Source organism: Grus americana, chromosome 21 (genome assembly GCF_028858705.1).
Source record: "Grus americana isolate bGruAme1 chromosome 21, bGruAme1.mat, whole genome shotgun sequence".
Classification (NCBI taxonomy): Eukaryota; Metazoa; Chordata; class Aves; order Gruiformes; family Gruidae; genus Grus; species Grus americana.
In genome coordinates this window covers 1622949-1743209 of record NC_072872.1, presented here as the reverse complement: position 1 = coordinate 1743209, position 120261 = coordinate 1622949, and the positions used below count along the sequence as shown (strand labels likewise).

Genomic DNA, 120261 nt, shown 5'->3' with positions numbered 1-120261 from the left:
ATGCGTGGGAAGAGACCAGCAAATAATAAACCCGTGATGATTAGCAAGGAGAACTCGATGGAAGTGGCTGGGAAGTGTTGGAAGAGTCTCACCCTGCTCTGAAACCCCCTCGGGGTTCTGGTGAGGAGCAAAGGAGGGTGCAGGCGTGTGGCAAAATACCGGCGGCAGCGCCGCTAGGGAAGAGGTGTCTTGCCTCTGCCCTCCTGGGATGCTTGTTTTTATTGCAAGCCCTAAAGTAGGTGAGATTTATCAGAACAAGGCTGAAGCTTTCTCTTTGCTCTGGTACAAGTGGGGTTTTTAGCTCCGGATTTCTCAAACTTGGACTGTTTGTGGTAGGTCGTTTGCAGTCTTAGGGGGTGGAGAGAAAGGAAGCGTTTTCTGTTTAATAGATATTTTTTTTTGGTCTAGATGTAGTAAAAGCTTCTCAGGAGAAGCACCATGACATTCCTAGAGGTGGTGTAGTGACCAGGATGCTGCCGGTGGGCAGCGCGTGAAGATTGAGGTGGCATAAAATTGCATACAGCTCTGGAAAGGCTTACCCCAAAAATGACTGTGGGTTTTGGGGGGTTTTTTTCCCCTATGTGTGTGTTTATCCTGCAGTAAGGGAACCTTGGGCTGTCTCAAGAAGCCAAGCTGATGTCACTGCCGTCATTTTTATTTGCAGAAATGCTTATTTCTTTTCCTGGAGCTAACGCCTTCATTCCCAAGAGCTGATGTGAGACAGGTTTCTGTAGGTCAGGGACTTTACACTCCAAACCCACGTGCGTTGGGCTGCTCTTCCGTGTCCCTGACTTGCTCCTGTTTCCTGTGTCTCGAGTGAGCTGTGCTGACGGATGGGCGAGCAGGTCCCCTGATAAAGACCCCGCTGCTGCTCCCAGTCCCGCGGTAACTGGTATTTCTCTCTCTGTTGCATCCCTCTGCTTTGCCATCTCATCTCCCCGCTTAAATCCAAGCGGTTCCCAGCAACACCTTGAATAAAAAGAGTTTTGTGATTGTGATTTTCCCCCCCCTCCTCCTCTCCTGCTCTGATTTTTTTTTTTTAAGTTACCACGTTTTTTTGAGCACAACTGGATGTGTTTGGTTGGGGTTTTTTTGCCCTTGTTTTATTTAAAAGCTAGGCATGCTTGCTGAGAATGGAAAATGGGACGGAAATGCAGCAGGGTGCGGAGGAGCTGAAGGCAGCCCCTTGCTGCTTCGACTGCCGCTGCACTGGCGACAGGTTTGTCTCTTCTGATTAACGAAATCCGCTTCACCTTTGGTTTCGGGAGGAAGCATGGGCTCTACCTGAGGCACATCCAAAGAAAATTATTGGCTTTATCGCCCTTCCCGTGAAAGAAACCAAAACGCCCCTGTGCAAGAGCGGGTTGCAGTTGGTTTTCGGCCGCGGCTGAGCGTGGCGGCGGGCAGGAGCAGCCCTTCGTGCAGGCGTTGGCTTTTTCTGGCAGGGGTTTTGCGGCCGAGTTTTGGCTGGAGGGCTCTGCTCTAGGGCCGTCGGTTGGGTCTGCGCCTGGTTGTTGGCGTCAGCATCCCCCTCGGTGCAGCTCTCCCGGAGGAGTCCTGCTGCAGTGGGAGCTGCGCGTGTTCCCCACCCGCTGTGAGCGTGCAGGGGCATGCGACCGAGGCGGGGGGGGGGGGCTGCACTTCCTTGCAAGATGTGGGGGTGCAAAGCCCTTTTGGGGACAAAGCCTGGTGCGTTTCCTTGCAAGATGTGGGGGTGCAAAGCCTGGTGCGTTTCCTTTCAAAATGGGGGGGTGCAAAGCCTTTTTGGGGGGCAGAGCCCGGTGCATTTCCTTGTAAGATGTGGGGGTGCAAAGCCCTTTTTGGGCGGTCTTGCAAAATGTGGGGGCGCAAAGCCCTTTTTGGGGTGCAAAGCCCTGTGCATTTTCTTGCAAGATGTGGGGGTGCAAAGCCCTTTTTGGGGGACAGAGTCCCATGCATTTCCTTGCAAGATGTGGGGGTGCAAAGCCCTTTTTTGGGGGGCAGAGCCCCATGCATTTCCTTGCAAAATGTGGGGGTGCAAAGCCCTTTTCGGGGTGCAAAGCCCCATGCATTTCCTTGCAAGATGTGGGGGTGCAAAGCCTCTTTTGGGGCAGGACCCCGGGGGTTTTGTTGGGGGGGGGGTGCGGGGCCCGGTGCATCGCCCTGCCCCGGAGGGGTTGCAAAGCCCCGCGGGGGGGGGGGGGGGGGGGCAGCACTCGGGGTGTTCCCTTGCTTTTTTTTGGGGGGTGGGGGTTGTAAAGGACTACAAGTCCCAGCAGCCCCCCACGCCCCGCCCTTCCGCCGCGCGCCGCGGAGCTGGGTGCGCGCGGGGCTCCGGCCCCGGGGCGCCCGTACCCCGGCCCACGCGTGACCGCTCGCCATGAGCTCAGGTTAGTGGGCACACGGGGGTGTGTGGGGGGGGGTGTGTGAGGGGGTGTGCACGGCCCCCCCTCCCCCCGGTTTGCATCGGGGAGCTCCGGAGTTTGCTCCGCGTGCGTGGCCCCGCGGTTGCGTCGTGCGTGTTCCCCGGGGGTTGCATTGTGCGTGGGCCCGCGGTTGCTTTTTTTTTTTTTTTTTTGCGTGGCCCCCGGGGGTTGCACTCATCCCTCCCTCAGCCGTGTCCGTGTGATGGGTCGTGCAAAGGGGAGAGCAGCTTCCCTTTGTATTTCCCTTTGTATTTCCCTTTGTATTTCCCTTTGTATTTCCCTTGTATTTCCCTTGTATTTCCCTTTGTATTTCCCTTTGTATTTCCCTTTGTATTTCCCTTTTATTTCCCTTTGTATTTCCCTTTATGTCGCTTTCCCCTCCAGCAGCGTTTGCAAAAGGAGAAGCTGGGGCTGGTGCGAAGTGGGGTGCTGCCCCCTCCCCGGCATTGCAGATTTGGGGTGTGGCAGAGCGGGGAGCGCAGCGGTGTCCCGCAGGAGCCCACCCTGGGGTGCTGCGGCTCCGCAAAACGCTCTGCGAGGCGGCACCTAAACCGGGTTTGTGCTTTTGCTGTCGTGGGATGTCGCGCGGGATTCCCTGCGCTAAGGCGTCCGCCGATTAATCCACGCAAAACGTGGGGAAACGAAACCCGGGCGTCGCTTTGGGATGCTCCGAGACCACCGAACCCCAGGGCTGAATCCCTGCAGCCCCGCCGGGAGCCGCTTCCCTGCGAGCAGGTTGCTCCCGGTTGGCGTTCGGGGAGCTCCTGGGGGTCCGCAGCTGGAGCGAAACGTCCCTCTGCGGCGTCTTTAGCTGACATCGCGAAGGTGCGAGCGGATTTTAAGGTTGCGAAGGACCGCGCTGCCTTTCTGACCCCGTGAACGGAGCAATCCCGGGGTTTTCTCGCACCGGGAGCGCAACGTCAGGTAACCGAGCCCTGAATCAGCGTCGCTACCGGCCACGGCTTGGCCTTAGCGGCCAAAAGATTGTTTGCAGAGGGGGAAAAAAACCATCCAGGTGTTCAGGAGAGGCTGAGAAATGCGATATCGTGCCAGAGAAAGCACCCGAGGCTCCTCGCGTCAGCGGCGTTTCTCGTGCCAGGGCATCCGGAAGCGGCGCAGCCCGTGCAACCTTTGCCCGTTTCCTTTTGAATTTGCCCCGGTTGACACGGAGGAGTTTCTCGAGGACGGCGCGGGGACGAGAGAGGAAGAGCTTTGTGGCAGGAAAGGGAGGAGTGTGACCGTGCGGTGGCCGGCCACCCATCGGAGGGTTCTTCGGGTGCCCGGATTCGGCTCCCCGGGGCTCGCCGGGCTGTGCCGTGGCCGCGGTCCCTGCCGCCGTGGTCCCCGCCGCCGTGCTGACCCCTCGGACCCCCTTCGCCCGTCTTTGGCTCCAGATCTGCGGTGGAGCAGCACCCGGGGGTTAAACCTCACCCTTTTTTTTCCCTGCACTGCTTAATTTAAAGGTACCCAGGTTTAATGCTCGAGAGGCGGGAGCTGCTCTAATCCTGGCTTAACGCACCAAAACGGGGACGATGGGCTGCGAGGAGCACGGCCCCTCTCTCCCTGAGGGAGGTAGGACCCATTTATTTAACCAGAATTTGGGGAAAACGTGGGGTTTGGATATCAAGAACCATTTTTTCCACCGGTGGTTGCCCAAGCGAGGGTGCTCCCCGAAGCTGCCGGGTGCTTTCTCCGGCTTGGCGGGTGGTTCTGGCGTTACGGCGAGGTCTTGTAACACCGGGTGCGGGAGAGGTCAGGGCGATGCCTGCCCGGGGTGGGGGAGAAACCCGCCTTGCCGGAAGGGTTTGACCCCCATTGCCTCAGCCGGTGTCGTCAGCACGCGGCGATGCAAACGCCGGCCACGCCACCGGCTTCCTCCTCGCGGGCGGCCTTTCCCTACAAAGCCCAGCTGAAACCAGTTTGAGGTGGACAGGGCTGCTGGGAGGTCACCTCGCCTGCAAGGACTTTATTTTCTCGCCCGTCTCAAGGGTTTGATGCACAAAAGCGATTTCCCCGGGGTTACCAGCAACAGGCAGAGCCCGAATCCCCGTCTTTGTCCCCACCTTGTATCGGGCTCCGTCTCGCCCTTTTATTCCTTCCAGCCTTGGGGTGTTTTTCTGGCTGCGGATGCAGGACCAGACCGCCTGGTAAAACACGTTTGCTCCGGCGGCGTGGCGGGCAGGACGGCGCGTTTCTCTCCGGTTGGCTCGCGCGTTGATGTTGGCTTGGTGGAAAGGGCAGGAGAACCGAGGCTGGGTCTGGACTCGCAGCTCGTGACATCTCCCATCCCCAACTAAGCCTGAAGGCTGCTCTGAGAGATCCGCCGGAATTAAATCTCGCCCTACGTGACCCAAATGCCGTTTTCCTTTCCTCATCCCTCCTCCCTTACTTTTGCCTCGTGCTCATTTTCCGTATCCCGGTCTCCAAGGGGAGGGATGGATGGGTGGATGGGTGGAGGGGTGGATGGGTGGAGGGGTGGGTGGATGGATGGATGGATGGAGGGGTGGGTGGATGGGTGGATGGATGGTTGGATGGTTGGATGGATGGATGGGTGGGTGGATGGATGGATGGATGGAGGGGTGGGTGGATGGGTGGATGGATGGTTGGATGGATGGGTGGGTGGATGGATGGATGGATGGAGGGGTGGGTGGATGGTTGGATGGATGGTTGGATGGGTGGGTGGATGGGTGGGTGGATGGAGGGGTGGGTGGATGGGTGGATGGATGGTTGGATGGATGGGTGGGTGGATGGATGGTTGGATGGACGGAGGGGTCGGTGGAGGGATGGATGGATGGATGGAGGGATGGATGGATGGATGGATGGATGGTGCTGAGGGGAGCCCTGAGCATCCAACGGGGACCACGAGAGCGGAGGGAGATCTCAGTGTCCCTTTGGGGTTTCTTTGCTTCGCAAAAGGTGCTCGTAAAAGGGCCGTGGCTGCAAAGGAGAAGGTGTCTGGGCGTCCCGAGCGTCTTTCTCCCCAGTTTTCCCCCGAACCCCGACAGCAGGGACGCGCGGTGGTTCCCCGAGAGGCGCCCGGCAGCTGCCAGGACTTCCAGCAGCGTTTTGGCCGTGCAAGCCTGGCCTCAGCGGGGAATCGCTGCGGCTCCCCCCTGCCCTTTGCAACCCCGGGCCGGCGCATCGCCAACCCCTCCTCGAATTTGCAGCCGCTCCTGGGTGTTACCCCCACCCCCCACCCCACTGCCTTAACCCCCCCTTTTAGCAGCAGAGAGAGGCGCAAATCTCTTCCCGGGGCTCTCGGGATGAGCTCAGGGGTTAAAACCCCCCCGGCTGCGGGAGCGGGGGGAGGGACGGCCGGGTGCCCCCGCGCCGTATTTACCGACGAGGTGTGGCCGCTGCGCCGCGATTCAGGCTTGGCGACGTTCCGCCCTCCCCTCCGCCGGATGCTTCCCGGACGCGTCCGCCGGCGAGCAGGTGATGACGGCCGTACCGATGTCATCCCAGCCGGCGGGGTAAGGCGCGGTGAGTTCAAGGCAGGGGCCCTTTCTCGCTCGCCGCGTTTCGGGGAGCAGCCGGGGTGAGAAAACCCGCTGGGGTTGCGCGAGAGCCGCGGTTCCGCGGGACGGAGCCGGTCGCGGCGGTGCTGGCGGCGCGGCTCTTCCGAAAGATTTGCCTCTTCGGGGATGGAGAAAGTCCTGCTGATTTTGTCGTCGCTGACAGCCGGGTTCGGGCGGAGGGGTGGGCTGTGCTCCTTCCTACCCAGCCCGCTTCGGGGAGGTGCGGAAAGCAAATTGGGGTGTTTTCAGGTTGTTTCCAGGCTTTCCCCCTCCTGCAAACCCTGCGGCCGGCACTGGGGAAAAGCCTTTGTGCTTTGCGCCCTCTCCTTTGTTCTGCTCTTTTGGAGGGCAGCCGCACGCTCCTCCCCACCCTCGGTTCACCCAAAATCGATGGTTTTCGCGAGGTTTTGACGCTGGCAGCGGGGACATCTGCCGTCTCCCCTCCTCGCAAGCCCTCGGCCGCTCGGTTCGGCTCCCGGGAGGGCTTTTGGTGTAATAAACCATCCCCTGGGTTCACCCCCCGCCCCTTCCCAAACCCAAAACTTCTCCCTTGGAGCGGCGCCGGCTGCGTTTTGGGAGCTGGCTACCTTACTGGGTCGCTTGGCAAGTTGGAGCCCCTGTCCCCGACGGTCATCAAAACCAGGGGATGGTTTGAATTAATGGTTTGTCACCTGCAGACGAGCTTTGGGATCGGACCGGGGAGCGGCAGGAATCCAGCCGGGGTGGCTTTTCCGGCGGAGGACAGTCGCACGGGCTCGTACCCGGCGTGTAAATCGTTAAGCCGGTCTGAGTTGCCCTCCTGGCAACCTGAACCCAGCCAGGAAATTATCTGCCGGTTCCAAGGGTGGGAACCAGCGCACTGGGTTCGTGTTTGTGCCACGTGTTATCTCCCCGCCGCTGCTGTAAGGTCCCGGGCTTGAGACGCCGCGGCTTGTAATCTGGAGTGGATTTAGGGCGTAAACGGGTTCGGCTTCGTGGGACAGAGGGTGATGATTCAAATCACCCTCGGGGTGATCGCGGCGATGCCTCCGGCGATGCCTCCGGTGATGCCCCGTCTCCCAGGCTGGGCGGCAGGGTGCAGCGGGTTCCCTCCGGTGGGAACCAGAGGTGCTGAGCATCATAAAAACTGGAAAAAAACCCACAAATTTTGTGGCCGCGTCCTCGGCGCAGAGGGAAACACAAGGAACAAAGAAGCGTGAAAAGTGGCTGGGAGAGCTCACCCCGCGCTCGACCTGGCTCCGCACCAGCCCTGCTCCCTCCCCCCGGCGCTAAGCCTCTGGTTTTGTGCCAGTTTTTCTCCCCGGGCGCCTTCGGCACCGTTCGCGTGACCGTCACGTGCCGCGGGAGGGTGACCGGGCGGCGCTGGGCTGCCCCGGGCCCGCGGCATCCCCCGGCACGCCGGAGGCGACCCCGAGCAGCTCTGCCGGGAGCCTTGGCGGGTGGCAGAGGGGACACCGAGTTCTGGGACCGATCCGGGGACGTCATCGCTGCAACCAGGAGCCCATCACCGTGGCGTCTCCTAAATAACCCCTCGGATCAGCTCCCCTTACGTTTCGGTTTTAGTTTGGTTGTTTTATTTTTTCCCTTTGTTCTTTGATTTTGCAGACAGCAGCAGGCTGTTGGGGAACCAGCGGCCAGGCTACGGGACGCTGCAGCGAGACGCCGATAAATCCCTCATGGTAGGACCGAGGGCTGCGCCGTGGGGAGGAAGGCGCGCTCGGGAAGGGTCGGCACGAAAACTGCGTGTCCTCCGCCGCGCCGGCGCGAGACGGTGGTTTTCCAGCCCTAAAACCGCTTGGTGGTCACCTGCCTGGCGTTAAATCGCGCCGGGGGCCTCAGCGCTTTTATCAATTTAGGATTTAGATGCTCGATCGTCTTCGTTTCGGTTTTATTTTAGGAATAAGCATCCCCCTAAAGGTGATCTCCTTTCTTCCAGGAGGTCACGGGCTACCAGACCGCGACGTGGCGGGTGGCCCTGTGCCACGCGTGCTCGGTGCTGACGGCGGGGCTGCTCCTCATCCTCTTCCACTGGAAACCGAGCCTGGAGGTGCGGGCGAAGTGCAAGCCCTGCGCCCTGGCCCAGGCCGACTGGCTCATCGTCAGAGTAAGAGCCGCAGCGACCCGGCGCTCTGGGCTCGGGCTCTGCCACCGCCTGCCCGGGAGCGCCCCGCGCACCTCCCTTGCTGCTTGTCCCCGTCCCCACTGACATCTCCTTTCCCCAAGCCGTGCGACCCCCAGAATAATAAATATCATTATTATTATTATTATTATTATTATTATTATTATTATTATTATTATTCCTGGAATAATTTTGCTCTTTCCCCTTCCGTAGCAGCCAGCCTGGCTTTGCATTTCTCTTTATCGTCCCCGAAGCCCAACCGGCTGGCCGGGGGCTCCCTGCCCGTGACGCCAGCGCGGGGCAGCACCGCGGCCCCCGTTTGAAGGAGCAGGGATGGGGGGGACACGCACACACGCACACACACACGGCGGGGGGGCCCCGTCTGCCCCGGCTCAGAGCCGTGCCTGTGTTGCAGGACCGATTCGGACAGTGCTTCCCCACCCGCGTGCGCACGGAGACGCTGGGCGAGGGCAGGTGAGCCGGGCTGGCGTCCCCGGCGGGCAGGGGCTCGCGTCGGCTTTTTGGCTTCGAGGGGGGCACGGGGCGGGGGGGGCCGCGTTCGCGGTGGCGCCGGTGGACGGGGAAGGGACTGACTCTCGGGTTTGCGCCCCGAGCAGCCTGGAGCATCACCCTGGGGCCAGGCTGGAGGAGCGGAGGACCAGCATCGCCATCGGCGTGTCGGAGGAGGAGGAGAGCCGGGACACCATCCGGCTCCACGAGAAGGAAGAGGTAACGCCAGTGACCCTTCCCACCTCCGCCCCGTAAATCCTCTCCTGGCCGTGGGCTGCCCCCGTCTCCCTCTCACCCCGTATTTTCCCCGTCCCGCCCCGCTCAGAAGAACACCTTGCGGTACTATCTCTTCGAGGGCATGCGCTACATCTGGATCGACCGGCGGCAAGCCTTCTGCAAAGTCAGGTATTTCTCCGTCCCCTCTGCCACGGCAATTCCCCCTGTGGCTCTTCTCGACCCCTCAGCCCCCCACCCCGAAACCGGTCCCGACCCCGCCGGAGGTGACACAACCGCGCCGGAGCTTTTCTCCGTGCCGCAGCGCCCATCCCCGGGGCCGCCTCTCCCCGAGCTGCTGATGTTGCCCGTCTCTGTGCGCGGAGGGAACCGGGCAGAGTGGTTTGGCAGCTCCCCGCCGCGCTGCGCCGCTGGCGGCTCTCCGAGCTGTGCCCCTTTTGTTCCCGACCCTTGGCGCCCGCGAGCTGCGCCGGATGCCGCGGAATAAGATGCTCTCCCTTTCCCAAAGGGGTTTTTTTGTCACCAAGGACTTGGACGTAGCGTTTGTTCTGCCGGGCCAGGCTCCTGCTGATTTTGACTCCGTTTCTCCGGTTTTCTTTCCCCTCGGGCTCGCCAGCGTCTTGGACGACGGCTGGACCTGCGCGGATCTCCACTTATCCCAGGCTGGGCTCGACCAGCAAGACCACAACACCAGGTAGGGACCTCGCAGCCTCACGGGACGCCCAGGGAGCAGAAACGAGGTTTTTCCGGACGCCAGCAAATTCCAGAGCGTGGGTTTTATCTCAAACCGGAGGATTGCCGGGTGCGCCGGATCGCCCTGGCTTGGCTTCTCCACGTAACCGAGCTCCCGCGGAGGTCTGGGCGGCGAGAGGATCCCTCGAGTTGGAAACACGGCTTTTCCTTAGCGTGCGTTTGCTTCCCCCTCGCTTTTTCCTCTCCCCTTTGCAGAAGGAAGATCTACGGCCCGAATGTCATCGAGGTGCCGGTCAAGTCCTACGCGAGGCTGTTGGTGGAGGAGGTGCGCATCCACGGGCCGAGTTGTCCCAGGGCAGATCCTTCCCCTGCTCCGCGTTCCTCACGCCGAGCGCTTCGCGGGTCCGTCCTTGCTGGCGGGGAGGAGAGGGCTTTAGGAGAGACGGCTCGGGCGTCTGGTACAGCTGTGGAGGGGACACATCCTGCCTCTTAGCTCGGACAGGAGCAGCCCCAGAGTTAGCGAGGTGGCTGAGCACCCTCGGGAGTCCTGACCGTGCTCTGGGCGCCATCGGCTCGCCCAGCCCCGGGGAAGGGCCAGCTGCTCCTCCGCACAAGCAGATGTTCCTCAAGGAGCCTGGAGGGCTCACGACGGGCCGGAGGAAGCTCTTCCTCCCCCCAAAAAACCCCCCTTTCTCGCTCCTTGCTCCCTCCCAGGTGCTCAATCCCTTCTACATCTTCCAAGTGTTCAGCATCGTGCTGTGGGTCTGCGACGCCTATTACTACTACGCCGCCTGCATCTTCCTCATCTCCACCGTCTCCTTGGGGCTGTCCCTCTACGAGACGAGGAAGGTTGGTGCTGGGCGTATTTGGGACAAGCAGCCCCAGTGAAACAGCCCGTTTTCTGATCCTGTTTGACCTCCGTGAGCACGACCCGCGCTCCAACGCCGGGGCAGGTTTCCTCCCCGTTTCGTCCGCAGCGGCGAGCCTCCAAGAGCCGTTTTACGGGCGCTCAGCTACGTGTTTTGAGCCGCTTCTCCTTCCCTCGGGCAGCTGCTAACCGCTCCCTCCCTTGCAGCAAAGCTCCACGCTGCAAAAAATGGCCAAGATGTCAGTCGGGGTCCGAGTGCGTCGCCCCGGCGGAGGTGAGCGCGATGCCCGCGATGAGCGAAGCCGTTGGGGACGGCGCCGGGATGACGTTCCTGAGCACGGCCGCGGGTTTTTTTGGGTTTTTGTTTATTTTTTTTTTTTCTCCAGAGGAGATGGTGGTGAGCTCCGCAGATCTGGTGCCGGGCGATTGCATCAGCCTCCCCGCGGACGGGATGCTGGTCCCTTGCGACGCCGCGCTGCTGACGGGCGAGTGCATGGTCAACGAGAGCATGCTGACGGGTGAGAGTCCCAGGACCCGGCGGGATGCACGTCGCCGCCCCGGCTTTTGCTGCGGACTTTGGCGGCGGGGTGGGGGGGGGGAAAGGACGAGCGTGGTATCTCGGTGACCCCTTCCCACCCAGGCTGGTTGGATCCTGACCCCCCCAGGGTGATAAACCTCCTTCCGTGACGTTCATCGCCCGCAGGGGAGAGCGTGCCGGTGATGAAAACGCCTCTCCCGGCTGGCGGGCAGGCAGCCGGCACCGTCTATTCGCCCGAGGAGCACCGGCGGCACACGTTGTTCTGCGGGACCCAGGTCATCCAAGCCAAATCCTACGTGGGCAGAGAAGTGCTGGCCGTGGTGACGCGCACAGGTAGTGGCCTCGAGGGGGAAACGGGGACCAAGCCACGGCCTTTGGAGCGGCAACGTTGCACGTGTCCCTCTCCCGCAGGGTTTTGCACGGCCAAAGGGGACCTCATCAGCTCCATCCTCTACCCCAAACCCGTGAGCTTCAAGTTCTACAAGGATGCCGTGAAGTTCGTCCTCTTCCTCGCCGTCCTGGGTACGTCCGAGCGTGGGGGCATGGCCAGGAGCGGCCAAACTCCCCTTTGGCGGTCGAAAGCCTTCGTCTGCTTTGCTTCGTAACCGAGCCCGGTCTCCCTCCCGCGCAGCTTTTGTCGGCACGGCGTACAGCGTCGTCATCTTGGTTAAAAACCAGGTGGGGTCCTGGGGGCTGGTGGATCCTGGAGCGCGGGCTGGAGGTGGCCGTGGGGATGCCCACCCCTCTTCTTCCTCGCCTGCCAGGTCCCCGTGGGACAAATCATCATCCGTGCCCTCGACCTCGTCACCGTCATCGTGCCCCCGGCTCTGCCGGCCGCGATGACCGTGGGCACCATCTACGCCCAGAGCAGGCTGAAGAAACGGGGTATCTTCTGCATCAGCCCTCCCCGCATCAACCTCTGCGGGAAGATCCGCCTGGTTTGCTTCGACAAGGTGAGTCTCGGGCATCGCCGTGGGACCGCGATTTGGGGGCTGGCCGGGACCCGCTCTCCTCTTCCCCCCGCCCCGCCTCCCCCACCCCCCCGCAGACAGGAACCCTGACGGAGGAAGGTCTGGATGTCTGGGGGGTGGTCCCGCTGGAGAACAACCGCTTCGTGCCCATCGTCCACGAGCCCCGCCGCCTGCCCGCCGGTCCCCTGCTCTACTCCCTGGCTGCCTGCCACACCGTCCTGCTGCTGCGGGCGCAGCCCGTCGGGGACCCCGTGGATCTCAAGATGGTGGAGTCCACCGGCTGGGTAAGGCAAGCAGCGGGCAAAGTTACGCGGCTGTCAAGTTTAAAACCATCGCGGAGCGTTTAAAACCATCCGTGGGCGGAGGGGGCTCGGGGTTTGGGAGGAGAGGCTTTGCCATCCCGGCGTCCGCCGTGGTTTCAGCACCTGGAGATGACGGAGGAGGAGGAAGGCGAGCCGCCCGTCTTCCAGCAGTTTGGGACGAAGGTCTTGGCCGTGATGAGACCTCCGCCCGAGGAGGAACAGCCGCGAGGCACGGTAGGTGCCGTGGGCTCCCCGAGTTGTGCATCCCCAGAGAGCGGTTGTGCTTCGCCGCCCCTGCAGCGGTTGTTCCTCCCGGAGGAGATGCTCCTGCCCGGCCCTCACGCCCGCTCCCTCTCCTCCGCGCAGAAGCACCGGACGCCCGTGGGGATCCTCCGGCGTTTCCCCTTCTCCTCCTCCTTGCAGAGGATGAGCGTCCTGGTGAAGCTGCCCGGCGAAGCCTCTGCCCACGTCTACGCCAAGGGCGCGCCGGAGACGGTGGCCAGCCTCTGCCGGAAGGAAACGGGTACGTGCGGCGGCCGGTCCCGCTGCTCCGCCAGCGCCCCGCGTCCCAGCGGCTCATCCCACCGGGAATTATCCTCGGCGGTGCTGCGGGGCGGTTGGCTTTGGATTAGCTCCAGCTACGGGGAGGGGGGAAGAAAACCGGAGCCGGATGACAAGGGAGGGGGGGTTGGAGCCCTTCGGTCCGTCGGGAGCTCCAGCCCCGGCTCCCCTCGCCGGCTTCTCCGCAGCCGCGCTCCGTTCAGGATTCGTTTTGACCGTGCTTTTCCTCTCGTGGCCGGCAGTGCCCGTGGATTTCTCCCAGACGCTGCGACGCTACACCACGGATGGTTTCAGGGTCCTGGGTCTGGCTTGCAAACCCCTGAGCGCCGTGACCACCTTCGAGGAGGCCCTGCAGCTCCCGAGGTTGGTGCCTACAACTTCTTCCTCTGCGTCTCATTCGCTCCGAGCGTTTCGTGGGACGCTTGGCTGCCCCGCAGCCTGCAAGGAATTAAACCCTGCCCCGTCCTAAAGCGATCGCCAGCTGCCCCCGGGGCGGATTTTTTAGCTGTTTATACCGATTTATCCTCTCTGCCGTGCGTTGGACGGCTCCTCATATCCCACCAGAGACTCCGTGGAGAGCGGCTTGACCTTCCTGGGGTTCCTCGTCATGAAAAACGTCCTCAAGCCGGAATCCGCGCCCGTCATCCGCCTCCTGAGGAACGCCAACGTCCGCCCTGTCATGGTGACAGGTGACCCTGCAGCGGGGACGCCGGGCTCGGGGGGAGAGATGGGACGCGGGCGAGCCTCCGCGTTGTGCCGGGGGCGAAGGGTTCCTCCACCAGAAATCGGGGCTTGAAGCTGCTGCCGTTCTTCGGGGTAGGGCAGAGAGGAGATTTCGGGGTTCCCCCCTCCCTCCCCCGAAAAAACAGAGAAGCAGAAGGACCCTCGGCGTGGCCGCAGCGGGTTTTGAGTCGCTCTTCTTGCTTCGCGGCCACGGGGGACCCCGCCAGCGGCGGGTAGCGAACCCCGCGGGTGCTCAGCCGCCCTCCTTCCGTAGGAGACAACATGCTGACGGCCGTCAACGTGGCCAGGAGCTGCCGCATGGTGGAGCCGAAAGAGCGGGTCGTCTTCGTCAGCGCCTCCCCGCCCGGCCACGACCGACCCGCCGCTCTGAGGTTCCTCCTCGCCGAGCACTCCCAGGGCGAAGAGCCCCTCGAGGTGAGTCCCGAGGCGGCGTTTCGGGGGGGACAGAGGGGGTTGGTGGAGCCCAAGCTGCCCGTCACCTCGCAGGACTCTCCCGTCGCGGCATCGTTACCCCGAGAGGCGATTAGGGGTGCGATGCTGACTGCCTCCCTTCGGGGAAGGTGACCCGCTCCTGTTTCTCCCTGCGAGCGCGCCGGGCAGGAGCCGACGCTCCAAACGCCCTCGTCGGATGCAGCCGGCGCCGCGCTGCTCGGGTCCCGCTCCCAGCGAGGCACCAAGGGCTTTTTATCCAAAACACCACCGTTTATACGCCGGGAACGGAGGTTTAAGGGAAGCTGCTTCACCTCCGGCTCCGCGCGGGTCGAGGATGCCGCCTCGGCCAGGGATTTGGGAGCGAGCGGAAGCCCCGCCGCAGCGGAGGGAGTTGTTTTCCTCGGCAGGCTCTGCACCGACGGGACGGCCCCTTCCTGCGGCCGCAGCCCCGCCACTTGGCGCTGAACGGCAAATCCTTCGCCGTGGTTTGCGAGCACTTCCCCGACCTGCTGCCCAAGGTGAGTCCCGCTCCCCAAACCCTCCGGCGAGGTTTGTCTCCGAAACAAAATACCCCGGGGGGGGGGGGGGTTTTGGGGGGGGGGGGGGGGGGTGTTGGGTTTTTTTTTCCCTGCTGGTGCCTTGCTCCTGGGCGCGCGGGGACGCGGGGTGCCGTGACGCGAACACGGAGCCCCCCCACCCCGCTTCTTTGCAGATCCTCGTCCGAGCCACCGTGTTCGCCCGCATGTCGCCTGAGCAGAAGGCGCAGCTGGTGTGCAGCCTGCAGGAGCTCGAGTAAGCCCCTCCGACCCCGAGGGACGGAGGAGAGGAGGGCGGGGGGGTTGGTCCTCCCCCCCGAGACACCTCTTACGCGCTGGAGGGGTTGGCAGCTACGAAATCCCGCCTGGCCTCTCCCAAACGCGGGGTTACCCTGAAAACAGGGGTGCAGTGTTGAAGACCCGGGGGGGGGGGGGGGGGTTCCGCCCCCCCCGCCTGCTATCGTGAAATATCGGGTCCCTTCTCGCCGCAGCTACTGCGTGGGGATGTGCGGGGACGGCGCCAACGACTGCGGGGCTCTGAAAGCGGCCGACGTGGGCATCTCGCTGTCGGAGGCGGAGGCGTCGGTGGCATCGCCGTTCACCTCCCGCGCGGCCAACATCGAGTGCGTGCCCACCGTCATCCGGTGAGCTGCCGGGAGGCTGCTGGGCAGCAAAAAGCGAGACGGGGGGGTCTGACGGGTGACGGGGGGTCTGATGAGTGACGGGGGGCTCTGACGAGTGACGGGGGGTCTGACGGGTGATGGGGGGCTCTGACGAGTGACAGGGCGTCTGACAAGTGACGGGGGGTCTGACGGGTGATGGGGGGCTCTGACGAGTGACGGGGCGTCTGACAAGTGACAGAGGGCTCTGACGAGTGACGGGGGTCTCTGACGAGTGACGGGGGGTCTGACGGGTGATGGGGGGCTCTGACGAGTGACAGGGCGTCTGACAAGTGACAGAGGGCTCTGACGAGTGACGGGGGGCTCTGACGAGTGACAGAGGGCTCTGACGAGTGACGGGGGGCTCTGACGAGTGCCTGTGTCCCCCCTTGGTTCGGCTGACGGGAAGGGTGCTGGGGCTCTCCCTGCAGGGAGGGCAGGTGCTCGCTGGTCACCTCCTTCGGTGTCTTTAAGTACATGGCCCTGTACAGCCTGGTGCAGTTCGTGTCCGTCCTGCTGCTCTACACGGTGAGTCCTCGCCCGACACCTGTGATGCTCGGGGATGGTTTTGGGTCACCTTGTCACCCGTGACCTTCCCTGGCCCCTCCGTGGGTCCTCGCAGCTGAGCGCGGGTGGTTTCTCCTTCCCAGATCAACACCAACCTGAGCGATTTCCAGTTTCTCTTCTTCGACCTGATCATCACCACCACCGTGGCGGTGCTGATGGGTCGGACCGGTCCTGCCCAGGAGCTGGGAGTGGAACGTCCCCAAGGAGCGTTGATCAGCGTCCTCGTGCTGGGCAGCCTGCTCCTCCAAACGGCTTTGCTCATCACCGTGCAAGTCCTCAGCTACTTCATCACCGTCTCGCAGAGCTGGTAAGGGGCTTTGCGTGGGTTTAGCGATGGGAATGGCGCAGAGGATCGCAACGGAACCCGGGTGCTTGTCCTTGGTCTTGGCCAACGCCGGTTGGCATCAAGGATGCCTCCGGCCACCTTGCAGCCAGCGGCTGCTGCGTGCTCGTGGAGAGCGAGGGGTCGGCGTGTAGACCCCCTCCTCGCCCACGGCTTCCTCTGCCCCCCCGCCTGGCCCAGGTACGTGCCGCTGAACAGCACGGTGACGGCCCCCCAAAACCTGCCCAACTACGAGAACACGGTCCTCTTCTGTGTCACGGGCTTCCAGTACCTCATCCTGGCCGTCGCCATGTCCAAGGGGTACCCGTTCCGGGAGCCGCTCTACACCAACGGTGAGGACGATGCTGGCCGCACGGACAAAGAGAGACATCGAACCTTCATCCTCCTCCTCCTCAACCCTCGTCCTTCTCGCCCTCAGTGCTCTTCTTGGTCGTCCTCATCCTCCTCTTCAGCCTCATGATCTGGCTGACCCTCTACCCGCTGGGCTTCCCCAAAACCCTGCTGAAGCTGCAGGGCATCGACGATTTGAATTTCAAGCTGTTGCTGCTGGGGATCGCCACCCTCAACTTCTTCGCCGCCTTCGTGCTGGAGGTAGGTCAGCCCAGGGTGGGGTTGGGCGCACGAGGGACTCGCATCGTCCTTTTGGGTCCGTCTGAGCATCCCCTTTTCCAGGAGCCGTGGGCGCAGAGGGAGCAGGGCTCACCTTGCCGTCGGCTCTGCCCTCTCCTCGGGGTCCACAGCCTCCCCAAAACCCCTTTTCCCCCCCCACCCCCCCATTCTTTGCCGCAGACCGCCCTGGACCACGGCTTGCTCAGCTGCCTCCGCAAGCTGCGACGAAAAAAAGCATCCAAGAAGCTTTTTAAGAGGCTGGAGAAGGAGCTGAGCCAGCAGCAGCCATCCTGGCCGCCCCTTAACGAACCCCTCTTCGCGACGCCCAAGATGTCCATCGCCGTGAGATAGCACGGCGCTGGGCTCCCCTCCTGCCGGCCGGCCCCCGGGCACCGTCCTTTATTTATTTCTCCTGGTGAACGGAGGGACCGGCTCCCCCGGGGAGACCCTCAGCATCGCGGCCGTGACTTCGCACGCAACCGATCCCGCGGCCGAGAGGAGGAGATGCCGGAGAAGCAAACTGGGGGGGGAGAAGGTCCAGAAGAAGAGGAGAAACCCCCCCAGCTCAGCTCTTCCTCCAGGACCCCCCCCCCAGCTCCCGCCCCGGCTCCCCGCGCTGGGCACCGGTCCTGTTTTGCAGAGGGACATCGCCTCCCTTTTCCTCTCCTGGCTGGTCAAACCCACCAAGAAGAGGTTCCCCGATCTTCTCGCGGCGGGGGCACCCACCCCGGCCTCCTCGCGTCTCTGCTCACTGTGAAACCCCCTCCGCCTGCCCCCCGCAGCCCCCCTAGATGTGTAGGAACTGTTTACAAACCGCCCCGTCCCCGGCTTGCCAAGGATGCCGCTCCATCCCCAACGCCCCGGGGACCAGCAACGACTCCGCTTGCGATGCTCCCGCAGAGCACGTCCGCTTTCGGACGGGACCTTTGTAGCATTAAAAAAAAAAACAAAAAAAACCCCAAACCCCACCCAACAAAAAAAAAAAAAAAACCCACCCTGAATCTTTATTTTTTAACTCGAGGTGTAAATGCAGTCGGGAGGAGAAAGACGTACCGCTTTCGGTTTCCGTACGGTGCTGTCGGCGAGCGTTGTCTAATAAATTAACACTATTTTCTTGAGCGCTTGCTCGTGGATGAAGCGTTTGGGGCAGGATGGCGTCGATGGCGCGGGTGAGTATCGGACGGAGCCGGGAGGTTTGGGGGTCTGATTTCTTCCGGCTACAGAAGAATTGAAGAAAAAGGTGAGAACCCACCTCGAATTGATCTGAAAGAGAAAAGCAAAGCAGGTAAGAGCAGGCAGCAGAGCACAACAGGATCAAACAGAAGTGTGAAGCGGCGATGTCGGTAAATGTATGGGAGTCCGACTAAATTCGAAGGGCTTGCGTCACAGATCTTTTTCACGCCACGCGTTTCCAGCGCCCAAATAACCTGAGATCAAATTGCGATCCCGTTTCCAGTCTAAGAAGTACATCGGGAAGCGTCAGCACTCGCAGCACCTATACGATAAAGCGGGTGGCGTTACTTACTTCTTTTTAATATGTGACAAACTTAAGGCTGAGAAAGCTTCTAGCTTATTTGTGAGACACCGCGCATGGATTTCATTTTAATTTTAAGAAAAGTATCGTCCCTTCCCTAAAAGAGGTTTTAGGGTGGCCTTGTTCTCCCTCTGGGCTGGAAGACGTTCTCCTCGACGCCCGGAAGCAGAGAGCAGCGGCGAGTAAATAACCTGTTTCCAGCTGGAATTTCCTAGAAAATAAAAACTAATTGCTGGAAAACCCCAGGTGTCCTCGCCAAGACTGTAAAACCTCGCTCCTCCAACGGAGGAAAAGCCGGTAGATGGAGGTGCCGCATCCCGAACGGGGAAGAACCGATCCCGGGGAGGGGGATGCCTTGTCTCTGTCCTTCTCCGAGGGGGTTTTTTGGGGGGTTTTTCGGGCGCCTCCGAGCCCGGCGCTTGGATCGAAGGCTGGTTCTTGTGGGGACTTGCCTGTGTGGAAAGTCTAAACCCCTCCGAGCGCCGGCGGCGCCTCTCTGCCCTCCGGGAGCTGGGGATTAGATCAGGAAATGAGGCACAAGCAGAGGTAAGAGGTTTCCTGAAATCCTAGCCAAGGCTTGAGTTATTAAACCAGGCTTCCTGAGCTTAAAAAAAAAGACAAAAACCCAAAACCCAACCAACCAAAAAATAAAAAAACCCAAAACGCACAACCCTGAGAGAAATTTTTTTTTTATTTTATTTATTTTTTTTTGCCTGTGCTTGGCAATTTTAAAAGCAAGAGGGACCCGGGTGTACCTCGGTTTCCCCCCACACACACACTGGGGTGTTTTGCTTGGCTGGTTTTTTGGAGGGTGTTCCTGGCCTCAGGGGCTTTGCAAAGTCCGGTTAATTATTAACAGGCAGCTCCTGCCCTTAGCTGGAGGTTACCAGCGCCGGGGACAAGGACGATGCTGGGTTTCAGAGCAGGCAGAAGCTTTGTGGGAGCAGCTATGTGACATGTTTGAAGACGGTCGGATGGTTTTTATCCGTCCTTCGGAGTGGAAAAACCAGGCTCGATAGGAGATGGGAACACCTTTAAAACCCTCTCTGCTTCTCCTCCGCGCCTGAAACCGTATTTCCTCCTGGTTTTTAGAGCAGCCAGGCCCCCCCCTTCCCGGCTGCAGAAACGCTCGTACCTTGGCACAACCAGTTGCGGGGTCCATGCGATGGGTGCAAAAAATATCTCCGCCGCCTCCTCCCCGTTGCTCATCCCCATCCCCGTGCACGCCGTCTGCGGAGACCTTCCTCCATCCTGACCCCCCAGCACCCTCCGTTTGCTCCGTTGTTGGGTTGACCATGCCTAAAATTTGCAGGTTTTTAACCCCCCAGCGTCGTCGCCAGGCTCGGGGGGTTTTTAGGGGAGCATCCCCAACCTCACCGGGATGCAGCCGGCATCCCACGTCCTGCGGAAAGCTGCCAGCGAGCCGGGGAAAAAAGGGCCCCATGGTCAGCAACGCTGGCTGTGCCGCCGTGCCGGGGCCGCAGATCTGCTCCGGCATCTTCGGCCTGGGGCGGGGGGGAAAGGGGGGTGTTATTATTGGGTTTGGGGGGGGGTTTGTTCCCTCCATCCTGGGATAAAGCTTTAAATCCGCTGCGAGGTCGCAGCATCCTCGCTGCTCTGGGGGAGGGCAGATCAAATGCTAATGCCAAGTTTGGAGTCGGAGGGGGGGATTGGGGTGCCGGGAGCCCAAATTTTGGGGGTTTATCCGAGCCCGTAGACGTGACTCCTTCATCTCACCCTCCAGCAGCACAAACCCCAGCCCAACCCACACCGGTGTGCTCGGCGCTGTGCAAACCCCTCCTCCCATCCTTGCCTTTAGGAGCAATTTAAAACTCATCCTGGCTGGAAGAAAAGAGAAAAAAACCCAAAAAAAACCCAACAAACCCCTAACCCTGCCGATGTGCGCTTATTGATTTTAATTTTTTTATTTTTTTTTTAATTATTATTGGTTTTTTCCCCCTAGCAGGCAACATTTTGGGAGGAGGAAGGGGCCGGCTCAGGTGTGGCATTAGGACCCAGCGGAGCCCCCATGTTGGAGGTAGGAGTCGTGGGTTTTTTGGTGGTGGTTTTTTTTTTTCTTTTTGGGTTTTTTTGGTTTTTTTTTTTTTTAACTCTCATTTTGGAGTTTTTGAAAGCAGAGAGAGAAGAGACCAAGGCGGTGGGCAAGGGCAGAACCAGCACTAACACCCAGAGCGGTAAGGACCAGGCGAGAGAAACCCCCCCCCCCCCAATCCCTGCCCCTGCATCAGCCAGGGATGCTGGGGACACCCCCCCACCCCCCCCCAAAAAAAAAAAAAGATGAACCCCATCTTTGGGGCTTTGCAAAGTCACCTTAAAAACTCCATCGGTCGGGGCAGGAGAGCTCTCAAAAAAGCTGTTTTCAACTTTTTAATTTCATAAAAAGAAAACCCACCTTATTTTTGGGGTGCTGAAGAGCCAACGGCCGGGGGGGGGACCCCGTCTTTGCAGCCTGACAGCTGTTGTAGTAGATTTTTAACCACTTCAAAAAGTCTAAAAATACCCTAACGTCTGAAGGAAGCCATATATATATATATAGTTATTATTTTTTTTTTCCACCCTGGAAAGTGACTGTAGCAAAGGGCTATTTTAATATTTCCATTTATTTCCCCCCCCCCCCGAGGGGGGACGGGACCCTAACGAAAATGCAATGTGTGAAAACGGGGATGGGGGAACCGAAGTTTGGGTTTCTTTTTACCTTTGGTCGGGGGCCAAAAAAAATTTGAATCCTTTGTTCTCCCACTCTCTGGCAATTGGAGAGCTTGGAAAAAAAAAAAAAAAGAAGAAGAAAAAAAAAGAAAAGAAAGGAAAAAGGAAAAAAAAAAAAGCTGGGGGAGGGGGGAAAGGCTGGGGGAAGGTGGGGTTTAGCAGAATGAAAGGGAGAGACTGTGGTGTTCTTTCTTCGGGGTTGATTGTTCCCAGATGTGCAGTTGCAAAAACATCTGGCGCGGTTGAAGTCGCCGGACCCCTGCACGGAGGGGAGAGGAGCTTTGGGGGGGGGGACGGGACACGGGGGGACACCGGGGGGGGGGACACGGCACCTCGGGTCCTTCCCGGGGCGTCTCGGCGGGTTGCTTTGGTGGTGGGAGCAGCCGGGGGGGGGGGGGGGGGGGGAGGAGGAGGAGGGGGGGGGTGGCCCCGTCGTCGTCCCCTCTTGGGTCGAAGGCAGATGGCGGGGCGCCCCTCGGCGTCGCTCCCAGCGGGGTTTGGAGGCGGCGGCGGGCGTTTCGGTGTCCTCCGTCGGGAGGAGGCGGCGTTGGCATCGCGGTCGGGGGGAGACGTGACCCGTCTGTCCCCGTTCCCCGGCCAAACCCCGCGAGCTCGCTCCAAGAGCTCCAAGTTTGGGGCAAATTCAGGGGGAATTAGAGCTCGGGAGAAGCCTCGGGTGCTCGCGGGATTGTTTCGGGGCAGACGAGGGGCCGGCGGGGCAGGTTGATCCCGGAGCGGCGGGAGGGCCGGTGCGTGGTGCCTCCGGAGCTGGGGGGTCCATCTGGTCCATCCCGGGTGGGATGCGAGCGCCGGCTCAGGGTGATTTGGGGCCGCGGGACGTTGGCGCCGGCATCCCGCGGGATCCCGGCATCCGGAGAACCGGCAAAGGTCGGGATGGGCATCAACAGCCTCTTCCCACCGCCTGAAGGTGCCCCAAAGCCCCCCCCCCGCCCCCCCCCGCCAGGCGCCCGCCGAGCCCAGAGCCGCGCGTTGATCCCGCTCATCCCCGCGCGATCCCTTTTATCCCGGGACACGGTTAAACCCCGGGTCCGGGGCGTCCTTCGCCGCGGGATGGGCTCTGCGGGGAGCCGGGTCGCGGGTCGGTGCCGGGGTGGTGCCGGGCGCTTCGCTCAGCACCACCAAACTCCGAACGTCGGCCGAGCTTGGTGACCTGATCCCGGCTTAGGTAGGGACCGACATTTTTGGGTTGCCCAAAGCTGGGAGAAGGGTCTGGAGGTCGGGCGTCGACATCTCCGGTACCGGCGAGCCTGGGGATGGAGGAGGCCGTGGTGCCCCGAAAAGGCGGGGGGGGGTGAGGGGGTGGCGGGGACGTGCAGCGCTGCGGCGATGGTGAGGACGCGGTGGCTGGGAGATGCCGGGCTCTGGTGACGCCGCGGCCGGTCCCGTCGAGCCCCCCTTCCCCAGCGGGGACCGGGGCCGTGCCGGGGGCTGCACGTGGCCGCGGCTCAGCCGGGAGCTGGGGTGGGCGCCTGGGTGCCTCCGGGTGCGGGGGGGGGGGTGATGTTCCCCCCTCGGCAGGGCCGAGACGCCAGTGGGTTCAGCTCATCTCCACCCGTGCCTCAGTTTCCCCGCTCCGGCAGCAGAGCCGGGGTTGCCAGGAGGGGGTTCCCCATCCCTGCGGCATCTCGGCGTGCCGGGAACGCCGCCGTCCTTTATCCCCCGAAAGCCAAACGCGTTCGGTTGGATTGCGAAGGATGTGGGGGGGCGGGGGGGGGGGGGAATTTCTCTTTTTTCCCCCCAATTTTCCCCCTGGAGCTGGCTCGGGGTGAGGGGGAAGGGCAGCCGGCGTCCCTGCCAGCCGTGCCGGGGACGGGGCCCTGCTCACCGGCGGCACAGCCGGCCCTGGCCCGGGTCCCCGCCGGGGAAAGCAGCCGCTCGACACGGACATCGCGGCGTGGAAAGCGCTGCGGAGCCGCGAGCGCCCGAGGCTGCCAAACCCCAGCGCGGGATTTTTCTTGAAAGCGGGTTTTTTGGGTTTTTTTTTTTTTTTTCCCCCAAATCTCCACATCCCCTCGGATTTAAGGGATGCCCAAGCAAAGGCAGCATCCCGCGGTGGCAGGGAACCCCAAAAATAAGCTCCTTCCCCAAGGAGCAGGGCTGAAAACCCCAGGAGAGGGAGCCCCAAAAGCTGCAGCTCCTGGGTCCGTTCTCACTGGGGGGTCCAGATGTCTCCCCCCGTGGCGGTGATTCAGCCACCCTGGCATCTCTCATCCCCCATCCCACCCGCGGGTATTCCACGGCTCGTCCCTCGCAATTCCCCGGGGAGCGCGCGGCGGGAAGCCCAGCCTGCTTTTTGGGGTTGTTTTTGTTTTTTGGTTTTTTTTTTTGCGGGGGGGGGGGGGAAGTTTCTTTGCTTTTTAGGTTTTTTGATTTTTTTTTTTTTTTTTAATTTTGAGCGAGCCCCTGAGGGCATCTCGGGCAGAGCCGCGAGGGGCATCGTGCCGGGGGGGCAGGGAGGGGCTGCTGTAGGGGATTGGGGACCCGGGGGGTCTGGGGGGTCCTGGTCCCTCTGTGTGTGTGTCCCCCCAACCCCTCTGTGTTTCCCTCTGCCCCATCCAGACTCCTCCGGCTGCATCCCGGCCCGCGCTGCTCCTCGTCGCTGCCGTCAGGATGAGAGCGGTGGGGCTCTTCTTGCTGTGTCTGCCAGGTGAGCGTCCCCTCCCCGGGGGTCCCCAAGCGAGGTGACACCCCGTTAAACCCCACCAGCCGGTCACCACCCCCAAGGGTGCTTGGGTGCCTGCACCCATCCGGGGCAAACATCACCCCATCGCCCGTTATACCCCAAAATTAACCCAAAACCCCAGCGTAGGCTCGAGTTTAGGCTGGGACTGGCTCTAGGTCAGGGCGGGGGGGAGGGGGGGGCACGGAGGGGGTCTGGCACCATCTCCTGCTTTGGGGACATCGATGTGGCACTGTGGGTTGGCACAAAATTGGCACCTCGGGGCCGGGACGGCAGCCAGAAAAATTATATTTGTAACACCCCCCCCCCGGGGGGGGCTGGCAGAGGCAGGATGGAAACGGGGAGGGAGGTGACGGACCCGGGAGCCTGGAGCCAGGAAAACTTCGGGCGAAAGCAGCTCGGCACAGAGGCTACGGGCAGCTGGAACCCATTAGGCAGGCGAGGCCAGGGGAGCCCCGGCGAAAAGGGGGGGGGCAGCGCAGGGGGGTAAGTGCGCCCAAAAGATAAGGCCTCTCCCGGCATCGTTCCCGGCGGGACTTCGCTCACGGATGCTGCCTCTTGCGAGGATGCGGAGGGATGCGACGGCTGGATGGATGTGTCCTGGGGATGTGTTCCCGCCTTGGGGATGGGGGGGTGACCTGATCTCCCTCCCCCCCCCCCAAAAAAGAAAAAAAAAAAATCATCCTACCTGCGTGATCACGGCGGCTCGTGCGTGCCGGCGTTTGGACCAGGATCCGCGGGATGCAGGGGATGCCCTGGTGCCCCTGGGGTGTCCGGAGCGTCGCTGGGGTCACCCGGATGCTGGGCCCTTCTCCAGGGAGGGTCGCGGTACCCAGGTGCTGCGAGACATCGGGGTCACCTGGGATCGTCCCCGGCTGTGCCCGGATAACGCAGGACCCCCGGGCTGGCCGTGGCAGAGGTGCTGGCTCCCCGTCGGTGAGCATCCCACCTCCCCACCTCTTCTCCGGGCGGCGTGTCCCTGCCTGGGGATGGCTATGGGATGATGTTTTGGGGGACGAGGCAGAGCAGGGAACCCCAAATCCCCGGGCTGGGGGTGGCTGTGCGCCTCCTGGTGACGCTCCTCCCCCCCCCGTCTCCCCAGCAGCGCTCCTGGTCCAGGGACAGTACAGCAGGTTTGAAGGCATCACCTACCCCGAGCCGGTCCAATATTCCCAGTACGACCAGCAATCAGGTTAGAGCACCCTGAACTGGGGAGAGGCTTCACCCACCTCTCTCCCCCTCTCTTTGTCCTTTCTTTTTTTGCTTTCTCTGGCCAAATGCACATCGGTCTGACGCCTCTTTCTACTTCCATACTCTTTGCTCCATCCCTTTTCTCCAGCCCCTAAACTTCCAACCTCCTCCCGACACCTTCCCGTCCCCCCCCTTATACACGTGCCCCCCCTTTCCCCTTCCTCACGCTGCCAATTATTTGTTAAGCCTTTGTTAAGCTTTAAAAAAAAAAACCCCAACACCCAACCCAAACCCTGGTGGGATGTTGCCCAGGTTCGTTCCTGGGGTGGCTGGAGGGTGTTTTCCCCTTGCTCAGATGGGCTGCGAAATTTTGGGGGCTCATTGCCAAGTCCTGGCCCCATGGGGTGTCGTCCCTGTCCCCCCCGCCCCGTCCTCAGCCTCTGCTCTGTTCTCTGTTTTATTCCCCAGAAATTCAGGATTACTACGACTATCACGGTAAGTGGTTCCCCTGTGGGATGCCGGGGGGGCGGGGGGGGGGGCAGGTTTTTGGGGTGTTGCCCGCACTGTCTCTCTCCTTGCAGATGTCACCCCCCGTGCCCCCGAGGAGCAGTTTCGGTACCAGTCCCAGCAGCAATCCCAGCAGGAAATCGTGCCAGCCCCAACCCCAGGTGGGTGGCAGCCACCAGCCCCCCCCATCCCCACCCCAGGGTTTGGGGTCTCCATCCCTCCCCTGCACCCTTCGCCCGGCTGTGCTCCCCCCTCGGAGCAGCTTCGGGTGCCAGCGTAAGGATGCTCCAGCCCTAAAACCCAGGGAAAGGGCAGCGGGATGCTTTTGCTCCATCCCTAAATTTGCTCCCCCTCCCCATTTTTCTCTCCCCCCCAGCTGCTGCCCCCGAGACCGAGCCCACGGAGCCAGGACCCCTCGGTGAGCGCGTACCCCCCCTCGGTCCTTCAGCCTCCCTTTTAGCCCGGTTGGGGTGAGGATGCGCAGCCACGCTCATACCCCGGGGCGAAAATTAGGGGAGGGGGGGGGGCAAATGCACCAAGCGGACGCTGAGCCCATCCCCGGGGTGTCAGGGCCCCCCCCGGGGGGGTTTCCCGGACCCCCCATCAGAAACCAGCTGCCTTTTCTCCTCGCAGACTGCCGGGAGGAGCAATACCCCTGCACCAGGCTCTACTCCGTGCACAAGCCCTGCAAGCAGTGCCTGAACGAGATCTGCTTTTACAGGTGAGACTGGGGGGGGGGGAGCTTCCCTGACCTCCCCCCTATTTTGGGGAGCCCCTCTGCTTTTGAACTAAACCCCTCCATCTTTTTTTTTTTTTTTCTCTCTCTCTCCCCCCCGCCCCACAATCCAGCCTCCGCCGGGTTTACGTGATCAACAAGGAGATCTGCGTCCGCACCGTGTGCGCCCACGAAGAGCTGCTGCGAGGTGAGGCGGGGGGGGCGCGCCCCCAAATTGGGGGTCTTCCCCAGCCAGGTCACCCCTTTTTCCATGGGGGGGACACACCAAAAATCCTAGCGCCCAAAGCTGCTCTGAGCATCGCTCCACAACCAGTGGACCAAACTGGGATCCCATTTTTGGGGGGGGGGGGGCTGAGCCACCCCCTTGGAGCATCATCACGTCCCTGTCCCCACGGGGTGTGGGGGGGCTCCCTACACCCCACGGATTCTTTCTTTCTATCCCCCACAGCCGATCTCTGCCGCGACAAGTTTTCCAAGTGCGGGGTGATGGCCACCAGCGGGCTCTGCCAAACCGTGGTCGCATCCTGCGCCCGCAGCTGCGGCGGGTGCTGAGCTCCAGGGGACCCCCCCTTTGCCGGCCGCATCCCGGGATGCCAACCCCTTCCCATCCTCCTCTCTGCCCGTCCCGCTCCGGATCCTCACCGTGGTGCTAAAGAAACCGTGCATGAAAGGAAAAAAAAAGTCCAGTTTTTTTTTTTTTTAAAGGTTTTTTTTTGTGCACATAATAATTAAAAAAGGGGAGGGGGTATTATTTTTATTACTTTCCTTATTATATTGTAAAGGGGGAGCGGTGCGAGCCCCCGCCGCCCCGTTTTCTACGTAGAGTATCCAAGAGATAAAGCGTAAGGGTCGCTGCGACTCCCGACTCGTTATTTTTGGGGGTTGTCTGATTTTTGGGGGGATTGCTCGTGTTTTCGGGGGAGGGAGTTGTGTGTCTGATTTTATTATTTGTTATTTTTCGGGGGGGGGGGGAGAGATTCTGACCATTATTTCAGTGCTTCCCGGCCACCCAGCCCTGGGCGCAGGAGGGAGGGCTGCGGGCGATGATTTTGGGGTGCTTTAGGGTGTTTTGGAGTTGTGAAATGTCTGGGTTTGGGGGGGTCGTTGGGGGAAATAGCGTGGCTTGGAGGGGTCTCAATCTGGGGGGGGGTGTCATATAGAAAACTGTGGGGTACATAGGTGTTCGGGGCACATTTCTGAGTCTCCTATAGGAAATGACGGGGGGGGGGGTTTGCCTATAGAAAGGGGCGGGGGCGTCTCGGGGGGGGGGGTCCTGCAGTGTTTGGGGGTGCGGGGTCCCCTAGAGGCAGGAGGGTGGAGGTTGGGCTTTGCTTCACTTATAGGGAATAGCCTGGGCTTGGGGGGCTGGGGGGGTCTGCATGTCTCCTATAGGAAACTGTGCGCCGTGGCTCTTGTCACACGTACGCTGCGGCTCTCATCATATATACCCTGCGGCTCTCATATATACCCTGCGGCTCTCATCATATATACCCTGCGGCTCTCATCATATATACCGTGCGGCTCTCATCATATATACTGCGTGGCTGTCATCGTATATACCCTGCGGCTCTCATCATATATACCCTGCAGCTCTCATCGTATATACCCTGCGGCTCTCATCATATATACCCTGCAGCTCTCATCGTATATACCGTGCGGCTCTCATCATATATACTGCGTGGCTGTCATCGTATATACCCTGCGGCTCTCATCATATATACCGTGCGGCTCTCATCATATATACCCTGCAGCTCTCATCATATATACTGCGTGGCTGTCATCATATATACCGTGCGGCTCTCATCATATATACTGCGTGGCTGTCATCGTATATACCCTGCGGCTCTCATCATATATACCGTGCGGCTCTCATCATATATACCCTGCAGCTCTCATCATATATACTGCGTGGCTGTCATCATATATACCGTGCGGCTCTCATCATATATACTGCGTGGCTGTCATCGTATATACCCTGCGGCTCTCATCATATATACCGTGCGGCTCTCATCATATATACCCTGCAGCTCTCATCATATATACTGCGTGGCTGTCATCATATATACCGTGCGGCTCTCATATATACTGTGTGGCTCTCGTATATACTGTGTGGCTCTGATATATACTGTGCAGCACATACTGTGCAGCTCATATATATATTGAGCAGCTCTTGTATATACTGTGCAGCTCATATATATACTGTGCAGCTTGCATATATACTGTGCGGCTCTCATATATACTGTGCAGCTCCTATATACTGTGCAGCTCTCGTATATACTGTGTGGCTCTCGTATATACTGTGTGGCTCTCGTATATACTGTGCGGCTCATATACTGTGAGGCTCTCGTATATACTGTGCAGCTCGTATATACTGTGCGGCTCTCGTATATACTGTGAGGCTCTCGTATATACTGTGCAGCTCCTATACAGCGTGCAGTTCTCATATACGGTATACGGCTCATAAATGGTGTGCAGGTCTCATATATAGTCTGTAGCTCATGTACAGCATGCAGGTCTCGTATACATTGTGCAGCTCTTGTAAACAGTCTGTGGCTCTCGTATACATTGTGCAGCTCATATACAGCGAGTAGCTCTCGTATACAGCGTGCAGCTCCTATGTAGTGTGTAGCTCTCGTATATAGTGTGTGTCATACAGCATGCAGCGCATATAGCGTGCAGCTCGTATACAGTATCGCATATGCAGCGTGCAGCTCTCGTCTATAGTGTGCAGCTCTCCTATACAGTGTGCCGCTCACTTTTATAGCGTGCCGTTCTTATAGCATATAGCTCACACATAGCATGCAGCTCATATAGCGTGTAGCTCATATAGGATACAGTTCTCTTATGGAGCGTGTAGCTCATCTAGGTTGTAGTTCTCATATACTGTGCAGCTCTCCTCTACAGCATATAGCTCACTTATATACTGCGCAGCTCTCCTCTACAGCATATAGCTCACTTATATACTGCGCAGCTCTCCTCTACAGCACATAGCTCACTTATATACTGCGCAGCTCTACAGCGTATACAGCATATAGCTCACTTATATACTGCGCAGCTCTGCAGCATATACAGCATATAGCTCACTTATATACTGCGCAGCTCTACAGCGTATACAGCATATAGCTCACTTATATACTGCGCAGCTCTACAGCATATACAGCATATAGCTCACTTATATACTGCGCAGCTCCCTTAGCACGTACAGCTCTCATATAGCATATAGCTGTCAGTGTGTAGTTCTCATATAGCATGCAGTCCTCTCGTATAGTGTGCAACCCGTATAGTGTGCAACCCATACAGTGTGCAACCCGTATAGTGTGCAACCCATATAGAGTGCAACCCATATAGCGTGCAACCTGTATAGTGTGCAACCCATATAGAGTGCAACCCATATAGCGTGCAACCCATATAGCGTGCAACCTGTATAGTGTGCAACCCATATAGAGTGCAACCCATATAGCGTGCAACCCGTATAGCGTGCAACCCATATAGTGTGCAACCCATATAGTGTGCAACCCGTATAGTGTGCAACCCATACAGTGTGCAACCCGTATAGTGTGCAACCCGTATAGCGTGCAACCCGTACAGTGTGCAACCCGTATAGCGTGCAACCCGTATAGCGTGCAACCCGTACAGCGTGCAACCCGTATAGTGTGTAACCCGTATAGCGTGCAACCCGTATAGCGTGCAACCCGTATAGCGTGCAGTCAGTATCTAGGTCCCTTACATAGCGTATAGTTCTCATACACTGTGTAGTTCTCTTACATAGCGTGCAGCTGTCTCTGTATTGTGCATACGGCTACACGGCGCGCAGCTCTATATTATGCATAGGTGTATCTAGCGAGCTCTATACGTGTATCCCTTCACGTAGGGCGCAGCTCTCACACCGTACAGTTCTCTTACGGCCTGCAGCTCTCCAGCGTGCAGCTCTCATACAGGCTGCACTTCTCGTGCATCCCGCGCCGCTCTACGGCGTGTCCCCTATAGCGCGTAGCTTCCCGCGGGCGGCTCTTAGATTTTCCAGTTCTCTTATAGAAAATAGTCCAGGGGTGTTCGGCCTTGAGTTTTATTATTATTGCTATTAATGCTATTATTGCTATTAATGCCATTATTGCTATTATTGCCATTATTGCCATTATTGCCATTAAGGGACCCGAATCAATCCTGGTGTCCCAACAAATACCCATTTGGGCACCCCCAAAATGCCACCCCCCCCCCCAAAAAAAAAACCACCAAACCCTCGTGGGCTGCAAATTTGGGTTTATCCACATTTAATAGTGCCAGGATTAAGGGGGGGGTCCCCGCTCCAAGCCACCACCTCCAGGCAGGTGGGTTTTGGCTTGGCTCACACCCCCCCCCCCATCCCTCCCAACCTCGGGCTGCCCGTAGGATCTGTAAAAACCTCAAACTCCAAAAATAGCGATAGAAAATATCCCGCTATTTGCTAAAAAAAAAAAAAAATAATCCCCAAACCACCAAATGGGGGGGGGGGTTGTTAGAAAAAGGGGGAAATTAGGATACGCCGAGGGTCAGGACTTGCGAGGGCTGGAGGAGCAGCGTGTATTGGGGGGAGGGATAAATCGGGGGTCTTGGCCGGTGCCGAGACGGAGCCGTCCTGGGGCTAAAAAAATGAGGAGGATTTCCAAACTTTTTGTTAAAAACTGCAATAGAAAAAAAGGGAAAACCCACCCATCGGGCCCCAACTTGGATCAAAAATCCACGAGCGGCGGCGTCTCGGCGGTAAAGTGCAGCTTTTTTCTTGAGAAAAGGGAACGACGAGCCGAAAATCGGTGGGTTTTCCGGGAGCACGGGGACGGCTCCCCCCTCACCCGTGCGATGAGTTGTGCCGGTCTCTGCGGGCGTTGCCGGGGGGGCCCTAAATGCTGGTGGGGGGCCAGCGGAGCTCCTGCCCCTTCAGCAGCGCGATCTGCAACGAGGGGGGGGGGGGGGCAGAGGGAGCGGGGACCCCTGTGTCACCCCCCAGGGGGTGGGGGTGGGGGGGTGGGGGTGCCCCCATGCCCCATCCCGGGGTGTCGTCCCCCCCCCACCTGCTCCTCCAGGCCGCGGACGCGGTGACGGTGGACGCGCTCGCGGGTCTCCAGCGTCCGCTGGGCTTGGAGCTGGGCGACGCGCAGGCGATCCAACTCCCGCTGCAGCTCCGGCGCGGGGCTGGGTGCAGACGGGTGCTCCAGCGCCGACACCTGCGCCTGGGGGGGGGGTCGTCACCCCGACATTGGGCCCCAAGTGGGGAGGAGCCCCAAAATAGAGCCCGGCACCCTCCCTGTGGAAGCACCGGCAGCCCTACAAACTGGGATGAGCCCAGCACCGTCCCAGTACGAGCACCAGCATCTTCCCGAACTGGGATGGATGAGGCCCAAACAGAGCCCAGCACCATCCTGGTGTAAGTGCTGGCATCTCCCCAAGGTGCAAAGCACCCCAAAAGGAGCCCAGCACCATCCTGGTGTAAGTGCCAGCATCCCCCCAGCAACTGCACACTGGGCCAAGCCCAGAAACGAGCCCAGCACCATCCCAGTACCAGCACCAGCATCTTCCCAAACTGGGATGAGCCCTACAAGGAGCCCAGCACCATCCCAGTACCAGCACCAGCATCTTCCCAAACTGGGATGAGCCCTAAAAACCAGCCCAGCACCATCCCAGTGCAAACCACCAGCATCCCTCCAAGCTGTGATGAATCCCCAGCAGAGCCCAGCACCATCCTGCTGCAATAACGGGTGCATCGAGCAGGCGGGCAGCACCCAAGGGTGCACCCACCCCCTGCACCCACCCCACCTGCAGCAGCAGGATGCGTTGTTGCGCCTCCGCCAGCTCCCGCTCGGCTGTGCCCAGCGACCGATCCAGCCGGCCCTTCTCCGCCGAGAGCCGCAGCGAGTCCTCCTGCGTCTGCAGCTTCTCCCGCTCCACCTTCGTATTAAATATAAAATAGAGCAGAGAAAGAAAATAATACATGGTTTGCATAAAAAATATATGCCTGTATAAAAAAATAGGTCTATTTTAAGTGCATACAGACTCTATGCAGAGCGGAGCAGCGCGCAACGTATATATCTAAAGTATATTTTATGCTTGGAAAATAATAATTCACAATCACTAAGCTGGTTCTAGGGCTTTATATTTAATTTGCACCCAGTTCTGAGCCAGGAGGGCTGCAAGTCCTGGCTGCGCTGGCACCACGGATGCGTTTTAGTGTCCCCCACGGGCGTGATGCTCTAGCCCCAGGAGCACCCAAGGGTGCCACCCGCGGTCTCACCTTGTCCAGGGTTTTCTTCAGGGCGCCCTTGTCCTTCTCGAGGCGCAGGGCGACGCGTTCGGCCTCCCGCTTCTCACCCTGCGTGCGGGTCAGGGCGTGCTGCAGGCTGCCCACCCGCTCCTGCAGCCCCCTGCGCTCCTCCTGCCGCTGCCGCAGCGCCTGCGCCGGGTGGGTGTCGGTCACGGCCCCCCTGCCCCCCCCCGCCCCGGGCATGGGGCTGCAGGGGGCGTCCAGAGGGTGCTGGGGCTATAGGGGGGTCCGCAGGGTGCTGGATGAGGGGGCAAAGGTGTGCAGGGTGCTGCGTGGGGGCAATAGGGTGCTGGGGGGGGCAAGAGGGTGCAGAGGGGATGCACGGGGGCAATAGGGTGCTGGGGGGGCAAGAGGGTGCAGAGGGGATGCACGGGGGCAATAGGGTGCTGGGGGGGGCAAGAGGGTGCTGCAGGGTAGGGGAAGAGGGTGCAAGGGGGCTGTATGGGGGCAATAGGGTACGGGGGGGTGCAAGAGGGTGCAGAGCTGCGTGGGGACGATAGGGTGCTGGGGGGGGCAAGAGGGTGCTGGGGGGCTGCATAGGGGCAATAGGGTGCTGGGGGGGCAAAAGGGTGCAGGGGGGTTGTATGGGGGTAATAGGGTGCTGGGGGGGGCAAGAGGGTGCTGGGGGGTAGGGGAAGAGGGTGCAGGGGGGCTGTATGGGTGCAATAGGGTACGGGGGGGTGCAAGAGGGTGCAGAGAGCTGCGTGGGGGCAATAGGGAGCTGCAGGGGTGGGTGAAAGGGTGCAGGGGGCTGCATGGGGGAAATAGGGTGCTGGGGGGGGCAATAGGGTGCAGGGGGGTTGCACAGGGGCAATAGGGTGCTGCTGGGGGGGGGCAATAGGGTGCTGCGTGGGAGCAAAAGATGCTGCACGGGGCAAGCAAAGGTACACCTGGGAGCAAAGGAACGTGGGGACCCCCGCCGCCCCCCTCTCGCCGGCGTGGGGTGCACCCACCCGCCCTCACCTCCTGCTGCTGCCAGACCTGCGCCTCCAGCTCCTCCTTGGTGCGCTGCAGGACCCCCTGCTCCTCCCGCAGCCCCCGCAGCTGCTCCCGCAGCGCTCCCTTCTCCTCCCGCGCCTCCGCCAGCGCCCGCCGTGCCACCTCCAGCCCCTCCTGGGATGGGGACACACGTACCCGCGGACGCCCGCGGTGACCCCCAAAACAAAGGCTGACCTGGCGTCACCCCACCCTTGGGTGCTCGCTCCCACCTGCAGCGCCCGGCGGTCCAGCTCGCCAGCGGCCAGGGCGCTTTGGAGCTGCAGCAGCCGCTCGTGGACCACGGTGCCATCGGCCGACGCGGTCACGCTCGACGCATCGTCCTTCGAGCCGCTCTCCGCCAACGCCGCGCTCAACCGCTCCATCGCCAGCTGCAAAGCGCCGGCGCGCTGCTCGCTGTCCGCTAGCTAAAGCCCAAAACGATAGCGAAATTCGACGTAATCGTGGCAAACCAACCCACGCGAGGGGGAGTTAGAGGAGTTTGTGCCGTTCACCTGTTTCTGGAGCAGCTCGGCGCGGTCTTGCATCGCCCGCGCCTCCGCTTGCCGCTCGCCCAGGGCCAGCCGTGCCCGTTGCAACTCGCCCTCCAGCACCCGCTGCTGCAGCTCCAGGCGCGTGCTCCGGCTCTCTGCTGCTTCCAGTCGCCTCTTGGCATCCTCCAGCTCGGCCTCGCCGGTTCGCACCGCGCTCATCCTCTCCTGCGAGGTACCACGGAGCAACCGGGGATGGGAATCGGGGCAGGATCCGGCCCCCCCCTCCCCGCCCAAGCCCCACGGCGATGCCCACCTGGACGGCTCGGCGCTCGCCCTCGGCAGCGTGCAGGCTCCGTTCCAGCGCCGTCACCTTCTCCCGCAGCGCCCGTCGCTCCCGCTCGCTCCGTCGCAGCGTCTCCTCCTGCAGCAGCAGCGTAGCCTGGGTGCTGCTCAGCTCCCCGCCGCCACGACCTGCCGGAGCCACCCCAGCGTCACCGGGGCTAACGGGGTGGGGATAACTGGGGATACTGGGGTTTATGGGGGCTTTATGGGTTTTACTGGGATTTCTGGGGTCAGCACAGGGGGTTTACCGGTTTTACTGGGGATGCGTGGAGGCTTTCACCAGTTCTACAGGGGATGCATGAAGGTTTGTACCAGTTTCACTGGGTTTACAGGGGATCCACGGGTTTTTTCACCAGTTTCACTGGGGATTATGAGGTGTGCACAGGGTGGCTACCAGTTTTACTGGGATTTATAGGGGATCCATAGGGGGGGTTACCAGTTTTACTGGGATTTATAGGGGATCCATAGGGGGGGTTACCAGTTTTACTGGGATTTATGGGCAACGCATGGGGGCTTTTACCAGTTTTACTGGGGTTTACTGGGCACGCAGGGGGGTTTATTGGGGTTCCTGGGGTTCGCACGGGAGGTTTTACCAGTTTTACCAGGATTTTGGGGCCGCGCATGCGGGAAATCCCACCGAGCATCCTGCAGCATCGTCACCCCCGCTGTGCCTCAGTTTCCCCAAAAGCTCCCGCTCACTGGCGAGGCTCCAGCACGGGACAAATCACCCTGAACCCCACGATTTTGGGGGAAGATACCCTCAAAAAAACCCATCGACGCCATCACCTTCCTCACGCTCAGCCACCAGCTTCTGGAGCTGCTGCGCCCGGGCACCGGCGTTGTCCCGCTCCTCCTCCGCCTCCGCCAGCCGCCGGCCCAGGCTGCCCACCTGCACCCGCAGCTCCTCCTGGGGCGAGAAAACGGGGTGAGAAAGGGGCTTTTTGGGGACGATGGGGAAGGGAGGGGAAAGGGGGGGCCGTACCCGCTCCCGCTGCGCGTCCTGCAGCTCACGCAGGAAATCCCGCAGGGCTGCCCGCACCGCCTCGGGCTCGGCGGCCGTATCGGGGTCCGGGGATGAGCCGGGGCTCCCCGATCCCCCCAGTCCCTCACCTGTGCGGGGAGAAGCAGGGTGGCACGGGGACAACGGGGCGCAGCGCCCAAGGGAGGACCGCAAGCCGCAGTGGGATGCACCCGTGGGATATGGGGGACCCCCAGGGATGTAAAAGATGGAGAGATGGGGTATGGGGGACCCCCAGGGATGGAGCAAAGGGATATGGGGGACCCCAGGGATGGAATAATGGGGTGATGGGACCCCCAGGGATGGAGCAAAGGGATATGGGGGACCCCAGGGATGCAGGGGACACAGCAACAGGGTGATGGGGTGCAAGGGATGAAGCACAGGGTGGTGGAGATACAGGGAATGGGGTATGGGGGAACCCCAGGGATGGGGCAGTGGGGTATGGGGACCCCCAAGGAAGTAAAAGATGAGATTATGGGGTGTTGGGGGAACCCCAGGGATGCAGGGACACAGCAACAGGGTGATGGGGTGCAAGGGACGAAGGACAGGGTGGTGGAGGTACAGGGAACGGGGTATAGGGGACCCCAGGGGTGCAGGGGCTGGAGGAATGAGGTGTGGGGGACCCCAGGGGCGCAGGGGACAGAGCAATGAGGTGCTGGGGGTGCAGGGGCTGGAGCAACAGGACACGGGGGACCCCAGGGCGCAGGGAACGGAGCACCTCAGCAGGATGCACCGCAGCGGGACGCACCCCCTTCCCCTACGCAAGGCGAGGGGCACTGGGGGTCCCCGGGGACTCTCACCCTTGCCCGGGGAGCCGGCCCGTGCCCGGCCGATGCCCATGGTACGGCGTAGGGCGGACTGGATGCCTCCCAGGCGGGTTTCGGCAGCCCGGCGCAGCGCCTCGCCACGGGCCAGCTCGGCTTCCAGCCCCTGCGCCCGACCCTCGGCCGCGCTCAGGCGCAGGCTCAGCTCGGCCGCTTCGCCCCGCGCCGCTTCCACCTTCAGCTGCAGGTTGCGGGCATCGGCCAGCAGCTTCTTCTCGTTGCCGCGAGCCTCCTCCAAGCTGCGGGCCAGGTCCTTCTCCCGCTGCCGGAATTCGCCTTCCACCTCCAACAGCCGCCGCTGCAAGTCCTGGAGCTGGGGGGGGGGTGGAAAGGGGGTGATGGGGAGGGTTGGGGTGCAGGGTGCAGAGAGACGGGGTGGTGGGGATGCAGGGGATGGAGCAATGGGGTGATGGGGGACCCCAGGGATGGAGCAATGGGGTGATGGGACCCCAGGGATGGAGTAATGGGGTGATGGGGACCCCCAGGAATGGAGTAATGGGGTGATGGGGGACCCCAGGGATGGAGTAATGGGGTGATGGAGACCCCCAGGAATGGAGTAATGGGGTGATGGGGGACCCCAGGGATGGAGCAATGGGGTGATGGGACCCCAGGGATGGAGTAATGGGGTGATGGGGACCCCCAGGAATGGAGTAATGGGGTGATGGGGGACCCCAGGGATGGAGTAATGGGGTGATGGAGACCCCCAGGAATGGAGTAATGGGGTGATGGGGGACCCCAGGGATGGAGTAATGGGGTGATGGGACCCCCAGGGATGGAGCAAAGGGATATGGGGGACCCCAGGGATGCAGGGGACACAGCAACAGGGTGATGGGGTGCAAGGGATGAAGCACAGGGTGGTGGAGATACAGGGAATGGGGTATGGGGGAACCCCAGGGATGGGGCAGTGGGGTATGGGGACCCCCAGGGATGCAGGGAACAGAGGGGTGGGGTGATGGGGACACCCAGGGACCCCAGGCTCAGAGCAAGGGAACGACGGGGGTGCAAGGGATGGAGCAGTCGGGGATGTGAAGGACCCCCAGGGATGCAGGGGGTCACAGGGGCACCCAGGGACATGGCATCAAGCGTCGGAGCAGCAGGGACACGCAGGGACGCAGGATACTGGTTATGGGGCGATGGGGGTGCTTGGGGACAACGGGGGGAGGGGACAACAGGCACCGAGGTATGGGGCGAGGGGACAGGGACACCCGGATACGCAGGGCACGGGGTGCTGGGGACGCTGCGGGGTGCACCGGGCAGTGGGGCGCTGGGGACCCCGGGGGACCCCCCCACCTGCTTCCTGGCGGCCTCCGTGCCGGCCTCGCTCTCCACCACCTTCTGCCTGAGGCCGAAGGCTTCGCGGCGGCTCTCCTCCTCCCGCTGCTCCTCCAGCGTGACGCGCGCCTGCAGCTCGCCCACCTCCTTGCTCCTCTTGCTGTTCTCGCTGTCCAGGTCCTTCACCTGCCCGAGAAGGAGACGGGGGCGGCTTGGCGGCACCCCGAATGGGATGGGGCGGGGTGGACTGTCCCCACCATCCTCCTCCTCCTCCTCACCTGCCGGCGCAGCTCCTGCAGCTCGCGGCGGGCGTCGAGGCGGGCGCGTTCCAGCTCCCGCAGGTTTGCCCGCAGCTCCATCACCTCTCGGTCCGCCGCCGCCCGCCCGTCCTCCACCAGCGCCAGCCGCTGCTCCTTCTCCTCGCTGGCGCGCTTCAGGCTGCGGGAGGGGGGGGACAGGGCTGGCATCCCCCACCCAGGGGCATCGCCCTGGCCCCGAGCGTCTCCTCGTCCCCGCCATCGCCCAGAGCATCGCCCTGGCCCGAGCATCCCACCCCGAGCCATCCCCATCCCCGGCACCTCCCCGTCCCTGAGCACCCTCCCACCTCGGGCACCCCCTCCCCGGCATCGCCCCATCAGGGCAGCCCCCCCCCCCCGAGCACTGTCACCCCAAACACCTCCTCTGCCCCCCAGCACCCCCCGAGGCACTGCCCCATCCCAAGCACCTCAGGCATCCCCCGTCCCAGGCACCCTGCTCTGGTGCATCCCCCCATCCCCAAACTTCCATCCCCGTGTCCTGAGCATCACCCCAACCCCGAGCGTCACCCCGACCCCGAGCATCACCCCGACCCCGAGCATCACCCTCCCAGGTGTCCCACCACCCCCCATGTCTCCTAACTTGAGCATCCTCTTGTCCCTGACCCCAGCCATCACCCCAGACACCCCCTGACCCCAGCCATCACCCTGAGCACCCCCTGACCCCAACCATCACCCGAGGCACCCCTCTGAACCCGAGCATCACCCCAAGCACCCCCCTGACCCCGAGCACCCCCCTGACCGCAGCCATCACCCCGAGCACCCCCCTGACCCCGAGCACCCCCCTCCCAGGTGCTCCATCACCCCAGGCGAGCCCCACCTCGAGCACCCCCTTATCCCCAGCGCCCCGTTCGGCGTATCCCCCGGATCCCGACCCTCACCTGATGCGCTCGCCCTCGGCACGCCGCAGCGCTGCCCGCAGCTCCTCGTTGGAACGCCGCAGGGCCTCCTTCTCCCTGGCCTCGTCTCCCAGGGCCCGACGTGCCTCCTGCGCCTGCCGCCGCTGCGCTTCCCGGCCCTCCCGGCTCTCCCGGGCCTCCCGTTGCGCTTCCAGCAGCTCCCGCCGTCCCGCCGCCCGCGCCTCCGCCACCACGCGCAGCTGCGCCCGCGCCTCCTCCGCCTGCAACCGGGGCGGCTTTGAGTTTAGTTAATTGGGGGGTCACGGGGGGGGATGTTTTGGTGGTTGGGGGGTGGGAAGGGGTCCGGGGAATATGGCGGGGGGGTGGTGGTGGGGGGACGGGACACGTTCACCTCCCGCAGGGCACCGTCCCGCTGCTTGGCCGCTGCCGTCGCTTGCTCACGCAGAGCCTTCGCCTCCCGCTCGTGGGCCGCTGCCGTCTCGTCCGCCTGCGCCCGGAGGTTGCGCAGCTCCGCGGCCAGGGTCTGCGGGACACGGGGGGGTGGGGGGTGGGGGTGGCACGCAGCCATGAGCACCCCCCTCACCCCCCCCCCCCCAGAGGTACAGGGGGTCCCGGGGGGTGGGGGTGGCAGTGGGGACGGCGCAGGGGTGGGGATGAGGGTGCTGGGGTGCCACTCCCGGGCGTCCCCGTCACCAGGGGGTCGCGATGCGGAGATGGGGGGCGGCAGGAAGGGGGGGGCATTGAGGGGCGCTGCAAGGGGGGGAGGTGGGGGGGGCACGCGGGGGTGAGCCTCAGGCATCGCGGGTGGCAATTTGGGGGTGCCTAGGCAGTGGGGTGCTTGCAGTGATGGGGCGGGGGGAACCCTCAGGTGTGGGGGTTTGCAATGGGGGGGTGCCCAGGAATAGGGGTTTGCAATGGGGGGGGCATTGGGGGGACGCACACAGGGGACACCCAGGCATGGGGGGGATCAACGAGAGGGGGCACCCCAGCATGGGGGCTTGCAGTGGGGGACATGTGGGGCTCTGTGCCATTCTGGGGGGGTCCCAGCACCCCCCCCCCCCACCTGCTCCTTCTCTTGATGGCCGGTGACCTCTCGCCGCTGCTGCTCGAGCTCGGCGGTGGCCTCGGCCAGGCTCCGCTGCAGCCCCCCCAGCGTCTCCGCCAGCGCCGCCCTCTCCTCCTCCTGCAGCGCCAGCGCCTGGGGGGGGGGACATGGCTCAGCCCGGGGGGGGGACACCGGAGCTGGGACCAGGGGGGGACATCGGGGCCACCCACCTGCTGCTTCTCGCTCTCACGCTGCCGCCGCGTCGCCGCCAGCTCGGCCACCAGCTCCTCCTGCTCCCGCGCCAGCCGGCCCCGCTCGGCCTCCAGTTCCTCCTGCTCCCCAAAAATCAGCATCGCATCCCAAAAATCAACATCACACCCCAGAAACCAACATTGCATCCCAAAACTCAGCCCTGCATCCCAAAAACCAGCACTGCACCCCAGAAATCAGCATCGCAACCCAAAAATCAGCATCGCACCTGAAAAATCAGCATCGCACCCCAAAAACCAACATCACACCCCAAAAATCAACATCACACCCCAAAAATCACCATTGCATCCCAACAGTCAGCCCTGCACCCCAGAAACCAGCATCCTCCCCCCCGGTGCCCACCTTCTCGCGCTGCAGGCGGTCGAGCTCGTCCCGGTGCGCGTCGCGGGCGCTCTGCAGGGCCACCGTCACCGCCGCCGTCTCGGCCGCCGCCACCGCCTGCCGCCGTGCCTCCTGCTCCCGCTCCCGCTCCAGCCGCGTGGCGCCCAGCTCCGCTGCGGGGACACCAACCCCCCCCACACCCCCCCGCCCCGGTCAGCGGGGACCCCCCGGCAGCGGGGGGGGGTTTAAGTGACAGGAGCAGGGACAGGGGATGGGACACGGTGGCGGAGGGTTTGTTATGACCCTGTTGTGGGTGGGTGAGGATGAGGATGAAGATTTGGATGAGGATGAAGAAGAGAATGAAGAGGAATAGTGATGGGTGGGGATGAAGATGGGGATGAGGATGAAGACGGGGATGGATGGGGATGAGGATGAAGACGGGGATGAGGATGAAGATGGGGATGGATGGTGATGAGGATGAAGATGGGGATGAGGATGAAGATGGGGATGAAGATGGGGATGAGGATAGATGGGGGTGATGATGAAGACAGGGATGGACAAGGATGAAGAAGAGAATGAAGATGAGGATGAAGAGGAATAGTGATGGATGAGGATGAAGATGGGGATGGACAAGGATGAAGAAGAGAACGAAGATGAGGATGAAGAGGAATAGTGATGGATGAGGATGAAGATGGGGCTGGACAAGGATGAAGAAGAGAACGAAGATGAGGATGAAGAGGCCTAGCGATGGATGGGGATGATGATGAGGATGGCTGGGGATAAGGATGAAGATGAGGATGGATGGGGATGCAGACGGAGCGGGGTGATGTGCCGGGACCCCTCACTCACCCTCCAGCGCCTCCTTGGCCTGGAGCAGGGTCCGGCCTTCGGCCTCCAGCTGCTGGTTGCGGGCGTTGAGGCGGGTGAGCTGCTGCTGCAGCTGGAACACGCTGCTCTCCAGTCCCTCCTTCTCCGTCCTGCCCAAACACCGCCGGGACGCTGCCGAAACCCGGGCTGGGGCGGAGGCGGCTGGGAGACGCCCTTGCACCCCCCCAGCACCCACCTGAGCCCAGCCGCCTCCTGGGCCCGATCCTGGCCGTGGCGCTGGGCGGCGGCGAGCTGGACGGCCAGGCTGGCCCCCTCCTTGGCCAGCCCCTCGCGGGCCCGGCTGAGCCGCAGCAGCTCCCCCCGCAGCCGCTCCTGCTCCCCCCGCGCCGCCGCCAGCGCCTCGCCCGCCGCGCTCTGCTCCTGCACCGCCTGCCAGGGCGGCATCCCCCACCCAGTCACCCCAGCATCCTCCCAGTCACCCCAGCATCCTCCCAGTTACCCCCTGCATCCTCCCAGTCACCCTGTGCACCCTCACCACACCTCCCAGTTGCCTTTTGCACCCTCCCAGTTGCCATCTGCATGCTCCCCATCCCTCCTAGTTGTCCCATGCCCCCTCCCAGTTACTCCATGCACCCTCCCAGTTACCCCCTGCCCCCTCCCCACCCCTCCCAGCTGCCCCGTGCCCCCTCCCAGTTGCCCCGTGCCCCCTCCCCACCCCCCCAGTTGCCCCCTGCCCCCTCCCCAGCCCTCCCAGTTACCCCATGCACCCTCCCAGTTACCCCGTGCCCCCTCCCCACCCCTCCCAGTTACCCTGTGCACCCTCCCAGTTGCCCCCTGCCCCCTCCCAGTTGCCTCCTGCCCCCTCCCCAGCCCTCCCAGTTACCCCCTGCCCCCTCCCCAGCCCTCCCAGCCCCCCAGCACCCACCTGCCCCAGGTGCTGGCGCAGACGCAGGTGCTGACCCCGCAGCGCCCGCAGCTCGGCCCGCAGCCCCCGGCAGCCCTCCTCGGCCGCCCTGCGTGCCCGCTCCAGCCCCTGCCGCTCGGCCGCCCCGGCCCATCGCCCCCGCTCCAGCCGCCCCCGCAGCAGCGCCAGCTCCCGTCCCAGCTCCCGCGTCCGGATCCGGCCCTTCTCCCGCTCCTCTTCCAGCCGGGCCAAGGTCCGGCTCAGCTCCGTCTTCTCCCGCGCCAGCCCGCCCGCCAGCTCGCTCGTCTTGGCCAGGGCGTCCCGCAACCGGGCCTCCTCCGCCTGCGCTGCCCGCTGCGCCGCCGCCAGCTCCCCGCAGCTCCCCTGCGCCTGCGGGGTGCCCCGGGGGCCGCCAGAGTCGGCCTGATGCTGCGGGGTGCTGGGGGCACCCACTGCATGGGGGGCACGTGGCGTATAGGGGGGCACCCGCTGCATGGGGGGCACCCGCTGCATGGGGGCACCCACTGCATGGGGGGCACGTGGCGTATAGGGGGCACCCGCTGCATGGGGGGCACATGGTGTGTAAGGGGGCACCCACTGCATGGGGGGCACGTGGCGTATAGGGGGGCACCCGCTGCATGGGGGGCACATGGTGTGTAAGGGGGCACCCACTGCATGGGGGGCACGTGGCGTATAGGGGGGCACCCGCTGCATGGGGGGCACATGGTGTGTAAGGGGGCACCCGCTGCATGGGGGCACCCGCTGCATGGGGGGCACCTGGCGTATAGGGGGGCACCCGCTGCATGGGGGGCACATGGTGTGTAAGGGGGCACCCGCTGCATGGGGGCACCTGGCGTATAGGGGGGTACCCGGTGCGTAGGGGCATGTGGCGTGTAGGGGGGGACCTGCAGCATGGGGGCACCCACTGCATGGGGGGCACCCGGCATGCAGGGGGGCACCCGGCGTGTAGGGGCACCCAGCACATGGGGGGGGCACCCATTGCAGGGGTTGCACCTGGTGCATATGGGAGGGTAAAGCTGCTGCATGAGGGGTGCACCCGCTGCACGGGGGGGGCGGAATCCTGCTGCATGGGATCGCACCCACTGCACGGGATCGCACCCGCTGCACGGGAGGGGGTGCACCCACTGCATGGGGTGGGAAGCCTGCTGCATGGGATCGCACCCGCTGCATGGAGGTTGCACCCACTGCATAGGATTGCACCCGCAGGACGGGAGGGGTTGCACCCGCAGCAGAGGGGGCTAAGCCTGATGCACAGGAGGGGTGCACCCACTGCTTGGGGTTCACCCGCTGCACAGGGGTGCACCCACTGTGGGGGGCATTAAGCCTGACACACGGGGGGGGGTTGCACCTGCTGCACATGGGGCTCGGGGGCTGCACCCGCTGCGTGGGGGGTGCACCCGCTGCACCGCAGTTCCACGCTACGGGGGGGGGGGTGTGCACCCACTGCAGGGGGTCACCGGGAGGGGGGGAGGAATCGGGGGACCCACCTTGCCCAGCGCCTCGGCCAGCGCCTCCCGCTCGCCCCGCGCCACCTCGGCCTCCAGCACCACCCGGCTCAGCGCCTCCCGCGCCTCCAGCAGCTCCCGCTGCGCCCCCGCACGCTGCGCCTCCAGCTCCTCCACCTGCTGCTGGCTGCCGGCACCCACGGGGGGCACCCGTGGGAACGGGGGGTTGCAGCACCCACTCGGGGCAGGGGTTGCAGCACCCGCTATTCTGCAGCACCCGTTTGGGGGGGGAGGGGTACCCAACCCGCTTGGGGGGTGGCAGCACCCACTGAAGTTTTGCATCCCACCCATTGCAGGGGTGGCAGCACCCACCTTGGGGGGGGCTTCAGGGGACTCACTTTGGGGGGGGTTTAGGGGACCCACTGAGATTTTGCAGCACCCATGGGGGGGGAGGGGGGGGATGCAGCACCCAGTTTGGGGAGGGGAGCAAGGCGGCAGCACCCAGATATGAGGACAGGTTGCAGGGGACCCACTGTGATTTTGCAGCACCCGCTTTGGGAGGGAGATGCTGCAGCACCCGCTATCATCTCGCAGCACCCACCCGTGTCCCCCCCACCTGCGCTCCAGCTGCTGGCGGGCGGCCTCGGCGGCACGGGCGGCCTCGTCCCGGGCGTCCTCCAGCCCCTCGCCCCGGCGCTGCAGCTGCGCCCGCTCCTGCTGCAGGGCACCCGCCCGCTGCTGCTCCCCCGCCAGCGCCTCCTCCGCCTGCAGCCGCTCCCTGCCGGGCAGACGGACGGACGGACGCGGGTGGGTGGACGGACGGACGGGGTGATGCTCACGGGTGGGTGAACCGGGATGTGCGTGGACGGACGGACGGACAGGGGTGAGCGCGTAGGGGCGGGTGGGTGGGCGGACAGAGGGACGGGGCGAGGCAGGGAGGGACAGACGGACAGGACGGCTGGGGTACGGTGTGCAGGGCTGTGCGCACGGACGGACAGACGGACAGGCCAAACCGCCCGGGGGTGGATGCGGAGAGAGGGAAGGGTGTGCAGGGACGGGTGGACGGACAGGCCGGGGGGCCGGGGGGCCAGACAGATGGGCCAGGACGCACAGAGACAGACGGACACGCTGGGTGGCACGGGGAAAGATAAAAAGGGATGGACAGACGGACAGACCGGCCAGGGTGCAGGGGGGTGGATGTGCAAGGACACGCGGGGATGGACAGAGGGACGCCCAAGGAGACGCGGGGATGGACAGAGGGACACCCAGGGACACGCAGGGATGGACAGAGGGACACCCAGGGACACAAGCACAGGGACAGCCATGCAGGGACGGACGCAGCTCAGGACGGACGGACAGACGGCGGGTACCTGCGCAGGACCTCGGCCTCGGCACGCAGGCGGGCGACCTCGCGCAGGGCCTCATCCTGCGCCCGCCGGCAGCCCCCGGCCTCGGCGCTGAGCTCCTCCAGCCGCCGTTCCAGGGTCTCCAGCCGCTTCTCGCTGTCCCCCAGCTCCCGCCGCAGGTTCCCGGCCACCTCCCGGCTGGCCTCCGCCTGGCCCCGGGCATCCTGGGAGGGGGGACACAACGGGGCTCAGCCTTCATCATCACCATCATCATCATCGTCATCATCCCGCGTCCCCCCCGGCGCTGACCTGCAGCTGGAGGTGGCGGCGGCGCAGAGCGGCGTGCACGGCGGCGGCGGCGGCGCTGGGCGAGAGGCTGCGGCGAGGGGACGCGGGGGGACACGGGGGGGACTCCGGGGGTGGCGGCGGGTGCTCGGGGTCATCTGCCAGCACCGCCTGCGAGGGGACGGGGAGAGCCCCCCGCGTCACCAAGGGGAAACCGAGGCAGGGAGGGGGAAACCGAGGCAGGGAGGGGGAAAACGAGGCAGGGAGGGGAGGAGCGGGCAGCCCCAGGACCTGGGTGACATCCTGCAGCGTCTGACGGAGCAGCTCCACCTCCGAGCGCAAGGCCTCCACCTCCACCGGCGACGGCTCCTGGGCGCGCGAGGCCTCCTGCAAAGCCCGTCGGCGTGGCGTCAGGCACGGCCGGCGGGCATCGCACCCCAGCACGCGTCCTGCATCGCGCCCCGGCGCGCGTCATACATCGCACCCCAGCATGCGTTGCACCCCGGCGCGCGTCACACCCTGACGTGCGTTGTGCATCGCACCCTGGTGCGCGTCGCAGCTCAGCGTGCGTCGTGCACTGCGTGCGTCGTGCGGCACGCTCCGGCACGCGTCACGGCTCGGGGTGCACTGCGCCCCAGGTTTGGGGGCACCAGCGTGCATCCTGCCTTGGCACGCATCCTGCCCTGGTACACGCGTCGTACACCAACGTATACCGCGGCTTGGCACGCATCCTGCCCCGGTGTGCATCGTGCACCGCGCCCCGGCGTGCGTCACGGCTTAGCGTGCGCCCCACCCCAGCGCGCGCCCTCGCGCCCCCAGACTCAGCGCGCGGCCCACCCCAAAAACCGACCGTGCCCTGCGCTCACCAGGTTTTGCAGCTGCAGGGTCAGCGCCTGCACCGCCCGCTCCTTCTCCCCGTCCTCAGCCCGCAGGCGCTCCAGGGCCGCCGCCAGCTCCGCCAGCCTGCGGCGAGACACCGGGCAGCAGCCGAGCTCCCCCCCACCAAACACCCCCAAAAAATTAAAAAAAAAAAAAAAAAACCACCCAAAAAAACCCCAAACCCCAACGCCAGTACCTGGCGCCGAGGGCGGCTTTCTCCAGGTCGGCGTCCCGCGCCCGCGCCGCCAGCTGTTCCTCCAGCTGTGCCAGCCGCATCGCCTGCTTCTCCCGCGCGGCGCCGGCCTGGGTCTCGGCCAGCCGCAGGTTGGCGGCCAGGTGAAGGCAGGCGGCGTGGGCAGCCCTGCCTGCGCGCGACGCCTCGTGGCTCAGCTCCGATAAATCCCTGCGTCGGGAGACACAGGATTGGACCCGGCCAGCCCTAGGGATGCAGTGGTCCTCGGGGACTTCCAGGGACACCCCACACCCCCCCCCCATCCCCAGGGATCCCCCTGACCTCTCGGTGGCGGCTTTGACCTCCCCGAAGTGGCGCCTGAAGGCCACCGCCTGTCTCCAGAGGGTGAGGAGCCGGCTGTGCTCGTTGCTGAAGTAGGTGTTGAAGGACTGGCCGCGGGACGGAGCGCCGTCGGTCCAGGCAGGGTGCCCGCCGGGTGCCAGACCGCGGCAGCGAGGGTCCCTCCGCACGCAGCCACCTCCGCCTTGCAGCCCCCCAGCCCTCCGGGCAGCATCCGCCCCCCACACACACCCCCCCGTTCCTTTTGGTCCCCAAATCTCTGTGCGACACCCCCCCCGTGTCCGCACCCATCGCCCCACGGCCCTCCACATCCCCCGCACCCCCAAATTCTTCTCTGCGTAACGTCTGCCACGGCCCTGCATCCCTCCCGGTGCTCCTGCATCCCTCCCCCTCCCATCCCTCTCCCCGTCACCTCCCCCAATCCCGCTCCCTGCCGCATCCCGGGGCCCCCCCACATCCCCAGGGTCACCCCCCCCCCCCAAACCTCCTCCTCGCGCCTCCACTCCGCCTCCCGCTGCTCCAGCTCGTCCCGTGCCCTCGCCCAGTCGGCCGTCAGCTTGCGGATGTCCTCGCTCAGCGCCGCGTTGGCCACGTTGGCTTGTTCCAGCTGCTCCCGCAGCATCGAGTTCACCTGCACCAGGCTGCTGCTCCTGGGATTTGGGGGGGGCCGGGGGTCAGACACAGGCGGAGCATCACCCTGGGGGGGGTCCCACGGCCCCCCCGGGGATCCCCGCTCACCTCTGCTGCTCCTCTTCCAGCCGGATCAGGGCGTTCTCCAGCTCGTTGCTGCTCTCCTCCTCCGGCTGCGAGCCGCTCGCATCCAGCTGGCTCTGCGGGGACGGCAGCTCGCTCATGGTCACCCCAATTTTGGGAAGGGGGGAGGGGGAAGGGGAGGTTTTGGGGCAGCAGGACCCCCCAAAACCACCCCTCACCGTCAGCCTCTCCTGCTCCAGCTCCGTCGCCTTCTCCAGCAGCTGCTGCTCCACTTCGCCGCATTTCTTCTTGTACTGCAGCACCTGGGCGGGGGGGGGACACCAGAGCGGGTGACGCTGGAGGGAAGAAGGGGATCCCCAAAACATCCCCGTAGCCGTCTCCCTCCCCCCGGGAAGGGTTTACCTTGGCTTGGAGCTTCTGGACCAGCTGGGCTTGGCGCTGCTGGCCCTCCTGGTACGCCTGCAGCTTGCGCTTGTAGGCGGCTTGTTCCTCCTCCAGCAGCCGCCGCAGGTCGATGTTGTGCTGCGCCAGGCTCCGGCTCTCCGCCGACTCCCGCTCGCCCGTCTCCAGCCGCAGGGTTTGCTCCAGCTGGGATGAAGGGATTGGGAGGGAGGGGGTGGGGGGGGGAATGCCGGGACACCCCCAGCTCCATCGGGATGTGAAATCTCCCCCACCCGGCCCCCACCGATTTCACTCGCGACACCCCAGCCCGGATGAGCCCATCGTTTCGGGGTGGTCCTACAGCAAACCCCCGTACGGCCAAAGCTGAGACATGGCCCCCCCCCCCCCCCCAATTCTACATCCCCCACACTTTGCATGCACAGGGTGGGGGTTAATAGGAAATTCTGGGGGTGCTTTTAAAAATAACCCAACTTTGAATGTGGGGGTTCAGCAAAGCCCCGTCCCGGTTTGCACCAGGCTGCTGGATAAAGGGCCCTCGGGCTCGGCAGTGGCGATTCCCCTTGGGGTATTTTCCTGATATTTGGGGTTTTTTACATAAATAACCAACCACAAGCAGAGGGGCTGCCCCCCAAAACCCAGCAGCCCCTCGATTCAGGTCTCCCCATCATGCAGGAGCCACGTTTGGCGTCTGGCCGCTGCCCAAAGCCCTTTTGAATTCCTCCGTTGCCACGGCAAAGGGATGCGAAGGCGAGGGATGCTGGTGGGGGGGTCCCCGCTTCCCAAAAAGCGGCAGGATAAATAAAATAGGGATTGGGGGGGGCGGGGGGGAGACGCTTTGTGCATCCCGCAGGACAAGCCCCGGCAAGCCAGGACAGGTCCGGACACGGCACCGAAATTCCCATCGCTGGGACGTTGCAAGATGCCGCAGCATCTCCCGCTCGGAGCGCGGGGAATGCAAAGGTTATGCTTTGCATCGCTTTGATTTTGGGGTTAAAACGGGCGGGTTTGGGTTAGCCCAGCTGCCGACCTACCCGCTCGCTGATGGCATTGTACTTGATGGCCAACTCATCGCGCTCGGCACGGCTCTGAGCCAACAGGTCCTCGACGCGCGACAGCTCCTGCTGCAGGATGCGGTTCTCCTCCTGGAGGGACAGCAGCGAGGACATGGCCCCCGCGACGACGACGACCGCTGCGGGACGGGGACGGGGCTCAGGCCGGCTCCGGAAAACAGCGGGATCGGGATCCAGCCCCGGGATCGGAATCCGGCCCCAGGCCGGAGCCAAGTTGCCCTTTGCAGCCAAAAGCTGCTTTGTTCCTTCGGCGACGCAGGGGGCTGGGCTGAGCCATCCCCACGCGCTCGGCCGAGGCCACGAAAAAGCATTTATTTTCCTCCGGCTGCAAATGCCGCGTAGCGCAGACCTGCCGAGCGATGCAGTTTGCAACGGCAAAACTGCCGCGGATTTGTCTTTGCGATCGCGAGCGCGCTGCGGGTCAGCAGTTGCAAGCGCAAACCCGCTCCCGATCTTGCGCCCGCCGTCGCGAAACCCGCCGCAGGTTCGCGTTTGCCATTGCGAAACTGCTGCGGATTTATGGCCGCAACCGCAAAACTGCCCCAAAGTCGCGTTTGCGACCGCGAGAGCGCTGCAGGTTTACGGCTGCAATCACAAAACTGCCGCAGGTTTGCAGCTGCGATCGCAAAACCGCTATGGAATTGCTTGCAATTGCGCTGCTGCTCCAGATCCGTAGCTGCAATCTCGAGGCTGCCGCAGATTTGCAGTTACGATCACAAAAGTGCTGCAGATTTACAGCTACAATTACAAGAGCACGGCTCGATTACAGTTGCGATCGCAAAACTGCCACAAATTTGCAGTTACGATCGCAAAACCGCCCCAAAATTTCTGTTTGCCACCGCGGAACCGCCGCAAATTCGCAGCTGCAATTGCAAAACCCCCGCAGACGTACGTCGGCAATTGCAAAACCTCTGCAAACTGGTGTTTGCGACCGCAAGAGCGCTGCAGGTTTACAGCTGCAATCACAAAACTGCTGCAGATTTGCAGTTGCAATCGCAGAACGGCTACGGAATTATTTGCAATTGCGAGGCCGCCGCAGATTTGTATTTGCAACCTCGAAACCGCTGCAGATTCGCAGTCGTGATCCCAAAAGCGCCGCCGAGTTGCAGCTGCAACCGCACGAGCGCTGCTGATTTACAGTTGCAATCACAAAACCGCCGCAAATTTGCAGTTACGAGCGCGAAACCGCCGCAAATTTCTATTTGCCAGCGCGAAACCGCCGCAAATTTACATCTGCCGTCACAAAACCTCCGCAAACTCGCATCTGCGACCACGACAGCGCTGCAGATTCACAGCAGCCGGCGCAAACCCGCTGCAGGTTCCCGTTTGCGATCGCCAACCCTCTGCAGATTGGCGTTTGCGATCGCCAAAGTACCGCTGGCGCTGGCGGAACTCGCCGCAAAAGTGCCATTTGCAATCGCGAACCCACCGCCCCCCCCTTCCCTCCCGCTCTGGCTGCTCCCGCGAGAGCCAACACCAGTTCCCGTTGTTGGGGGGGGGGGGGAACACCCACCTCGACCACGACCTCTGCCGTGGGCTCCGGTTCACTCATGAATTTCCCCACGGGGGTCCGCCGAGCCCTGCGCACCCCCCCCCCGCTGCGGCCTCCTCGTTCCAAATCTCCTTCCCCAGGATTTTTGGGGTTTCGGTTCGGATCTACGTTCTGCCTACGAGCGGAGAGCGGATGCGCGGTCGGGATCAATCCGAAATCCTCGCCTTCCCCTCCCTGCGTGACGGCGGGACCGGGGACCCTCCTCTTCCTGGCCGCCTCGGGGGTCCCCAGGCCTCCGGTGAAGCCGCCAGTTTGCGACGTTTTAGCATCCGCCCCCAAAAATATCACCGAATATTCCACCCCCGCTCCCCGCTGAGCAGGGCTTTGTAATTAAAAATAACCAATGAGGCTCTTAGCAAAAAGGGATAATGAGTAAAATAAAGGAAAATAGAAAAAAATACCAGTGCCTGGCGCTTCCCCGTGCCCAAAATCAGTGGAAAAGTGCTTACTTTGCTGCGCTGTCCCCCCCCTCCCCAGGCAGGATTGGTGCTGGTTCCCACCGGGGAAAGGAGCTCCTTGGAGAGAGTAAGCCAGCCCTTTCATTAAATCCCGGTCCTCGTTAAGCTCATTAAAGCCCAGGGGTTTGCTCTGGCAGGAAAAGCTTTGGGGTGGAGCGTGCCAGGGTTGCTACGGGGCATTAAACCGGCATTAAACCCCCCCCCGGGATGCGGCTCCCCTGTGCCGGAGCCTCCACAACCACCCCGGGGCAGCAAATTTTACCCCCCGGGGTAATTATGGCTTTTCTGCTCTCACCCCGGCAGGGAAAATCACTAATAAATCCCCTGGGGATGCAAAAAATCTCTTCCTCCCCCCCCATTTCTTTCCTTACCCTCCTCTCCCGGAGTCCTTCCCAACCATAAAACCAGTGCTAAGCAACAAGCGTCTGTTGTGCTTCGCCGTCCGACAGTCTCCTCGACACCGGCAAGGAGGGGGAACCACAAAAACTCATCCCAACCCCTCCGAGCTCCCGTGGGGAGGGGAAAAAAAAGAAAAAAAAAAAATCGTATTTGGCATCAAAAACATTTTATTATTCGCTTTGAAGCTTTACATCTCTCACCTGGGTTTGCGCGAGGCAAAATTAAGCTCTGAAATCAAAATGCTCGTCATCCAGTTGGAAATAGTAAAAATCTGAGGCACCAAAAGGAAAAAAAATAAGCAGGACTTTGTACGCTGAAAAGCCTTAATATAAATAGGTAAGAAAATATTTATTTGTTTAAAGAGGAATCTCAACCCCAGCTCTGTCAAAGAGACCGACTCCATTCTGTCCTTCATTGCATATATCGCTTAATAAAACATCTGCAGAAAGAAGTAAAAAACAAAAAAATAATCTGTCTTCAAAATAGGAGGGGGGGGGAAGAAAAATAATCTTCTCGGAGCAAGAAATTAGGAATTTCAGCATCAAAACACAGCGGTCCGGCTCCCCACCTCCCACTCAGAATAAAAATCAGGGGGGCGCTCGGCATCTTGGCAGGGCGTTCGTCTGGATTTCGCAGGCGAGATGTCTCCAGGAGGATGCTCCGCACCGAGGGAAGGATTTATCCAGCCCAAATACACGAGGAAAAAAAGGAAAAGTCTCTGAGGAAGCTCTATCACATAAACCTTTAGCGAAAACTATCTTAACTGGGTGAGCGAGAGGCCTCCTGCTCCGAGCAATCGCTCACCCTCTCGTTATTAAGGAGAGGCGACGAAGCCGACAGCTTTTTTTTTTTTTTTTTTTTTTTTTTTTGCAGAAAGAAGCCTGAGCAGTTTCCTGCGATCCAGGTAGAAAATAAAAGCCCTTCCTCGACACGGAGGGTGCTGGCGTGGAGTGTTTTAAGGCACGTGTTCATTTGCTTTCCGGCACTTATTTCAACATTTCGATAATTAAATTTCATTTATTATCGAAATTTATTTCGATAATCGATTTAAACTGAGGGCAGGAACAGGGTGTTCCCGAATCTCCCTGCTTTGGTCCCGAAGGAATCCCGAGGAGCGGACGAGGGGCCGGGATCAGAACTGAACCCAGCCGGCATTCGCCTGAGTCTGGGTAGAAGCTGATCTGGAGAGACAAGAGAAAAAGAGGAGAAAAGAGAGCTTTTAGACGCTGAAAGGGACTGCGGCACGCGGGGAGGGAGCCAGGCAGCTGCAAATGGGTCCTCCAGGGTCACCCCAAAACTCTTCCCCCCTCTGCCCAGAGCAGCAGGGGAAGACGAGGAGGAAGAGGAAGGCAGCACCTGCAGAAATTTGCGACACACGCTCTCAGAACCGCTTTTAAATCCCAACTGGGTGTTTGGATGGAGCCGTGCCCCCACCCCAGCAGGGATTTTCAGCAAAAATAAGTAGGATTTGGATTGCTCACGTCACCCACAAACCCCACCCGGCCTCACCCCGAAGCTTTGGCAAAGTCTCCCCAGACGTCGGTGGCAGCGGCAGAGGGAGCAGCAGCAGGCTGCGGCCAGGACAAGAGGGAGTCTGTTGGCGGCCAGGAAAGTCAGGAAGAGAGAAAATAAACATCAGGAGTTATTTCCTGCTCTTACTCCCAAATTCCCCCTCCGTTTTCCCAAATTTGATGGATAAAACGGAGTCTGAAGAGCTTTACAGTCGTCGCTGCATGACCACGGACCTGTGATGGGGGTGCCTGGGAGCTGGGTGGGCACCGAGAGCGAAGACGGTCGCTCTCCAGGACAAACCGGAGCAGAATTTTTTCCACCGGGAGGTGGTGGGAGCAAACTCAGGCCCCCAAGACTTGTGGGACGTGGTCTGGTGTTCCCCGTTGTTCCTTCTTTTTTCTTCATATTCTGAAAGAAGAGAGGAAAAAATGGGTGGTATCACGTTTAAATCCAGAGCCAGAGCGTGATTCCTCCCAGCCGTGGCTTGCACGAAGCCAAATGGATTTATTTCGGGGAAAAAAACCTGCTGCTGTGGGAAATGTTGGGAGAGGATTTAGCCGGAAAAGCCCCTCACCGCAATGTTGAGCTTGATGGTTTGCCCCTCCTTGAAGCCCAGATCCAGTTTGGGTCCCTGATTGGGGTTCTCAGCCTGTCTGGCCAGCTCGCTCTGCTGCCTAACCCATCTGCAGGAATGAAAGGAAAAAAAGAAGAGGAGAAGGAAAAAAAGAAGAGGAGAAGGAAAAAGAAAAAGACATGTCAACCACCAGCCTGAGGCACTCTCGGACAAATCCTGCCCAACATCGTCCCCCAGCCTGGCAGCAGCTCTCTAAAGGTGCTGGATGTGATCCGAGACCTTGTCTGCTGGAGCAACGCGCTACCGACAGCGCAGAGGGAACGATTCCTACCAGCGGCTGTCAGGGCCGGAGCTGCAGGGATCCTCCAGCCAGGAGCACAGCCTGTCCTGCCCCAAAGCCCTGCCATCTGCCAGCAGCTAGAGCAGCATCCCAACCCCTCAGGAACAGCCCTTTACCGGTGGCAAGCGAAGAGCAGGAAAGGAATTAGGGAATCTGTCCAATTATGGGCTGGGAAGCTCAGTTTGGGACCCTGCTAATACAGACTGGGGAATATTTGAGAGAGGGAGAGCTGTTTCCACCTCTTTACACCACGCTTGCCCACTCAAACGCAACAGGAGCTCCCGGCTTCCTCTCCCCGCATCTGTTTCTGGCGGACAACCGCAAAAAAAACGTTGAGCTGAAAGCAGGGAGAAGCACGAACTCACTTAAAATGGTCTTGGAGAGCCACATTGAAGTCAAAAGCATCCCCTCGGTCGACAAAACCGACTCCAATGAAAGCTCGGCGCCCTGGGGAAGGAGGAAGAGTAAGGGCTGGAGTCGCAAAGGGATGGGATACCCCGTACCACCTCTTCCAACCGGAGCCAGGACTCTAAAGACCGAGATACGGGACTGGAGATGTCTTTAGCTTGTTGGTTGCACGTACAGGCTTAGTAAAACCGGGTTTTAAATTGATATAAGCAAGTCAAAGCAGAGGCTGGCATCACGGCGATGATCCTGCACACAGAGGAGTCCTCACGCTAACACCCAGCAGCAAAATGAAACTGTTTTCATTCCCGGTGAAGGACACAATGCACCTGGCACGTGGGAGTGAGATAATTCGTCCCTGTGCCACTGTATGCAGGGAATATTTCGCCCTTGGAAGCGAGAATCCTTCACAGATAAGAGCAGCACGGGCACCGAAGGCTTTCTAAGGCGATTCCCCCAACCCGGCCCCCGTGTATCGCGACACACCGTTCCCGTCTTCGATGCGGATGACGAAGTATCTGCTGGAGTCCGTCACACCCTCCACAGCGATGCCAGGGAACTGCTCCACCGGCGCCTGGGCAAAAAGTTCTCCTGAAAAAGAGAAAGGGGAGCGGGTTAATGCCAGGGCATAGCATCTCTGCGCCATCTGCATGCCCGGCGCGGAGCCGTCACCTTCCCTTCTCCTCACCTGAGGTCTTGTCCTCCAGCTTAATGAACGCGGTCTTGCCCTTGGCCGTGATCCGCAGCCTGCCGCTCCATGCTGGCTGGTCCAGCTGCCACTCTGCAGCTCTGGGGAAAGAGGAAACGGTGACCAACGCCTGAGCTGCCTCTCACACCCCAGACGACACCACCGACCTATTTTAACACCCCCAGAACGCATCACAGAGCTCGTCTGCTCGACTCTCCTTGTTAACAGCACCAAAGCTGCGCAAGCAAGAACCTGCTTGCACCCACGCTTGCTGTGGGAGGCGGCAGATTCATCACGACGTCCGTTGTTTCACCCCAAACCAGCTGCCCCCCTGCAAAACCAGGCGTCAGGTCCCAGCGGGGACCAGGCAGAATTGCACGAGAGGTTTCACTTCCCTTTCTGCAGGATCTCCAGCTCGAAAGCAGCTTCTCGGGGGCACAGAGCCGCATTAGCTCCAGCCTGACACTGCCAGGCCAAGCCTTTAGCCCAGGCCGAGGGCTGACGGGAAAAGAGACCCAAAACACGGCGGGGGGTTGGAGATCCCCCGCTGCGGCTGTGGGGCCGGGATGGCGGGGGCACAGGTACCTCACGAGGAGCAGGTCCCACGCACCTTATGGGGAAGGGACCCCGCACACCCCACGGGGAGGGGGGAAACCCCACGCAGCCCCGTGACAGGAGGGACAGACGCCCTGTGGGGAGGGAGGGGACAGACGCCATGTAAGCCAAGGGGGGACAGAGGCACCCCACAGCGGGACAGGGCCCACGGGAGAGGGGCAGGCCCCACCTGTAGCCGCGGTTGGAGGCCCGCGGCGGCACCCGGTAGACGTGCACCGCCGGCTTCATGCACAGCACCGCCTCGTACTCCTCCTCCTCCGCTGCCATGGCCGCCATCGCGGCGGAACTCCGCCCACCGCCGCCGCTCTGGCCCGCCGCCTCGATGGTACGGCCCGCCTCCATGGTACCGCCCCCTTTCCCCAGGCGGGGCGAAAGGGAGCGGAGGGAGGGGCAGACGCGGCCCCGCCCGCCGCCGCGGCGCCCCCTTGCGGGCGGGAGGCTCCACTGCAGGGAAGGGGGGGGGCAACTGGTCCCAGTTGGCGGCTGGAACTGGGAACCAGGACGCGATTGCGGGGAGCGGCTGCACAGCGCCCGGCTCCCAGCCCGGCCCCGCCAGGGCACGCTGCCAGCCGGGCCTGCTCCTGCAGCACTTTTCCTCCCTGCCTAGCAACTCTGAGTACCAAAAGTCACGGGTTTTTCCTCATTTCACATTTAAAAAAAAAAAGTTAAAAATGCGAATTTTAAAGGAGTCCGCGCCCGTGGGAGCTGCCAGCGCACCCTGACCCCTCCTTGCCTCGGCTGGAGGCACCCTGACAGCCTCTGCCCACTTTTTTTGGCAGTTATCAAGCACAACACCCAAGTGGGGAGGTCAGCAGATTGAAAAAAAAAAAAATTAAATAAATTAAAATATTTTCTTTTATCCTCCATGGTGAGAGGCAGCACGGGCACAGCTTACACGCGGGTTTGGAAACCACATCCTTCCTCCGAGCACTGCCACCTCCCACCCTCCTCACACCTCATCTCCCCAGCAACCCTAAAAATGGGGCAAAATTTCCCCTTTTTGGGTAAATAGCGGCACAATTACAGCCGAAGACTCCCAGATTTTACCTTCCTGATGAATTTTTAAGCATCTACTCGCGCTGGGAGCTTAAGCTGCCACCGAAACATCCCTCTTGCAGCGGCCCCTGCGAGAGACGGGGGATAAAGGAGGAGGGGAGGGAAGGAAAAAAAAAAAAAAAAGAAGTCATTAAAAGTTTAAAGACATTTATTTAAAATACAATTTATAAAACATTTTCTCTTCGGCGCACATTTTGGGGTGAAAACAGGTGTTTATTATCCTCCACCTTCCCGGGATGAAGGGGCTTCCCGCAGGAACGCCGAGCCCTGCCCGCGGGCGGGACGTATCCTGGTCACCGGGACGGAGGAGTCGGAAGATTCGGTGCCGGAAATTTCGGTGCCAGAAACTGAAATTTCAGTGCCAGAGGAGGCGGCAACTTTAACACTGACCGGCTACACCAGGAATCGAGTGGATTTGGGGGTTTTTTGGCCATGAAAAGCTATTTTTAGTAATAATTAAGGAAAGGCGCGGTGAACTACGGTTATTGCTGATGTCGTTCTCCCCTCCCGCCACCCCTGGGATGGATTCTGACCACGAGCCTGCGGTGGGGGGATAAAAATATGAGATTTTCCCCCCCAAAAAGCGCCAGCGGTTGGGAAACCTGGAGAACATCCGCCCACCCCCACCTCACCACCATCCTTGGTGCTTTAATCAGCTAATTAACGCTCTAGCGGATTCTTTTAATACACAGGTAGTTTTATTTTACCGGTATTATTATTTTTTTCAAGCCGTATTTCCATACACGTCTCTCTGTACGGTCGCTTCCCTTTGGGTAGAAGACGTAATTAAAATTTCCTCGTTTACCCTTGAACCTACTGAGTACGAAGCGGCAGGGAAGGTTGTACCCATACAGAATAATCCGCCGATAACCAGAAATGGGTTTCTAGGTACCGTCCCCTCCACGAAGAGATTTAGTGTTCATCTAATCCCTCGATATTACGTGATATTAAGGTAGGTCAGCTTCATCCGGAGGGGAAGGATCCGCGTTCTTGCAGACAACCAGCTTCCCTGTCCTCTTCCCGGAAGCTGGAGGAGGAAAATCCCTTCCCTGAAGCCTCGCGGGGAGCCAGCTGCCGCCAGGAAGACAAGAGGAATCATCCAGACTTTATCCACGGTGGGTTTTGTTCCCGATGTCCGTGATTTCCAGAAGGCGAACGCAGCTCACCCCAGGATCGAGAGATTAAGCCGCTTGAGTTCGGGCCCTCGGGACATCCCGCTCCCAGTCGTTACGCCAGCCGCTTGACGAACGCGGGCCATACGGAGCGGGGCTCCTCTCCACGTATTTACTTCACCGACCGGAGCGGCACCGGCTGTTCTCCTCCTCGCAACAGAGCCCTAATTCTTTGCCGCCTGGCGCGCTCTGCTGTGAACGGCAGCCGGGCAGCAGGCATTTTCACGGGATCCGTCTACATTCCCTTCTCCCCAAATACACAAAAAAAAAAAAAAAAAAAAAAAAAAAAAAAAAAGATGTATTTTAAGCTTTTCCTCAAAGCCAGCAGAAAATACTAGCCAAGCTTTAACAGGTGCAAGATGTAAACTAAGTCGTCGGACTCCGCCGGCTCCCAAGGCGATCGGAAAAGGCCAGGTATCCGAGAGTTCACTTCCACGTGCTTGGCAGCGGTAGAAATAGAGAACGAGAAGCGAAGAGTTTGCCAAACCCGAGCCGTTAAAAGTTGCAAAAATTCCTTGAAACTCCTTTGCCAACGCTTAACTACCTCTCTCAATTAAAACAGTTAAAACCCTTCCCATGCACACCGTTGATCTGATATACAGAAAACCAAACAAGAAAAAAAAAATAAAATAAAAAGAGATCCTTTGAAACAGAACTTGCTCTTAAAGTGATGAGGACAACACGCGCATCTGGGGAGGCTTCCCATATTATTTTTTTTTCCTTAAATCCCAGGTTGCGAGTACAACGAACATTATTGCTGGCACTAGCTTCAACCCAAGTGGCACACACACGACTCCCTGCACCCGTCCGAGTCCTTTATAACCCCCCTCCCCTCGTCCCCCCCTTTTTTTTTTTTTTCTCTTTTACAGCGACATGGGGACAAGCCCTTCTCAGTTTGCCGGTCACAGTGGGTGGAGAGGGGAGGTCACAGTGCGTGGGGTTGAAGGTCACAGTGGGTAGAGCAAAGGGGAAAACAAAAAATAAATCACAGTGCAAATAAACCAGGTAGTTCCCTTTGCTCAAGTCCGTTTGTCCGTCACGGCAGCGCGACCCGTGGCGGCGGACCCTGCCTTCCGCAGCAGCATCTCCGGCCCGCGTTTATCTGCGTTGTTTGAAGCCTTGTGAGCCATCGGGACCCAGGGGTTGTCTAATCACATTGTTGGGCTGTCTGGAGTCTTCCGGCTGGGAGATCCTCGGCGGCCTGCAAGGAGAAAGGAGATCTGAGGCGGAGGAAACGAACGCTTCCGCCTCGATGGGAGGCCACCTTAAGTCAAAAACCTCGGGGGAGACGAGGATACGCCCCACCAGGATAACTCTGCGTGCCCACACTCCTCTCTATACCCCCAGCACACTCTTCCAAGGGTCCAAGGTAACCTTTACGGCCTTGCGCTTCCCTTAACTCCTGTATATGAGAGATTTACGACACCCTGCTTGCTAACAAAGCACTCCTTTCTCCTTGGGGACCTCCTCTTCAAGGAGCTCATCCCCCTCCTGATAGGAAGGCGTTCACAAGGAGCACTCAGATACGCCACAGCACGCAAGGCCGCTCTCGCCTAAATAAAACCGGGTTTCTCACCTATCTAGAATGGGTTTCTCCTGCTCTTCTTCAGGGCTCGCGCTGCCCAATATTCGTTTCCTGGCTTCCGCGTACTCTGCCTCCCTTTGCGCCAAGGATTTCACGGGGAAGGCCGGTCTGCTGGCGGAGTTGGGATTGCTGAGAACACCGTTGGTTGTCGGTCTCTTCAAGATGCGGATCTGAGGGGGAGGACCCGCAGGAAGGCTGTCGTCCTGAATCACGATCGGCACTTTAGGAGGAGATTTTGACTTTCTACTGTTTAAAAGAAAAACATTTGGTTGGTACTTGTTTTCTATGGCGAGCATGTTTTTTCACTCTGCATGTGAATTCCTCCCAGTCAGATGTCATTCCCGTGATTAAGAGGCAGCCTGTAATAATTAAAGACCTCGTTATATTTGTAACCCTAAACTAGAGCAGCAGGCAGGTTTGGAGGAGATTAGCTCAAGAAGGGCCAGAAAACCAGTCCCTGCTGCGTTCAACATCTTTAAACTCGACCAAAGCAAAGGGAAGCAGAGACTGGGCAAAAGTTTGAGCACTTATGTTCTCAGATATCAGTATAAACACCTGGATTCCAGTCTCTGCAAGGATTTTTAGGGCTCCTCTCGCCAGGATACCCAGTCTTCTGCTTCAACCCTGCCATTTCACTTCTCGGAGCCAGCCTTGGCCCCCGTCTCATCATTTGACTTTTTTTTTTTTTTTTTTTTTTTTTTACGGTCCCTTCTCTATGCGGAAGTCCCAGAGAAGTAATACCATGACTCTAAGTGGCCTACTAAGAATCAGAGGGGATAAACAAAAAACCAACAACAGAAGACTTGTCAGAAGTGATTAGAAATATTTCTGTTAGAAGACAATAACACACACACCCCCGCCCCAACCCAAAGTAAGCAGGAAAAGAAAATCCTACTGACGCAAGACACGGCAAGCCAATTTAGGGCCATGAGTTGGGATTACCTGACTCACCCATTTCTTCCTTTGAGTGTCTTTTTCTTAAATGGCTTCCCCATAGCTGTAGCTACATCCAGTCTGGAAGACCCGGCTCTGAAATAAAATCACTCTCAAGAAGCTTTCCGCTACCCTGCTACGGACTGAAAGGGCCATCTAGTGGCACGATTACAGAGATTCCCTACTTCTGAACTCCAACCCAGCGCGCTCTGCTCAGTTTGAAGCTGTTTCCCCACTATTCCCGCTCCCCAGGTCTTCAGATGTCCAACAGCACCTCAAGAAAAGAAGGGTTGGGTTTTTTTAACCGAACCGCACAGCATCGTTACCTTTCCTTCTGTGTGATCTTCAGCTTCTTTTCCAACCGTCTGTCTATTTCCTGCAAAAGGAGATAAAAACAAAAACCTGAAGGCTTGTCTTGGAGATTGGAGTTTGAGTCTGTCTGCACGCGCATTTAATTTCGCTCTTCCGTACAGCGATACTATGAGGGGGGCAGAGAGACCATGCGTCTCCAGCTGAGGATGATTTGCAAATCAAGAGGCAGAGAAAAGCAAAGCCACCATGTATATTCTACCGTAGCCATTAATACACCTACGGCAGGCTGTGGATTGTGCGTATCGCGGCGAGAGGGCAGCTGCGAGGTGCTCATCTTTCATTTTAAGGACTTGGGCTGGCAAGAAAGCTCTATTAAGGGTGAGGAGCCATGGGAATACATAGCAAGGTATTCCCAGATCCGAGCAGGAACCGGCGGCAAATCTGTCAGGCAGAGAAGCAGCAGCCGGGGCGATTCGCATCAGTCTATACACTTGATTTCAGCGGGGCAGCTCAGCCCTGGAGCCTGCAGCCGTTTGGAGGACTAGCCGGCAGGTCCGCATTCCTGCTGCTCACTGCAATAATCCTCCTTCACAAAAAAGTCCCTGCCCTGCCCGACATGCACCCAAGGACTCGCCGGAGCAGAGTGGAGCCTTATTGCGCTTCTTCTTCCCTTTGCAACATAGCTGTCGAGTCATCAATTGGCGGAAAGATTAATTAATCACCCCCAAACGTCAACAGAGAGTGGCTTTTTAAGCACGTCAACTTCTGCCCAGGTCTTGCATCTACCTCAGCAAAGGTGTTTATGTTTTGCAATCGGAGCAATTGTGCAGAGAAACCTTGCTAAATAGAAAAATTAAGCCAGCTTTTGGTCCCCATCTCTCTTTAGGCAACCTTCCCCAGCCTCACTGATAGATTCCCATGATTGCTGACGCTACGAAAAGAACCTCCGAAACAGCGATGAGTTTTATTTAATCATCAATGAAGAGGGGGAAAAAAAAATCCCCAAAAAAACCAACTACCTGAGAGTGTCCTAGTTTCACCGGCCGATAACTGGCAATACTGAAGGAAATTCCAAGCTTCTGGCAGGACGCAGCTGCTCTACTTTTCAGGCTGGTTTGCCTAACTATGCTGAAAGCTCGCTGCCAGCGGAGCCTACCCTGCTGTCAAAAACCACAGCAGGCACAACCCAGTAAAGAAACTGGTTTGCACGGCAATTCCCTGATGCCCCAGTAAGCAAGGAATGAATACAAGTCTCTACAAGATGCCAAACCACGGTGTTTGCTCTTGGTCACACAGCTACGCAGGCCAACAGCCCACAGTAGCCTCCATCGAGGAGGGAATAGTTATAAAGCATTTTGGGAAGACAAAAAGTGGGTGGAAGGTTGAATTTTCTACCAAACTCTGTACTGGGAGGCGATGGGTGATTTGTAAGAACAAAACCAGCCAGGGGCTTAACGTGGCATTGAACAGAAGGCCAGGTCACGGCTAGAGCCTCCCGTTGAGGGCAAACACACCTACAGGTTCCTTCCTCTGGAACTGGGAGGAAAATCCCATCCCAGCCGCTGCTCAGGAGGATGGAAAAAGATGTGGATCAGCTGCCTGCAAAGACAGAAGAACGGCTGTCCAGGAACAGGCAGCAGGGAAACGGATATCCCAGCAAGGATGGGGATGTTGTAGAGCAGCTAGCGGCAAACAATGAAAGTCAAATTAAGGGGAAGGGGTTAGCTCATCTGCCCACACCACGCCAGAAGAGGTTATATCCTGCTATAGAAGAGTCTTTAAAACGTTTTTTTCAGGCTCAAATAGTTAACCGCGCCTCCCCAGGGCCTCCTGGAAGCGGTGGACTGGAAGAAATCTTCCCTAAATATCCCTTATTAAACACTTCACTGTGTGGGGAAGAGGCACGACAGGAAGACGGGGCGGAGGCGGGGAAGCACACTGAAGAGCATCTCAACTCATTTCACTTATTATTCGGTGCCACACAGCGACTACGAAGCCAGCTGCGAGTCAGAATCACGGCACTGAACCACTCAACCAGGGGCAGACAAGCTCAACAGCCCACGGCGAGGACTGTGGGGCACAAAAGTACGACAAGCCACACGGCAAGCATGAGGAAGGCTCCGTTCTGCTCTCACCTCTCTCCTTCCTGGCAGGAGAGAGATGGCTTTGACAAAAGCCACATTTCTACATTCCTGGTGACTTTGCAGGTCAGTCCTGGGGCTAAAGTCGCGGTCCATACTTTGGACTACGAGATCCTGTAATTGCAAAGTGTGGGTTCGACCTCAGCATCTGAAAAACACCCTGATTAACATGACTGTCACCCTGACTGAGCGCTGCTGGACAGCTCTTCACACCCTCACACGTGCCGGACTTCCTGACTGCATCCTCTGACACCAGAGCCTGCAGCTTCCCCTACCAGACAAAAAACCCCCCCATAGATCTTTAATTTCCTCAACACATGCAAACTTATTCCAAGGAATCCTTCAAAATCTGCCATCATGACACCCCTCCCTAAACAAGCCCTTTCCAGTCTCAGTTCCCCTCCTTCCTACTCCTGTGCAGACCACTTCTTGCAAAACACTCGGTATTTTTGCCTCTCATCCCTCTGCAATGGCCAGTAGTCACTAAGTGAACGCACACGGTCCTGGTTCATAACCCACCGCACGCAGGCTCAACAGTTGCTCCACTCCCAGGGAGCTTCTCACACCAAGGAGCAAAGTAACAGGCAGCTAAAATATCCTCGAAGTTATAACATCAGCAGCTGTTAGAACCACTGTGTACTCTCCAAAACAAGAGGCTTCCTCCACACGTAGAAATCCTGGCAGAATAAGATGAAACAATCATCCCCACCAAATATACACGTGTCGCTCTCGCCCCATCCAACCGTTAGTCTTACACAATCCTCATAATTCCCGGCACTGCTGAGGGAGTTCCAGCTGCCTCCAGACATCCACTGAACTCTTGGGTAGAAAAAGCCTTCCTTTGTGCTCAAAGTGGATGGCTAGCATAAAAAAGCAGCTCCCCACCTCACACACACCTCTTGATGTGTTAGAAGTTGTCGTGTTTTCTTTTAAATGCAGGGATTGACCCCATCTTTTATCAGTAAAAGTCACAGCACTGCAAACTCTCAGTGTTTAATACTCCCGTGTTTGGAATTGTAGGTATGGAGGCGTTTGAACATGGAGAGCGCTGCCAATTCAAACGGGCAGCCCTTAATCACCCTGCAAAAACAACCCAAGACACTAACAGCCTCAGACAGCTAACAGTTCCTGACGGGGATCACGCAGCATGAATTTGTAAGCTTTAGAAGCAGAAACACCTTGACATGGCTTATTCCTAATGAAAAAAAAAAAATCCCTGCTGCTGCTCTGCACAGAGCTGTTCGTCTGCTGATGTCATTCTCTTTCCACTGCTATGTCACACTGCTACCGAGATAAAATTAGGACCTGACTTACAGGGCAAGTGCCAGAAGCGCTACAACAACCCAAAGGCACGAGCTCACAGCAGAGGCAATTAGACTTGGCATTTGAAGACATCACGCTGCACGTACCCAGTAGCTGGGCAGGTCACACCCTACAAAAAACAGTTATTAATCTTCTTAGGAGGCTCTCCTAGCTTTCATTTCCCAAACAAACTTATTTACATAACCAAAAACTAAGCCTCATTTACACCCCTGTTAAAACACCCTCCCCAAAGATTAGCAAAGAATCTCGCCAAACTATTTTTAGTGCTATTATGTCTAGATACTAAAAAGGACCAAACAAACAACATGAAGAAGACACTGTTCTTTGACATTTAAGCCACATTTGTAGATGAAGACGTAATGGAAACTGAACTCCAGCCTCATCACAGCCATCCTTCCCACCCTTTAACCCTGAGAAAAATAGCAAGGATCAATAAAATACCTCTTGGATAGCAGTTAGACACACACTAAGACACAAACCCGACACTCCTACGGTCTGTCATCTTAAGTACAAACCCCACCAAGTTAGCTGGTAATTTTATGATGTTATTAGCGAGTTGGAGATAGATGCTCCCCCCCAACACCCCCAGAAACATGCACTTCAGGAAGGGACACCCCTGTGGAGGCCGGCTACTATGGATCACAGTTTCACGTGGGGTCTAGGCACCATCCCAAGCAAACCCGGTTCTCCAGCATGATGCAAAGCAGAGAGAGAGGCCCGAGTCAGCCCTAGCTGTTGTCTAAAGAACTTTGTTGGAATAACTGTAATGCGTCAGACACGTAGGAAGAGCTATCCTTCCCATCCCTGCCAGCAAAAGCTCTCTAAATAGACTAAACAACAGCAGCTCCCAGCTCTGCTGATACAGGGGAAAGGAACAACAAGATAACTGCTGGCTATTTTTTATTTCAAGTTTAGTGAGTAACCACGACTGAATGTTTGAAGGAAAGCAGAGACTTGGGCTTCCAACAAATCCCTTACACTAGAAGGATATTGCCCCCCTCTACCTCCAAAATGAGGTTACTTTGCAGAAATTGAGAGGAGATACCTACCAGAGCACATGATAGTCCCCAATAAAGGAAGCTCTGCTCTCCTGTAAATTTGATAACATTTCAAATACGCAGCCCTAAAAAACCCCATTAACCACGTTCTTTGATGTATTTACTGGAGATTACTCCTGAACACAACCTTCTACCCTCACTCACTCAAATAATGTGCAAGATCAAACCCAGAAAGAGGGAATTTAGGCTAAAGTTCCACCCTCCCACACCAACGCTAAAAACAAAACCTCGTCTGCTTATTAAAAGCACCATCAGACACTCTGGCATTTTCTAAAGGACAGGAGATAAACTTCAAGGACTGGTTAATGTTCTCTTCTTTAGCAAAAAAAAAAAAAAAAAAATTGTAACATCTGAGGTTACCAAAGCTGTTAATGGGTACCTAAGAACTTACAGCTGCCGATCTCTGACTCACAGCTTCACCGAAAACACCATCACAAAAACACCGTCATGTAAGAGCAGAAGTAGACAATCCTACACTATCTCTGAGCTGACTCCTCATTAGCTACCTATTTCTTTTCCTCTGAAGATAAATTAATCTTCTATTAATTACTAGAACGTTCCAATTCCTGAGGCTATTGGGAATCAGACTGCTCCATTAATTAATTCTCCAAGTTACTCCGCTTACGTTAAATCCTGGCAGTGGACCGTACCCAAGAAAGCCACAGAGGCTTTTAAGCTGTGCTGGCGTTTACATCTTCCATAGGTAGATAATGCTTCTCAGCAGCTAGGATATTGAGAAACAAGACACAAGAGTATTTTTGGGAACAAGCCTGGCAGGCGCCACACGGTATTCCCAGCACAGATACATTACGGAGCTGGGAAAAGCATTTGGGAGGGCTGCAGCTCCTTCTCCCTCCCCACCCTTCGCACCTCCTGCAGCGGGTAGGTCACGCAGATGCCCCCCAGAGATCCAGATCGGGACTATATTTACACCCCTTATCAATCCAGGAAAAAAAAAAAAGGCAAAAACCTAGGAAAAGCCCTCTAATTTCCATATTATTTCGTAAAGGCATCCCTTAATCCAGAGGATCACCCTTGCCTTCTGCATCCACATCCCTGCACGGGGTCAATCAGCACATCCAGCTCTCATTAAGGTCTGCGAGAGCAGGTACGGAGGAGAAACTGCTCCCAAGTGACCCGAGCAGGGCCACGCAGGACTTGCAGCAATAGCCCAAAACCGATACTTGCTTCACGGTATTAAGGTACCTGTACATTCCCAACCTACGAACATCACTTTTATTATCAAACAAACTGCCTCTGCCTAAGCAACGCTGAGCAACAGGAAGAGAAACTTTCATTTCCCAGTTTCAAGTTTGTTGGGTTTTTTTTTTTTTTGACCAACTGCAAACACCTAAAGCAAATATTTAGTAAATGTTTTACAAAAATCAAAACTCATCCTCACAGCCCTTCTTCCCAACATCAAAAAATCAGCAGTTATCCTCACAGGTTTCCTCCAGGGTCCAGTTCCTGCATGCCAAAACCCCGCTAACTCGTCGTCCGATCGCACAAGTAGTTAGCAGATGGGAGGTCACAGCGTTACGCTCCAAAATAGTTCCCTTTTGACTTCTCTGTACTTTGGTCATACTTAGCAACTCAAAGCGATACTATGCAAGTCCTCGATTCAGCCCTTTACGACCAGAGAATGCGCTGCCTTTGCTGGAGGGTGAGATCCAAGGCAGGCAGCCCTCTCTGCCACTTGCACATAAACCAATTTAGAGAAGACAGAAACGAGGTGGGGTTTTATTTTTGCAAACCTCAGGTGCACAGTCCTCACAAAGCACTGTGACACAAGCAGGTGACAATCCCCGTCCCCACACATGAGGGACAAAGTTCAGTCACCAACATTTGGCTGCTCACATCCTCCCCAAGCGGCTGGTAATCAGATGATCAGATGGGATTTCTCTTTCTGGTGGCGATCGGTGAAGCCAGGCACGGTCTAACCAAGGGACCTAGACTCAGGACTATGGTAGGGTAAGTTTTAAGCGCCAGCGGGGAGGTTGTAGGTAGCAGCTGGGAGATAACTGCCCTGCAAATCATCCATTGGCAAACTGAAGTGGGGAAAGAAAAAAAAAAAAAAAACCACCCCACACAAGGAGATGACTTTTAGTTTTTTTAAACTATTCTGGGTTGCCAGACTAATGTTTTATCTCCATGGATTCTGACTTGAAATAAGTTACTAATTAAGACACTCAAATTCTAGCTAGTGCAGGAATAAGCAATCAATCCAGCTGAAGAGTGCCAATTCAGGGCTGTGAATTACCCGTGACCCTGGACACCAGGCTTCCACTCCAGTTTTGGAGCCCAACTTCCCACCTGATGTTTAATTATTAGTTTAACGAGGTAAATAGACTTGGGTGTCACAACTAGGCCTCTCATTTGTGATTTCCCTCTTCCCTAAAGCCAGCTAGGCCACACAAAAGAAAAACAAGCCATGTGTTAAGTCATATTAGCGTTTACTAACCCAGGCTGGGTCTCTGAAGCCTGGCACTTGTAACTTGGACAATTCATTTGTTATTCACACGCTGGTTTTCCATCTGGAACTCACAGACAAGCAAAACCTCCCCATTTCACGGAGATTTCGGAGATTTAATTAGATAGCAATTAGATAACACAGATCTAGAGGCCTCATGGAGTTCTGCTGCGGCAGCATTAACACCGCTGTGCCTGCAGGAATCCCTGCATAGGTGAAGCTGCCGGTGCAGAGGGCATCTGCTTGGCATATGGTCACTCGGGGGGGTGGCACATACCCAAGGAGCTGCTCCTTTTTCTAGCAAGCACTGGGCAATTCCGATGATGCAGAACACTAAAAGACAAACAGAAGCCACATTAAAGACCCCAAAAAACGCCTGAGGATCTGTTTTGCAGCTACGTGAGTTACCAAACCAAAGCAGAAGGTCTGTGTCAAGTTTTTGGGGGCTTTCTCTGCAATTTTAGTGCAACAGATCTGCAAAAGCTAAATGAAGTGACATTATAACTACGAGGCCACAGCACCTCTGGTCAGCCCAGAACTGCCTCTTGCCGAGAACCACCTTATTTAAGGCCTCCAGTACAAGTTCACAGCCTCACACCAAGAACTACACACACAAAAAAGGACCAGCACTGAAAATCTGACATACTAACAAACACCCTCTGGGTGGAACATTAAAACTGTTCCCTCAGAGATGTGCTGAAGGGTTTAAAAAAAACTACTTGGGTTCTCAACTGTGTAAAGTATTAGGAGAAGAGTACGTGTTTAAAGCTGCTCCTTGGTGTCTCTTATGTTTTATTGCATATTCCTCTTGAGTACTGACCATGACTGCCACATCCTGCACCTTTACGTTGGGATCTGTCTCATGTCACCTCAGGCCCACGCCAAATAAGATACAGGCGAAAGAAGAAAATGAAAGGAATTCCTTAAGACAAAACAAATAAAACCCTGCAACGACAGGACCAAGCCAGCTCATATCCTTTTCCTGCGCAAGGCTTTTCCTCTTGCACCTTCAACAGAAGGCCCATCTCGTTCAGGCAGTTGCCTGACAACTGCAGCAGGGTTTCAGGCACAGAGAACACCAGGTGCACCCAAAATCTTTCAACTGCTAACCAGCAACTCAGTCATGCTGCCTGCTCTACAGCAGAGCCTTTCCCTGCCCTCTCTTCCTCTTTTCTCAACCTGCCTACCTCCGGTAGCTTTGATTTCTGTAGCAGAATGGAAAGCCTGCAGTCTCCAACTGCACTGGCATCCATTTGGACCACAAAAAAATGCTGGAGAAGACAAGGCTGGGCTCTCCTCCACTCCATCTCACTTAGCTCTTTCCTTCCTGCGGCCACCAGCAGCAGCAGAGGGTCTCCTTCCTGCCGGGCAGGGTTTGAAAATGACCTTTCTAAACCACGACGGATGCCAGAAGGCAGCTCCTGTCTCTTCTTTTACGTAAGAAGAGATCCTGCTGCAGACAGCTCGCTTTTCCCATTGCTCCAACTGCTTTTGCAGACATCCAATGCCCCGACAACTGCAAAAGCAGCTGCAAGCGTGGCAGCGGCTCCTCAAGAAATCTCTCTGCTCAGCAGCACAAGCACCACTGAGTTTATGAACGCAAATTCTCAGCAGTTTGGACTGGAAAAGGAAGCGAGAAAGGACAGGTGACAGATATTTTCCTTCTAAGGGCTTTAAAAGAACACCTAAAAGGTACGAGCTGAAAGGACAAAGAGGAAAGACAACCGACGGCTGGGCTTCGAGCAGCCCTACAATTTTAAACCATTACTCAAGGCCACAGCTATCATCAGCTCCTGAGACACAAGCCATGTGTCCCTTCATGGAACAATTTAACGAGCACCAGAATTAACTCCGCCGCCCAGCACGAAGCTCCCTATGACTGCAGTCTCACGGCATTGGCAAGAGGAGAGGGCGAGCGCTTCGCTTACGCTGCCAGCCTGCCGCTGGCATCTCTCACACTGCTTGGCGAGGGCATTGAGTTACAGGCTCTATTTTGCTACCCCCTTTCTGGCCAGGCGTAACCCAATATCCTGACCAGAATCAAATTCGGTCTTCTCACCAAGTCATTGTTATGAAGCCCTTCTGCCCTCTGATCATTAACGAGGCCGCTGAATTTATTAAAACAGGAGTTCGCCTGGCAGAGACGGTTTCCTTTCTCTCGTCGCGCTGTTGTGAATACCCCGCAGATCATCCGCCCACACTCCTGCTAAAATAATGATTTTATTTTGCAAGCACAACACGCAGAAATGCTTCGGAGTCTCTCAGCATGAGAGACATGATGAAAACTTCAGCTATTGAGCTGGCTATTAAAAGCAGGCGAGAACTTCAGCTCCAACGCTGGAAGCCGAACTAGGCCATGCTAAGACTCCCCACGTTTTGTCCTAATGAAGAAGCACGCTCATCTCGAGCAAGGGGAAGCAAGGGCTTTCCACGTGAACCCCAGCTTCCCTGCTACACCCTGCTAGATGCAGCCCACCCGCCTCTCCCCAGAGGGCCTGCGAGGGCTGACGTGACACCGGGGAGGCACGCTTAGTCAGAGCCCCTCAGCAGAGGAAGCAAGCTACCCGTCATCCCCCCAGCACCTACCGCATGCTCCCTAGCAGCAGGAGCTTTGTTCCGAGCTCGGCTACGACCCGCACTGACCAGCCGCTACCGGCCTGGCCGAGGCCCGGGAGAACAGAGGGGTGGGTTTGGAGACCAAGTAGAAAACGAGGGCGGAAGGACGGGCAGGGAGCGGCTCCCTGCGGCAGCCCAGCACCGCAGGATGGAAAGGAGGCAAGCAGGAAGGGCTAGGGCCGAGCTGCAGCCCCCCACGCCGAGCGAGGCAGCGGTCCCTTTAAGAGGCCTAGCAAGCGCTCCAGACCTGCCGCCCCGCCGGCCGCGCCCCACCGCCTCCTCAAGCGCCGCCGCGCCAATTCCCTCTCTCTCTCCCCCCACCGCCCCCGGCCCACTCGCACCGCCCCAAGCAGCCACCCTCACCCCGCTGTCGGCCGCCTCCTCCCAGCTCTCGGCGACCTCCTCATCTTCCATTTTAATTCCCCTCCGCCGCCGCCGCCGCCAGCCCCGCGCCTCGCGCATGCGCGCGCCGCCCACCGCCCTCTCCCGTGCGCCTGCGCCGTCACCACCTACCGGCGTGCGCCCGACGCGCCTGCGCACCGCAGGGAAAGGGCGGGAGGGAGAACGCATGCGCGATAGGCAGCTGCGGGCAGCCACGTGCGGCGGGGCGGGCATGCGGCGCGGGGCGCGGCGCGCCTGCGCCCCCTGGCGGGCGGGAGGACCCACCGCAGGGAGGGGGCGGGGACACGCGCGCGCGTGTGTGTGTGTGTGTGTGACACTTGCACACTCACACGCCACGGAGCCGACGCTTTTTCTCAACAGAACACGCCAAGCCAAAGGCTCATCTGAGCTCTCAGCTACTCTTAAATCTCTTTAGGGGCTGGAAGGATCACTTCAGCTCCATCTGTTAAAACCAGTTTGATTTCCCCAAAATAAAACTAATTTATCAGGTTTATCTCCAGGTTATTCACCACAACAATGTATTAGTCCGAGCGATACAAAGGTATCTGGGGTGAGGGTTGCATTTTATTTTGCTTGCTGCAAAATTAAATGCCCCTTCTTGCATCCTAAAAAAAAAAAAATAAAAAATTAAACATTTGGACGAGGAATTATCAAAATTGCCGTTAAAGCCTTAAACTTTCCCCCGAGAGCTGCAGCTTGCCAGCAGATGGCGACCGGCTTCTTAAAAAAAAAAAAAATCCGGCTAAAAAACCCTCCTGCCACCAACGTTGGGGTTCGCCCTCTGCAGCCCCCCGGCCACCCCCTCCTCTGCCAAACCCCAAATCTGGGCAGGGACCCGCTGTGCGCCCCCGCAGCCGGGTTTTGGGGGGCGTCTGCTGAAAGGAAAACCACTAGCGGGGTTTTTACGGGGTGTCTGGTGCAGCAGAAGTGCTCAGGAGGGGATTTATATCCTCAGATTTCAACTTTTTTGGCACCCAGAGGGGTGGGAGATGGTGTTTCTCCTCCCTGGGAGGAGGGGCGGGCGGGAGGAAAGGGTGCAGCGGCCTCGGGCTGTTCCTACCCATCCTCTCGATTGGTTTTTTTCCAGAAAGAAACAGGAACTGGCAGTGCCCAGCATTGTTGGCTCGATCCGCAGCATATTCAACATCCCAGCGGCATTATTTTTGGACGTTTCCCTCCATCCTGCTGGTTTTGCCTGTGCCGTAAGGAATCCCGTTCCCAGTCACAGCACTGAGCGTCCCACAAAACCACGCGGGAGCATCGTGGATCTTTTGGGAGTGTGATCTGACTGGTCGTACATGCACACCCAGGGTGAACGCTGGGTTACTTACAAGCTTGCAGATGAATCCCGTGTCTCCTTTTGGGTAATCCTACCCCTCCACCAGGCATCTGGGGCATCTGATTCAGCAGGGCACGTGTCCGGGATGCTGACTGGCAACCTCTGCAGTAGATGCAGGTCTGCGGAAGACAGAAAGGATGGCAGTGTCTTCCTCTGCCCCATTCCCCAGAGGAATAATGTCACCCCACAATCCGGCAGCATGACTGCACGTCAAAACACGGACCTGCTATGACCTAGGCATACGTACCCCCATGGGGACGGGCTCCAGCAGCACCGAGGGCTCCCTTCCTTCCTCACCGCCGTGGCAAAATGTCCATCCGCTGCCCTTCAGGGATGGATCCCCTCTCCTCTCCCTGCTGGACCATCCTCGCCTCGTCCCCTGCCTCAGGAGGCGGCCAGGCCTTGGCGACATGGGGAGAGGCAGGGACACAGAAGGGCCATGGCGGGTGGCGAGGGAGGCCCTGGCCCTGCAGGCAGGGAGGGTCCCCGGGCCCCAGCGATGCCTCCCCGTGGGGTGGCTAAGGAGGGGAGGCCGGGAAAGGGTGAGGCGTGAGGAGAAGGGCGGCGGGCGAGGCCTGCGAGGCGGCCGGGGAGGAGAGGGAGCCGCCCTGCCACCTTCTCCTCAGAGCCGACCTCCCCAACATGGCGGCCTCGCCCGCCCGCCTCTTCCAACATGGCGGCGGGGCAGTGCGCGTGCCCCTGGCGAGACCCTCCAAACATGGCGTCCTCCCTCCCCCCCCCGCCAGAAAAGGACCTCTGTGCTATGGAAGGCGTGGAGAATTGACCTTCCCATCATGGCGAGCCTGCGGCACGTGACTCGCTCACCCCGCCCCCTCCGTGATCATGTGACGCGGGGCCGGCCGGCGCCTGCGCAGTACGTTTTCCGCCGTGGCCGGAGCGGCGGCGGCGGCGGCGGCTGAGGGGAGGGAAGATGGCGGCGCCGGTGCGAGCCGTCACCTGGGAGACGCGGCGGCCCCGGCGCCTGCAGCCCTGAGGGCCCGGCCCAGCCGCGGCGGGCGGTGGCCGGCGGCAGGTGAGCGGCCCCGCGGTGCGGCTCCCTGGGGCGGGGAAGGGAAGGGCGGGAGGTGGCGGTGGGCAGCGCCCCTTCCCTGGGGAATGGGGCGGCGGTGGGCCCGAGCCGCCAGGCCCCTCAGGGCGGGACAGGCCTCGCCTGGAGGGGGCTCCCCCATTTGGAGGCCGGAGTCCCTCTTTTACCCCCTTATTTCTTTTTGGGGGGTCCCTATTGAGGGCAGAGCCCCCTGGGGTGTTGTAGTCCCCCCAAGGGCTGCTTCTCCCTCTGAGGGCGGGGGGGGGGAGGCTTCCCTGCCCGCCGAGGGCAGCGGCAGCCCCGGTTGGGAGGGGAAGGCGAAGGCAGCCCCAGGGTCTTCCTCATTGCCGGGGGTGGGCAAACCCTGCCCTCTAAAAAAACCCCAGGTTTACCCCAAAAACATCAGTGTTGGTGTTGGGCAGCGCCAAGGCGTAGGCTGGCGGCGCAGGGGGGACGGGCGCTGCTGGCTGTGGGGTGTTGTGGCTGCCCCCAAGGCTCATGTCTCCTACCTGTAAAAACAAAGGTGAGGCTCAGCCTCCAGTTATTCTCCAAATAACTCCGTGCGAATCCACATCTCGACTCGCATCCACGTTCGTGCCTCGCGTGCTGCTCACCATATGTGTGTATATGTACTTGGTTTGGTCTTAAAAGCATTGTATTAAATCAATAGCGGTAGCAAGCTTGGTATTTATCATCCCAACAGGGTTTGGGGTGTTACTCCCCATTGTCTTTGCTGATAATCTCTTGTCAGTGATTTGAGAATGGTTTTTTGGTTTGGTTGTTTTTTGGGTTTTTTTTGTCACAATGGGGCTGGGCTGAGCAGACGCTGCAGGGGCTCGCCGTGATGCACAGGTCTCAGTTGGGAGGATTATCTCATGCTGCCTGCAAGATGCTGCCCAAACCTCTCTGGGGTGAAGTGTCTTGCTTCAAGCCTGTTTGGGTTTTCACATTGGGCAGGGTATTTCTTAGGAGCCACGAAAGCAGGAGCCAGAGCCTTGGTATCTTGTTCTTAATAACCTAAAGTCTAATTAATGCTTGGAGAAGGAACAAAAGAGAAGTCGTGCAAACTGAAATGCTTGTCTGCAGTACAGCGAATCAGTTCGTTACGTGGGGACTGCGTTCTGTTTGTAAGATAACCCGGCTGATCGCTGGGGATGTCGTTTGTATTAAAATGGTTTTAATTATCACTTGTGAGACTGGCTCATGCTGCAGGTCACCAGCTGGAAGTCTTCCCCTTTTAGTAAAGGGGACATGAATTAAAATAAATTACATTTCAGATGCCGCTGACCTAAATTCGTAGCCTGGGCGTAACGATGTCTTTACCCACTCTGCCCTTTGAGAGAGAAGGAGCCCAAAGGTGGAACCGATCCGCTGCCTCGCGGGTGGCCTGGTGAAGCCCCAAATTGGTGATGCTGCTGCAGTGTCCTAACGAACCGATTTGTATCGCAGCGCAGTGGTTGCAGCCCAGGGTGCTTGGACCTGCTGGAGAGCCAAATCTGACCTGGACATTCATTCAGGAGTTGAGAGGCTTGCTGTTACTTCCTCATTTCCATAGCCCTGCGTGTTCCCACCACCATCTCTCCTTCCTTTTCCTTACTCTCATGCCAGAGAAAGGCTGAATACTGGTGGCTTTCCCTGAGGCTGTCCCCCTCAGGTTTGCCTGGGGTACGTCGTTCCCTGGGGCTGGAATTTGGAGAGAAAAGAGCAAGATTCCAGGCGGGATCATGGGCTATTTCCAAGGCTGGGTGATGCCTCTCTTGCAGAGGAAGAAATTACGGTTATTACCACGTGGGTTTCAATCCTGTTCACCAGGGCTTTTGTACCTGCATACTTCCCGCAGAAGCAGAATAACATCTAGTGGTTGTTTTCACATAGCAAAGATGTTTGTGCGTGTTTTTCCTGCTGTGTTACCTGATATTTTAACTGATGGGTGACTCCGCCCAAGCAGCATTTTTTTCCACAGCGGCAAGTGAAATACTTGCGTTTGAAAGGCACCATACAGTTTTACTATTGCGCTGGTTTACTCTCATGGACTTTTAAAGGCAGCGTGTGTAATTTTAAATTTTAATTTGAGTCTACTACAGCCTTTAGTGTCTGGGACTCAAACTTCCTCTGTCTGGCTGTTGGAGAAACCCTAGAAGAAATCTCGCCTGCAGAACAAATGTTATTGTCCTGCCTGTGGTCGGTATAAAGATCGGGATGGTTTATTGCCGCTGTTGAATGTGTATTAGCTTTGACTTGGGGATTTCAAGCCGCTGGTATTGCTAGCTGCTGCATTGGGCACCTTCTGGATGGGGCTGTTTGTTCCGAAGGGTAGCAGGGATGTGTTCGACTGTCCTGTCCTTAATCTCAGGAAATGTAATGCATATAATCTTCGCGTTTAACAGAAGGAGTGACACCAGCTGTATTTTTGGAGTGGCAGGATGGGGATGGTGTGTTCTCTATGCGTTTCCAGCACATGAGTGATTTTTTTAAAAGGTCTGTTTTCAGGGCTTCGAAGAGGCGGTTGGTTTCGGCGCAGCCTTCTTTGCCCACTGCCCATTCCAGCCACTTCCACAGGATGTGAGCGAGTGCTGCTGGAAGAGGCTTCCCACTTTCTGTGTAAACAGAGCTGCGCCTCTGGGGGAAGTTATTTTTCCCCGTGTATTTAGTCATGGCAGGCTTTGTTGTAAAACATTGATTCAGGCTTTGCCCTAACAATTTTTTTTAAGGTTGAACGTAAATAAGCTTCAAGCCCTTGGCTTTTGAAATGCTGCATCATGCGGGGATGTCTGCGAGGTCTTAGAGCCAGAGCTAAGCTCGAGTTTGGTCCAGGTCTAGATAAAAGCCCGTGACAAGAGGACTCTGCTGGCTGTGATAATGTGCTTTCTGCAGGTAAGAGCTCCTTTTGGAGTGCGTTTTCTGACCTGAGTGGGACCATCTGCAGTTGGTGATGTCCCCGAGAGATGCATCAAGGTATTGGCTGTGCTGCCAGGCAGCTAATGCAGCTTTTTGATGTAGTTTAGAAATTCAGGTCAAAATCCCTTTTGAACTGGTTTGTGTCTTAGATTAAAGGAGAGCGGGGTGACACATGCGCGTAGAAAATTGTACCTGGTATTGAGCAACATGCAGAAAACATGGATCTTGCCTTCAGGAGCTCGCTACTTCAAGAGTTACAAAGAGCTTTGGTTAATTGACACTGAACCATGCTGTGGACTATATTCGCTTCCCCATTTCTATGGCAATTTTTAAATATTTATCTTCACTAGCTAAACACCTACTGAAACATCTGTGACATACAGTGCTCACCCCCCACCCCCCACTTAATATAGTTCAGGCAACAGTGATTTGTGGCTTGAACATGCTGTATCTCTTCATATGTTTCAGACTCATTTTGAAACACTTGTCTGGCTTATTTTGTTCTGTGCTTGTGCAAGTTTCAGAATAATGTGGGATTTTTGAGGGCTTAAAGTAAGTTGGTAGAGCTACTTGAATTTATTTGGGGCTTCTTGTTAGGGTAATATTGTTGTGCTGTGGTAATGTTCCCTTCTGCCCCTGATCTTGTCAAACCTCTGATCAGCAGTGACGGCCCCGTCAGTGCTTTGAGATGTGTTTAAAGACCTCAGGTCTTCACAGCAAGTTGTGTTTGGTGAAAAGATGCTTTTATTTGAGTTGGTTGTGAAGGGATGATGTTAGGTGACTGCTGCTGGGCTGCCTCATACCAGAGGTGTAAAAGCAAGAGGCTGTCACCAAATCCTGCAAATCGTTACCAGAAATACATTATAACCTTAGAAAAATCCATATTTTGTGATATACATTCTGCCTAAGCAAAGCTTCCCGTGAAGCTGCAGAAATTATTGTTCTTGCCATTACTGACTGTACGGTCTGCATGCAAGTGACACATTTCAGCTGGCAAAAGATCATCTCTGGTTTGCTGCGATTTTGGGTTTCCTGGATAAAAAGCATCTGATAAATGTAAAAGTCTTGCTGTTGAGTCGGGGTGACTGCAGGAAGAAACCGTCCATCCCAAAACTTTTTACATTGGGAAATCTGTGGCATGTATTAACCATTACGACTGGCTTTTTATCACGCTGGAGAGCCTGCAATGATACGAGTGATTTATTTGTGCTTTAACAAAGGATCACAAATCCCTTCAGTGCAGTTATCCTCGCGATGAGCTTCCAGGGGAAGGGGCTGAGTGTATGCGGGGTATTGAGCCTATTCAGAAAGCATAACTCTGCAAAAGTCAAACATTTTCAGTGAATCTGTTTTTTCTTGTCACTGGTATTGGATACGGATCAGATCCTTTTGCCGGCATGCAAAGGCGCCTGCCCAAAACACCTTAAACGAGAAAACTAAATAGCAGCTACTTCTGTACCATTGTTGTCGCATCCATTCTGCAGTTATTTAGTTCAATTCCTCCAGCGAGCAGCCACCTTTAATCTGTCCTGTTGAATGCACTCTCTTCCTGCATTTGTTTTTAGGCCGGCTGTTTTCTTTCCCTATCGCAGCTGCTGCTGGGGACTCCTATAAACCTCCTGGACCTGTTTTGCAGACAAGGACGCGCGTTGCAGCTTGGGAGGGGACACATGGGACGTGAGATATGGCATATAGGATAGAAAGACAACCCTTGCTTTTCTCAGTGATGATGCATCCCTGTCTTGTGGTGCTTTTGCTTCTCACTGCGTTGCCTTTTTCATTAGCTGGGCAATAAAAACAATCCTATAAAAAGGAAGGCAAATTCTCAAAATGTGTGGAAACAGCAGTAAATCCTCATCCAGCCTGCTGAGTGGGTCAAACTCTCATGAAATCTATTTTAAATTGAATTGCTGGGTTGTATTTTTCTGTAGGTGGCTCAGTTTCTCATGAGGTCTGCTTGGTGGTGTTCTGGTGCTGTTTGCAACCCCTCACAACGAGGTGCATGGGTCTTCCCTGTGGCTTTAGCTCTATTTCTTTGTCCTTTAAAGCCTTGGTGTCGGAAGGGACACGGAGCAGTCCTTCCTGTTTTATAATAATAGGGTTGCAATCGCCACCACCCTGCGGGCTGTTTCGCACACTCGTATCACCAAAGAGGAAAGTACTTACCCTTCCCTTCCCATCTGCTCTACCTCCTGAAAGATTTAAAGGAGTCCTCTGTTGCTCACTTTAAATGACGCTGCTGTCTGCTAGGAGCTGGTTGGGATTTTCCCCCACTAAGATGCTGGTTTATGGGAGAAGAGCTCTCCCAGTGCTTGCTGCCAACGCCATATTGACAGTGAATAAAAGAGACGCTGTCTAGACTGCCAGTCACCGAGCTAACGACAGCTCCATGGGATGTTGAGTGAGGAGAAGACACGCTGCCTCAAAGTCAGTCCTGCCTTGAAGCTGCTCTTTCCCGGGCTCTGGCAATGCCCTTCGGCACCCACATCTCGTGCTCGTGGACCCTTAGGCACCGTTGTTCTCTCCATCCGCGTTGCACAGTGCGACGAGGGGGTACGTAGTCTTACATTTGCAGAGGATGATGACTGTTTGCCTTCCGTAGTTAACATCATCTGCTAAAAAACCCCCGTGTTGAATTCAGCCACATTCTGAATTTATATGCTCAAGCCCTCTTCATGGCTGTCGAGACAAGCACTTAAGCTCTGTGCTTGCTTTTCATAAATCTTACTCTTTTCCATCACCCTTTTATGCTTTGATTAGCGTAGCTTTGTTTCCAGCTCGCCCGTCAAAAATAAAACAGAGCTCTTGGTGCTATCTGCATATTCATCTTAACTCGGGAGAGGCGGTGGCCTAATTTCTTCAGCGCAGGACAGGGAGCCAGAAACCTCCTGTATTGTAATCCCAGTGCTGTCGAGGGCTTGCTTGACCTCAGGTTCTCAGTGCTTTTGTTCCTTTACCTATAAAATGGGGTTAATTACTGCTGTGGTGCTTACGAGCCAGGCGCTGGGACACCCACCGATGCTGCATGGCGAGAGGATTTTCTGGCCGGGTGTGTATCTATCGACGTGAACTTTTTTCTTTTTTTATATTGTTGCAACCACTGTTTAGCAAACAGATCTGCCTTTAAATTCTCTTTGGTGTGATCCAGCCCTGCTCCTGGGCAGTATTTGCTAGATGGTTAACTCCATAGTTGGCAGCTTTCATCAAAGACTTTGCACCGGGAATTACACAAACTAGTTTGAAGGTGGCATGCGAATTTATTTGATGGGATTAGACGAGTGGACATTGCAAAAACACACTTTTATTGTGTTAGACACACAATACACGTTACAGCCAGGCAGATCATCTGCTAGGAGTTAAGATCAGGAGGAGAGCATCATTTGTAGCACAAATACGCTGATAATGTCCGTGTCAAGATGGTATTAGATATCTTGGTACCCTGCTTGCTCACAAAGATAAAAACATTGCATCAGCACACTGCTGCAAAGTCAGCAGTCTGTCTGAAAGCTGTGGATATCGATTTAAATTAAACCTTGGCTACCAAGCCTACGCTAATACATGGCTTTTTCCAGTGCATCCTTTTTTTTGGCCTGAAAGTCAGTACCCTTGAGCTCGTCTTCAAATGAAAATGTCTCAGGGCTGCTCGTGACTTACATTTCTTAGTAGAGGAACGTTGCAGTTTGTGAATCTAGACTGCAAAATAACTTTGCCCTATTGCAAACATTAAATTCTTCCCCATCCCTCCTCCTTCACATGCATGTGCTAAGCCAAAGACCATGTCACGGGGGGGAACCAGAGCCCTGAATGTGAGCGCTTGCGTGACAAGTTGCCCCTCTGGTAAACCCTGACCTTGACCTAGCATTTGCTTAACTTATTTTTCCCAAGCGCTAAAACTTCATTCTTCGTTCCCGCAGTGAAACATTAAGCCTGAATTTTGCAGCAGTGTTCGAAACCTAAATCTTGACTGGTTGCCCTGCTGCTTAAAGCAATAAGAGATTGCCTAATTTACACGGACAACATTGCGGTGTGGGTGTTAATGCTGATTATTTAAGTCTCTTGAAGTGCTGGTAGTTTCTGAAGGAAGTTGTGTGGAGCAGCGTGTATGTCTGTCTCAAGAGGCTTTTGCCAGGGTTGGTTTTTTGGAGACACTAATTCCTGATCCCATTGCCCCTTTCTGCCTGATTCAATGAAAGGATAAAGATCTCAAAGATCTTAAGTTCCCCCAGGTTTCACAGGATGAGAAAGGGAGAGGAGAGACCCTGCCAAAGGCAAGAAAGCTCCAAACCCTGGAGACCAGAAGAGCTATCAGGAAGGAAAAAGGTCTGACACCTCCCCCCAGTCCGATTGCTGCAGGTGGCAGAGGCTGACCCACAAGTAATGCATCGGTAGGAAATGACATTTTGCTGCTTCCCGAACTGCCTGTTTTGCTGGCTGAGCTGGAGGAGATGGATGTGATCCAGGGCTTTCCCGGCCAAGGAAGTCGTGCGCCGGGTCGGACTCTGACACTTGCTGTGGGCTGCTTTCCTGTGGCAGTGTTTGCTTGACACGTGGGCACCTTGGGGACTGCGGTTTCCTGCATGCGGGCAGCAGTTTAGTGGGAATTGTGCTGGGAGCAGCTGTTTGGATTCATCAGGTTATACTGCACAAAGAAAATAGTTTATTTAAAAAATAAAAAAAAATCCCAACTGCACTGAATAAGCATTTAATTCAGTCTGTTAAAAAATCAGGAATGAAGTCACTGGACATGTTTGGGTACCTCCTAGTTTTGCTAGTAAACCCTTTCCCAGGATATTTCCATGCTTTACATGTAATTATTTTGCCTGAGCAGGTTTTCTGGACTGTTTGGACATAGAAATGGGCATTAGGCTGTATGGAAATGTAAATACAGAAATAAGTTTTCAGATTTATTTTTCATACAGTCAAAACCAGACAGGTTTTTAGATCAGTAGCATGTGTTTTCTGTGTGATTCAGCTGTAAATTTGCCTTCATTTGCCTGAAACCTATATACAGATTAACCAATTTCAGTGGCTTTGGCAGGTTTAAGAGATGTCAGTGTGTCATTTTTACAGGCTGTCCTCAAAGTAATTAATTTAACTGCAGTTTTCCAAGCACTGCCACGAGCTCCAGACCTGCTGTATTATCTTAACAAAGGAGGGAGGTGACAAGTATTTCCAGGATCTGCTGTCCTGTGTTCGCTTGGTGTTATCGAGCAAGAGTTCTCGCTGATGAATTGTCGCAGGCAGATTTGGATAGGTACCGAAAATTGGATGTTTTTATCTGGGCAGCCGCTGTGCAAACTGTTTATCCTCAGACAGCATATGTTATAACAGGAGAAACATCGGCACATTTTCTTGTAAAAACCTTTATTTTCAAGTCTCAAAGCCTTTTATTTGCTTGTTTAGGGATCCTTCTTCTCTTCTGACTAGCATGCAGTTTTGCCTTCATTTTGAAATGAATCATGATTATTTGTTTTGCTAGATAAAGTTCAGGCGAGAATAATTTTAATTAACGGTTTGCAGGGAGCCAGTAGAGGGAGTGTGTGAGTGCAAAATACTACCGATTTACAGCCCTACAAATTTTAGGGTGATTTCAGTAGAAGGGATGGACTGTAAGAGCAAATCTGGATAGAGACCCAGCTGATTATTGCACCTGAGCAGAATGGTTTTCAAAAGAGGCCAAATTTGGGTCTAAATTACTAGAATGACCCTTTCTGCTTCCAGAAGACCCCAGCTAGGGTTGATATCCAGACTTATTAATTTTCAGCGTGGTTGGAGGGATGTGATGTTGAGTGATTGCCGAGATTTGAGAGTTGGAGGCTTGATTCTTTATCAGGGAAACCCAAAGAGCACGGTGCCCCGTGTATAGATGCCTGGCCCAGCCAGATCATCTTTTTAACCTAAGGGTAAATGTATTTAATGCCCAGTGTGATTAAATTTGGGACTTGTTGGCCAACAACATGCGTGTGAGCTCAAGCAGTACCGAAATAAGTAATAGAACAGCTTGTTTTGTGCTTCTGGTGCTTATCAAGCCAGATTTCAACGGGTGTTAAACAACTATTTTAAGGGTAATAGCACTGTCAAAAGAAACTAGAAAGTCTCCAAATCCCATTTGTCATGGATGCATTTGGGAGAGTTTGCTTGATGTTAGAGATCTCGGCTTGTTTAGCAGCATTCTGCAGGGATATCTGGAGATGGTGCCTTCACTTTTTGGGCTGGTTCTTGATTTGTTAATATTTTATTAAGCTCGTAGGCCAATTCTCAGGTTTTGTTCTGTTTATTCCATTAGCAAATTCAAATGACAGATTTTGCTGTGTACACCTGAAGTGCAGCATCATTAAACTCTGCTGTTTCCTTTTGTTCTCATGAACTGTACACTAACAACAAGCACAACGTGTGCTACCTAGGTCTGTATTCCTACAATAAATCCAGAATAAACCTCATTTTTTCTTTCTTATTTTCAGTGTTTTAATGTGGTAGGAGGATAGATTAGGCTGAATTTGTGCAATAACTCTTGCTGCATAATGTTATATTACTACTTTGGGTTTTGTTTTCTGAAGCCTTAGAATAAAAATGAGCAGGAATCTGGAATAGCTGAGGGTTGGCTCGTCATTGTCAGGGTGGGAGGAGGGATTTCTGGTAACTCTCTAAACCTTATTATTACAATAATATCAATTAACATTCAGATTAAATGCTGTTTCATTACAGTATGGTGCAGGTTATATGGCACTGTAAAATGAAGTCACGTAATTTTGAATTTGTCTCTGGAGTCTCTATAAAAATACTGGTTTAATAGGCGAAACATGCAGCAGGGAGGCTGTACTGAAAGTTATATGAATTTTCAAACTTGCGGGTGGAATTTAGGAAACCTTTAGTTTCATGGGTGAAGCTAGGTCTTATATGAAAGAATAAACCCCAATTTCCTGTTGAAAGGCAGCTGAAGGGAAAAGCTGTGCTTCAAAGAACTTGTAATTGCCTGTTTTTCAGGGATAAGAAGAAAAACGCAGTGCAGGTTTCCCCGAGGTCTCGCTGGTTGGTCTGGGCGTGATGCTCGACGGCAGCACAGACAGGATATTGCTCATCGTTCGGTTTCCCAGAGGCTTTGTTTTTCTTTTTTTGACTAAAATCTGCTTCTTTTTTTTTTTTCTTCCATTGTTGAACTTGTGTAGCAGTTGATTTTCAAATGAGTCGGCTCTAACTGGTGCAAGCTTTGGAGGACTGGAAACATCATCTTATTTAACGGTGTTTATCCCTACCCCGAATCCCGTGGCTCCTGCAGACCTTCTGCTCCCTGTGCTGTTGCTTTCATAAAATAGTGTGCTTCTACCTAGGAAATAATGCTTTATATTTCCTCTTGTATCACTAGGAAAGGGCTCGGGGCTTCTGTAGGGCAACTGATAGTAGCAAAAGCTGAACTGGAGGGGGCAAAGCTGCCACTGAAGTCCTCGATGGCACGGCTGCACAAGACAAACGATAAAATCATGCGAAAATAATCCTTCCCAATACAGATAGAATTTTTTTCAAGGAAAGCAGCCTAAGACTTATTTAATGTGTCCGTCTGATGGAATAGGCTTTTTTTTTTAACTGGTTAAGCGAATATGCCTAAAAGGTCTAAATATCTCCATAAATGCTACCCTGCTGTGCTCATGGGGCTGTTGACAAGCAGAATAAGCAGTTGCAAAGTATGAGGAAGAGTCTGGAGTGGGTTAGAGGCAGTTGCTGTCTTCCACCCCTAAATTAACACCATAGCTCCTGATTGCCAAGTGCAATTAACTGTTCTGTTCTGCAGAGTCCCTTTCTCCTTCCAGCCGAAGCAGCCAGCCAGGGCTGGGTCCTTTCACACACCTTTAGTATTTTTTTTTTTTTTTTTTTTCCCCCCAGGGTGAGAACATAGCTTCTACGATTATGTTTGGAGAGAGAATTTTTTGTGGCATGTGAAAATGAGCATTCCCTTATGACTAATGTACTCTGACTCAGTACTATTACACAGCCTCTTATTTTCATTCAAGAACTTTCCCTTGGAGGCTTTTTTCCCCTAAAATCTGTTGACTTTTTTTTTAAAAAAAAAAAAAAAGCCAGGTCAAAAACCCTGCAGGGTTCAAGCACTTCTTAAAACAGCTGAGAGTTGCAGAGAAGAGGGGGTAGCTCAGGATGGGAACCACTGATGCCACCCACGCCTGTGAATTGGGGTCCATGGGACCAGGAGAGGTGCCTGCAGGTAGGATAAACCTTCTTGGGTTGAGAGGGGTTTTGCAGGAGCAGGCTGCTGGTTGCCTCGTGTTGCTACCAGGCTTCGAGAAGTGCTTTAACCCAGTGAGGTTTTTTGCCTGCATTTAATATATTTCATCTGTTTGTTCCACTGTAGCAAATAATTACTTTAGCAGAATAAATAGCAGGTTCTTAAATAATTTCAGGACGGGAAAGGGGGGAAAACTGAAGTGCTCTGGAAGGAGGAGAAGAGTTATAAAATGTTTTGCCAACTGGCAGACACACAGCTTTTAGGAAGGGCCAGGCAAATTTGATCAATGCTGGCAGAGCTGTTTCGATTGCCCTTCTAGTGTTTCTTTACGTGTTATTTTAAGCAGCTGCGATCCCTCCTTGGTAGGGCTTTAGGCTAATTTCTGAGCACTGTAAAATGTTTCTGCTGCTGGAATATAAAGGGATGTCTCTGGGAGCAGGGGGGCTGTAGGGTGCAAAATATAATATGATGCTTCAAGGGGCTCGTGTTAGCCCTCACAGTGATCGGCTGGAGCAGAAAGGGACTCCTGGATCCATCCCGGCAAGTTAAATGAATTGCGCGTACTTTTGGACGAGACACGACTGCTTGAATCTCTTTACTGCGGCTTTTTGAGTGCTTGGAGATTAATTTTAGTCTGTGTACAAACTGAAGCCCAGCTTGGTGCAAGCAGAGAGTGCCTGGAGAGCCAGGAGGAGTGAGAGAGCACCTACTGCACCCCCCTTAAATGCATACGGGACAGAAACACTCCATTCTGCTTGTCAGACAACTTCTAAAAACATTGGCATGGGATTTTCTCCCATGGATCTGCTGAATAATTGGTAATAGGAGCTGGTTGGGATGCTTTGGCTCTCTCTTACCGACTGCCTGGGTTTCTTTTTCCTTTTTCGATGTCGGAGCAGGGTTATAGGACAGGGCTTTGGCCAGTTTGCAGTCCGGGGGTGGTTATTCCCAGCCTGCTGTTCCCGTGCCATAAGAGCAAAATCTACATCCGTGGCAGGTCAAGCTTGAATGGTTATTTTGACGGCGACTGGCCTTTTGGGAGTTGAGTTTATTGCTAGTTTTGTTTTCCTTAAGAAAAATGACACAGCGTGGGTGTAAAAACTTGGAGGATGGTTATTTTTTGTGCTCAAATGTTTAGAAGACAAGGATCTAGCAAAGTAGATGCATTTGAATATTTATAATATTATCAAGTGGTCTGGTAAGACCAGACAAAACTCGGTGCAGCTTCTCCATCCTCAGATTGGCGCAAGCCATGCTATTGGGAAGCATCGAGGGGTTTCCCTGCTCCTCCTGCCTCTTTAAAATGGGCCTTAGAGATTCTTTTCTAACACCCACACTGTTTTGCATCTGTGATTAATTTGCTGTGTTGTTCCTAAGCCTGCTCCAGAGGATTGAAATTGGGATTTAATAATTGGAAAAAAAACCTTGCTAGCTGGGCTTTCGTTCCTGCCCTTCTCATCTGACTTCCTCCAGCAGGTTTTGGACGTTATTTAAAGGATAAATAAAAGCTGTTGGGAAACACACATAATTTTTGCTTATAAACCTTAATAACGCAACAGATGTCTCGTGTGAACCTGTTGAGCCGAGGCTTCTGTTTGGTGTTGTCACTTGCAGGTGTCCCATTGTACCTGATCTGGATGTAAATGCATTTCTGTTTGGTTTCCTAGCACATTTTGAGGGTGTGAAATACCTTCTGCTCCGCCTGGGTACATGTGCTGCTCTTCTGTTTTCCCAAGCCCTGAGACAGGGACCAACCCTCATTCCTCCAACCTCCCCAGCTCAAGCGAAACCGCATCCCGAGGCTGGAGTACCGGGAGCCTTTGGCTTCCTGCCACGCTGTGTCAAGATGGAAATCAGCACATGTGCTTCACGACGATAGATGCTTTTGCTTGGAAAAGACCCAACCCTCTGGTTTTTTTAATTGTTGGAGGGTTTTTTTTAGTGCAGCTCTGCTTTTCTTTTTTAGCTTTCCATTTCTTAATCTTTGGGAATTTGTGTATTATCTGCTGCGTAATGCATTTTGCTGGCAGCAGCAGCACTCGTGTCAAAGCGTTTGGGTTTCAGCCTTTCTCTGTCATAACATTGACTTGAAGAAGGATTTCCAACACGGCAAAACGTGTCGAGCATCTGTTAGGATGATAACTGTAAGTTTAATTTTGATGTGGTTTCTACCGAAGATTGACAGCCCCTAGGATTTTCTGAAGCTGCTTCATCGGGGAACCTGACAAAAATGGAGAGTAATGCTGTCGAATGTAATTTTTCTGAGCATGAATTAGTTGTCATGGCAAGCTTTTCTGCTCCACATCTCCACCGTCTGCTGTTCCCATGGCTCTTCAGCTCGGTGTATGCTGGGATGGGAAAAGCCTGGGTTTAGCTGGGGAAGACGGTGGAGTTTGCATCGCTGGAAGCTTGTAACAACAGTTTAGTTTATTCCCGGCAGCTAGGTAACTTAAATTCCTTCCAGCCATATTTTCTGAGAGACCAAGAGTTTGGTAAAAATAAGAGGCTATATTTTATAACCAACATGGTGCAAGGTACTTGTATTTAACTATGTTGGGCAAAAAAACATGTCTTGTCTTCCATCTTGAGGAGCAGGTTTGCTTCCTGGGCTCACTGCAGGTAGGGTTTGTCCCATGGACTGTGGTGATCTGTGTCCCATCATCCCAGTCGATCTAGGGGTGGCTAGGGAGCCTCTGCCTCCTGGAGCTGGGAGAAACTCCCACTGAGCGACATAAGAACTGAGAGCTCGCCCTGTTTTGGGTTCTTCTTTACACCCTGCTGTGCTAGGGAAAGATACAAAAGGAATTTGGGATTGCAGTGTTTGGAAAAGAAAGTCCCTGTGTCATCCTTATGAGTTGTTCCATTGGTTTGAGCTGTCGGTTCAGGTATAATCATGGAGCAGTTGCATCCCAGGGTCTTCACTGGGTGTCGTTGGAAGGGAAAACTATCACCACTCTCCCTAAAACAGGTCGGCTGCTTCCCAGGCAATAGGGTCCGGGAATTTGTTTTGCAGCGACGGGCATGGGTTTAACTGCAGACCATGCCAACTGGCCGCATTGGACACAGCCGCTTGTTAAGATAGATTTATTTCATGATGTATTTTTGTCATCGGTACGTTACCTTACACTTAGCTGTTCTGAAAAGCTGGAGATGCAATCTTTGATATTCCAGCCTTTCATCAGCAGTAAATCCTGTGGGGGTTTCTCTTTCCTCACCTACTGCCAGTAAGAACTGTGTGCAAGTATTTAGCAAAAAAAAAAAGGGGGGGGGGGGCAAAAAGGAGGTCTTAAGGGAGAATGGGACAGGAATTTATTTTTTTTTTCCCTCCCTGCGTGCTGCTGAGAAATTGCTTGGGGTAAAGCAGACTCGCTGGCAAAACTGGTTTCGCAGGGGAGGAGGTGCTGGAAAGCTGTTGCTTCCATCCTGTCTCGCCTTGGGTTGTTCTTGATTCGGTGGGGATCCCTTTCCCCGTCGCTGCCCAGCCCCATGGTGCAATCCAGCCAGGGCCACCAGTGCGGCACTGTGATACCTCCTTGTGCCCAGCAAAGGAGCTGGGAGATTCGAGCGGCTGCTGTTCCTCCAGCAGGTTTTTGGTGGTGGTTTTTGTTGGGTTTTTTTTTGCTTTCTCTGGTACTGTGTAGACAATGGTAGGGCTGAGAGTGGTGAGAAATGGAGTGGCCTGGGAAAATGCTGCACCGACAGAGAATGGCTTGTTCCTAACCCATGTGCAGCCTGCTTCAAAGCTTTGCAAAAACCACGTCCTCAACTTGGAGTTTGCAGGGGTAGAACTTGATGACTGTTGGTGTAATATGCACGGCTTGCAGATGCATTTCTGATGCTATTAATTTTCTTTGTGACCTTACTGTTGTCTTTTCCCGCTTTCCCCCATGAAGCTGTGAAGTGGAATGCCATGGCCAGTTCCTCGGACAGTGAAGATGACAGTTTTATGGCTGTCGATCCAGAAGACGCTGTGGTCGAAGGGACAATGGAGCAAGATGACGAGCCACGTGCTGAGCTGGAGGTGGAGGAGACCAGGCATAACAGATCAATGTTGGAGCTACCAGAAGAGGTTTTGGAATATATCCTCTCCTTCCTTTCACCCTATCAGGAGCACAAAACTGCTGCCCTTGTCTGCAAACAGTGGTATCGACTAATCAAAGGTACAAACAGCTGTAGTGAGAGTGCGTTTTTGTAATTGTGGGAACACTGATTCATATCCCAGCTGCTCTTTGCTTTGCTTTAGCCTTGCCTGTTGTTTTCCCCTCAAACTCAGAAACTGTCTTCTGCAAAATGCTGGAAAAATAGTTATAGCCGTCGGGTCACTTGTTTTGCTGAAGGCGTTGCTAATAATGGCATGGAATTGAGCCTCTCAGCCTCTTTTGTAGTTTAAAAGAGTGAAACTCCAAACCCTCCACGACAGAGCCGCTCACTTACGTTGCTTTCGAATGCTCCCCGTGTGCTGCTGACGTGCAGCGCTGTTGACCTTGCATTCAGGCTTCCTCTCCACCATGCAGCAGTCCCCTGTTGCCAGCGTCCCATGTCTAACGTGGCTGTAATTGCACTTCATTTGCATCTTGCTCAGTAATTAACGTTCCCAAAGCTTATGCTTTTGGCTGGAAACAAAACCGTGTCTGGTTCTTACAGGTCTGCTGAAGATAAGTGGTATATAAAATCTACATTAATATAGATCTACATATTCAGGCTTCCTGAAAGAGTAGCCCTGAGATACAGATACTTCACTTTGCCTCTGTGCAGCATTAATTCCGAAGCCTTATGGGGGTATTTTAATGCCAGATATATGTGATATGACAAATAAGTAGGTAACATTTGGACAAAGATATGAGCGAAGCTGCCTGTCTCAGGGTTTTTTTAATACATTGGATGATTTCTGTTATATTTCTGTTGGGGACACACTGCAAGCTTCATTAAAAAAACAGGCAGTTTAAGAGGAGACCACAGTTAAATCTGTAGGAAATGAGGCACGCTGCTGCACGAGGGTAACTTGTTTCTTCTGGAAAATGCAGAGCAGGTGTCAGGTGAGAAATGCCTTTGGCAGTCATGTGGGGTGATGTCTAATTTGTGGACTTCTCTGCACATGTGAAAGCTTTGCTCAGATTCCAGGCATTTTCTGCCTTGCCCAGAATTTAACAGGCTGGAGGTTAAAAAAAACAACAACACAGCTAATTCAGAATCGAGCACAAAATTACCCTTTTTGAATAATTTTGGGTCAGCAGCAGCCCGCACTCCTGTTGAAAGGTGGTTTTTCTCAAGTGTCCGTGGCCCTTGAGTTGCTGCTTGGGTGCACTTTCTCACACGTGCTTGTTCCTGAAGCAGCCTTGAGAGATGCAAAGGATGCAGCTGGAATGAACAAGCACCTGGTGATTCACCCCAAAAGAGACTGTGGGAAACATCCCTGGAGGGGAGGGATGAGCAGCCCGAGGCGCAACGTGGCATTGGAGTGAGTTGTCTGAGTCTCAAGTCCCAGGGGATGTGAGGGGTGCTGGGCAGCCGTGCCATTTTTGCAGCAATTACAGTAAAAAAAAAAAAAAAAAAAAAGGGAGTGTAATTGCTAACCTGCTCACCACAAAGCAGAGAGGTCACTTGAGGTAAACGCTTGATTTGTTTTCTTCTGGTTAATTTTTCCTGTTTGTCAGGATACATCTGCTTTGAAATCCTATAGTTCGGATTACATTTCCCGCATGACTGTCGGGGACCAGCTGCTTGAGGACCTGGGGCTTCATTTTTTTTAAACAAAAAAAAAAAAAACCCAGAAACAAAAACAAACAAACAAAAAAACCCCCCACACTTTCCCGCTTTATATCCCAGAGCGTGATTTCTTTCTGGGGGCATTCCTGACACAGGGCTTTCAGTGAGCAAATCCTTGGGAAAAAATCTTGGCAGGTTGTGGCGTCCTCGGTGCAAGGGCTGCCATAGCATAGCGGATGCCACCGAGCATCTGCTGAGCTGCTGCAGTCATAAATCTTCACCAGAGCCTTTTTTTTCCACGGGGAGCAGTCTCTGGCCCCTCTCAGTGCAAAGAGACACACATGTACTCCATACGCAGAATTAATTGCAGCTCTGGGGCTGGCCTGCTCCGCAGGGGAGCCGTTGTCGGCCAGATCTTCTCCCTCGCGCAGCTAAGGAGGAATATTTTCACCTAAGACACGCTGACTTTTATCAGCGATGTCTCCTCTCGTATTTATTTTAATTCCTGTGCAGTTGCTGCATGCACGCTCTTAAAAATTCATTATTGCATGTTATTTGTCCTCAAAGGCACATTAAGGGAAGGGTGGCTGCTCCTCTGGGGGTGTGATTAGGGGAGAGCAGGCTTGCATTGCAGCAGAGAAGGCTGAAGAGCAGCTCTGTGAAGGCATCACACGCGCTTACCTTTCACAAAGGCTTTGTTTTACCAAGCTAGAGCTGACAGATATCGGAAATGTAGTGAATCAGTTCAGCGAACGCTGCCGATTTTCCACATTTGTAGAGTCCCTATTCTTTATTCTCTTTAATCCTCTGAATTTCCACCAGTGTATTTATAATTTAAATACAGGGTTTCTTTATAATTGCTGTCACGCTGCTTGTGCAACTGCGCAGGCACGGTTCGCTCCTAACGTGCCCCAAATTTTGCTGATGTCTTGTTTTTCCCTAGGTGTGGCCCATCAGTGTTATCACGGCTTTATCAAAGCAGTGCAAGAAGGAAATATTCAGTGGGAGAGTCGCACTTACCCCTACCCTGGCACCCCCATCACGCAACGCTTCTCGCACAGTAAGTAGCTGCTGGGAAAATCTTCGCTTGCCCCGATTTGCAACAGGAAGCTGCAACCGAGGGGTTTGCGCTGCAAAATGCAGCTCGGGATCTAGCTGCATCACGCGCGCCTGTTGCTGCGGTGGAGTTTCAACCAATCAGTGTAACACACAGCTCTGCCAACATAAGCACTTTGCACGAGAATAGGGATTCGGTAGTTGCTCGTCATGGTTATTGGCTCGTTGCTCCTAGGAAATGTTAGGGTGGGATTTTTGCTTTCTGGTTTTGCAAATTTTACACGCAGGCTTCTTTCTACAGTGTCCTCTTCGATAGAAACCTCGCTTAGCCACTAGACTGAAGTCATTAGCATCAAAGCCAATGAGTTTGCGTACCCGCAGCGCTCAAGGGTGTACGCTGGCTGCTTTTACAGCAGATCATCTTCTACATCTGTGACTAATACAGTTTGGAAGAGGCTGAGTGTGGCTTGCTTCAAAATAAAACAGCTGCACGTGAGAAGCGTTGAGGCAAATGTATTCGCTGATAGAAACAAGCGATTCGGTTGACAACGCTGCTTAATGTATGGGTGAATTTTTGCCCTGCTTCCAAGTTTCTGGAATGGAACAGAAAAAAACGTTTCCCTTGAGGGAAAGATACTCAAATAAAACTTATTTGTACAATCAAGCTGCCTCAGCCTGCTCTGCCAGGCGATGTAGTCAAATATGACAAAAATTCAGTCCTTGTGGCTTCGTCGCTGGGTCTGAGCCCTCCGGGAGGCGGTTCTTCCGGGGAGCAAATTTTGTTTTTCTAAAGGTAAATAAACACAGTGTAAGCCCTGCGATTCCAAGAGCAAGCAGGCATAAAATTTTCATATTCCCAAGTAATAATTTATGAAGCAACTGATTCCTCCTGCCAAGACAAGTCCAGGAGATGCTGCAGGAAGCTCTGGTGAAGTCATTGTGCTTTTCAAAGATTTCCTTGACCTCCTAAAGAATAAAAAAGGCTCATAGCTCATTTTTAAGCAGCTGTGTTAGTAAAGTACTTACGAATGACTTGCAGATTTGCATGTGTTTTCCCCTCAATTTTTCAAGCTTTTATGCAACTGGTGAGCTTTACGGCTAGCTAGTAATGACCTGAAAAAGGCCCAAATATTGCACCAAAGGTTGCTGGGTGCTCTTTAATTTATTCTGCAGCCCACCGGAGGCTTCCTCTGAGTGTGCTGCTGTTATACTTGATCCAAAATGAGTAGTCTTACTAAAGCCCCTGCCCTCGGAGCATGTAATCTGTATTAGCCTCACTATTTGACACAGTCCTGACTCTGCTCAGCCCTTGATCGCTACAGAAGCGTTATTAATAATGCATTTTATCACAGAAAACTCATCTGGATTAACTGATTTGCTGACTTAAACTGATTTTTTTTTAAGCAGTTCTCCAGATCTGTGGTATCTGTTTTCCCCACAACAAAGTCGTGGCGTGTTTGTGGGTGGATTCCAATATTAAGCTACAAATCATTAAAAGCAAAAATTCAAACTGAAGCTGTAAACCTATGACCTAAAATAAAATGCTAAGATGGAGTGAGCCGAGGTGAAGTAAAAACAGGAGGTTTGAGGAGGGGGGGGAGGAGTGAGGGAGGACTCACAAACTCCTTTTTTAGGGGTGAGTGATTTGCCAGGTTTTGTGGGAAGACGTCATCTACCAAGCACGAGTCGTTTGAAGTCAACAGGCAGCGGTAGCTGGCATCAAAGAAGTGGGTAGGGCTATCTCTCTTCCAGGATTTATTAGAAATATCCCAGAAGTGCTCATATGGAGCATAAAAGGACAAGCAAAAGAATTTTAAATAGTTAGAGGTCACTGTGTCTTCTATCAATTCTGAAGGGAGTAATAGAAAAACTATTTGATAAGGAATAATTAATGGAAGCGACTGTCCTCTCACAGGGAGGGAGAGTTTGGCAAGGTCTTTGATCACACGGCAACTGATAACAAACTTTATGGATGAGCTGTAGGTTCTCTAAAGGATTTGATTGAAGCTGCAGAACATCAGACAATATCAAAGATGATATTTTTTTAGATACAAATATACAGGAAGAAATCCTTCATGCGAAGTGGGTTTTTTTGAGCTGAACACCAGGTATAATGTTTGTAGTAGTCATCTAATTCTCTTTTAGCCCTAAAGTATGAACCTACAAATACCATAGCAGGGCGATGACTCATGTGGTTAAATAACTGCCCACAATCAGAAAGCGATGTCAGAAGGCGCAGGAATGCAGAAACGGAAAAGCAGCGGAGGAATGCCGACCGTTGTGCCAGAAATATTGATCCTTTGATGGAAGAGTGACTAATTTTAAATACCGATTTATTTATATTTTTCCATGCAGTCTGGGGAGCATGGCACCAATGTGGTGACTAATTAAAACAATTTTGTGGGTTTCCCGGGAGAGGTAAAAGCTGGAATGTTGTTTGTTTTACAGGATGGGCTGCTTTCCTACCAGAGCTACGGCTCTTCATATCGCCTGGCTTTGCTCAATATATCGTTGCCTTTTGGCTGCACTGAGTCCCTGCACCATAAGGAGCAGAAAAATAGTGGTTTAGAGAATAAGGAGAGAGACGTGGGATTTTTTTTTTGCCCCCAAAGACTTGGAGGTGGTTGCTGAGCTTTCCGAGATCTGGCGCATTTTTATCGTGCCGCAACTTGCGCTGCAATTGGTGTAAACATCTGTGCCAGCCAGTAGTACCGGGCGCTTTCATCTGCAGCCCTCCCTCCTCGGCGCCACCGTCCTGCCGGCTCTCGTACTGAAGCGTGGTTGGGCGCGGAGAAGTTACCCCTAAAACCCAACCCCGCGTTGGAGGGAGCGGTGCCAGCAGCTCAAGGTACGACGCTTGCAGCATCGGCTTGGCAGGGCGCTCCTGGGAACGCCGACGCTAAGGGCTGTCAACCTTTAGCCGCAAAGCTGCTGTGCTGTGTTGAGTTGAGGGCCGGGTAGCAATGGGATTTCAGTAGCCAAGCTGACTCTTTCCCCTCTCTCAGATGGGGAATATGACCTTTGAACTTGGATAAGTTGCTTTATTTGATGTACTCAAAGTTTAAAAAGTCAGTGCCCTTTAATTATCACAAAGGGCATGTGCTTTTCATTCAGTTTTCCCTTCCCAGTTGATCTTTATTTTGGTTATCTCGTGCTCTGGGTGAAAGTCTCTGATGCTTTGTTATGCAGCACAGAGGGGAAACAGGAACACATTCAAAACGAGCTGGCTCTGCGGTCTGTTTGGGTATTGGTGTCTTCAAACCTCAGAAATATTTATTCTCCTTGTTTGCAGTGACAAAGATATACCCTCTCTGCAATACTAAAACTTTGGGACACGCTGAATTTCACTGGGACTTATGTGTTTAAAAAGAAACACACCTAGAAATCTATCCAGTGATCTCCAGCTGTTTGTTTTCCACCCAAAAAAGAGCTGAAGGCACCAGGGACTCGCACCTTCCTCCCCTCGTTTGTTCTACACCATTGCAAGCTGGTATAAACTGCAGTTTTCACTTGTGCTTTCTTTTCATAATTCCCCCCCCCCCCCCCAAAACTGATCTGTCTTCCTCTGCTTCAGAAGCTGTAAATGGCTTGCTAAGGAGAAGCCGGAAAGCAGAGTTTGAATTATTTTGGTCTAGGATTAAAATACATGCCGTGCGGACGTCATGGTGCCTGTCTGGCTGGCCTGGTTTTTAAATCCAAATAGAGGAGAAGAATGCTGACACCTCCCCTCAAAAATAATAAATGAGCTGTGCTGTCGTGTGAAAGCCGTGCTTGCCAAGGGTTTGGCGTGGGGAGGAGGTAAGAGGCTCCCAACCTGTTATGGTTTAGGTAGCGATTAGATTTCGAAGGAAACTACAACTTTCAAGATAAAGTAGAAAAACCACGGCATTGCTTTGCATCAGGTTTTAATTGCGCTTCCTTAGGGTGCGAAGCACTGGCTGGTGCCTTCCCGGGTGGAGGTGACATTGCAGCCTACAAGGGGTCTGACCGTGTCAAAGCGACATAGGGTCAAATCTTAAGGAGTAGGTAAAGCTGTAAAAAATACTCTTAATCATTATTTCTTCCTCAATCCCATCCCAGGTAAATCCACTGTGCCACTACTTCTATATCCTCCACCCCAGACAGAGCTCCAAAGCAATGTGCCGTGTAGGTGTGTATTTATATTAGTTTGGCAAGACATGGGTTGAGCTGAAGACGGTTCAGTAGCACGTAAGGATGTCGTGTGGATGCGCGCGAGGGAGAGCTGGGTGGTCTCGCCCTACGAGCACACTCCACGTCTCCGGCTCCCCCCGTTCCCGCTGTGTGGTCAGCAAAGCACTCTGGACTTGTCAGTAAAAGCCAAGGGCACGAAGGTTGCTGGCTTTTCAACACGGGATCTGCGTGACGAGCCCCAGGTCAAACAATGGGACCCTCGGCAAAGGCCACCGGGCATCATCGTGTCCCCCGCTGAGCCACGGTATTGTCTGCGGGCACTTGAATGCGCCGCTTTATGGCGTTGCGATTCATTCAGAGTGGTGAGATGAATATCACTGGCGTATGTATGGGTGGGCTGCGTTAAAAGAGCTCTTTCACGCTGGAAATGCGTACCTCCAGCCTGCAAAATTTAGGGCTGAAACCAGGAACGTGCTTGTGCTGGTCTAGGGCGAAGCTGGAAGCAGGGACAACTTCTTGTGGGGATTTGGTCTGAATCGTTTTCTCTTGCTACCAAAAGTAGGTTATCAGCCCTTCACTCCAGATGCTCCTTTTTCAGGGTTTTCTTGGGTTTTTTTCTTCTTGCTGCTGTTTAAAAGAAAAAAGCCGTTATGTCAGTACAAGCTCCGGAGCAGTCCTGTGTCCCGTCAGGTCAGCTCATCTGAATCTATTTTTATTTTTGAACTAATGAACAGTCGTGTACAACACGTGATGGAGAGAGAGGGGAGGAATGGGGCAACTCGCACCCCTGCCGTGTGTCTACCGCTGCTTTTACTTCAGCACAGAATAAATATTAGTGCTTTTGATCACCTCCGTCTCAGACCCAGGGCCAGATGCTGCCCTGCGCCACGGGTCTTGCTCACGTTGAGAGGGTTGATAGTAGATTTTTATGACTTTTTTTGAGGATGTTTGTGTATGAAGTTGGGCTTTACAGAGAGACGCCTTGGTTCTCAATGGGATTCAGGGACAGGGACAAGTGCCAGGGGGATGTGGTCCCTTTTTGGAAGGAAATTGGGTACTTATGGCTTTAAATATAGCCAAGCAGGTAGGTATCCAGGTTGGAGCCTGCCGCTGAGGGACTGCACGCAGGATTTAGTGTTTTGGGACCATCCGTGTATGTGGTGCTGAATTCCTGGGATCTGGAGACCATTAAATATGTCCTGGGAGATGCACTAACTAACAGAGCAACACCCCAACAAACAGATCAAGGCTTCAGCTTGTCCTTTCTGCCAGCCCTACTGTACACCTTTGGTTTTTTTGCTAAAGCTCTGGAGGAAGAAGGGGAAGAATTTTATAGAAAACCCAAGAATTGAGATTTTCAGGCTTGAATTTCAAGCACATTGAAAAGCAAACAACACCCAGCACATCAGAGGGTGCGGATGCAGAAGAACCTGCTGCCCGATCACCCAGACCAGGAGCTGAAGTTGCCTTCGCTCCACTAACGCTGCCACCAAAGGATGAGCTTGCTTTTCCAGCATCACCGTCAGGCACTCATCTCACTTCTCATGAGTTAGGCAAGGCATGGAAGAGATGCTGCTACTTTGCAGGGATGTCAAGAATGTGAAAGGCGAGGGGCTGTTGTATGAAGTCAACGAGGCTTGTTACATTCGAGGAGGGAAATGCAGAAATTGGGAAATACTCTTTGTAATTGTAGGGGTTTAACTTTTTTGAACACACTTGAATCCTGCTTATCTTCCATGGCAGATAAGCTGAGCAAGTCCTGTCTGCTCTATCTTATGTTTAATTTATTCTTTGTCAGAGGTGCCTGGGTACCACAGGACACTAACTGCCAAAATATGCATTTATTCTTTTTTGCTGTGGAGTTTGGTTTGGGGCCAAAAGCTCTTTATTTCCCTGGGTATCTTTGAGGGGTTGTCAAGCATCATTTTCCCTCCCCAGTCCCCATCTCGCTGCCTAACCCTTTCCTGTAAGGAGCAAAGGGAATGCTTCAGTGGTGCTTTTCTGTGATGAGATAAGGTGAAATGCTGTCAGCTTTGGAAAAAGAGAATAAGCGACCAGGTCTGGGTACACAGGCCGGTTCCTTAGTCTAATTTGACAACCCTATAAACCATACGAACTAGCTTAGAGAAGGTAAGTGCGCTGAATGTGTTAATCATAGCTAATCTAATTAACTGCAAGCTTCTAAGGCAGCTTGCTTTGCACTTTCAGGAGCAGGTCTGCTTGAGGGGATAATCGGCTCGGAAGGCTCTTGCTAGAGGTTTGCGCTGGTCAGGGATACCCCTAAGCTGGCCAATGGTTTTCTTGAAGTTGGGGCAGCCTGTCTGTTCTTCTCCCCTCTGAAACCCAGAGGGGAAAGAAAATTATCTTTTCTTTTTACCCAAAAACACAAAGGTCAGAGAATTGGCTAATCGGAGCGTTTGCTGTTTTCTAGGTGCGTGTTACTATGACGCTAACCAGTCGATGTACGTGTTCGGTGGCTGCACGCAGAGCAGTTGTAACGCTGCCTTCAACGACCTCTGGAGACTCGACCTGAATAGCAAGGAGTGGATCCGGCCCCTGGCATCAGGTGAGAGGTGGCAGATGTTCAACTACCCCCCCCCACCCCTTTATCAAAACTTACCTCGTCCCTGGAGCTGGCTGATGTGATTCTGTATCTTCCCATGTGTTTTATCATTGTCTGACCAGATTTCAGGTTATATCCTAATTTTTTTGCTGCAGAACATGGGTGTTCTGGTGGTTGCAGCACTGTGCTGCGTTGTTTCTCTTTGTCTAGAGCGGCTGCTTGGTGCTGGTTTGTGCCACGCAGGATGAGCAACGCTTATCTGCGGTCGCGAGAGCCTGTATCGATAACAATTGTCCCAGAACTGAGATTTTCTTCTTTTTTTTTAATAACTTTGGTAGCTGCCACCTCAGGTATTTTGAGGAGTGGAGGAGACATGCCCGTGCGGGCTACCCACAGCAACCGGGAGAGCGTGGGAAAACAGGTACATTCCTGCAGTCCACATGCTCTGAGCTGGGCAGGAAAACGCCACAAATGATTTCCCACACTGGTTTTTGTACTCAGAATGTCGCACACGGCACGCTTGTTTTCCTTTATATTTCTGAATTTGACTAAAATAACTTTGACAAAAGCAGAAGAATTGGGGGAAGCTCTTGGGGAGGGGGGTAGTCAGTATTAAGCTAGCTATTTCAGCAAAAACTTTACATTTAACGAAGAGTAGGAAGAAGAAAAGGAGCTCAGCATCTACCAAGTGCTCCTTGCTGACTTGTCAGCTTGGGTGCGGACTCCCTCTGACCCTGCTTCATGTGCTCCAAGTATTGTGGATCACTCAATTATTGTTTAAAGTCTTATTTTTCTTGTCTGACAATTTTTTCTTATATGAAGTCCTCCAAAATCCAGATGATTCTGCGTCCTGGTGTTGTCTGGGAATTGGTCAGATGTCACTTTGAAATGTTAACACCTAACTTGGTGCTTGATAACCGCTTGCTCATTATCAGTCTGCACAACTCTTAATATTTTGATTGGATTTTTGCGTCCACGCATCCACTGCACGATGCCTACAGGTGAGAATTAAGCAGTCGTGGACTTAAAATGGAGGAAGAAAACAAACCCTAGCCTACACATATGTGGAAACCGGCTCCCGCTCTTCCTCCTTCCCTGCTGTAGCGTTCTCCCTCTGCTCAGGGGTGGAGAAGAGGCCTGGGTAGCATAAACAGGATACCGGGTGATGCAGACCTCTGCTCTGACCCAGGACATCTATTCTTGCAGCCCAGCGAGTTCTTCCGTTGGATTGAATGCGGGGCACGACTCGCAGTGGCATTAACAAGTCCAGCTGCCGGCACCCAGCTCTGCTCAGTCACTCTCTTGGTATTTCGCAAAGTCAAATTCCCACTGCCTTACTAACAAATAACACTTTTAAAAAGAACGAGTCCTGTGGGAATATGTGTCAGAGTTAAGTCCCATGGGAAGATCCCCTGAGGAAATATTTCTGCATGCTGTCATGAGCGTGTGTAGCGAGATGGGATCGCAACTGAAACTTCAGGCAGTCTCACCGAACAGAGAGCGCTCTTGTTCCTCCATCTTCAGAGGAGATGAGTCACCTCGCGCTTGTGCCGGTGGTGGTTTCTTACACATAGCTGCTCTTTTTGGGTTTTTTTTTTTTTTTGGTGCCCTTAACCAGAGGGTTGGCACCCGCTGCTTGGGAAAGAATAGTGACTGGAGGGGGCAAAAGCAGAGAGCTTTGAAACTTGGGAGTCAGACGTAAATAAGGCAGGAGGGATTTTTTTTTTTTTTTTTTTTAAAAGAAGAGCTGACACTGATTGATTAACGCTCGATGTGTGTGCAGGCTAATTGCTCGTGGAGGTTGAGGAGGAGTTCCCACACCTGGCTCTGTGGACTCTATAGGATATGTCTTGCTCCAGAATAAGATGGTGGCTTTTTCATAAGGCCAGCTTTTGCCTTGAGAGGTTTGATCATGCTCTGCTTGTGCCCTCATTAAGCACAGGCATCTGATTTAATGAGACCCGGGTAGGGCTACCTAAAGGGAATGGGAGTGTGGTGCCAGGGCCATGGTAAATGCCTTGGATACAGCTCAGGTGAGCTGAAACAGCTTCATCCCTTTCCCTTCTCCGAAGGGCTTTTCCAGGAGAAAACACCCTTTTTTTGTTGTTGTTTGTTTTCATTTGGGTTTTCTTACTTGCAGGCATTAGATGACATCAGAGCTGGATAATTCATCTCCAGCCTGAGCTGCTGCACTTCATCTAGGAGTAAATAGTTAGCCTTCAAAGAAATAATTGGCCCGTGTTTCTTTAGTCTCGGAGACGGTGGAGGGAGATAATTACTTCAAAAAACCCTAATTTTTGAGGTTTCAAAGTATTTTTTTGCTTAGATCTAAAACAATGGCATCGACTTTCTACTTTATTAGGCTGGAGCTGAACAAGAGAGTTAATGCCTAGCTTTTATGTAGTGCTTTTTACTGGTGGGGCTTAATGCCCTACAAAGGAAGGGTGTAAGGCAGCAGGATCTCTATTTGAGGAATGTGAACAGGAATGCCTCTAAACTCTTCTCCCTCGAGCTTTTTTGGCCACTTTGGAGCTACTTTCCACCTCCACGTACTGGAGCAGGAGGGGAGTGCTAATTAATAGCTTGTATTATGTGGGAAGCTTGCAATGTTATCCCAGGGTAGGTGGTCCCTGGGAGGCAGGTGTCTTTCTCCATGTTTCGGGGATGCTTTCTTTGCCTTTATTTGCATAATTAATCTGGGCACTTCTTTGACTTTTAGCCTATCTGCACAGAGGAGAACCTGATGGAGGGCTGGAGGTGGTTTATGCTGGAGTCTTGTTTATCCAGCTAGAGGCAAGGGTTAGTCTGGACTCCTCCGTAACTCAAGCTGCAGCACGCCGTTCTTGCAGCGAGGGCGCAGGCAGGATGACTTTGGCGGCAATAGTCCTCTGGTGCTCCCCAGAAACGAGCTCTTGTGCAGCTGAAGCAGCCAGGAAAGAAACCAAAACCCGTTTGAAACGGAGACTCCCAGGATTTGATGCAATGGGTGACGCGGGAGCTGCAGGGGTTCCCGCGGTGAGGGCTTTGGCCCTTTACCATCGTCTGTATCTCCTGTCCATGTCATCCTCAGGCTGCAGCGGATAATTTATAGCAGAACTGAGAGCTTATCCCCAGGCAGTTATCCTTCTGGCCTGTGCTATTTCAGACTGTGTGTTTCTGCAGACTTTCTCCCTTCCTGTGTTTGTTAGTTCATATACCTCAGGACTCCTGCACTCGGCCTCAGTCTGCCAGAACCATACATGAAACTGGGAAATACCTTTTTTTAAATCCGAGAGAAAAATGCCGGTAGTTTTGCCCATGCTTCCGTGAGGCTTACGAGACAGAGGTAGAAAGCTTTTCTTTTTAAACCTGAGCCTTTTACTGTGCTTATAAAGTAAGGAATGACAATATAAAGATGAGGTCTTTGCAGGGAGAGGAACACTAGCTGAAATCCTATGGGATCTGTGCATTCTCCCTGTTGTATCTGCTTTATCACCCTCAGCCAAGCGTGATCCCTCCCTCTTTGCTACCATCTTCCCTACAACTGCCTGGGAAGGCGAGAGAGCTGGAAAGACCTCGGTCCCCCCCTTGACACAGTGTGTTTTCCCACTGCCGGGCCGTGATATCCCACTCTGATATCAGGGGAGTTCAGGAGACTCACGGCTCCGCTTTTCCTGTCTGCAGCCTGAGCGGCTGGCCCCACGTCCACCCTTCCGCCGGGGGGGCGGGTAGAGCTCTCCAGGACTTGTTTCCTGGTGTTTTTGTCTCCCTGCAGTGATGCTGAATTAACTTTTGCTGGGGAGATGGGAAAGTTTCTCAGCTCTTTCTCAAGATTTCAGGATAAAAACAGGCTTGGAGGCAAAACTCTTCTATTAGATGCTCGGATCCTCTTTGTACATGTTCACGGCATCAAGACCTAGCTACAGCAGAGCAGCTGATCCTCCCTGTGTCTTACTTCTTTAGCCTGAAAATGAATAGAGACCGTCGGCCTGAAGTTTGCACTTAAAACCTCCTGGGTAGCCTTAACGCAACGCGTTAAGTGTGTGAAATAACCTCTCCCACGTCTGTTCCTCTTGGCTCTGTTCTTCCCCCAGGTCCCCTCCTTGCTTTGAGTGGGAGCTGCTGGAGTTTGAGCATCTGGTTTCCCCTTGTGAGCTGAGGGGAAGGTGCCTTTGATGGTGTTGTGTCAACAAAACTAACAGCCCAAAGGAGGTAGGAGAGACTCTGCTGTCACCTGCCCCAGGTGGTTGTATCAGATGTGGTCCCTGTGCAGTGGGAGGCTCTCTTGGCTGAAAAAAAACCTGCCTGTTAGACATTGGAGAGGTTTGCCCTTGACAAGGCTGTGCGAGAACCTTGCCCCTAGGAGGGAAAAAAAAAAATCATCTCCTAGAAAACAGTGGCAAGCTTTCAAAACAGTTGGTGAAGTTTTATAAGGCTGGTCTCGATCTGGGGTGAGCTGCTTCGTTTGGGGTCTCCTCAGTGACATGAGCTTTGTGGAGCTGAAAGGAGACCCGAGCCACGGGAAGGACTGGGCTTCCCAAGGAAGGGACGTGGTCGTGCAGCTGAGAGCCAGCAGACATCCAGCCCTCTGCATCACAAATCTGTGTGACGCCTTCATGCATGGTGTAAATAACTTGCAGGACTCGTGGCTGCAAGGCAGTCCAAGCGATCGGTGGGGTTTCTAAAGAGTAAACAGTTGTTAGAGTAGTGGAAACCTTCTCGCTTTTGGATTTAAAACCAAAGATCTCCTGAGATTGTGCAGGTTGTTCAGTCCTTGGTTGTGTTTTGCATCTCCTTTTTTCTGAATGGCCGTAACCAGCTGAGCCTTGTTACTGAAATCCTCTGCCCTGACCCCGTATTGCAATTCTTCTGTTCCCATTGCAGACTGACTTGTCTTGCAGTAATGTAGCGAGCAATCTAAGGCACATCCTTGCTTTGGGGATGAAAAAACCCCACAAAATCCTACCCTGACCATGCCAGTAGCCTCTCTATAGCAGCATTTCTCCGTCTGTCGACTGGTGCTGGTCCCTGAGACACCAGAACAGAGCTTGCAAGATGTTTCTTAGCAAAACAAATATGTATGCAAGGAAGGAAACTAGGTTTTGAAAATAAACTTTCAAAATTTAACCCAACTCATTTCCACTTATGGCCCTTGAGGGGGAGGGCTGCAAAATGGTCTTCACATACCCATGTGTTTCTGAACTTGGTGCAGTGTTTAACAGCCCTTTTTAATTGAAGGCACACCTAACATTTATTAAAAACGGGATCACCTTGAACATGCTGAAGCCGTGTCACAGCTTCTGGCCTCCCAGGAATCAAAAGGAGCGAAAAGCTGATACCTGGCACAGAATAACGTCTCTAATTATGATAACAGCTGCTGGCTGCGGGTGCCTGGTACTTCAAAGTAGAACAGGTTAGTGAAGCGGATGGAAATCCCTCACAATATGTACAGTGTCATTCTGCTGTCACAGTATTGAATGAGCCTGGAAGAGAGGAAAGCTTTTCTTCAGCTCTTTTCCTGATCTGCTTTGTTTCTTCCTTACTGCCCTTTGAGTTTAGCAGCAGTAGGGTCTATTTCTGCTTTCGCAGAGCTAAAACTTTCCGTGTCGTCATTGAAAAATCCCTGACTTTCCCACCACGATCAAAATGCTCTTTGAGCCCTCGAGCCTGGAGTGACCTGTCAGAAACTCTGCCTTAATTCCAGTGAGTCTGTTGCCTGACTGGAGCTTGCTTATCACGCAACTGATTTCTGCCCTGCTGAAACAAAACCACAAATTTCTGGGCTTCATCCATGCCATCCTTTGGGATAGATGCTGTCACAGCAGGGGTTGCTTGGAATTGCTTTCTCTAACTAAATATATTGAGTTTTTTCCCCATCTTTGGGCTTGACAAGGAGATGAACAACCAGGAGCAAAGTGGTAGTAGTCTTTGACAGCCGTATCCTCCAGCCTGGTGTTCTCCTCTTGGTCTAGGAGCACTGAAGGCTGAAGCCTTTCTAAAATGTTAAGCTGCAGTGTGGAAATAAAAGGCCAAGTGCATCTTTTGAGGAAGAAGCCTGGTAACTAAAAGAAATCTAGCTGGCGGTACATACAGAAATGCTGCAAAGCACGTTAGGGTCATCCTAGTGCAGGTACACAGGGTGGTAGCCTGCTGCTCTCAGGTGAAAACTGTGCAAACCTTAAACAGCTTCTCTTGCAAAACACGACCTTGCAGGGAGTGCGCGGGCAGCTGGGTTTGCGTTTGGAAATGGTGAGCTACGCCCTGTTTTCCAAAGGAAGCAACATCCTTGAATATAGGGTTTAAACTTCTTTACTGCCCTTCCAGAGAGCAAGCCCAGAGCTTGTTTGGCAGGCTCTGAGCTGCGGCTTCGCAGAGCTAGAGCGTTTCTCAGTGCCTTTTGGTCCCTCAGTTAGGCTGTGTAAGGCAGACAGGATGCTAATTTGTTTCTTTCTTTGCTTGGGTGGTTTTGAAAAATGTCTCTAATGAAATTTGTGTTATTAAATATTATTAGCTGCCTAATCTGAGTGGGTTTAGGTTAACAACACACATCTACCTTCCCTTTGATTTGCCAGGCCCTGTCCTCCTCCGTTCTCGTGGCCTCTCTTGTTGTTTGTGTTTAACCTCTGAAAGCTTTTTGTCGTCTGGATCCGTTGTCTTCCGAATCACACTGACCTGGCAGCATTGCGTGAATTATGCCAGGAACGCAGAGGTAGAAAACGCACGCAAATTGAGCGTGTGATCTGCTGTTTGCAAGGATCCTGCAAATGTCTTCGCTGAACCAGGCAGGAAAAGCCAAAAGACTCCCCTCTTCTTCCCGGGGGTCTGTATGGCTCTTGGAGGTTTTCTGCCCAGGAATCTGCTCCCTACAAAAAAAAAAAAAGGCACCCGCTTGGAGAAGGCGGTGGTTTAAATGCTACAGAAGTAAAGCCCTTAAATTCTAGCTGATCACTGTGATGGGGAATGGATGCAGACTACCACTACCAGGGTTGAAAAATAAATACCTGTGCCTCCTGTTCTTGAGCACCGCATCCAAAAGCCACCTCGCTGTGTGGCTTTCTCCGTTCCTCTGTGCCCTGATCATGTCTGGCTGCAGCCTGTCCCTTGCCACAGCCAACATCGTTATCCTTATCGATGCACCCAAGCCAGGTTCCCGTAGCATTTCCGCATGTCCCCAATATCTGCAGACGTCATTAAGTCATGCCATAACTTCATTCCTCTCTTACAGCTTGAGGATGGGGGGGGGACTAGTTTGTTCAGCAATTAAAATAAGGAGTGAGTGGTCCTCACCTCGTCTGCAGGGATGCCGGGGTGCTGCTGCCGTTGCCTCTCCGGGGCATCGTGCGTGGCATTGCAGGAATGCGATGCTGGAGGCGGGCGGGATTTGCTTTGAAGAAGCCAACCCGCCTGCACACGGAGGTGGGAACGGGCCCAAGACTCAGGGCCGGCGGCAGCGGAGCCAGCGTGTATCTAACGAGCTGTCACAGTGGTGCTGAGACTTGGTAAAGATGGTTTTACATCAGCAGGCCAAAGCAACTGGTGGTTTCTCTCTCTCTGCGCCACAACAGTTGGAAGTGCAGCAAATTTTTATCTGCAGATGAAACCTGGGGGGGGGAAAGAGTCCCTGCTGTGGGAAATTTGCTCCTTGGACCAATGGCTTGCCTGCTTTTGTCAGCAGGTCAGTGAGGCATGTCTCTCCGACCATGGTGCTTCTGCAGGGAAAGATGCTTTGCCCTTTGGATGCCCTTCTGTCCTGCCTCAGATAGTTTGGCTTGATGTGGTAGGAATATGTTGGAGGGGGGGAGTATGGAGGGGAAAATGCAGCAGAGGAGGCTGGGAGAGAAGTGGCTCAAAACGGATGTTTTAAGCAATGATCTGGTTTTCTTCTTGCCTCAGCACAGGTTCAGGGACTTGCAGTTCCCTTTAAGGCGAGGAAAGAGCTGAGCATCTATACATTGATGCAGAGATGGAGTCAGGCGGGAGGAGATCCCATGTGCCCGTTTATCCTTGAGCCCATGGGTTTGTTTTAGTCCGTAGGATGCTGGATCTCTTTCATTGGAGCTGGGGCTCAGCGTAGGCTGCAATCAAGAAGAGGGGAGCTGGTTTTTCTTTCCCTTCCCTGCTGCACTCCGCAGCTCACTGGCTGCCACCCCTTCTTGCTTGTGTTCAAAAGGAGACACCCAGCTGGTCAGAAAAGCTGTCAGGAGTTTTTCAGGAGCGTTTGAGCAAACGGGAGCTGGCGACCTCGCCACGGGAAAACCAGCAAGCCTATGCATCTAATAGAGTGAGAGGTTTGATAAGGAATGGTTTTGGTAATACTTTTGTCTCGTGGATGATGAGAGGGATTTATTCAGGATTTTAAATCTGCCTGCAAGGATTCATCGCTGTAGAAGCTTTCTTGTGTCTCCCTGTATGGAGCAGCCCTTCTTAAGACACTATCGGCATGGATCGAGTAGAAAGGCATGAAAAATAGCTTGTTGCTTTAACCTTGTCGGATTTAGATTCTCAGTGAGAAGCTCCCTGAGCACAGATCCCTCCAGAGATTAATGGAGGAATTTTTCCCACTGTCGCCTTTATCGGCTTCCGGGATGTATGCGGAGAATTTTTAGCCTGGTTTGCAATGTACGAAGGTAGCCTCAAGCAGGGATGGGGTGGCTGGCTGTCGAGGGCTGGCTGATGCATGCCGCTTTTCAGTGTTGCGGGTAGTACGCGCTCATTTTAAACGTGACCCTGGGCCATCTGAAAATACTGCTGACAAGCATGCTATACCAAAATTGGGGAAAACTATTTGGAGCCCTGTTGGTAAATAAGAAGTCCATGATCTGCAAAAATAGGTTCCTGGGGTTGGGTGTCCTTATATAGACAAATAAGTAGTTGTGTTTCGATTGTGCTGAGCATCCAGTAACTCCCATTGAGTTTGGAAACGTGAATGTCTCGTACACCTGAGATTTGGGTGAAACTTTGAGCACCTGCCGTTGAAACGATGAGTAGAAATCTCTCTCCTGCAGTACTCCTTCCTCTGCCTTGGATTGCCAGCACTTGGAGAACGATTTGCTTTTGAACGGTCTCAAAGTGCAGACCTGTAATCTTTCCAACCAGTAACTTCCTTAAGCAGAAGTTAGGATTGACTTTGCAAGATGGTTTTTTGGTTTTCTATAAGGATTTTTTTTCCCTTTCAGCGGTCTGACTTTTTTTCCCCAATGCTTGCTTTGACAGCCCTGCGGAGAATTTAATTTCTTGCAGTTATCTGCTCGTCCGAGTTTGGCTGACTGGAGCCAAGGTATTTGCAAGCTGTCGGGAGGCTGCGAGACCAGCCAAGGCATCTGTGAAACCTTGCTATTTTATTTCCTTTTCAGGAAAGAAGGCTTAAAAATATGCAAACGGGCGCCCCAGCCACACATACTGGTTGTTTACATTGGTGTTGTCTCAGATATAATTAATGCATTGCACCAGAGAGGAAGCTGATAGCCTGAACTGGCTCCTGCCGTCAGCCCGGGCGCTGCCCTCAGCAAGAGGCGCAGGAGGTACCGAAGTGCGATGGAGGTTTCTCTGACCGTGAGCTCCCTGGTCGTTTTATATTGAATTAATCCTCTCTCCTCTCAGGTCTGTCACAAAGCCTTCCATCCTTGACAGGTACATTCACCTTGGGGGGAAGGTCCGGTTTGGGGCCAGTGAAGTAAAATCCCGCTATCCCATGGCTAGATAAGTCTGGTTAGCTGGGATGGAGCTTTGAGGAGCCTCTGGAAAGGTCCTGCTCACAGGCTTCAGGCAGGCTGTGCTGACACCTATCGGCAAGAGCTCCTGCCAAGGCATCCCAGCCAGCGGGCGCGCATCCCGACTCAAGGTTTTTCCCTCTTTAAGCTGATGCTGCTGCTTGTGCCTTTGCCTTAAGGACCCTCTCCACCAAGATTACATATGTAATACTCAGGATTGAGTACGCAATATTCCCTTTACAATATATGCCTTAGCCAGCATGATGTGCCTTCAAAGACTCTTTAAATGCTCACAGCCTGATTTTTTTTTTATATCCTTCACAAAAGCATCTGTTGTAAAATCTCCTTAAATCTGGTAGGCATGCGGAATGACGAAGCACTAGCTCATGCTTGTCTGGAGTCCAAAAGGTGAATATTTATTCCCGACATAAAATATTTAGCAAGTTTGGCATTAAACGCCGGATTTACCGGATCGAGGGAGAAAGAGCTGGACTGAATATCCCTTTGCGTGTTGTACCGGGGCTTTCAGTAGGTAGGTGTCAGGTTTTCGGTAAGTAGCTGCATTTTTCTGTGCAGCAGGTTTTGAGACCAGCGTAGTCTCAGCTCTTCCCAACGCTGAGTTTTTTTGTACTTACTCGAGTAGACTTTTGTGATTGCCCACAGGATGCTCTTTAAAGGATAGTTGAGGGTTTTTAGCCCTGTGGTAGCTATAACCTCACCAAATTACATAGCAGCCGTTTCCTGAAACACCAGTCATTTTGGGGTTCTCCGACGTCTGCAATGCCTCTGCCGCCTCCCTCGTGCTGCGGCAAATGAAATAGGATCGTGACTTGAGTGAAAATTGTGGAGCTCAGCAGAGACGGGGCACGCTCCTCTGCTAACCCGCACATACCTCGGTCCCTTCCCTACAATTAACTGGTTATTACAGCGTTGTGTAGTCTGATACAGCAATTTCCATCCCTCCGTTTGCCTCCTGGAGGGAAGACAAGTCGCAGGAGCCGATCAACCCTTTCTCTCCAAGTGTTGAGCTCTTTAATTAGCATCAGAGCTGCTTTGTGTAGGATGTCAGACTGTTACTCAAATCACTTGAAAGTCTACAGGGTACGGCATCACTTAAGGGGGCTGGAAAATGAGTATTAAAGCAGAGAGGTGGATCGCTGCCTGGCGTTTTGATTCCACCCACCTAGAGGGAAAAGCAGCTTTTGCAACAGCGGCACCCTTTACCGCAAGGCCAAATTTGCATTTCCCAAAACCAGGCGAGATGATTGCGAAGGGGAATGTGGGGTGACCTCGCCGTAACTCACCACCTTGGAGTGATGCTGCTGGTGAGAACCGCTTGGGATGAACCCTAATAAAACCTCTCCTGCAGCATCGAGGTGCATGAGTTGCAGCGATCTTCTTTTTGCAGCTATTAAGAGATAAGGGGGTAAAGCCCCGGGGCGTTCTGGCACTCTTATCTGCTTGTTGTTTGCTCAACTTGCTGCGTTAGGACATTTTTGCCAAGCGTTAGCACGGAGTGACTCAATAATCCTGTTGCACAGGGTTCAGAGGGCACTGCCTCTCCTTTTCAACAGCTTTATTGGGCTTGGAGTTGTGGCATGTAAGAATTTCCTGGGTAAAATAATGACTGTGACATTGCAAAAGCTTGGAGGTGACTTATCCTGCCCGGCGGGGATTTCTGCCTCCACTTTGTAAAGATTGCAAGAAACCAGACCTCTTGTTTGACGCCGTTGGTTTGACTGGGCTTGTACCATGAGCTTGTGTCATTGTAGGGTGGAAATTCAACACCGAGAGTGTGGTGGAAACTTCTTTTGTGTGTAAACGTCAGGGGGGCTGCTGTGGTTTGGTTACATACCCTCCAACCTTGCAAAAAAATCCTCTGCAATGGTGCACAGATATTTTTCTCGCACTACCCAAGAGGTATTTTGCAGGCAGGGGATGCGTGTGCCTGCAAAAGTTTTGTGTTTCTGTTGGGGAGACAGATTAGATCTTGTTCAATTTTTCTTTAAAATCTTGCAAAGCTGAATTCTTGTCTACTTGCGAGCAAGGAATTTTTTTTTTTTTGAAGCCAGATTTGAGGGAACACTAAATCGCATGTGGCTTTGGTAAGGGAAAATGATACTTTCCTGGCTCTTAAAAGCTTTAAGGGTTAGGCAGACCCAATCAAAGCCGGTCTTGAAAACATTTGTCATCTCAATACCCCATTTTGAACGTCTCAGGGGTGTAAAAAAGGTGACTTTCTGATGCTAGATCAAAGGCAGCTGGCCATCAAGTCCTAAATGTTGAGACTTGACTTAAGGAAAGAGCTGGTGTGCAACATGCCGTGGAGATGTCCACTTTTCTTGTAGGAGCTCTCCTTTGGCATCTCCCAGATCTGATGCTGGGATTGCCGGGATGCTCATCCTCTGCCAGTCATGCTGTATTCCGGCCTCTGGACTGCTGCTCCCCATCTTGCTTCATCTTCCCTGTGTGAAACCTCGCAAACTGCTGGCAAGGGAAAAGCTTTCGGACAAATCTGCAGACTGCTGCGGAAAAATCCTGGCTGGCCTGGGAAACAGAGGGATTTATTATTCTCTGGTTTCCCTTCCCATTAAAGGGGAAAGATTTGGGAATTTCATTCTGTCATGCAAGTTTGGGATGGACCTTCGCGTGCTGGAGTGGATGAGATTTCCAGATTAGGCCCCATGATTTGGCGTCTCTAAGTCTCTGCCAGCCTAAAAGCCAGGCTAATAAATCCAGACTGAGCATCAGGCTGGCTGTGCCAGTCAGTCAGAGGCGGCGCAGCACATTTTACCCTCCGCCAAGCCATGGGGGTGAGCACACGCTCTCTGTTTCACCGGCAGCTCCCCGAGGGAGGTACACGGTTTAAAACAGCAACGAGACAACCGTCTCTTCCCACAAGGAAAGGTCTGAGGTGAGGTTTTTGTAAGTCGGAGGTGGAGTGCAGTAGGTCCCAGCCATCCTTTTAAAAGCCTCATTTCTGCTGGGACATCCGACAGCTGGGTCAGGGGGTTTTTTTCCTCCTTAAAAGGAATTTGCTTTTTACCGTTTCTTTTTGACTTGCCCTAAGCAATACAAGTTCCTCGGGGTGAAACCCCCTCAAATCTTTTTGTTCTTCTGCAGATGGATTATATTGAAACACTCTGACTCTCCAGAGGTACAAACCACTTAGGAAACGCCAGTGCTGGTCACCAGCAAATATTGCTTTTCATACCTGACTAAGGTTCAGCATCTCCCTCTGGCTTTTTCTTTGGAATTATACTATGCTTCGCCGATAATGTACCCACCAAATTAAGCGCATTCTTGTGATGGGACATAATTTGTTGAACAAACGTAATTTGTTCGCAGGGAGAGGCTGGCTTTGGCAGGCAGCTGCTGTGTTTCCAGCGTGGCTTGAGCCACAGTGGAGCAGGACCATTGCCTTGCCCCTGTTCTTTTTTTGTTTGGTTTGTTTGTTTGTTTGTTTGTTTGCTGGTGCAGGTAGAGGCTGTTAGCCCCGAGCCCTTCCCCGGGACGGTTTCCTACACCTTTGGTGTGCAGATTGCAGGCAGCTTTTGAACCTCGGGAGCTTGGCTTCCTTTGCACATTAAAATCCACTGGCTGCTGGACAAGCCGACTTTAATTTCTCAGCTTTGAAATTGGAAACGGGGCTGTGGGCCTGTTTTTGTTTATCCTGGCATTTCGTGTAAATCGAATCGGCTGGCAATGACGGTGGTCAGCTCATTGGAGTCGTAGGAAGAATAGCATCGTCCCTCTGGAGCTAAGGTGGCTTGAGAAATCCATCGGATCCAGCAATAACAGCCCCTGGCTGTTACTGCTAGCTCTCATCTCCTCTATCTCCAGAAATCTGCCTTAATAAAATCCCCCAAATTTATCCCCTTGATGCAACCCCAGAACTCTTTCCACATCTTAACCTTCCCCCCAAAACAGTGCAAACCTTTGGCTCTGCTCCAGTGCATCTTTTTTATGATTATTTTCCCCAAATCATGTCGATCTGAACTGATCCTTTCATCTTGGTAATCCCTTCAAATCAGGCACTGTGGTGTTCTGATGTAATTTTATTTTATTTTTTCCCCCCACTTTGTTTTTTATTTTAAGCTCCACTTAGTATTCATTTTTGGAGTCGCTCGAGGCTGCACCTATCATAGGTAAAAGGCTGGTCTGGAAATTCGTGTTACATGTGCCCTCACAGCCAGGCTTTTCTTTTGTGGTCGCTGATCTGTGCACGTGCTGCTCCAGTTGCATTAGGGGGCTGAATAAATGGGCTTTAAAAAATGCTTATAAGGACAGATCCTAAATAGATAGCATCCAGAGCTCATGTCAGAAGCGATCAGACGCTGGCATTTCTCTTCCAAACATCTGCGGAAGCTGGAGATCTTTGTTTGTTTGTTTGTTTTGAAAAGTATGTATCTGCTTTGTGAGCCAGGAAAATCCATCAACTGGAAAAAAAAAAAATAGCTCGGACCAGCTTTTAGCTACTCATCCTGACAGAATAAACAGCGTCAGCTGTAAAGAGATGTTGCCTTCTATGTTTAGGAGTAGTTAACTGTGCTACACCCTCTGCTTGCTTGAATTTTTATCCCCAAGGAGAGATAATCTGATATTGGGCTGGATGGTGTTATCAGGGTGTGGAGCTTGGAAACCCAGCCAGAAGAGTCCTCTCTGCGCTCCTCGTCCTCCTGACCAAGGGAGCAGTGGAAACCGGTGCAATTAGCTAAGGATATTCTTCTGCAGACACTTTGGTCCCTGGCAAGGAACAGAAGCCATTTCATTTGCAAACGTAATCCCGGAGAGAGGAAGAAGCCCTCCCATGTCAAGTATGTTCCTGCAAGCCTTTGAAATGCCGGCACATCCTCTAAAGAGCTTGGACTTTGAGCAGGTCGTTACGGGGCCCCACGTAATTGAGTCGTGTCCCTTTGATGTCCCTGCACTCCTCTGCATACTTGAGACCTGAAGTCACAAAGGCTGCTGGTCGCCTTCCCCCTTGCCTGGGCAGGGCAGGCGTTGCTCTGCCTCCCTCCAGGTGCTTCTGCTCTTCCTGGGGACGGTGGCAGCAGTACCCGGCAGCTCTCCCCTGCTTTAGAGATAAGTGGTATTTGTTCTCCAGGTTTCAACCCCTCTTTGCCCACGTATTTCTGCTAAGATTGCTGAAGCCCTGTCCGGTACAACAAGCTTGCGGTGCGTCTCTTGTAAAATTCAGATTTATTTTTTTTTCTGTGTAGCAGAATGAAACTCCGCTCATTTATGCCCCTACAACATCCAATAACAGGGAAAGCTTCCTGAAAAACCAGGGCTGGCCTCTGCCCTGGGCTGTTTACATCTTGTTGACTCATTTGGGAACCGTCTCGGTGTCTGAGGCTGGGGTTGACCTTCAGGTTACAGTAGTAGGAGGGTGGCTCTTCTCAGTCTGCACCATCCCAGACCTTGCAGAGCAAAGTGCCCATCTGTTTCTCCATCCTAGGGCAACTCCAGTTAACCGTTTTTCTTTAAAAATAACCCAATTTAAACCCAGCACCTTTCACCTCGTGCTGCATTGTGGTATCCTCGATGGAGAAGCCCAGCCAGCCGATTCTCTGCAAGTCACGTAGAAATGTTTCTAGCAATGTAGTTTGCGATACCAAGCTTGGGAGAGCAACTTTATGCTCTGCTGGGGAAATATTTAGGCTGGAAACTGGCTGATGTGGATTAATGAATTGCTCACAGCCAGGAAAACTGGAATTGGGAACAAAGAGTGATCAAATGTGACCCCCTTCCGGCACTCTCATCTTTAAGGAGACCTTGGGTATAGCTCTGGCCACGCTATATATGTGCCTCAGCACCAGAATTGTTTCCTCCACAACTTTATTCCCTTTTTTCCCCCCATAGCCGTATACCTGCGAGCAGCAACAGAATGTGCTTTGTCCCTGGAGAAAGGCTCAGGCACCCTGCAGCCGTCTCCTCTGCGTCTGGCCGGGGGTTGCTTTTTGGCTGGGCTCTTACCACCCACCGCCTGGAAGCCATCGCAATCGAATTGCTTTTCTAAGCTACAGCATCTTAAAATAGCTGCTCTGGTTTCTTTTAAAAATAGTTGTCTCTGTTCTGTATGTCGTTACCTGCTAAAAATGTTTCTCAAAGTCCTATTAGGACAGTGGAGGAGAGAGGTCGGTTTGGTGTATCAGCCTTTTTGGAGAGGGTGACGATGCTCCTGCGGTCACGTTTGCAGCCTTGCCCTTGAGCTGCCCCCGGTTCCCGCAGCTGGGCACACGCAGCTGGTTTTTTTTGGGGTGATGTATTTATGATTATTTTGAAAGCTTGACTGCAGAGGTGGAGGAATCTGCCTGGTGCTGGTGATGGTCGTGGGAAGGAGGATGCTCAGATGCATCAGTCCTGGCTAGAGAGGCTTTGGCTTTTCCTGGGAAGCAATTCAGCACCTAACCCATCGGCGAGGTAGCGACACAGCACTCGCAGCAGTAGGTTGAGAGGCGAGCTTGGCACTTTGCTGTGCTGCAGGAAAACCTTTGGGATGTACGGCATTTTCCAAGCGCAGCGTATCGTGACAGCACCGAGCCCAAGAGGCCGCGTCATCCTGCTCGTGCCGTCCTACTCGGGAGGTCCCTGTCCCCTGCGGAGTCTTTTGAACCTCAAACAAGCGAAGCAAAAAGCCTCTTAATTTTTAAAGGAGCACTTCATTCTGCAGACTCAAGGAGCAACTTGATGTACGCAGCAAAGCGTTTAGGGTTTAATCATGCTGCTTTGCTAAAAAAAAAAAAAAGAAAATGGATTTGGTGCGTGAGTACCCATACAATCTGCCACAAGCAGCGCCGGATGCGTTAGAATTGGTATTTGCTCTCCCGCCTTCTTTGGGGAGAAGTTACTAGGTATTTGGAGGTAATTATTGCTTTTATTCAGTGCTAAAGCAATGATTTCAAGGGATACATTAGAAAGCTAGCAATTTCCTGCCAGTGAGTGACAGATGTTTTGCCATCCATGAGATGTGCTTTCAGGCTCCTACTAATTACGATGACACAAATTGGCAGTAGTTTTCTTCCCAGGCTCCCAACTCTAATTTTGCCTTCTTTTCTGCTATTTTTTTTTTTATAGGTGGAGTCTCTGTGTTGTCACACTTGAGTAAAACTCACACAGAGTTCAGTGCCTGCATTCGATCGTGGTTTCTTAACCTTCCCTTTCTCTATCCCTGCCCAGGTTCGTACCCCTCGCCCAAGGCTGGGGCCACACTGGTGGTCTACAAGGATTTACTTGTGCTGTTCGGTGGGTGGACACGGCCGAGCCCTTACCCTCTGCACCAGCCAGAGAGGTTCTTCGATGAAATCCATACGTACTCGCCCTCCAAAAACTGGTAAGAGCACATCTGGATTCGAAGCCTAGGCTTTGATCCTGTAAAAATGTGTCTGTACTGCAGCTGGAGGAATGCCGGAGGGTGTCTCCAAGCTCGCCTGGGACTGGCTCGTAGGGAAACTTGGTTTCCTAGGTGTGTCTAATCCTGGTGTGTCTGTGATGCTCTTAGTGAAACAACAAAAAAGAAAAAAGAAAAAAAAAACCACAAACAAAAAAAAACCCACAAGAACACACCGGAGATGTGGGCACGCTGCTGTCTGGCACCTCTTGGGTGGTGGTTGCTCTCAACTTGGACCTAAAATATGCTAGACTCCCCAAATGTTCCCATCCAGCCAAGTGGGAAATCTGGATGTGAATACTTAAAAACACATAATTGATTTGGCTGCAAGACAGCGAGGCCTTTGAGGAAAGGAGGAGATAAAGCCTTAACTCCTGGAGGTCTTGCTTTTAGCCATGGTCCAGAACTCAGCTCCTGTGGCCCTCCAAGGGAGACGTGATAAAGCAGATATCTGCACCGGTTTAGTAAGCTCTCTGCCTTTACAGCTCCTGGGCTCTTAAGAAATCATCCAGCAGCAACCGCGGAGGTGGCAGGAATTTTCCTTTCCCCTTTAAAACACCTTTCGGCTGGTTTTAGACCAGGCTTTCTCACTGATGCTTCTGTGTGAGAAAGGAGCAAATGCTGTATCAAAGCGGCAATGGTTCCTGCTCCTCTTTCACTGAGAACTTTTCATCATCAAAAGTGTCAATTATCCAATGCACTTTTGGGCAGTGTCGTTAGAACACTGTAATTAAACCGCGTTTGAAATAATTCAGGGCGAACTTAATTGAAAAGGGCGATATTTCCAACTTGGCCTTGTGACTTTGTCATGCTTTAAAAATGTTTAGCGCATTAGTATTTCTAATTAGTTTCATTATTATTTGGATCTTTGGAGGTTTTCCTCTGAAACTTGTTCTTGAAGAGTTTGCCGGCCCCTGGGATTTTTCATTTTGCCGTTCATCCCAGCACTTTCCTACCTGACGGTGAATGTCTTCCTCCCTCTCCCCCTAGGTGGAACTGCATCGTGACCACCCATGGCCCCCCTCCTATGGCAGGACACTCCTCCTGTGTCGTCGAAGACAAAATGATTGTCTTCGGGGGTTCACTAGGATCTCGGCAAATGTAAGTTCGGGGCGAGGGACAAGTGCTCCTGCAAGCGAGGAGCGTGTTGTGGTGGTCCCAGGGTAGCTCATAGCGTTTTGGAAGGGAATCTGTGCAGGGTTTTGGGGTCTGTGAATCCCCTCGAGGCTCCAGCCCACGAAAAATCCAGTTTTGCCACAAAACTCTGCCCTGACCCCATGTTTCAAATGCCCAGAGGGTGTGGTCATACGTCAACGCCTGTTTTCTCATCCTTGCAGGAGCAACGACGTCTGGGTGCTGGATCTCGAGCAGTGGGCTTGGTCCAAGCCCAACATCTCTGGACCCAGCCCTCACCCGCGAGGTGGCCAGTCTCAGGTGAGCCCTGCGCTACCTCAGCTCCCCAGCATCAGCACACACTGCCACAGATAAACCAGACATGGCTTAATTTCCAGCTTCCAGGCAGCTCGCAGCAGGTCACCTGAAAGTTAGCACCTGATTTCCAAGTTATCTTTGCAGCCTTTGCCCGCCAGGCCCTTGTTTTCTCTATCCGTCTGTTCGGTGAGGGTGCACTTTTAATCTCTCTAACGCTCAGGCAGGTACCGTGCCGTGTCTTGCACATGACTCAGAACTCTAATGAGCATTTCTAGAAAACAAATAGTTATTTTCACCCAGTGATCGTTCCCTGTGGCATTTAAGATCAATGCAGTGTTATCACAAGTTGGTTTGGCTTGGCGCCCTTTTGATTGCTCTGCTCTCCTGATTCTCGGTTCGAGCAGCTCAGGATTGTACCCGCTCAAAGCACGGGTCTGGCAGCGCCTGTTTTATTGCCTGCCCGAGGCAGGGAGCTCGTGGGAGTCACCCGGCTCGATGCAGGTGTCTCCATCGCAGCTGGCATCTCTGCCTTCCCTTTCTGGTCCCCAGGAGGACGGTCGACGCTTCCCAGAGTGCGGTTCATCTCAGCCTAGCAGGGCACCCAAAAAAGATCGGATGGGTCGTGCTCGATAGTGCCTTTCTCTCTGTCCACTGGAAAAGGAGACAAAGGGACTGACTAGCTCACCCACCGCCAGCATCTAACAAGTACCGCTGCAAGCCCCTGGCCTTCCAGGCGGTCCTTTTACCTTCTGCCCTTTAGTGAAGAGGGGTGTTGAGTCCTCTGGCTCAGCTTCAGGAAGGGGGATTGCTCTCCTCTGTAAGAGGAACTGGTCTGTGAGGCGTTTAAGACAACGCAGCGGGGTCAACCCTGCATCCCACTTTGCCTCAGGCCTAGCAAAACCGGCTCTCCATCCCAGCTCCACTCCTCATCCCGGGGCGGACAAAATTCGGCAGCGTCTGTGCGGCTGAGAAGCCGTAACCTGACTCTGCCTGCGCTTGGAGGCTTTGCCGAAAGTGCCGGGGATGGTTTTGCATCCTTCCCAGTCTGAAACGCTGTTCTTTGCTCCCTCCAGATCGTAATAGACAACGAAACCATTTTAATCCTCGGTGGCTGTGGTGGTCCCAATGCAGTAAGTGTCCTCGGGGGAACACGGGCGTGAACTGCACGCGTCTCACTGTAACTGTAAGCCCTGGGTGCTGGGCTGGGGAGAGGCAGTACGCTGCACGTTACCCAGGTGGCATTTTATCCTGCAAATCTGGGCACCTACGCAGTAGATAATCCAGAGAGCTGTCTAGCTATTGCTAGAGCTGCTTTTAATTAAGAAAAAAGCACCCCAGGCACTATCTGAGCAGCTCGACGAGGTTAATTGTGCCTCAGAAGAATTAGCCCTGATTTTATACTGGGGTAGAAGATGGAGATGAAGGGATTTGTCCGTGGCCGCAGTAGGGTGTAGTCACTCCGAGGCGGTCAGATCCTGATCTGGGTCACCATTCCTCTGTCTGCAGCAGCAAAGCACCGCTGCTACCTCTGATGGGATGATCTCAGCAGCAAACCGGGCTCCTAAATCTGTCACGCTTTTCTTCACAGCTGTTTAAAGATGCCTGGTTACTGCACATGCACACGAACCCCTGGACCTGGCAGCCGCTCAAGGTGGAGAACGAAGACCACGGAGCCCCAGAGCTGTGGTGCCATCCTGCCTGCAGGGTACGGACGCACTGGGGTCTCTGCTCTCTCGTATACATCTGTTGATCTTTATCACCTGCCCAGAATGCTCCATAACCCCCTATTTTTTTCCCCGATACAGTGTGAAAAGTCATCCTGCCATTTGTAACCTGTTCTCTCTCCTTCTCCTCTTCCAGGTGGGACAGTGTGTTGTGGTCTTTAGCCAAGCTCCCAGTGGGAGAGCCCCGCTAAGTCCCAGCTTGAACTCTCGCCCCTCTCCTATCAGTGCCACGCCGCCCGCCCTGGTCCCCGAAACACGGGAATATCGTTCTCAATCTCCCGTCAAGAACACGGACGAAGCTCCCTGCGTCAACGGCCGCTGGGGCACCTTGCGACCCAGAGCGCAGAGGCAAACCCCCTCGGGTTCCCGGGAAGGCAGCCTCTCCCCAGCCAGAGGGGACAGTTCCCCCGTACTCAACGGTGGGAGTTTATCACCCGGAGCCACGGCGGCCGGCGGTGCCTCCTTGGACAGCCCCGTGCAGGTCGTATCGCCCAGCACGCCTTCCGCGGCTGAAGGATACGACCTCAAAGTTGGGCTCGCCCTGGCGCCGCGACGAGGATCGCTGCCGGAGCAGAAAGATCTGCGTTTGGGCTCCGTTGACCTGAGCTGGGAACAGAAACCGGCTTCCGTCATCTGCCAGATGGACGGTGCGGAGGGCAGGACAGTCGGCGCGAGCGTCAGGAACCCCCCCGAGCAAACCAACGGCATCCACACACCGCCCCACGTCGCCGGCTCCCTCCCAGGGGCTGTTTCCCCGGGCGCGCTCCGGAGGAGCTTGGAGGCGGTCAAAGCCCTCTCTTCCAAAGCCACCTCAGCTTCTGCGGCGTTGAGCCCTCCCCTGGCTTCTTCCCCGGGTTCCCCGGGCGCTGAGACAGGCTCGGCAGCGCGTCCGGGCTCTGCCCAAGGCGACGGCCATTCCTTACCTCCCATCGCTCGTCGCCTGGGCCACCACCCTCCCCAGTCCCTCAACGTGGGGAAGCCTTTATACCAGAGCATGAACTGCAAACCCATGCAGATGTACGTGCTGGACATTAAAGACACGAAGGAAAAAGGACGAGTCAAATGGAAAGTGTTCAACAGCAGTTCGGTGGTGGGGCCACCCGAAACCAGTTTACACACGGTGGTGCAAGGCAGAGGGGAGTTAATCATATTCGGTGGCCTCATGGACAAGAAACAAAACGTGAAATACTATCCCAAAACAAATGCCTTGTACTTTGTGCGAGCAAAAAGATAATGCGGCCCCAGCCCTTCGCCGCCGTCACCTTCTCCCCTCCCTCCCCGTGGCTCTTCCCTCTCCCTTCCAAGCCCTTACTCTGTCCCACAGGCGTTCAAACTGTGAATTAGGGAGCAAGAAACCAATAAAGTCCAAGCAAAACCTCCAGCGCTGCCCCGCCGGTTCCCAGTAAGACCCCGGTTAAGCGAATTGTGGTTACAGGCGGGGAAGGATCCGCGCCGCTGCGATCCAAGCCAAGGATTTGGGGTGAGCAGGTAGGGAAATCTGCCCTCCAGTATCCTCTCGAGGTTGGTTTTATTTTCCAGGGGTTTGAGAGGCTTCGGATCTCTCCGAAACTCCTCGTGGGATGTGAGCAGAAGTGGTTTTAGACGAACAAACCAAATACCGGCAGGCAGGAGGCTGTTGGCTTGCGCGCACTGATTATTTCCATGCTTGACTCCGTAAGGAAAACAACAGCAATACCCCACCAGGAATCTTCCACCGCCACGAACCTTTGCTCGACACAAACACGATGCCTTTGTTCTTTTTGCCTCTCACCCCGTCGGCCTGCCACTCTCGTTCCTGTCCTCTGTGCAGGACCTTGAGAAGGAAGAAAGGACAGTTTTTTGCGTCAAAATGCCAAAAATATTAAAAATTAGCCGGGCTTTAGTGTCCCCTCCCTGCCCTGTGCTGGATCAGCCCTGATCCCTTCTGATCAGCAAAAAACCCCCCACCATTTACTTTAAAAATCCCATTATTCCCCTAAAACTGAGAAATTTGGCAGCCCCTTCCCTTCCAGACTTGACGGTTTCATTTCACTCAACAGCCCAAACCTGTTCAAGGCTGAACCAGCACCTCGTAGCTTGGGAAACAGGCTTTTTTCCCAGCCAAAAGGCTGAATATTGGTAAATTTGAGGGGGTGAACAGCCTTGATGACAGTAACGGCTCCTGTGCCGCCTCCTGCAAAGATTCAAACAAATTAAAATCCGAAGGGGTTGAACCCGTGCGTCCTTCTGGGACAGCCTCCCTTGTCTCCTCCAGATGATGGGGGGGGGGAAATATGGGTGGATTCCTCCAGGTTTTGGTTAACAACCTCTAGCACCCTCCCCAAACCGGCAGTGCCATGATGTGGCCCCTTCCCCCCCCCCCCCTTTTTTTTTTTGTCGGGTTTTTTTTCTCCCCTCTGTCCCCACTGAGCTTTTTTGCCGGTCGGAGCCTTAAATCGCATCCCAGCCACGTGGGGATGGGGAGGGTTTTGCTTCTTCTGCGGCGTTTCCACCTCTGTAAATAAATCCCTCGTTAAATCCAGCCTCTCCCACTCCAATCCCAAACCTCTTTGATTTATCCTGAAAGAAAGCAAAATGCCATTTTTACCCCCAAAACCTCAGGAGCACCTAGGGTGACCTATGAAATAGTATTTCTTTGCCGCGAGGAAGGCGGTCAGGGCTTCGGCGTCGATTCCCTCCTCCCCTCTGCATGTGGCTCATCATCCACCTCGGTGGGGGGGGAACAAAAAAAAAAGTCTAAAAAGGGATGGACGGCGGCTCGGCATCGGGTTGACATCGTCCTTCTTGAGCGGAGCATCCCTTGAGGGGCGGTTTTCCCAACGTTTACGTAGTCTCCATCCTCAACTGATCCCAAAATCCCCCTAAATGTCCCCAAAAGCGCCGAGCGGTCGGGGCCATCCCTCCTCCTCCTTCCCCGTCGGTCGCGGAAAGGCATGTTCTGCGCCGTTAACGAT

General features: G+C 54.8%; 6 protein-coding genes and 1 long non-coding RNA gene across 31 annotated transcripts; 3 read left to right on the top strand and 4 right to left on the bottom strand.

Moving 5' to 3' along the window:
* Positions 1-1149: 1149 nt before the first annotated feature.
* On the top strand, positions 1150-18321 carry ATP13A2 (ATPase cation transporting 13A2). Of its 15 annotated transcripts, none has more exons than XM_054849823.1 (29): positions 2271-2369; positions 7529-7602; positions 7860-8027; positions 8458-8516; positions 8660-8771; positions 8881-8957; positions 9403-9480; positions 9735-9804; positions 10194-10328; positions 10555-10621; positions 10734-10865; positions 11051-11218; positions 11297-11407; positions 11517-11563; positions 11650-11838; positions 11934-12140; positions 12279-12392; positions 12525-12681; positions 12962-13082; positions 13284-13408; positions 13717-13877; positions 14303-14413; positions 14608-14687; positions 14923-15075; positions 15522-15618; positions 15741-15964; positions 16181-16332; positions 16419-16591; positions 16790-18320. In XM_054849823.1, exons 1-29 carry the CDS (start codon positions 2360-2362, stop codon positions 16958-16960), a joined length of 3543 nt encoding a protein of 1180 aa, XP_054705798.1. In that variant the 5' UTR covers positions 2271-2359; the 3' UTR covers positions 16961-18320. The 15 variants fall into 15 exon arrangements, 14 of the variants coding, with proteins under 14 accessions (XP_054705799.1, XP_054705798.1, XP_054705797.1 ...); XM_054849817.1 differs by lacking the exon at positions 2271-2369 and adding an exon at positions 5223-5888 and having other exon boundaries at positions 16790-18321; XM_054849816.1 differs by lacking the exon at positions 2271-2369 and adding an exon at positions 5224-5888 and having other exon boundaries at positions 8878-8957; positions 16790-18321.
* Positions 18322-18930: 609 nt separating this feature from the next.
* On the top strand, positions 18931-26856 carry MFAP2 (microfibril associated protein 2). 8 transcript variants are annotated; one of them, XM_054849832.1, is made up of 11 exons: positions 18931-19312; positions 20110-20181; positions 20282-20338; positions 23451-23538; positions 24674-24763; positions 25231-25257; positions 25344-25430; positions 25646-25687; positions 25903-25990; positions 26119-26192; positions 26454-26856. In XM_054849832.1, exons 1-11 carry the CDS (start codon positions 19304-19306, stop codon positions 26555-26557), a joined length of 738 nt encoding a protein of 245 aa, XP_054705807.1. In that variant the 5' UTR covers positions 18931-19303; the 3' UTR covers positions 26558-26856. The 8 variants fall into 8 exon arrangements, with proteins under 8 accessions (XP_054705807.1, XP_054705806.1, XP_054705805.1 ...); XM_054849831.1 differs by having other exon boundaries at positions 20107-20181; positions 24677-24763; XM_054849830.1 differs by having other exon boundaries at positions 20107-20181.
* Positions 26857-30130: 3274 nt separating this feature from the next.
* Positions 30131-50860, bottom strand: CROCC (ciliary rootlet coiled-coil, rootletin). 3 transcript variants are annotated; one of them, XM_054850065.1, is made up of 36 exons: positions 50843-50860; positions 49975-50128; positions 48423-48580; positions 47392-47577; positions 47208-47291; positions 47014-47105; positions 46760-46925; positions 46258-46364; positions 45940-46146; positions 45731-45827; positions 45156-45251; positions 44889-45035; positions 44604-44803; positions 43850-44011; positions 43276-43420; positions 41789-42157; positions 41099-41292; positions 40885-41012; positions 40057-40208; positions 39675-39776; positions 39463-39597; positions 38791-38922; positions 38421-38659; positions 37504-37663; positions 37244-37411; positions 35930-36266; positions 35094-35221; positions 34898-35018; positions 34083-34240; positions 33791-33994; positions 33509-33703; positions 33264-33413; positions 32271-32429; positions 31796-31927; positions 31054-31212; positions 30137-30932 (listed from the first exon to the last, which is right to left on the bottom strand). In XM_054850065.1, exons 3-36 carry the CDS (start codon positions 48555-48557, stop codon positions 30882-30884), a joined length of 5397 nt encoding a protein of 1798 aa, XP_054706040.1. In that variant the 5' UTR covers positions 48558-48580; positions 49975-50128; positions 50843-50860; the 3' UTR covers positions 30137-30881. The 3 variants fall into 3 exon arrangements, with proteins under 3 accessions (XP_054706039.1, XP_054706040.1, XP_054706041.1); XM_054850064.1 differs by lacking the exon at positions 50843-50860 and having other exon boundaries at positions 30131-30932; positions 49975-50220; XM_054850066.1 differs by lacking the exons at positions 49975-50128; positions 50843-50860 and adding an exon at positions 49771-49863.
* A 160-nt stretch (positions 50861-51020) lies between these two features.
* NECAP2 (NECAP endocytosis associated 2) lies at positions 51021-55330 on the bottom strand. Its single transcript, XM_054850069.1, has 8 exons — positions 55174-55330; positions 54390-54490; positions 54188-54292; positions 53662-53743; positions 52957-53065; positions 52616-52790; positions 52380-52464; positions 51021-52051 (listed from the first exon to the last, which is right to left on the bottom strand). Exons 1-8 carry the CDS (start codon positions 55278-55280, stop codon positions 52003-52005), a joined length of 813 nt encoding a protein of 270 aa, XP_054706044.1. The 5' UTR covers positions 55281-55330; the 3' UTR covers positions 51021-52002.
* An 860-nt stretch (positions 55331-56190) lies between these two features.
* SZRD1 (SUZ RNA binding domain containing 1) lies at positions 56191-70163 on the bottom strand. Its single transcript, XM_054849784.1, has 5 exons — positions 70034-70163; positions 60077-60126; positions 59769-59846; positions 58809-59063; positions 56191-58433 (listed from the first exon to the last, which is right to left on the bottom strand). The coding sequence occupies exons 1-5, from the start codon at positions 70130-70132 to the stop codon at positions 58331-58333; spliced, it is 585 nt and encodes a 194-aa protein (XP_054705759.1). The 5' UTR covers positions 70133-70163; the 3' UTR covers positions 56191-58330.
* A 738-nt stretch (positions 70164-70901) lies between these two features.
* On the bottom strand, positions 70902-72038 carry LOC129215866 (uncharacterized). The gene is made up of 3 exons (XR_008580110.1): positions 71659-72038; positions 71404-71530; positions 70902-71267 (listed from the first exon to the last, which is right to left on the bottom strand). It is a non-coding gene; the product is annotated as an uncharacterized LOC129215866 (long non-coding RNA).
* Positions 72039-72308: 270 nt separating this feature from the next.
* FBXO42 (F-box protein 42) lies at positions 72309-120027 on the top strand. Of its 2 annotated transcripts, none has more exons than XM_054849965.1 (10): positions 72309-72444; positions 87487-87753; positions 90243-90359; positions 96939-97073; positions 113942-114095; positions 115143-115253; positions 115490-115586; positions 116657-116713; positions 117172-117288; positions 117444-120027. In XM_054849965.1, the coding sequence occupies exons 2-10, from the start codon at positions 87504-87506 to the stop codon at positions 118539-118541; spliced, it is 2136 nt and encodes a 711-aa protein (XP_054705940.1). In that variant the 5' UTR covers positions 72309-72444; positions 87487-87503; the 3' UTR covers positions 118542-120027. The 2 variants fall into 2 exon arrangements, with proteins under 2 accessions (XP_054705940.1, XP_054705941.1); XM_054849966.1 differs by lacking the exon at positions 72309-72444 and adding an exon at positions 75226-75333.
* The last annotated feature ends 234 nt before the right edge of the window (positions 120028-120261 follow it).

Coding starts and splice junctions, on each gene's coding strand:
- FBXO42 (XM_054849965.1), top strand. CDS start 87,504: ATGGCCAGTTCCTCGGACAGTGAAGATGACAGTTTTATGGCTGTCGAT. Junction 87,754..90,242: donor GTGGTATCGACTAATCAAAG/GTACAAACAGCT, acceptor GTTTTTCCCTAG/GTGTGGCCCATCAGTGTTAT. Junction 114,096..115,142: donor TACTCGCCCTCCAAAAACTG/GTAAGAGCACAT, acceptor CTCTCCCCCTAG/GTGGAACTGCATCGTGACCA.
- ATP13A2 (XM_054849814.1), top strand. CDS start 5,225: ATGGATGGTGCTGAGGGGAGCCCTGAGCATCCAACGGGGACCACGAGA. Junction 8,517..8,659: donor GAGACGCTGGGCGAGGGCAG/GTGAGCCGGGCT, acceptor CGCCCCGAGCAG/CCTGGAGCATCACCCTGGGG. Junction 15,076..15,521: donor TGCGTGCCCACCGTCATCCG/GTGAGCTGCCGG, acceptor CTCTCCCTGCAG/GGAGGGCAGGTGCTCGCTGG.
- MFAP2 (XM_054849830.1), top strand. Junction 20,182..20,281: donor GCGGAGCCCCCATGTTGGAG/GTAGGAGTCGTG, acceptor TTTTGAAAGCAG/AGAGAGAAGAGACCAAGGCG. Junction 25,991..26,118: donor AACGAGATCTGCTTTTACAG/GTGAGACTGGGG, acceptor CCCACAATCCAG/CCTCCGCCGGGTTTACGTGA.
- SZRD1 (XM_054849784.1), bottom strand. CDS start 70,132: ATGCGCGAGGCGCGGGGCTGGCGGCGGCGGCGGCGGAGGGGAATTAAA. Junction 60,127..70,033: donor AGGAGGCGGCCGACAGCGGG/GTGAGGGTGGCT, acceptor CTCCTTTTGCAG/GAAATAGACAGACGGTTGGA. Junction 59,064..59,768: donor ACACTCAAAGGAAGAAATGG/GTGAGTCAGGTA, acceptor TCTTTTAAACAG/TAGAAAGTCAAAATCTCCTC.
- CROCC (XM_054850065.1), bottom strand. CDS start 48,557: ATGTCCTCGCTGCTGTCCCTCCAGGAGGAGAACCGCATCCTGCAGCAG. Junction 46,926..47,013: donor CTGGAAGAGGAGCAGCAGAG/GTGAGCGGGGAT, acceptor CCCAAATCCCAG/GAGCAGCAGCCTGGTGCAGG. Junction 39,598..39,674: donor GTGAGAGCGAGAAGCAGCAG/GTGGGTGGCCCC, acceptor CCCCCCCCCCAG/GCGCTGGCGCTGCAGGAGGA.
- NECAP2 (XM_054850069.1), bottom strand. CDS start 55,280: ATGGCGGCCATGGCAGCGGAGGAGGAGGAGTACGAGGCGGTGCTGTGC. Junction 53,744..54,187: donor CCGCATCGAAGACGGGAACG/GTGTGTCGCGAT, acceptor CTCCTTCCCCAG/GGCGCCGAGCTTTCATTGGA. Junction 52,465..52,615: donor CCCAGGCACCCCCATCACAG/GTCCGTGGTCAT, acceptor GGCCGCCAACAG/ACTCCCTCTTGTCCTGGCCG.